Genomic DNA, 127,371 nt, shown 5'->3' on the forward strand with positions numbered 1-127,371 from the left:
CGGGCGGTCAATCCTTCAAGCTCGGGTCCTCTACCAGAGGCCTGGGAGCTTGAGGGTCCTGCGCAGTATCTTAGCTGTTCCCAGGACTGCGCTCTTCTGGACAGAGATCTCCGATGTTGTTCTCGGGATCTGCTGGAGCCACTCGCCTCCCACTTGGGAGTCACCGCACCTAGTGCTCCGATTACCACTGGGACCACCGTTACCTTCACCCTCCACATCCTCTCGAGCTCTTCTCTGAGCCCTTGGTATTTCTCCAGCTTCTCGTGTTCCTTCTTCCTGATATTGCTGTCATTCGGAACCGCTACATCGATCACTACGGCCGTCTTCTTCTGTTTGTCAACCACCACTATGTCTGGTTGGTTAGCCACCACCATTTTGTCCGTCTGTATCTGGAAGTCCCACAGGATCTTAGCTTAGCTTAGCTCCACCACCCTTGGGGGCGTCTCCCATTTTGACCTCGGGACTTCCAGGTTATACTCGGCACAGATGTTTCTGTACACTATGCCGGCCACTTGGTTATGGTGTTCCATGTATGCCTTGCCTGCTAGCATCTTGCACCCTGCTGTTATGTGCTGGATTGTCTCTGGGGCATCTTTACACAGCCTGCACCTGGGGTCTTGCCTGGTGTGATAGACCCCAGCCTCTATGGATCTTGTACTCAGAGCTTGTTCTTGTGCTGCCATGATTTTTGTTGATGTTTTAAAAATATTTTAATAAGTGTTAATGATAAAAATGCATCACACTAAAGTAGAGAGTTGCATCTTTTGCAACCTGAAATTTGCAATGTTATTTGTAAAGCGTCACAGCAACAAAGCACAATTTCCAAAGTTACCCATCTGGAAAAAACTTAATTATAAGGTGTTATATACAAAAAGAGGCCTTTAACGGAGGCAAAATCTTGTCTTGTTATAGCTCTACTTTAAATGTGAAATTTAAGTGTTCTCTGCCACCAATAGCTGTTAATTTTAATGGCTTCAATCATCACAGCTGACTTGTTTTAGACACATTAATCTGCAGCTCAATCTTGGACTCAAACGGTTTTCCGTTGCCCTCAAGCACACCTTGAATGTAAGTGAGAACACCCGATGCAATGAAAACTGATGTTTTATAGAAGCAGCTTCTTCACTCATTTAGGTGGGAAACAAGGATGGGAACTGAAAAAAAAAAACTATCTGAAAACACACATTCTTTGTTTGTGTTGTATTTTTCTGTTTTTCTAAAATATGCCATATCCATCTTAAAATGGAAAAATCTCTTTCTATGCTTTTTATTATTGTCTCTCCTGATTCCACGCCTATAACTACAGCACTGAACAGTTGCATTTTCAGACACAGCGATAAGGTGACACAGCAATGATTTCCTCTCTAACTATTTGCCCACAGCTGTCAGAATGATTTGCTACACCATATGCTATGATTTTCTCAATCACACAAACAGTTTTTATTTCTGCTTAAAGGATTTTTCACACTTCCTATAGAGATAAACATGTGATTTGTTTCAGATCCTTTGTGTTGGCAAAGCTGAGCTGACAGCTAAAGTAATTCACACTGTTGATCAGCAGATGTTAATGTCTACACTGTCATAATTGTAAACACAGGCTCCCACTGGAATCTCATCAAATAGGATTGGTTGGACCACAGAAGTTACATTTCTCATCGGCTGATGGTAATGGCTTTCAGTATATATATATATAAAAAAGTTGGACTGTTTGTTAATTCATATCTACAGACTACTTCACATTATGTCTCATAAATTGGTCTGGTTGGGGTTCATTTCCTGTAAACTGTGTGCTGAAATCAATCACTGACAGGAAGCTGTTACCTAGCAACGCATTCACAATAAAGGAAGAGGATAATCCTCAGTGTTCACACTGTATTCGTGCCCTTTTTAGTGTTTTTGCGTTTTTTGCTTTGAACTGGAGGTATTAAGTCACTAACGTCCCACATAAATGTTCAATTTAATTTCATTTGAGGTGACAAGTAAAAACAAAAGCGTGGAAAAAATACATGAGAAATGAAAGAAGATCAATACCACTCTCACGTCGCCAAATACGAAGGTACAACAAGCAGCTGCTAGCTTAGCTTAGCAAAACAACTGGAATCAGGAGGAAACAGCTTGCCTGCCTCTGACTTATGGTAATAAAATCAGCCTACATGGTCTTCCAGAGTTATATTTCATGTTCTTAATCCATGAAAAGCTAAAATGTTGGTTTAAAAGCTGGGTTACGTGGAAGAATAAATAAAGTTACTTCAGGAACAGAACAGCTGCAGACTGTAGCTCTTTAAACGTCATTCAAGAATCAAAATATGAAAGCGAAAAGGGACATTTCTTATAAATTCAAGCTATCACTTTAAACAGAAAAACATATTTTGCTTGGTATGAAAGTTTCGTATAAATATAATATATATAGGAACTGTTGTAATATTCAGCTTTTAGAGCTGCAGTCTAGTTCAAGGTCATTGATTGTTAGTTGGTGAAGTTGTAAGGTGGAGCACGGGACACAGTGCACTAAACTTAAAAAAAAAAAGAACTAATAAAAAATCAAAACCTGAGTGAGTGAGTATGCTTCACTAAATTGAGCACACTAATAAAAGAAAGAAAAGAACTTTAGCCAGCGGCAAAGTTGGCAGAGTTTATAGTTTATTGAGCTCTTGCCAGAAGGAGTCCTTCACAGGCGGTACATAGCTGTACCAGACCCTGACTTAAGGTTAGTTATCTGAATTCAAAATTCTGTGCTTCGAGATACCGACATAACCATAAGCTGACACATAGGAACTTGCTTGACATTGCACTCAAAGGATCGATAACTCAAGAGAACATGAACTCAATGTGGATGCTTCCTTCTTTGTGGCCGGCCATGCATTAATCTGACCTGGGGGAGAGTTTTGGCACTCAGAATCTCAGCTGTGGGTGGTCAGTATTCTCACAGTGTATGCTACTATGTGTCTTGTAATTGTGTGTGCTATGTGTATGTAGTGTAGGGATGTTACCCTGGCAGCAGAAGACAAACAGGGCATCATATCTCCTGAGTACATAAAGGATCCCTAATGAGCCCATGTTCATGCTGTATGAGTGAAAAGAGCAGTACACGAGGTGTGAAGGGAAGTTGTAAAAAAGTGTAATTGCTGTTCCGTGGTAGAAGATTTTTCAGTGTTCTCACTAGTGTTACATTATTCGTATGATATGACGCACATCGAAACAAGATTGTGACGTGAAAACAATTATTCACTTTGAAACTTCTTTAAACTTGTGGAAATGCACTTCCCCCGTCATTAACCTTACAAGATTTGATGAAGATTGTGTTTGCTTCATAATTATCTTCTATTCTTGATTTATTGTTTCTTTCCTCTACAAAATGCCATTTGAGATTGTTTACCACTCAATATTTATCCAGTTCCCATCTTACTAATCTCTTCATCTTACATTCCTTATCTTTATTTTGGAACAAATTAATTCTGATAAGAAATCACTTGTCTCAGTAGTGCACCAACTTGATTGGTTTGGCTGGTCAAGATTAATTTCTGGAATCTTGAAAAACTGTGTCCTCGAGTTACAAACTTTTCAGTCTTTATCCATGTCAGCTAAGAGGTTGCTCCATTCTTGAAAGGTTGGCCATTAAAAATGTAACTTGTAGTGTGGAGCCTGGGTTCCTGTGTTTAATGGTCTTATGAGCAGTGGGTGGGTTTTTCCTGTCTTATGAGTTTGCACCAGCGACGTTCCATCAGGGCAAGCAAGGCAACCAGTGCTTGCCCAGTGAAATCTAAAAACAGTCAACAGTTAAAATAACCATGAAAGTAAGTAAAGTCTCTCTTTATTTTAATCTCATACAACAGTGTCATGAAGCTTCTCACCTGTTTGCATCCATCATTTAAATTACTACCATCGTGTGGTCTCAGGTGACCCTGGAAGCAGGCTCGACCCTGGTTGACTTTGCTCACATTGCAGTCGTTAATGCCTTTCATGTCTGGTTTAATAAAACAGGCAAATTGAATAGCTGAAGGCTGCACCAACACTTTTAGTTTAACATTACTGAGAAATCTCTTGGTTGACTGAATGCACTTTTTAACATCAATTTTTAATGATTTTTTATTTTCATTTCATTGTTTATATTTACTGTTAATGTCACATTACACTCAGGCATTTTGATTCAGCTGTGATTTTTTTTGGTGGTTGGTTATATATTTATTTATTTATTTTTAAATCGATGCGTGTCCCTGTTTTTCTGATATGATTAACAGCCTTTTAGAGCTACATGGTCCACACAGGACAGCTGCACTACAAACATGATTTTATAGAAGACAATGCGTCACTGGAGATTGAACATTGAGTATAAAGTTATAAGTACAAGCATGAGTGGTCGATCTGCAGTAGTAATATCAATCCATATAGTACTAATGGGAAGTATTTTTCTGCAGATTAAGTACTTTTACTTTTAATACTTTATGTTTAATTGACCAATAATGCAGTTTTTTGGGGTAAGCATTTTGATAACTATGGAATAGATTTCAGAATTTAGCCAGGAAGGACTGCAAGTGAAGATGTCCAGGAAGAATGTAGCAAGAGGCACGAGACTCATATAAAAGAATACAAGATAAGCAGTACAAAGGGGGCGCACAGCATCTCTGCTTGGCTTTCTGTAAAAGTCACTGCATATAACTTGTTTGTGCTAATTATGCTCCCTTTTATCTTTTTCATATATACATCATGAACTGCATGAGGCATTAATACCAAAGCAATCTCACAATGTCCATCCATCCATCCATTATCTTCCACTTAGCCAGTTTAAGGTCACAGGGGGGCTGGAGCCTATCCCAACTACCATAGAGTGAGAGGCATTAACACAGAGACACAGACAACCATTTGTGTGCATGTACACATCCTATGGGTACTTTAAAAACACCAGTTAACCTAACCTGATTAACTGCATGTCTTTTGGGTTGTTGAAGACACAGGGAGAACATGCAAACTCAAGTCTTGCTTTGAGGCAACAGTGTTAACCACTATGCTGCCCCACTATTTGGCAAGGTATGTCAGTAAAAAAAAAAAAGAAATCCAGCATTTTAAGGAGAAAACAACAGGTTCTATCATAATCAGCACACTTATCCACTTAAGACTAGTTCACCCTAAAAACAAAAAACCACAAGAAGCATTCACACTTAAAGTTTGATTGCCTGTCTGTATATTTAACACAAACATGTAGTGAGGTGTGAAAGTGTTGGCTAGCAGTAATGCATGTTATATAAGATGGTAAGCATTCTTCTGCTTTTTCTTCTTTTTCTCCCCCTAGGAGGCCTCGCAGCAAAACATTTTCCCACATCTCATCCTATCCCTACCATCCTCTTCTTACATCCACAAACCTTTACTGTGTTTTTTTCTCAACAGGATGCAAGAACAAAACAAAAAACAAACCACAAGCAAGGGGAAGCTGCCGCTAACTGACAGAGGAGCTGAAAAAGCAGGCTTTATACGCTTAGCCTCTCACCCCTCTCAGGTGCAGCCAGTTCTCTGATGACCCGCATGACTGTTGCTGAAAGCAAATAGGGAGGAGCAAAAATCAAGTGTTATGCATAATCTCTGCTTGTCAGGTGTCTGTACTTTCCTTGTTTGAATCTTCTTAGTTAATAGAACACAGCAAATGCTCATTAATTAAATCTCAATATCTTTTTGAAGATGAAAATAGCTCTGAAAAGCCACAGATATTTGTATTTATTTAGTTTTATTTCTTCTTTATTAACTCCCAAGAAAGTCCACTGTGAACATTAAACTATATTCTTTATAGACACAGACATACCATACTATGATTTTGTTGACAGCTAAAGTGATCAGACATATAGTATTGCACACAGATCTAACATAACATAGTATACAACACATGGATGTCACTCGTGAAAAATGGGAGTTTAAATCAGTTTATAGAACCACTAAAGTCCGGATACAAATCAGACCGTGAAGCTTTTGCAAGCTGTTGCCACCAAGTACAAAGTGATATTTACAGCTCAAACATGTTGCCCTGTTGCTTATGAAGTATTCAAGTAACAGTAAAGTTACAAAGCTCTTATCAAGAATACAGTGATTTTAAATGAGTACAGTGGTGTAGAGAATAAAGAAGAAACAATCAAACCCTTACAGCAGAAAAGGAAATGCACAGAACTATGACTTAATGAAAACAATACTTTATTTGGGTTATGTATAACTTCTTATTTACACACACCAATCCTTGTTAAAGTTTTCTACTTCTGTATAAATGGTTCTTTACCAGGGACTAGTAAAGCGCTATACAAATACACGCCATTTACCATTTACCATTAACATAGTCAGAGAGGAGAATGGAGCGTTTTGCAAATGCAAAATACACAAACAGTTACAGTAAGAATGCTTTTACGACAACCAGCATTCATGCATGAGAGCTGTTACCATCGGGCTCACAGAATATACTGCACTGAATAAGGCATACAAACTGTTGCTGAAGTTACAAAAAAGCTGCTGTCTCAGAGTACTAAGTTAAAGGCAACTAGACTTTGGGTTGCGTTAAGTACTTTGACTTAGTACTTCAAGATGTCATAAGACCTGAATGTCTGAGGATTTTCACAGACACAAAAAAAGCCAGTATTAGCTAAAAAAAAAGCCAACATTAACTGTACAGGTGCATTATGGTTCACCACATTTCTCGTTGTCTTGAATGAGGTCAAGTGCAAAAGTTTTAAAGTAAAAGTACAAAGACCAACTGAAAGCGAAATGCAGGCAGTGAAAAGCAGGAATAAATTAGCAGATCGTGATGAATAAATGGCAAAGAAAGAATGGAAACAAAACGAACAATTAACGAACACAGTCAAAAATGAATAAATTAGAGGGCCTGAATAAATGTAATACTGAACGGAGAAAACCATTATAAATATGAAGACTTCATTTTGGAAAAGCTTTCATTTCGGAGTGAAAGGGCATGAGAAATTACTTTAAGTTCATTGTTAAGTGTTTCAGAGTTTCAAGTGCCATTATTAAATCCAAAATGTTTTCAGGATGCCTCATAACGCACTGAATTTGTTCATTTTGTGCTGTCATTTATTTTATAGGCTGTGTGACATTTTCAATTAGACAATATCTTACTCAATTAACTCTGAAAAAACAGGTAAACAGCTTCATGTCAGGAAAGAAAGAAAAAGGCAAAGCTTATTAGGAGAATTTAATAATTTAATAAATAAATAACATTTATTTTGACATTCAGGCACAACCTTTAAATTTCCATATTTTAATCTTTTATGCGCACAGTACGCTCCCCGCCTCTAAGAGTCATCCTCAGTTTTAATGATGTGGAAAAGTGTAACGTTAAACAGGACCTGGTGGCCATTGTTCCAGCCGTAGAGAGCACGGTCCCTGGCATTGTAGTCCAACATAGACATGTGGAAATACTGGTTATGAAAGGGTATGTCTGTATACTCATAAGTGGAGGTTTTAGTGGAGTAGGCATAGTACACCTTGGCTCCAGTCAGGTGGGAATTAGTGATGTATAGAGTCCCACAGATCATAAAAGACTCTCCGGCATTCCTCTTTGAATATTCTGTGTTCCATGTGTTGATGATCTGGAGCGTGTCTGGATTCAGCTGGCTGATGACAATGTTGCCAGCATTTTGGTTGGTTGCATACACGGCCCACAGTCCCAGCTCGTCTGCCATCAGGTCGATGTCTGAGAAGCCTCCCCAGGTGTACGGGTACACGTTGTGGAAGCCTGCCAACTCCAAAGCCCTCTGCGTGACCACGCGACCTGTCTCAAAGCTGTACCTCACGATGATGTTACTCTGCATTTTGTTGTAGTACAAAGAGCCGTTGTATACTACGTGGTTTGTTCCAGCCCATTTGAAAGGCAGATTGTAGGTTCTGGATTCAACTCCTGCGACAAAATCAGTGATGGATTTAAACTCTTTTACTATTTTGTTGTTGGTGTAGCTGTCCATGTACCACACCTGGGGGACACAAACATAGAGATGATAATGAATTGTAATTGGTCAGTGGTTTGTGTTTAAAATTGTGATAGAAATAATTTTTTTTTAGCAAAATAAAGAAATCACAGAACACATGAACTCTATGAAAGGAAAGATAGAAAGCAGCCATGGCCAATATTTTTTTTATTAGCCAGATGGTCGATGATACATTAATAAGGTCAAACCAGAACCAAGGAAGAGTGACGCAATGAAAATTTTGTAATCTAGTCACATGAGCAGTGCTTTGTTGAATAGGCCAGTCTGTATCTGTAGCAGTTCAAAGTGCTTCATGCTGTTGTCTTAATAGATATGCTAAATAGGAAAATGCATGACAAGCATCAGAAAAAGGCAAAGAAGAAGGCAGCTAGCTAGAAAAATGATGAAGACTTTTTAGTCAATATATATAGCTTGTCCTTGCTGACTTCTTAAAAATATTTTTACTTACATACAAATTTTCTTTATTTTTTTGAGCCATATCGCCCTACACCTGTTTAGGATATTTGTAAGAGCCTTGCAGCACTTCCACTTTTTAATCTTTTTTCAGTATGAAAAGTGTGTTTCTAAAAGAAATTTTTTTGCTTCACTTTTTTAGTGATACTAAAAAGCTGGTTTGCGATGTTATGGATGAATGAAATGACATTTTATTTTATCTTGCATGCATTTACACTATGGGAAACTGTCCACCTCTGCCGTTTTTTGTATGTTCAAAACTGACTTTGCTAAGTTTTTACACTTCAACACATTTGACAAGGATGCACAAAATGCATTTTGGGACAAAAGCTGATTGTTAAGTATGGGAATTCCAAAAGTCTGTCCTCCCCTTTTCTCAGTAACTCTAATCTTTTAGTGTCAGTGTTAAAACACTGACATGCAGTTTTTTGTGTACTTTTGTTTTGAATATTTCTGTCTTTTAATGTGTAAGATTAGCAATTAATGTGTCTAGTCATGACAGTCTCTGCAGTCTTGAACAGCAGTAGTGAACAAAGTGCAACATTTTCCACTTCTGCTGGAATAAAGCAACCATCTAAACAGCTTCAGCTACTGTATATCAAACAGGAGCGCAAGCAACATTAAGTTTAATGTCTGAACTCAGCAGTCAAGTGTGCAGAAAGCTTTTAGTAGGTGCGATTCTGTATTTCAACATCTCTCCCCTTTGAACAAAAGGAGGAAAGCCACCACATATAAATTATTAAACTGCTCAGTGTTGTTTCAAAGACTTACAACCCAAAGAGATGCACATAAACTCACCCTGTTGTTTTTGGGAGACGCCTGCGGGTCGGTCATCCAGGCTCCGAATCTGGTGCCCGAAGTTTTCACTGTCAGTGGTCCAGTAATCTTCATAAGCTTGCCACATGCTGAAAACACACCATACAGCTGTGGTCACATATGTTATATGACTGGAATTTATCTCCAAGTGCTGGACTGCTAAGTGGGTTCTGGACAGCTTGTGTGCAGCATCTGGACACAGCTGTACTTTTGTCAGCTATTACAGATATAAAGTACACTGAATAAGAAGAAAAGTGCCACAGAACAACAACTTATAATGTGTCTAAGCTGGGAGAACACTTACCCATATGTTTTAATGCTCAGAGTACTTAATGATCTTGCCAGGCTTTAATGGTGCCAAATGACAGTAGGCTATCACTTGCACACAAGCTTTGAAGTTCCCTGTTAAGTATTGAAGTGCTATTTTACCCAATCAATCAAAGCTCACGCACAATGAATGCTTAAGCAATCATCTCCGGCTCCGACAGATTTCCAGCCACGTCCTATTAGCATTCCCCTGTTAGCTATTTATGTTGACACTTTGACAGGAGCCATCACTGTTGATAACCTGGCAGTTGGCAAATTGGAGCTTTAGTTATTCAAACCTTTATCAAAGGCAAAGCTGCTCTGGGGGCAGAACTGATCTTATTAGATGAATCAAACCTCAATGGGTGGAGCAGTGTAACCACAAATTTTCTATAAGTGCGAATGCCAAACAAGACACAAGAAGGAATTTATAAGTTAAAATGATCAATCATCACTTTAGGTGAGCCTGAGTTGAATTTTTTCACTTAAAATCAGAGTGCAAAGCTTCACATTCATCTTTAGCTTGGGAGAATGTTCTTTCACTTTGGGGTTTGTTAGCCCCCAGTAGCAGTTCTTGTCTGTCCACTGCATTGGATCTAAAATGCCAGCCTCCTAGTTGCTGCAAGAAATGTGCCTATGATCCCTTTGCCACTGTATAATCCGATCTCACTGCGCACGAATGCCTTTTTTTAATCCCCATCGCTGGACTTACTGAGTTTACTCATACAGTTCCGAAGCCTATTTTCCAGGTTTAGGACCCTTTGTTGCAACTCCTCATAGTCATAGGCCCCCATCTCCTCCTGAATGCCCATCAACACACTAGACAGGTTTCTGATCTCCTCTTTGAACTGTGAGATGAGCTTGGCATCTGTCTTGTACTGCTCCAGGACTGGAATCAGCGGCTGCAAGGATTCCATCTTTCCCTTTAGCTCCTGCAACAGATAAGTAACAGAACAGGTATTTGGACTTTAGAAATACTAGTCTCAACAAATCTCTCAGTTTTTCAGCACATAAGTACAGCAATACCTGCATCTTCTTATTGTTTTGTATCAATACTTACTGTTTTGTTTTACACAAAATGCAGATTCACTTCTTATTGTTGAGTCCAGGAAATACAGCATAATAATAATTTAAAAGAAAACCACAACAATGAGGAATACAAATCTAATATTTACAAGAATGTTTGCCCATATCAAACTTTCTGTTGTGAGGGAACTTAAACAAATATAGAAGCAGGGACACGCTCTAGCCGGAACCAAACAAATTCCACTAATGGATATCGCTACTACTAATAATTTAATGGAAATCCTGTCACTGTGAAGACAGATTTAGTACTCTTCACAATCAGTTTTTTAATCAATATCTGAGAGTTAGAATCTTTATCTTTATGGAAACAAAATCCTAGTATGGTATGTATCCTGGTATGTATTAACAACAGGTGGGTGCAAACTTTTGAATTATAGTGGTGGCAAGGAAGACATTAACTCACCACAGTTCTGCTCATTCCAACTGTTTTTCTCAGTCAAGGCTCCAAAAAAGAGCGGTTTTACTTGCCAAACAAATGGATAAATGTTCATTTATAATGCTGCCGTTAGGATATTTGTTATCTTTCTGTATCCATCCTGGGAGCCGCCTTCAGATTTTGTCTTGCTTTTATGATAGGGTTGCCCTTGGCTGGTCAGTGGTGGACCTGTATTGATCTTATCAGGAATGAAAGTTGATTAATTCAGATGCAACTCAGGTATCCTTGGAAGAGGTCCCTTCCCAGGCTTCCCTGTGATGTTTCTCACAAAGTTAAACATCAAACAAAAATATACCTGAAAGTTTTTGTTGACGAGCGTCTTCCTATCCGCTTCGATCTGCCGGAACTTTGACCGCAGCCCTTTGATCTGGCTCTCCATTCTCATGATATACTGAAAGTCCCTCTGCGTCCGCAGGTTCAGCACCTCGATTGACTGTGACATGTTCTGCACCTTTTGAAAAGAATGAAACAGCGCTGCATTGATTTTTCCATCCACCACAAGATTAAAATGTCCCCCATGTTCAGCCTTTCGGTAGGATGCCATGCTCTAACTTCCCAAAGAACAAATCAACATTTTGACCTCCAAAGTGACTGTCTTTTAACAATTCAGCTGAGTAGAGGCATAGTACTATCACATAGCAGTTTTTCCTCAGTTTTTAAATTTAGGTTCCATTTTGACAGATTCAAGTGTTTTTCAAATGTCATAGACAAACTACTGAATCTGATGGATTCTGATGACATATTAGGAGCAAACACTTCATGTAGAAACCTTACAGTGTGTCTTTGTGGTTGAACAAAAGCTACATTTATGGGGAATGTGAAGGAGGAAGAGATAGCTTCCCTTCTTTCTTCTCTTTAACTCAACTTATAATGAACCAACAGTACTGGTGCACAACCCCAGTAAAGCGGCGCGGGACTCATACATTGTGTTCTGCATACTTGTCTGGCTCTGGTAGAGGAATCCTGAAATGGCCTCACTGATGGCCTGGGGCAGCTTAGTACATTAGTGTCAGAGGGCCCAGTGAATGACAGAGAACACCCTTTGGCATACAACATTAAAATGTAGGCTACAGCCATGTTTCCTCATGTGACATAGTCATTGAGGAAAGTGATTCTAGGGCTGTGCTATTTTTTTTCGCTTGTAGATAATGCATTTAAATCGTGACAGGCATGGGGCAAAAATAACATTTGGAATTACATTTGAGATTTCCACTTCAATTCACAATGATGGCTGTCGTGTTCCAAAATCATTTCAGGTAATCAAGACGAAATCCTCACTTTTACAAAAAAACGTCTATGGTAGCAGATGTAAAGGAAAAAATAAGTGATAACAATTTAATTTTACTTTTTCTTTTTTACAGATAACAATCCCGGCCAAATACTTAAAGCCTTCTGAAATCTGAAACCTTAAAAATGTCCTTGATTGATTTGATGCACAATAAAGGGGTGCTCGAGTTCTATTAAGGTGGGATGGAATGTGTTCTCATCTTCCCAAGTAGTCATTCAACTGATGTCATTCATGTTATATATGCAGAAGTGGAAAACAGGGTTATGGACCTGGCTGGTGCAATCTCTCAAAGGATTAGGGCAGCAAAGAAGCATGAATAATGATTGAAATTGATGCCATATGTCTTTGAATTCAAGTGTGCTCTTTTGTTATAGCAAACACATACGGTGGAGAATGAGCATGTGCGTGCATTGTCACGTATACAGAAGCGCATGTGTCTGTGTGGACTGCACCTTCTCCAGGAGCTGGCGGAGCTGCCTGCCTTTGGCATCTCTGGAGCAGAGATTCTGTTCAGGAGCCACCACTGTGCAGATGCAACGCCCATCTGCATCCTGAGCCGAGCTGTACACCTGCCACCCTTCCTTTGGCCTGATGGTCTGCACAGAGAGACACATGCAGCCATAAATACACAGCACACATTTCTACAGACGTGCAGTTGATGTCACGAGTCATCGCAGCACACAGCTGTTATGTTTTGTTATTTTGTTTATTATAGGTCATCCATTCTTCTGCCTTCTGCCCCCAAAGCTTCGACACCAACCAATTCCACTGACTTAGAAAAAGTCGCTGCTTTGAAAGAACAAAGTGCTTTTGCTGTAAGATATTCCTCTGCTCACTGTGTATGGTCTCCGGTGAATTTCCTCTTGAACAATAAATAGTGTTTCCTGGCCTTGATGAATAACCCGAGAGCTGAAATTCCTCCGTTTTTCCTTACTAGGCCTTCCAGTGCTCTAACTGAAAGTCCTGCTGAATGACAGAGATAAACCTGATTTGTGGGAGCTCGTCCTGCTCTTTATTACAGTCAATATGTTCCACGGCGCTGGCATATAAGGCTCAAAGAACATAATGTTTTGCATCATAAGCCGAAGCAGAAATTTAAAACCGTCAAATAAAGTTGGAGTGTGCACAGTAAAAAAAAAAGTAGCTTTTACTCCAAACTTTGATCAAACTCTTCTGAAGTGCTGGAAAAGTTGATAGTTATCAGACACAAAAAAGGGATCCGTATTTGCTGTTTATTCTCTGCATGGGAAATTAACACAGGACTGGCAGCCAAATACTGGCAACGCTCGATTGTGTAAGGGAAATTTTTCTGCCTCTTTGGCAGACGGCCAATTGTTTTTGGATTTTGTTTTTACATTCAAAAACTACAGCTGGATGGAGAACAACATGTGAAACATGTGAACTCCACCAGACTCTGAAGTGTATGGCTAAAAGGTGAGGTGCCCTGTTTTTAAAGTGCAGGCATCCATTCCTTTCCCCATCCATCCCTGCCTGTCATCCTAAGCAGTTTAAAGAGCATTTTGAATCATCCATGAAAGATCATGTCCCCTCTGAGCAGGAGAAAACGTCACACTAAGGAGAAAGCTCAGACTTTGACTCATCATTTTCACCTACAGAGAAGCCGCTTTTTGTCAGTTTGTAATCTGTTACTACCATGCAAAGTCATGCTGTTTAAGAAATAATCGATAAGGCGGTCTATTATCTCCCCTTGCAGTTTACATTCCATCACAATTTCTGTTTGTAAAATTTGCATCCTCACTCCTCAGCAAAATCTTTCCCTTTAACATTTTTTTTAATAATGTTTCCCTTTAACATTTGCTACTGGTTATTTGTAAAGTTTGTGATTTAGGAATTAAACCCTGTGAATTGTGCCTGTGTTCTGATGCTACGTTGGCCCTGATATGATCTCATAACCCACAATATTTTCTTCTTCCTGTTATGGTCAGTGTGCATTTCATGAAAAAACAAAACCACAGTGAAAAGCATCAGTAGGAACATGAAACAAGCGCAATGGAATATCTTGAGTTCGTGTGAGATACATCGCCACAGCCTGAAAATTATTAGAGATTCCAAATAGCATAGTAAACCATGACTGTCTCTCTCTCTGTATATCATAGCTGAATGGGATAAAAGAGTCAGAAAAAAAAAACACCCTCAGCTCTTCGTCTCCTTATTTTGCTTTGAAAGGCCCCTGAAAAGAAGCTAGTTTGACTAATCTGTTAAAATGGTCTTCCTCCTATCTCTTGAGTGACGCACATCCTTTCCACTCTTCTCACTCTCACATTTCCTCATATTAAAATGATTCTGTTGCTCAGCCAAGCCAGATGCACTCTCCAATTAGGCTTTTTTTTATGAGGAACTCTGCACAAAGAATTTTTTCTTTCATTAAATAATTCAGACAGCTGCTTCCGCTTTTGTTTGGGGCATTTAGACTTTTCTTTTTCATTATTACTGATAAGAAGGTAATTTTGAGTATTTCCTGTGCAACAAAATTTCCTGTTTTTTTTAAAAAGCATCATTATTTCTGTACACCACTCTCAATCGTGGCAAGGTGTTATGTGAGGGCACTGCTTTGCAATCTAGACATTGGCAAGGGGACTGTACTCTGCATGGGTGGGATGAACCTAATCGACCATTGTTCTTGTCCAACTGGCTTGCTGGTCTGCAAGCTGCTCCTCCTAATTTGTTACAATACTCCCAAACCCGACTATGTCCTTAAATGACTGCATGACCATTTGATGAATACATTTAGATTAAGTGTGATTGTTACAGAAAAACGCCACCAGCAAAATATGAGTTTAGACACAGCACCATTTTTTTTTCAACAAAGACGGAACTCTCCCTTAAAAGTGAGTTATAAGCCTGGCAATATTGCAGGATCGATATCAATACTCTATTGTTGAGGTAAGCAATAAACAAAGTGCTATGAGGGTGGTTCTACTTCTGCCACCACTTGGAATATGTTTTGTTTTTAAAAATAAAATAGTATTTTGTCCACACATTAGGTCTGTGTGTAAATGTAAACCCCCTGCCAGTGTTGGAGCGTGTATGGTATGTATGTGTATGCTAACAATAGCAAAGAACCAGCCAAACACGCAATTATGGCAGAAAACTGACAATTTGTTTATGTTATTGTGTTTTCAGCAATCACGTTAAATACACCTCTAATCACTTGAACTCAGCATTACATGACAGTACAAGCTCATGCCCAAGTTTATTGTGTTCCTGGAAGAAATGCGAGAGGCAGTTGTGTTGGAAACTCACCACCGTAGGGCAGTATCCGAACAGCAGCAGAAACAGCAGCGGATTCAGGACCACGGACAGCGACCACATTCTGTCGGCTGCTACAACGTTTCCCTCCTCCACCTCCTCCGCGCCCACAAGAAGAAGAAGAAAAAAAAAATCACGCAAGTTTTTGTTTGAGTGCTCAGGCCACCACGTCCACTACGCTCTGGTAATAACCGCGGCTTCCCGTAGAAGAGGGGGGCACATCCATCCACCGCTCCCCGTTACGCATGCCATATGGACAGCGGGGAGAAACCTCGTCACTGCAAGGAGGAAAAAAGTTTGTGGGCACGCAAGCTGCGAAAAGCCGAGCTGCGGTTTGGTCAAAGGGATCCTTGTTCACGGATATGACATCATCCAAACGTCTCTCTTGACTTTTAATAAGCTCGTGTGTGAGAAGGAACCACCGGCAGCTGTGAGGTGACAAAAGTTGCAGCTGGCAGTATTTAACAGAAAATAAGAAGGCAGAGATCAGAGCTGCTGCTGCTGCTGCGTTTTTGTCACTGCAGAGAGAAGGCGCGCCAGACGGTACTATGAGAGCAGCAGAGAAACATACTGAAGGCTAGACCCTGTTTACTAAAAAAAATCACGGAGCAAACAAGATCTGAAAAAGCACTGATAGCTGCTTTAAGCGTCAGATCGATATAGAATAAAGCGATTGTTTTACTACCCAATTTGATCATCAATTTGAGGCCGTTTGTATGGAAGCCCATTTGCGCCCATTAACTAGCACTATATATATGTATATATATATATATATATATATATATATATATATATATATATATATATATATATATATATATATATAATTCAATTTAATTCAATTTTATTTATATAGAACCAAATCACAACAACAGTCGTCTCAAGGCGCTTTATATTGTACACTAAACCCTACAATAATAGATACAGAGAAAAGCCCAACAACCATATAACCCCCTATGAGCAAGCACTTTGGCATCAGTGGGAAGAAAAAAAACCCTTTTAACAGGAGGAAACCTCCGGCAGAACCAGGCTCAGGGAGGGGCGGGTCCATCTGCTGGGGTGAGAGAAGGAAAACAGGATAAAGACATGCTGTGGAAGAGAGACAGAGATTAATAACAGGTACGATTCAAATCAGAAAGGTTTATTAACACATAGTGAGAGAGAAAGGTGACTGAAAACAAAAAACTCCATGCATCATGGGAATCCCCCGGCAGCCTACGTCTATTGCAGCACAACTAAGGGAGGATTCAGGGTCACCTGGTCCAGTCCTAACTATATGCTTTAGCGAAAAGGGAAGTTTTAAGCCTAATCTTGAAAGTAGAGATAGTGTCTGTCTCCCGAATCCAAACTGGAAGCTGGTTCCACAGAAGAGGGGCCTGAAAACTGAAGGCTCTCTCTCCCATTGTACTTTTAAATACTCTAGGAACAACAAGTAAGCCTGCAGTGTGAGAGCGAAGTGCTCTAATAGGGTGATGGAGAACTGACATAAAGACAAGAAAGCTCTTGTAGGCCTGCAGTGTGAGAGCGAAGTGCTCTAATAGGGTGATATATATATATATATATATATATATATATATATATGAAAAGCTGCAACCACCAAGTACCTGCAGAGGGTCAGGCGAGTCAGCTGAACGGTAAGAACAAGATCCGGGCCATCAACACGTACGTCCTGCCCGTGATCAGGTACCCTGCTGGGGTAATAGGCTGGCCAAAGGAGGAGATAGAAGCCACTGACATGAAGACAAGAAAGCTCCTTACCATGCATGGAGGGTTTCACTCCAAGTCCAGCACCCTGAGGCTGTACGCTAAGCGGAAGGAAGGGGGCCGGGGACTGGGGAGTGTCAGCACCACAGTCCAGGATGAGACAACGAACATCCAAGAATACATTGGGAAGATGGCCCCAACTGACCGAGTGCTCAGTGATTACCTCAGGCAGCAGAAACCCAAGAAAGAGGAGGGAGACAAGGAACCATCATGGAAGGACAGGCCCCTGCACGGTATGTACCACCGGCAGATAGAGGAGGTGGCTGATATCCAGAAATCCTACCAGTGGCTGGACAAAGCTGGACTGAAAGATAGCACAGAGGCACTAATCATGGCAGCACAGGAACAAGCACTAAGCACAAGATCCATAGAGGCTGGGGTCTGTCACACCAGGCAAGACCCCAGGTGCAGGCTGTGTAAAGATGCCCCAGAGACAATCCAGCACATAACAGCAGGGTGCAAGATGCTAGCAGGCAAGGCATACATGGAACGCCATAACCAAGTGGCCGGCATAGTGTACAGAAACATCTGTGCCAAGTATAACCTGGAAGTCCCGAGGTCAAAATGGGAGTTGCCCCCAAGGGTGGTGGAGAATGACCGAGCTAAGATCCTGTGGGACTTCCAGATACAGACGGATAAAATGGTGGTGGTTAACCAACCGGACATAGTGGTGGTAGACAAACAGAAGAAGACAGCCGTAGTGATCAATGTAGCGGTTCCGAATGACAGCAACATCAGGAAGAAGGAAGATGAGAAGCTGGAGAAATACCAAGGGCTCAGAGAAGAGCTCGAGAGGATGTGGAGGGTGAAGGTAACGGTGGTCCCCGTGGTAATCGGAGCACTAGGTGCGGTGACTCCCAAGCTAGGTGAGTGGCTCCAGCAGATCCCGGGAATAACATCGGAGATCTCTGTCCAGAAGAGCGCAGTCCTGGGAACAGCTAAGATACTGCGCAGGACCCTCAAGCTCCCAGGCCTCTGGTAGAGGACCCGAGCTTGAAGGAGCTTCAAGCGAGTGGGGAATTTTTTTATTTATATATATATATATATATATATATATATATATATATATGGACACACACACACACACACACACATATATATATATGTGTATATATATGTGTGTGTGTGTGTGTGTGTGTACTATTAACTTCAAATATGTAATATTACTATTTTATTTTGGCACAGTACTATCATGACATCTCTCTCTCTTTGTCTCTCACATGCCTTCACATGACACGTTGTTTTTCAATTAATCCATTAAATAATGCGTTGGGCATTCTTTATGCACACAAATAGAGTTCACAGGCATGACTACTTCACACAGTTGGGGTGTTTTTTCCTTTGGCTTCTGTGCTCAAGCTGATTTCCCTAAATTCAGAAGTGGAAGAGCGCATTGGCGTAAATAAACCTTCAGACATTTGCTGTTTTGAAGTTAGACTTAAATAGGCTATGTTTATATTTTCTTTTATAGGCCTTCAGGCTGCTTTCATTTATCATTTATCATCTTGCCTGTTCTTTCTCCATATTTGCTAAACCATGTACTATGTTCTGCAGCACTAAAGAAATTAGTTTGTGGCTGCCACACAACTGTATGGGTTCATCAATTTCATGATAATCAGAGGACCAATGAGAGTTTGCTAGATATCAAACCAGCAACCTTTTCCTTGGCGTGCATGTGTTAAGCAGTTCCCCATTGCTTTGGTATATGTTTAAACTAATTAAATGACTTCATATGTTCAAAGTGCTATATGTTACAGTTGTGCTGCAACTGTAACAGCCTGACTATGTATGTTAGAGTGACAAATTCATGATCAACATACGAAAAGAGCACAGCAGCTTTAACTCACGAGCTTCTCCCTCATACAGTATCTTTGCCTCATGCATTTCTTTCAACACTCCCACCACTATCGGGAGGCCCACCTTCAATTTGAAAACGTCTAGACAGATAATAGCAATTATTTTGCATCTAGTATACTGAAAACATTTCCCTCAGATAATATTTGACTTGTGCCATATCTTCTGTTCTTTGAATGCCGCTCAAGACTTCCCCCAGAAGCCGTTCACAGTCTGCAACAAGCGCATGTCCTTGACAGCAGGAGTCACCTTCAACCTTCTAAGAAGATTTCAACTTTTGCATGCCAACTGGTGTTTCCTCCTTTTTAAGGAATATAGACAGTTTGAAAGAGACACGAGGTCTCAAATGCAAATTTATGCCAGTACCAAGTTACCTTATGCTAGAAGTGTTGAGACACACTTTTGGTTTCACAAAAGGATGCTGTGGTTGGCTTTACAGTTTTTTTTTCCTGGGTGCTCCAGGAAATACTGATGTAAGAGTGGCCACTATAAACTGCAGATGTGAGGAGTAGGGGAGTCTCCAGACCCTTTTCAGATCACCAGTCAGCAGGAGGTTGGAATGAGTTGATGGGTTGGGCAATGAAGCACAGTATTGTTGGAGTGTTTCCTAGTCAAACTGTTTGAACAGGGAATACTCAAGTGTCTCTGACAGGAGAAATAGACATTAGTTTCTTGGCACACTTGAACAAAGGGGTTTTGTAAGTCCTGACCTGCATTTCTGATGAGTTTCTCTCCAGCATTAACAGTGGCTGCTGCTTACTTTGTGGCTCAATTCAGTTCAAATTGCTTTTGACATTTGATGAGCCCAGTGTATCTTTTTCACTTCAAATAGACTTTCAGAATTGTCTCAGAGTATATACAAAAGTAGGAGGGGGAAATCCATAGACTACTGAAAATGCTAATGCTATTACCACAGCAGATTTATTTTCTTTAGGAATTCTGCCTTTCAAGAAAATATCAACAGAGAAAACAAGCAATTATCTTGCTATAATAGAGACACCAGTCGATACAGGCTTTTCTAGCGTTCCTGCTCCAAAAAGCTGAAAATTACAGAGTGAGCTACTTTAAACAAGTCAGCTTTATCTCAATTTATTCAGTGAAGTCCACACTTGTTATTTTTAGTTTTTCCCTTTTCCTTCTAAACTTTTACACAGAGTATCTTTTTTAGTACAACTTAGTTTTTCTGCTAAAGCAGTTGGATCTTAAATGCTTTGGTAAGGAGTTGCAGCAGGATGATATGTAGCTGATAGCTGTCTTCAGTGTTTATTTGTGATATTTATCAATTAAATACAGTACCTATACTAGTAGCACTGTTGCTGCCTCACAATCTGAAGGAAGTTTTAACCTTAGTTGAACTATGACTTAGTTGTAGTTACCGATATTTACTAAATTGTCGTATTTATAAGATCATAATTTTATTGTCCCACATGTGAAAAATAACCAGTATCATTAAATCATTTAATGGAGAGAAATCAACTCGTCCCGTAACTAACCTAATACTTAGACAGCTGTCTTCTAGCTAGAGTAGTTTCAGATGTATCCTTTCTTAGATGACTTCTTGAAATAGTATCAAACTCATTAAAGTAAGTGATTTTAAGTGATTCTGGATTTAAACATTCAGTATTTTAGGAAATGAAAGTGTTGGGGAAAAACTAAATCTATACACTAGAATAAACTACTTGTATTGAATTACTGAAGCACACTAAGGTTACCATCACTGCTGTATACTGTGTTAGTAAATATACCAGCAACAATAATAAGTGTGTTGATGTGGCTCAGAGTGTACTCTTTTGTTTTTTGCGTCTGTGTCTGTTGGAGCCGTTCTCTCTCTTTTTAAACCAGACAATTAAGGTGAATCAGAGATTCTGACTTGTCAATTGCCTCAAATGTGACTGCGTGTCTCACCGTGTAAGTCCTCAGACAGAGCAGAATTTTTCTTGTCCTCAGGCTTAACTCATGCTGTGATAAGGTCCAGCTGTTCATGACCCTGGAAAGGATTAAATGGGCTGAGAGGATGTGCAAGAATAGTGGGTGGACAATTTAACACTTCCTCAGAATAGACAACACATCCCTTTTCTTTATTCACTTCCATCATTCTTCCTCTTCAAATATGACCGTAGGGCCACAGCAGCTCTGGAGTTTGGACAGAACGTTTTCAGCATGTTGACCGTTACACTGTAGGTATCCTAACAGATTGGCTGTGACTAGCTGGTTTTGGCAGGGGGATTAAGTAGCCCACATACCCCAGCAACAGCCTACAGTTTTCTGACTGGACATTTGAAGTTCACAGGAAAATATGTTTAAAAACGGAAAATAGGTGACCCTATATTGTTCTTTTAAAAATGTTAAATGACCAGCCTAAGTGAAATTGTCAGGAAAACAAACTTGGTGATGACTCATCACCATATGCGCTTCCACTTGCCATTCAGATTTGAGAAGTACACAGAAAGCTCTGTAAACAGATTCGATGATTCACACAGCAGAACTTAAACAGGCCTCTAAAAAGTGTTGTAGCTTTTCTGTATGGTTAAAAACAATACTTTGAAATGTGGGATGATAATGTTGTGGGGCAGAAGTTTGTGTACTAAGCAAAGATAAGTGGATTTTAGATTCTTTATTCTCCACACGACTGATTAAAGAGTAAAATCTCAACCAGCTGATCAACTAAGTATTTTTTTTCCTAACCCCAACTCCTTTCACCTTTCTTGTTTTCATACTTTTGTCTCTGAGAATGAACTTGGAATGAAGCAGTCAAGACGTGACTGAAGTGCAGAAATTACTGCCACTTTTTACAAGGTCCCTTCATTTTCACACGCTCAAAGGTAATTGGAAAAGTGACTGATAAGTAGCTTCAGTTCCAGGTATAGCTGGTTCCCTCATTATTTCATGACAAATTGCAGAGGCGAATGGTTCTGAGTTGATTTCAATTGTTGCATTTGGTAGCTGTTCATTAGACTTCTCAATATGAGGTTCAAAAAGGTGACAATGCGAGGGAAGAAGGCTGTGATTAGGCTGAACCCCCCCCCCCCCCCCCAATGATTTTACAGAGAGAAATTTTAGAAATAGCTACGTCAACAATACATGGTGGAGTTCATAGCATATTTTCTGTTCAATCAAACGCTGCAGAACAGGACAGATGGGCACTGGCAGAAAACAGTGAAAGCAATCAAAGAGGAAAAGAAAGACAAGGAAAAGAAATGAAATGGCAAATCCCACTGACTCTAACCCAGTTGAGTATATATATTTTTTCCTTACTGAAGATAAAGTTGAAGGCAGAAATGTCTACAAACAAGCAGTAATTGAAGGCAGCTGCTGTAAAGGCCTGGCAAAGCTTCTTAAAAGAAGAAACTCAGCATTTGGCATTATTCATCAGTCCCAGACTTCAGGCTGTCACTGACTACAAAGGAAATTTAATCACACTTAAAAATAAAAATGTCTTTTGTTAGTGTGTCCAATTACTTTAGAGGGAAAAATGGCTGACATGGCTTGCATATACTTAAGCAGAAGTAACATTTAGACGCCGTTTTAATAAATAGGGACATGTGTTGTGCCAAAGTCTGTCATAAAGTGAATAATAATAATAATAAAAAAACAGCCCAATGCAAACAATTGAAATTACAAATGAGATCATTCTGATTTTGCCTCTTTACAGTGCTGTAACTTCACAACCTTAACCTGTACCGCTTTTAGTAATGAACCCTTCCACTTGGGAAGCTGCACAACATACCACATTTGTGTTGTTGTTCCTGTTTTCTGTGAGATAGGAAGTCATATTTGGTCTGTCACATTGGTTTTGTGAAACGTATTCAATAGTTTAGGTGCTCCATTATCATAAATGTAATCTGTTCTTTCATACTCACCACTGCTAAAATGACAAACTCCCTGGGAAGAAAAGATAATTATCGCCAATTTGCATTTGTTGTAGACACTTTAGCAGCACGCAGTCCTGAGCTATTATTATGTCGACATTATGCAGGTTGTGCTGTAAATTGCAGTCTTGTGATCTCTGTGAGCGTTTTATTTTACAGTAAAAATAAGAAATGAAAATATCAAACTCTCAAAACATATCTGCTGCCTGTTTTAAGAGGTTAAAGGTATGACTCAGCATGCTGTTGGACAAAACATGTAGCTTTGGTTGTAGATGTGCTTTCTCTTTTTCCCGTTTTTGGATAATGCATGTTGTTTTTTAGGTAAGTATCGTAACGTTTTGGTGTTTAACATTTCCTCAGTGTTTACTATAGATGCCAGTGGTACAATTAGGAAACTACTGTCATTCAATGTTGACAAGATCTCCGATTTTATGCACTGCAAAATCGTGGATTTTAGCAACACACACTGGTTGGATTAATTAATAAATTCATTTTTCTATAAATGACGTTTTATCTGTAAGTGGATCCAAATGATTGCAACATGAATTTGGCAAAGCACCAGACATTTATTTCAGTTGTACATAGATTGTAAACATACTGCTATTACACAGGTTTCAAAGCGGTTCTGAAGTCTTTGCTATCATAGCTTTAAGCTAACGATGTGGAGAGGCAAACAGATCTTGATCAAAGTCTGAGTCAGAGAGAAAAGCTGGAAGAGATCACAGTGCCTGGGCTCAGCAGAATCAATCACATGAACCCAAACACTTGGAACCGCTAATCCTCACTAATCTTAAATTAGTGGCCAAGTTAAGGTAGTATGTAGAAGGCAGCGCAGAATCACAACAAGATCGCTACTTATTTCTTCACCCAAATAGCAACACAGACATTTTTGAGAATCCAGTTTTAATATTTTTAAATGAACAATTCAAGGCACATGAAAACATTTTGTCCATTGTTACAAAGAAAACATGAACAAGGCTTTTCTTGGAATTATTTCTTTGTAAAAGTTCGAAACCACAATCAAGTGTTCAAACTTGATTATAAACAAGGCTGAAGAGCCAAATGTGTCCACATTTGTAACAGAGGCATCTAACTGAATAAATTCTGTCTTAAAGAATAAGCCATTTTTTTGTAATATTTATATTCCCGTTTAATTGTTTTTAATGGCTTGGTTTCCAAACTGAGTTTTAATAAGCAAAAAAAAAAAATAAAAAATGGTGTTTGTGTTGGGTGTTCCAGTTTCTTTTTAATCTCATAAAAGTTCCGAAAGTTGTGTTATTTACAAAAAGATTACGTCATACTTACAAATTGTTCTTGTCAAATATAAAATAAAAAATAATTCTCATCAAATTTGTTCTTAACAGATATTAAATAGGTTTTATTCTAATGCTGTTTAGCAAATATTTATTGAAAATTTCAGAGGCGGGGCACATGCAGGTTTTTAGAGTGGATTCATAAAGGAACAGTATTGTACAAATAATAATAATAATAATTACAGTTTAATCAAAAAAAAATTTGTAGCACCTTGAGTGTTTTGTGATTCTGCACAAAAGCACATCTGTGGTTGTATTCAGAGCAGCACCGGGAGCATCGAGAGAGGGAGGCGTGGTTGTAGGGGAAGGACGAGGGAGGATTGGGCTTAGGGGGAGTGGAGCCTCTCTCTGCTGCTGTAAGTGTGCCACCGTCCACCATGGCATCAAATGTCCTTTTCCTGATGTCATTCCCATTAGTAAGTTAAAGTCATGTGATTCTGGCCCTACAAGGGCGAGGAGCAGTTTCCCCTGGTCAGCGCTTTCATGACAGGGCCTGGGGGACTCTTCTTCTCCTTGCTGGAGTGGATCTTCTTGGCAACAAAAGAAAAGACAGGCTTTCGCTTCGCGGGGAGAGAAGATGAAGGTTGTCAGATCTCAGCATGTGGGTGTTAATATATACCCTCTGACCCTGTCCTTCAGCGGGGAGCAGGGGTGTGTCTAGCCAAGGAAACACACAGGTCCGACCTCAAAGCCAAACCTCTGGTTGGATTTCCCAAAGTCATTCAGCATGACGTCAATGATGGGCAACTGGTCGATGCGGGGAGTGCTGATCTCCAACACCGTCTTTGAATAGCCCTGCTTCGCCTACAAACACAAAAGGGCGCACAGGGAGGCAGATATTTTGTTAAGGTGGTTCAAGTAAAGTTCTAACCATGTTAACCCAATTTCCTTCGGGGTCAACCTTCAGGATCAATAAAGTTTTATTGAATTGAATGTTAGCACAAGGTACTAAATAATATAACATTATTTAAAATATAGATACGTTTAAAATTTTTGGAAATGGAAAAACAAGGCAAGAGAGAGTAGAGATGGATAGATGGACAGGGATAATACTATTCAGTATCTTGGCTGTCTGAAAAGAGCACTCTTTGGTTTTGGCACACAATACTCCTGAAACAACTGACTGATTAAATAACAAACAACAAATAATAATTTCATAGCTAACTAGTCTATTAGTCAAACATTGCGAAAAAACAAACAACAACAAAAAAAACCAACATCAACAAACTAGTCTTCAAGCTACCTGATAAAAACCTTATTAAATTAATGCAACTCCAAAATAGTGGAAATAATATAGTTTAAATTGTAATAGCTAACACATTACATGTAATATTACAAAAATTCATACCCACGTACTGAATTCTATAATTATAGTATCGATTACATTCAGTGAAACCTAAAGTGACATTTGCCTTTTAGTCTAATACATATTTATACAGTGCTTACCAAATTTAACCCAATGTAAGGTTTATGTCCCAAATTAACAATATCAGTAATTACAGAAATCAATTTTTATGTTTACGTTTTGATCAAGATGCCGAGTTAAAGTTTATTAATCTGTTTTGGTGGTTGAACTTATGCTATAAAAACGGTACGCTGTGAACTCTCTGATCTTTAGTTTTTGACAGATTTGTAAAATAGCTGTGTTTTTCTGTTTCTGTGATAGTGTTCTAATAAATTTGTTAAGCAATGTATGCTGTAGCCTCTGACACTCCATAGACCTCCTGTACACACAGCAAAATGTGTTTCACTAAGAAAAAAAAAAGGGCCAAGTCTTAATTCATTGGATCCAGTTAAGCTGATCACCATTTTGAAACAGGCTCTCGTTTTAGTTAAAGATCAGTGCTAACTGATCCAGTTATAGCATGTATCTACTTTTAAATGCCCTCATTGAGTCTATTAACCTTGCACTTGATCTCACTCTTACTATTCTCTCCAGGATAAAAATTACTTATGATTTCTCTACAGCAGTCTACATATTTGTGAGGATTAATAGGATTTCATGGGATTTAGAAAAAAAGTTTAATTACAAACTGAAAGTTAGAAAATTAGCGTTTACCGAGCAGCCGTCCATCAGCGGCCTGATGAAGGGATTATTGTCATAAGACAGTTCCTCGTCGTTGGAGCCCAGGAAGCGCAGTGCCTTGTCATAGCTGTCAGTATCTATATCGTGCCAGGCCACAGACTGATGGCAAATGTAGGTGAAGTTCTGCCGAGCTGAGGAGCTTAGCAGCTTCAGGAAGGTCATCTGCACCGGGTTGATGGCGTTGTCTGCTGCATCAACGTAGCTTAACTGGGGAAACATGGAGAGAATGAAAAAAACTGAGAGAGGGAGAAAGGATGTGGTAAAAGTTGGAAAGAAGAAATATAATTATGGTAATGAGAGATGGAGTGAGGTGAGTGAAGCTGAAAAATAGTACGAGACAGGAATGAAAAAATGAAGTAACAGGAAACAAGTGGAGGAACAAAAGGAAATTGAGGAAAGGTAAAATGCAAAGCATATGAGAGGGAGATGTATAACAGGGGGAGAAATGAGAGATATTGGTGGGAAAGAGTAACTGTAAGCAAGACAAAATGATAAAGGAGCAAAATTGAAAAACTTATCTGAAAAGGATGTGAATGTCTACTGGGAGGTAATAGAAAAGAAAATAAGAGCTGAGCGGGTTGACTCACGATTTTGCCACGCTTAAATTCACTGAACCATGAACCTGGAGACTCCTTAGGCCAGTTAGATATTCTAGCCTGCAATAAATATCACGCATTAATTAAATGAATTACAAACTAATGAAGTGCTAGTATTGCCAGTGCTGTAAACAGACCTTTAACAAATAACTGCAAATAGCACTTATCCTTGTCAATATTCTACTGAACAGGGCTATGTAATTATAATGTGTTATTATTATGATGATTATTATTAGTATAATAAAGCAGATCAATTGTTGATTGACTGCGACAAAAGGACAATATGTTGGCTTCAACTGTATATAAATAGGTGTCAATGTCACTTGCCCCTGTGGATTTCTTGTCTGGGTAGATGCAGGTTTCTCCACCTGCTGTGAAGTTACAGAACACTTTGATGGTGTCTCCTATACAGCCCTGGTTTGGATCAATCCAGTATTCACCTAAGAGAGAAACAGAGACATACATAAGGAGGTGGTACGATGAACAGCTTGAAAAAGACTGCTTAACTATGTAGAAATACACATGTTTTCTACTATAAGTCACTTCTAATATATAACTAAATGTTAAAATCTAAATTTTACCATCTGGGTAATCAGGCTGGCTAAGATGCAGGTCATTGCAGGTCCTGGCTGGGTTATCTTGGGTGCCCATTGGGAACTTCATGCGCTCAATGTCCTGTTTGAGGTTGTTGAGAGATCCAAAAACATCCTCCATTCCCTCCACGCCATCAACGCCGTAGTCTGCCAGTGGCTCATCTTCCTGCATCTCAGCTTGCCTTCTGGTCTTTCGGGAAGACTGCTGGATAGGCAGGGGCTGGATGATATCAGCAGGTGGACCCTGCAGTACAGAGGTTAAAGTTCAAGTGGAATTTTTGTAAATGACACTTTTCTGTCTAACAGTACAAAAGTCTAAAAAGTTCACAAATCACAAGGTGAAGAAATGACCTGTGGGCAACTGTTCAAAACCAAAGTACTTCATTCACAATAATAATTACAATTAAGGAGCCGGAACCACGCCATCATGTTTTATTTAGAAATTACCAGTAATTAATAGACTGGAAAAATATTTGCTGATTAATCCCCATGATTTACCAAGCCAGCAACTCACTAATTTTAGTTTGTGAAAAACTGTTTAGTAACAGTGTTATTGTTAATGTAATGTAATGTTAATGAGCATTATGTACAATGTATAATTTAACGACAATAAACTGGTAACTCACAGGTGGTCCGGGTGGCCCAATCAATCCAGGGTCTCCCTTCTGACCAGTTGAACCCTGAAAACAAAAGTTATCATTGATTTATTTTATTTAAAGGAAGCCTCTTCTTTTAAAAACAATGCAGAAGAAAGATTATAACTTACAGTTGATCCTTTTGAGCCCTTTTGTCCTTGAGGACCCTGAAGGGAATTAAGGCAATATTAAGAGGTGAACAACACTGAATCGAAAATGGAAAACATGTTTGTTCAGCAAGATTTGTAACTTACAGAAATTCCAGGAGGACCAGGAGGGCCAAGAGGACCCGATTGACCGTTAATGCCCTGAAAATTTAAAATAAATGATGTCAATCAACATGCACTGAATAGATGTGTAAAATAAGATATGAAATTGTATCTATTCAACTCAAAATGTCTTGCAGTAAAGGCAGTGAGAAGATAACCCATTTTCATTATTGATTATTTGCCACAAAGTGGCAGTACAAGAATAATTATTAGAACACAAACAAACTGATGTTCCGTGTAACTTACCAGGCTTCACATTTACTGTATAAGCTAATTTAATGACTCTATGGGATACTTACAGACTCTCCCTTGCCACCTGCAGTTCCCTGGGGTCCAGGAAGACCTCTGTCTCCCTTCTCTCCAGGTTCACCAGGAGGTCCAATTAGACCAATTAGACCTGGGTGACCCTAGAGCCAGAAGAAGAAGCCAAATCAAAATATATTAAAGGGGCACGAAATCAATTCAAAAAGAAAATATTTTTACTAATTATGTTACATCATTTTCATATCAGCAATATTTTAATGTCTGTACATTTAAGACCAACAAGAAAAGTAAATATGCTAATTCATATGTGAGTTTATTCACAATGACTGGCAAGATGGCCTCAGCGCTGTCTTATTTCTGCATATAAATAATTAGTGTGTTTATTGCAGTCATCATATTTAACAATGGTGGTCTGTCTCAGCACCTGCTGGTGAGCAAAGTTATGACCATCTGCTTCCGACTACTGCATGCTGGCATTAAACCAATGACCATTACGAAGATGATATTATTGGGCTTATACATATTCATTCACTGCATTAAATCACTGTGTGAAAGACTCCTCACAAAACAGAGCCTTTCTTCTTCTCACTGGGAGTGTGAACAAAGAGACAGGCCGAGATATTTGCTTACTTCGGAAGCTTCAGATAAGGTGCAAAAGCAGACACAAGAAATATAAAATAAAGCAATTTGAGATTAGCATCGTAATAATGTCTTGCCTTCTCTCCCTTGAATCCAGAGTCACCTTTCATACCAGGAAGTCCAGGGGGGCCCTGTGGAGAGAGAATCATGTTGTCAAGTCTGACAGTGTGAAATGAATTCACACTGTCTTACAATGACAGCCGACACTGATCTCTGCATTTGTGTTTACTATTCAGTATCTTCTTTGCAGAGCTACAAAACCAACGATCACACCAAAAACTTTATTGTGTCATAACAATCCTGTTGAGAATGGCTGATTTATAAATACGCTTATGACTAGAAAGCAGTTCATATTCCAGATATTAAAGTATTATATGGGGGCGGTGCAAGGAAATGTCTTACAATAGGACCAGGAGGGCCATCTTGACCGGAAGCACCAGAGAGTCCTTGCTCACCCTGAAAATAAGAAAAAATAGTATTTTTTATAATTAAATAAAACAATTATTAGGAGATTTGCCAGTAATACTTGCTTATAAAATGTATAATGATGCAGAAAATGTGATTATCAAAGATCCACTCACAACAGGGCCAGGGATTCCACGAAGACCCTCAGCACCAGACTTTCCAGGGGGACCTTGTGGTCCTACAGGTCCAGTTTTCCCAACAGGTCCTTCTGCTCCAGCTTCTCCCTGTAAAACAAAGTAACATTAGTCTTTATGTCATTCACGAGTAGTGAGTAAGTGAGTAAACTTCTGTAGGCAAAAAAAAAAGAAGAAGAAAACAAACAAATCCATGAAAACTGTATTTAACTTTCTCATCAAATGTATAAAACAGATGGTGTTTGGATATTATGCACACTTATATACAGCCATGGGTAGCAGATCCAAACAAAACAAGAACCCACATATTTATTCTGGCAATTGTCAAAACTTTGCAGGGACCTTTGCCTTGCAATACAGGCAATAGGCTATATCATCCAGTTCACGGTAATACCGGTGTAATGTTGGGCAACGATAGGAAAATGAAACATCGCGATAGAATATGGGTAAAACTCAGTGCGCAGTGCCTTTGTTTACATACGCACATGGCAGCAACGCAGAATGAGAAGAGCGAAAGCGGATCGTTAAATGAAACAGATGAACCAGAATTGGTTTGCAAAAATGCTGCAACTTCAGTGGTGTGGAACTGGTTTAGCTTTCATCCGTCAGATACACAACAAAGCACTATTTTTGGTAGAGCATGCTAGCGGGCCGTTGTTATTACTGTGTATTTTGGAAAATACAGCACACTTAAAATCAATCCTTTGATTTTTCTGAAAATCGACAGCACCCTTTATAATCCCGTGTGCTTTATGTATGAATTCTGGTTGTGTTTACTGACCTCAAAACATTTTATGTACATGGTGCTCGAAAATTTGTCAAATGTTTCAGTACGACTTTGCTAAGCTATGAAGCCGCACCGTTTGATGGATTGTCGGAGCATTACGGCTACCGTAGGCAGGAGCCTCGTGGAGTGATACGAACTGTGCTTCAACATAATATTACCGTATTGTGTGTGTATAACCTCTTTTTAAGTTTTGTGGATATTAAACATGGTTATGCTGAGGATATGTCAGCCAATTTCCACTGGAAATGCCTTTTGGTTAAACTGTCAGCGACTTAATGCAGATAAAAAACAGCTGCTTGTTTAAGTGAAAATACATTGATGGGTTTTTTTGCACTAATAAAGTTGTGGAGTTAGTCAGTTATATCGTTATCGCAAATTTTCAAATGTATATTGTGATAAATATTTTTGGTCATATCGCCCTGCCCTAACAAGCAAAATCCTGTGGTACCAACACTATACGACCTCTAGACCTCTATCCAACTTGATAATTAAACTAATCCTGTATTTCAAAGTCATACATTTCGATATTCTGAATGTTTTCTGCTGCAAAAGCTTAGAGTGGAGGGATTTGAGGATTTGCGACGTCAAAACAGATCAAATGTTACCAGGTCACATCTGCTGTCTCTGAGCAGGAACGACAGGTTTTTATGTATTGAAGTTCCAGAGATGTCATATTTACTAGGATGATAGGAGGAGCGGATTAGATTGTTCTGACAACTAATTAGGCCGGGATTTGACACTCAAGGATCACCACGCAGGCTTTGGCTTGTCTCCGTCAAATCAAGTGTAAGCCTTTACCTCAGTGTGGATAGAATGTGCACTTTGTCCATATGTCCGACTGCGAGTCTGTGCGTGTGTTGAAAATAAGTCAGAGCTGGAGGCTGACAAAAATACAAAAGAAGTGATATTTGTCATGTTTTCTGTTTGTGCAATTCTTTAAACCGTGTGATTTGTGTACAAAAAACCCACCACAATTTAAAACTTTCAATGATTTTTAAACTCTTTCAATCATTATCTTGGATTGTGCAGAAAATTGTGTACTTTAACAAAACAATCAAATCTGTTGACAGCCTCAGAAATAAGTTGTTGCTATTAATTTGTCTATTTCTACATGTGTGCAATTCAGCTGAAGAAAATGTTAGAGCAAAAGCTTTGAATGGATGTAGCTTGTTCTTTCCAGAGTTTCTAGACATTTCTTTTTGCTGGAAAACATTTTTGCAAATATTTAAAAAATTTGGCATTTAATTTCAACATGCAAAGAAAGACAGTTATGAAAGGAGTTATGACAATCTTGTTGGCCGACAGTTGCTTATGACACATCCAGCAGTTTTGGAGCAGCCTTATTACTCATGTGGATTCATTTTTTATACTAGCAAATCCCTTGGCTGTTTTTGGTCTCTGCCAAATTCTGACTGAAATATATTACTCTTTAAATGGTCCACTATGTTCAGTAGCTATTCAGTAGCTTTGTCTATCTGCCATGTGGTCGTGAACATTGGATTTTTTTTTGGCCTTTTTTAGTGAAATCAACTGAAATCATGCTAACATTTTGACATATTAACATAATCAAATTACTGTACTCAAAAAAGTTGAAAATCACTATATAAGCTGAAGCTGAAGATTCAGATGACAAATCTTTGTTCATCAGTAAGATAAATAGTTTTCATACTTCTTAGGATCAACATGTTTATTTTATTCATAAGTTTGGGTAATTATAACTATATTACAGCATTTAACCTAACTTAAAAAAAAATTAAACAGTATATATTAACACTGTTCAAAACAAGATTATAATTTATAAAATCCTAGTTTCTCTAACTTACCTTAGATCCCTTTTCTCCTTGTCTGCCTGCCTGACCTGCTGGTCCAGCGGTTCCCTGGGAAAAACAAAGTTTAAACAATATGAGGATTTTGTAAGCACATACTTGGAAAACAAATCATTGTAAAACCTGCTAAAAAGCACACACCAACTGACTTTGTCTCTAAAAGTAAAATGATCCAACATTTGCAAAACACACAGCAGTTTCATATACTAATTATTTAGCTGAAGCATGCTCTGACCTTGAGTTATGCAGAACCAGGCAACATCATTGCAAGCAAATTGTCCTACATTCCAAACATACTGAGATAAAAATGCATCAGCGTTTTCACCAAACAGCCTCTGGTCAAAACCTTGTAAGTGGGCTAACATTTGCCATTACAACCCATAATCAAATAGACCAAACAAAAGCCACCAGTCCTCAATGTAGGTTACAAGCACCGGCAACTGCGTATGTGCATTAGTGAATGTGTGTCTGACTGTGTGTGGATGTGGCCATGTGTGTGTGCGCACCCGTGCGTATGTGTGCTAATGTAGGCAAGCAGCCACATGCATCAATGAGCACCGAACCCGAGTCAATTTCGAGGAGATATTGGGCAAGAAACTAACGCAGAATTACCTTGGAGAAGGATGAAAAATCATATCGCTAAGTCTATTAATATGGACATGCAACTGAGGTCTAATTTGTTCTCCAGTCTCTGCCACCACCAAACTACCCCTTTGAATACAAATTCTCTGGATAAAAAATGTTTACCAGGCCAACATTTTTAAAATGCATGCACATCCATCTGAGCCTGCATTTTATCCCAAGACACAGAATTGCATCTAAAACATCCAAACTACTGCGCCCGATGCCTAACGAATAACATAGATATAGTTTTTGGAACCCTCAATCTCAGATAATGCTGCAATATCTATCCAGTGATCATTTTTCTGTCCAAGAACCCACAGGGCTGTACAATATCTCCACACAAGCCCTTTGTTGCTGATAGGACTGAGAAATGAATGTGTTTAAGCCATATCAGAGTTTTTTAATCACAATTCCTGTAGTCAAAATACTGCTCAAAGAAGAGGTACTGGCACTGAGATATGTTTCTCCCCTGTGACAACATCAGACTGCTCATTTTAAAGCAAAAGTTATTCCTCGAGATCCGTAGCTGTATATCTAAATATACTTTTTTCTGCCACTAATCTGTGCCAGTGGTGATGCTGGCATTCAATTAGTCCTGACTTGGTGCTTTTTTCAGAATCACCTGATAAATATTATGTAACATTACTATGAAACATTTTGGAAATTTCCATAAAAACAAGTCTCCTAATCTCCTAATCATCGGTATATTTTGTTCAACAGCCCATCTCGCCGGCGCTGAGGTCAGTTGTTACAGCTTTGAGGGAGTCAATTTTGTGGTGCCACAATATTTTTATGCCAAATGCTCTATCATATGAGTTTTGGCGTTTTCTCTGTATTGTTATAGGGTCTGTACCTCACAGTATAAAGTGCCGTGTGATTTGGAGCTTTATAAATAAAATTGAATTGGAAATGTGTGGAATCTGTGCTTGATTGGGCATATTCACTGGCACCACACTGCTGGAAAAAAACCAAACAAAAAACCCCAAAGAACTTGAAATATGAAAGTGTCCGTCTCTCTTGTCACACTGTGGCAGCTTTTAATATGGTACATTAACAACATGGTTTATTGATAATTGTAAAACATTATTACCGTAATTGAAAGGCATCATAAAAAAAGCAGCCCAAGTGAAATGAAATAATCTCAGCTGAAGTCTGGTGTGAATAAAAGGGTGCAGAGTGCCTGAAATTATAGTGACAAGTTCATTTCCTGACACTAGCAGCAGCAGCAGTCCTACTCTTTCACTCTTGCTGCCAGTCAAATTCACAATACGCCAATACTGTCCTGCAGTATGACTGCTCATGGAAATTACTGGTTATTCTAGGATTTAACTAACGGAACAAATTTCCTGTGAAACCATGGATCAATTAAAGACCCGAGTATGTGATCATAAATATGTACCACCGTGCCGTGGATAGTAAAGTAGCACTAAGCATGTTAAGAATGTTGTGAATCTAAAAATGCTTCGAATCAAAGTATCATCGCATGCATCATTTTTGAAATGTACTCACCCTTTTGCCAGGAGGTCCTGGTACTCCAGCTTCACCAGATGGACCTGGAGGGCCCTAAAGTAGAATAGACAGAACACTTAACTCCACTTCATAAAAATGGAGGGTGATGTTACATAATGAGATATCTCTACATCTGTAAAAAGAGATACCCAATTTTAAAGGATGGATATGAAACAGTTTTTTGGTCTCTTTTACACTCACTTCACGGTGTTATTACTAGAGCTTCCTCATTGTAAACTGTATATATTACAGCAGTAGTAAATTGAAATTGTTTGTAATAGGCACTATTAGAAATTTTATCTTCATTTTTCCATTACTGTTATTTTTAATGTTAAACTCTAAGAAAGACTGGACTAACTAATGAAAGAGTAAATCCTGCTCCGTTCTCTCACATTTACAGTAATATGATAATGTTGGACTTACTGGCTGCCCAGCCTCTCCATCATCTCCTCTGTCTCCAGGTAAACCATCCAGACCCTAAACAAAATACACAAATGAGCCAGACAAAACACCATTAATCAATTATAGTCCTGAGACACAACATTATAATATCAAAAAGAATTTTCACAGATAAAAAGAAAAGGTAAAGTTATAATACTGAAATACTGATCACTGATCATTTTCTTTGTTTTCGTGTTAACTGACTATCATTAAAATCCTCTAACTCATAACCATAATTATTATGATGCATATACATCAAATTCTGTGACACTGCAAACATGAAGCCACTGATTGAGGGATAAATGCAGCACTTACAGCAGCACCAGGCTCACCAGGGGGGCCAGGGTCTCCTGGGAAGCCGACAGGACCCTGCAGACACATCGAGGCATTGAAAAAAGTGAGCTTGCTTCACATATTTGACATTGTGTCAACAACAGCTGTGGCAGAAGAAAGCTCGACTGAGAAATATGACACAATGACGCTGTCGCTGGCAGCTCTAATAGTGCATCAGTCATGGATGCATGTGTGTGTTTTTGTGCAGCTGACATACAGGGTTACCCTTGGGACCATCATCTCCAGGGGGTCCACGTGCTCCGGCGGGTCCAGCAGCTCCCGGGGGCCCAGTTTCTCCCTTCTCACCCGTCTCTCCTTTCGGGCCCTAAGGAAATATAAATCAATGTCTTGTCACCATGAAGACCACATAAGAGCCATCCATACTACTTTGACAATAGGATACTAAATATGGAACAAGTCAAATATGTTATTAAAACTGTCACTCCAACTACCATCAAAACTTTCACAAAACTGCCCAGAAGAGGAGAAAACTGAAAAAAAAAAGCCCAACTGACTGAACTTTGAGCATCTATTTCAAATGAAAATTTCTATTTCATCCAGCAGATGATAAAGCAAATTAGTCCAGCATAGTGTCTGACTGTAGTAATAGCAATCTTTAAGCATTGGCTATGACTCAGAGCAGCAGTTGAAGCATAATTACAAGCCCAGAATCATTAACTGGTCCACTAGAGCTGAGCAATGCTGGAGCGAATGCCAGCATGGCATCTTTAAAGTTGACCTCATTGTGACGTTCAGCGCTGGAGTCTATCTGTCACTGTACACAGAAGCGAGGCAGCAACCGGATACGTCAATACATCCTGACAGACTCAAGGTGAGGTGTCCCTTGCTTTACAGAAGCAGTGGCTTAGTCTGGATTGATGGCAAAGCTCTGATCTAAGATGTTCGGGATGACTACTGTGAAAACTTTTCCTTTTTTATACCGTAAGAAAGGAAAGCTGAGACCTTGTTTGCAGGCAAACACAAGGTGCTGCATCATAGAACACATTATGCATATTATGTAAATGAAATCACCATAAAAATGTAATCAACAAATGTCTTGATGCATTCTCAATCATCCAGGAAAATAAATCTCCAAAAGTTGATTCTGTTCATCTGGACGTAGCGTCTCAGCATCGACCAAGTGTGTTTGCTTTTGAAACTGTGTCTTCATTCCACCTACTTCACATACAAGGGTAAGTTCTACAGGCAGAAACATGGGTGTGCCATGGGCTCCCCAGTTTCACCCATCGTGGCCAATTTGTACATGGAAGAAGTGGAAAAGAGGGCTTTGCTATCCTACCCTGGAACACCACCAAGCCATTGGTTCAGATATGTGGATGACACCTGGGTGAAAATCAAATCTCAGGACGTACTACATTTCACGGATCACATTAACTCGGTGGACCGACACATCAAATTCACCAGGGAGGATATGAAAAGTGGCAGGTTAGCCTTCTTAGACTGTGAGATTTCCATCAGTAATGGGGGACATCTAAAAGCTGACGTGTACCGTAAACCTACACATACGGATCAGTATCTAAGGTTTGACTCTCATCATCCACTGGAGCACAAACTGGGTGTCATCAGGATGCTACAACACAGAGCGAACACCATCCCCACTGACACAGCGGCCAGGGAGGCAGAAGAACAGCACATCAAAAAGGCCCTGAGTAAATGTGGTTATCCCAGCTGGACTTTTGTCAAAGCTGGAAAGGCACCTAAAGAAAGCTCCAGCCGATCCAGGAGAGAAGGACAACCGCTGCCCAAGCGAAAACCTGTAGTGATCCCATATGTGTCAGGAGTATCAGAACAGTTGAGACGCATTTTTTCAAAACACCGGGTCTTTGTGGCTTTTAAACCCCAAAACACGCTGCGCCAAAAATTGGTCCACCCCAAGGATCGGGTCCCCCGACACAAACAGAGTAACATAGTGTACGCTGTTAAGTGCCAGGAAGATTGCCAGTATTCATACATCGGGGAAACCAAACAACCTCTGGTGAAGCGGATGGCACAACACAGAAGAGCTACCTCGTCAGGCCAGGACTCTGCAGTCTATTTACACCTACAGGCTAGTGGACACTCTTTCAAGGAGGAGGATGTACACATCCTGGACAGGGAAGAACGCTGGTTTGAGTGTGGAGTCAAGGAGGCCATTTACGTGAAAAGGGAAAGACCATCTCTGAATCGAGGAGGGGGCCTAAGGGTACATCTTTCACCATCTTACAATGCTGTGATTGCAGCCATTCCCCAACTCTCTGTGAATGGTACTCATGGCCATTGATCAGTGGTCTTTGATCAGTGGGTTTTGGTCAGTGGTTGTTGATCAATGGTCATGAGAATTTGCATAATTATGATTAAGGAACTGACCTCACAGCCCATTGTTCCTTCAGTGGGCTGGTTTCAGTCATTATGCAAATGTACTGTTTATAAGATTGAGGAAACCTGCAGTCAGCTGAGACTGAAGAAGTCACTTGGATGAGTGACGAAACGTTTCTCCCAGAAAACGCTACGTCCAGATGAACAGAATCAACTTTTGGAGGGTAATCAACAAATGTCATACTTTTGTCACAGAACATAGAATCAGATCAGAATTTTACCCTTATTGCAGCCTAGCACATGATGGTAGATCAATGACACAATCAAGGGTGGAGCGTAGCAAATACGTCTGAGCTAATTATCTGCTTAAAAGCCCTCAGGTTGCTAGCATATCTACACATTTAACTAGATTAATCAGAGGTAAAAAATACTTAGAGGGACCGTAGAACAGCTGACAGCTGAAGTTGTCATCTAATTACACAACTTAATTAGCTGTGCTAAGCAATATTTATAGGTTGATTGTTAAAACAGTCCCAGTTGCACAAGAACGCAGAGTGCTAGACTGTCTGGCAATCTCTGTTTAGATGGTTATAAGTAGTCAGTTTTCATGGCTTTGACGTTAAAAACGCTGTCTAGATTGAAACAAGAAAGAGCACTTACTCCGATACCAGGCTCCCCAGGTGGTCCTGGGTTGCCAGCCTCGCCGGTTTCTCCCTGTGAATTTACAGTGATATGTGAATTAGTTTGTGAAAAGTTTATTATCACACTGACATCAAACAGTCCAGCTTTATCAGCTAATTAGCGTATCAACTGATGTTGATACGCTAATGTATGTTGTGTTTTTTCAGTTTGTGTTTTAAGAGCAGTGTCCTTGAGAAGTGGAAAGAGAAACAGCAAATATAACGAACATAATTTGAGGCAAAACTTACCAAAGAAAAGATAGAATTTTATTTCTAGGAGCTGAAAAAGATATGAGCAATATTTGGTTCTTACCTTTTCACCCACACCTCCCATTGTACCAATACTCCCAGGAGGACCTTGTGCACCCTGCAGATAAATCACAGAGACAGCAGTGAGTACAAGAATCTTATAAAAAGAAATTGTTTAACAAGCTGTAATTTAAAAAAAAAAAAGCTAACTGTAACTGAAGCCTAATAGAGGACAAAGAAAACAAATATCAACTTACACTGGCTCCACCGGAACCCTGAGGACCTCTGGGGCCAGGAGGACCAGGTGGACCCTGTCAAAAGGCGAGGAGAGAGCGTATGTCCTTTATTAGGTAAACTTGGGGCATACGACTGCTGTTCAAACCTTTTGTTGGTGAGAGGCAACCAATCAGAAGAAAGAAAGAGTGTCCCAAGAGAAGGGCATTAAAATGCGTTGTTTCAAAAAGAGTATGAAGTGAGAGGCTGCATTGAGGTAAAAGCTACTCTCGGAGAATAAACATAAAAAATATGGAGTTCAAAATAAGGATAAACGGCCCCCTTCAGCGATCACTTCTTCGATCTAAGACATTGTTTTCTTCTTTTATAGTATGTAACTTTAATAATAGCATTGTCATAGCTGCTGTCTTATTTGTAGATGCAGTAGCAACAACATCAACAGACATGTCAGACCAGCTGTTGTAGTTTACCACATTTTTTATTGTGCCTTGTCAGTGTCAGACACAGACAGGGAGAGAAAAAACTAAGCTGCTCTGCATCTGTGTTTATCGTGTGTAAGTGCTGGTGTGAGATTAAAACAACCCTTCATGCAAAAGCTTGTTTGTTCTGACTCTTAAAAGAGTGAACAAATAATACGTGATAAAACACGATGCAAAACACAGTGCACAGAAACAGACCACACGCAAATTTAAATATTTGGAATGCTCATGTTCGGTTCTTTTACATCTGCTATACAGCTGGTGGAGCCGCCAGACTCAGCTACAAGCCAGAACTTCTGAACAATCAGCACAATTTCTCACTTCACTGGCTTATTCGTGAAAACAATACGAAAGAGAGCTGCACTCACCATTGGCCCGACGTCTCCATTCTCTCCCTTCTCACCAGGAGGGCCGGGCAAACCCTGGAAAGCAGACAAATTTTTCAAAACTCAGAGAAAAGGTCATGCGAGGCAGCACTCGAGACAAAACTGCACATTCGAAAATCCACTAAGGTAAAGACACATACAATTTTGCTGCTCATTAACAGGTACTTTCAGATGATGTGTATTGAATAGTGGGGTTGTAGTGTGCAACGCAATGGAGAATGCATTAATACAAGCAGAACCCCAGCGAGTAAACACACAATTAGTCAAAAAGGACACCTATTGTAATTAAAGGGTATTGGAGGCTTGGGTATAATCAGCCTGTGTAAATTGCAGGGTGGAAACGCCATCCATCTACGTCCACAGGAAAGTGGAAACAAAGGGGACAGCCGAGGCGATGCGTATTATCCAGCTCTGGGATTCAATCATGCTTGACTGAAACAGTATGAATACACCTTGGGAAGGTGGATCTATAACAGAAATGAAGAAGCTCTCACTTGCTGTTGTAGCTTATTGTGTATTGGCATAATTATGGATATTATGTGTTGTGTTGTGTTGGTTTAACTCCGGTGATGGATCATGCATAATCATAAGGTGGGTGGAAAGCAGCGGTAATGATAAGTTACTCTAAAATGAAAATGACATGCATATCGATCACTGCAAAAACATACGTGTAGTTTCAGTCCATTTTGTTGATTTACTGTACCTTTGTAATGACAGGAAAGGCTTATTTATTACAGCGCGTGACTGGGATTTAGACATGGTAATAAAGCATAAGGGTTGTACAAATGGGAAAATAAATCAAGCATCAAACAATTTCATGTCTAATGCTTTGAAGTGACAGGCGTCAATCAATATTGGACTTTCAGGCTTGTTTCTAAACTGTATATTCGAACTGATATCAAAATAGGTGCACGGATTGAATTAACAAGCATCATTCAAACACATGTAATCAATAAATATTTACTTATGACTGCCATTTCCTTTTATTTTCCACACTAGCCCTGAGCTATGAGCACACTGTGGTGTAATCAAGTCTGATATTTACTCTCCTCTATGTTCCCACCTTAACCTCTTAATCTGAAGATTTCTTGCGCTCAGTGAGGACTCCAATATTCCACGGCAAACATGGCCCCAAATGATGGAGGGCTTTCAGACTGGAGCCATTCATTCCCCATAGTCAAAAATCATTAATGCTACAGATAATTGCATTGAAGAGCTGAGCTTGCTGCAGCTGCTGCCATCTATTGAAGGGCAGCTTAGCCAAACATAATTAAAAGAGTTGAGATCGAGTGCATTATGCCCAATTAAAAGCCAATTGCACTTAATAACAACGTTATCTGGCCCTATTGACCAGCAGGGTTTTGCTCTAATTTCATCCTCGGTGAGTCCTTGGATAATTGACTTTGAGTTATTCTGAAGTGTGCCGTTTCTTTATTCCTTGCCACCAAAGCAAGTTTCCAAAACTTCGGTTCACTGGGTTAAATGAGCGAACGCTTGACCCCTTCGCTCTTCCTTTGACTCTGTGGAGTTCTGAGTAAGGGAGGGCTGAATAGAGCAGTGCAACAGTAACATGAACACTCTTGATCTTACAAACTCTCAGTTATGTATGGCGCAAACTTCTTCACTTTTAAGTTTACTTGTTATGGTAAAATGTAATTAGGGCTCTTGTGCCTCAGCGACAAACAGCGTTGGCTTCATCTACAGCTACAACACAAACAAGATCAAGTTTTTTTAAAAACAGAATTTAATGCACAACAACCAATAATGAAGGATTAATATATCCTTGATTACTATACTATTTCATATTTGTATGATATTTTATGGTGACATGCTGATGCTGATATTTTTACCTGCTATTTTGCTATAAGGGCTTATAACCGTGGTGCTATTTGTGAGACTTGCTGTTGGTAATTTAATAAATAAGAAGTGCATGCTCGGAGACGAATGCCTTCCAAATGATCAGGTTTGTTATGTTTTTCTTGCGATGTTTAGTTATAACTAGCTTGATGGTTCCCTTAAAGTTTTCCACTAAAAAGATAAGGTAACCTTAATGCTAACCTTCTGAATAAACCAAATTAGCCTAAACTAAACTATCCACATGTGCAATATCCAAATAAATTGAGCTAACATTAATCACTTCTGATCATATCAAACCAAATAATGATGCAATTTGTTGGTTGTGCTTTAAATTTAAATAAAAGTAGACATAGGTAAACGTGCATGGAGGTGGAACCAAAAACTGAAGGTTACTTATTGACAAAAGCCCTAAAATATTACTGTCATGTATAAGTATATTTATTATGCCAGTCCAGTTTTATAAAGCAATTTTCAGACACACCAGTAATTTGTAAGGTTTTTTTCTCTATGAACCCACTGCAAAAAACATCCATACTGTCTAATTAGCTGGACCGGTGTCTTTGCTGGGCTGCATCTGTCCCCGGGCCTTATGTTTAACCCCCTGGTCTAAGTCTTGGTTTGTACAACACCCCTGACATTCTCATTGAAAGCAAGTTGCTTGCTTTTTTTCTGAATCTTCTAAGGACTGAATATTTTATCTTTACTGTAATATGCCCATTAAAAAAAAACATCTACAAAAGATAAATGGATTTACCGTACATTGATTTAAATACTTGGTCAAATACCACAGCAGCTGGTCTCTTACTTAGACCTGAGAGTACTAGAGGGGAGCGGTTTACTGCATGATAATAATGTAGCCTGAGTGGAAAAACCAATGGCAGTTTCTCCTCCACCACTAATGTTGCGGCAAAATGCCAAATGCAAAAATGTTCACAATGGTGATGGATTTTTTAGCACAGTCTATGCTAAGAAAAGTCCTTGAAGCTTGAAGGGGAAAAAGCATTATTTGCCCAGGAGCAATTCAAAGTGCTATAAGGAGTCAAGGCTGCATTAATAAATTATGCTTTGTTTTGATGTAATGTAAATGATGTAAGGAGAGATGAAATGTTGTCGGTAGGGGTGTGGAGGAAGTCATTCTGCTCACGATGACTTTGACAAGGGAAAGAAATGAACATACCTATGAGGCACTGTTCAACGTGACCTGGTTGTCATGCGTTTAGAGAACGAGAGTTAGACAGTCAAAATATTGATATAAAAGTTTCAGATCTCCTCAGATTTTGGGAATACCTGCAGTCCAATGGGTCCGGGTAAACCTGGGAATCCTCTTGGTCCTTCATCTCCTTTCTGGCCAAACATACCCTGCTGTCCTCTCGGTCCAGCTTCACCATCACTGCCCTGTTAGAGGTTAAAGTGCAAGACATGCAAACACCTTTACTCTCACTCCCACTGACCAAGTGCAATTCTACAATCACTAACTGGGATTTTTTTCTCATTCTTCTAATCAATTGCATGGTTACGGAGTATATCCAAGCTCAGACGGGAGATGGTGGGTCGATGCGCACATTCAATCACAGATTAGGATGGACAGTTACAGTACTTGAATGGTTTTCTGAAGGACATTTTACTGCAGTTTTATCAATCCATCAATGCTGAGAACCAACATATTGTTCCCCAGGGTTCTTGGAGTGATTAGAATGCACCCATGACAGGTCAACGGTCTATCTCACTTCACTCACAGGCTATTTAAAATGCACAGTCAACCAACATGTGGAAGTTTGATTGTTTGGTTTTTCAGAGGACTGTGTGAGGAGGAAAATTAAACTTGCGACAGGAATGGACCAGAGACAGACAACAGTTCTAAACACTGATACATTGTGCTGCTGGTCTACCAGGGGAGCAGCCAAAGCTTCTCATCAGGGAATGCAGGATGGAGTACAGTATAGCCAAAGGGTTATGGTAAACAGCGTATGTGAAAGATGCTGACTTCATCTCTGAAGCCAGAGGTGCACAGAGCTACCAAGGATGGAAATAAGAGACTGTGGGGAAAGAGTGAAGTGCTGACAGACTGGGAGTTTTCAGTTCAAACACATGTCAGCACTTGAAAGTGCTTGAGGAGCTCTTACTGAGCCCTGGGACATGTAGGACGCTTCAGGCTATGGTACTGAATGCAGAACAGTTTAGAAGGAAATGTTAGGTGATTACAAGGAGGTGGACTAAAGTTAAAGCGACTTAAAGAAAAAAAAAAGTCACAAATCTAACTGTCTGAACATCTCCTCGGGGAGACTAGAAAAAAATTGTGTCTCTATGTCGAGTGCTTGACCTCAACTGCTGCATAATTTCTTATTCATTGTAACACTGCATGCACAGCCTGCAACCTCCGTATATGTGTTGGCACCATCCTTGCCCTTGAAACAGAGCAATAGAGGCTTTTGCTGGAAGAAACTATCCGGTCCTGCCAAAACAGATAGAAAACGCAATAACAGCTCACCATCTAAGTATGAAGCTTACTTCTTGTGTCACGTGAAAACAGTCCAACACTGGTGAATTTCTTATGTCAATTCATCATAAGCAATGAAACAAATGGCAATTTTTGGGTACAATTGTACTTAATACAAGTATAAAAACAAGTATAAACCTTTACTGAATACTATATTATGTTGAAACTCGGCACTTTTCCTTCCAGTTAAACAGAAAAACTGGGCTATAAAAAAAAAGGTCAGTAGATATAAGTTCTGCAGAGACACATTAAGTACTGTCCATTTTACCTTGGATTGACCTTCATCTAGTCTTAATGAATTAGTATATAAATAAAGTTTTATTTGAAGTGTAATTTATGAAAAGAAATGCAAAAGCTAACTATGAACTGTAACAGCATGTTTAGCATAACTTACATACTGCTCTCTGCTCTCTGAATTAAAGATCTCAGTCAGAAACAACTTGAAATTTTCAGTTCACACTGAAGTCCTAATTAGAAAAATGCTTTGGTAGGACTTTAATCAGCACAAGTCGGTGCATAATTACGTGCTCTAAAACTGCTAGCTGAGAGCATTTATATTTTTAAGACTCCATACTAATTTTTGCATAGATCTGTTTAAATGTAAAAAGTGTAGCTGGTGCAATTGAATGAGATATGATTCAGCATAGTTAATTGTGGTTGTGCTTAGATCTGCAGGCACCAAACGCATGCTCGGGAAGGTATAATTTATGACATACGTGAAATGGATCTCGCAAAATTTATGTTTAGATTGTTCATGAAATAAATCTAAGTGGCTCCTGTGGGGTTTTTGTTTTTCTTACATTATGTTAGAAATAAGCTTTTTCATATCTTAAAAATGTGTTGTCCTCTCAAAAGTGACATTTCCAAGATTGCTCTTGTCAACTTCATTTTTTTGTCTTTTTATAAGCCACTGCTAAACAAGAGCACATTTGTAGGACAGGATGTTCACCACATCCTGATGAAGATCAATACTGCTTTGCCATAGACTGTTTCATTACGAATGCTTGACCTCAGTTGCATCTTGAACACAACAGCACCGGTGACTGAGCTGCTGTAAATCTTGTTAAGCCTTAGCAGAGAAGGAAATTGGATCGTTCATTTTGCCGGCATACACAAGCATTTTTCCAGGATTGAGAAGTGGGGTACATAGTGTAGCCACAAGTGATAACAGCATTCAGACATGCAATAATAAAAATAGAGCAGATGATGCTAAAACTACACAGCACGAGCAGGACTCAGTTATGAAGATATGAATACACATGAGCAGACTGACTCACCAGGACAAACAACTGTTAAATAATTTGTTATGCAGCTCGGGAGCACTACCTGCTCATGGCAATCCGTCTCACCAGGACTATTCTAGCTCCCACAGAGCCCTCCAGATGCTGGATTTGTGCTAGAATGGTTGTTAAGGCCTGATAATTTACAGCAATGAGCTGTTAGTTGCCCTCAGGCCATCAGCTATTGTAGAAACAGGACTTTCCCTGTTGTGTTAATGAGATGGAAGAGTAGAGGATGTTCTGCACCATACAAGGCAGTATTCTCAGCTAGTTCTGGTGTCATAGAACCTAATGTAAGGAAATGACTGGCGCACTGACTGGCACATTATGGCACAAGCGTAATGCTTTGCATGAGTTTCCAGGATAACAAATACCAAATTTGTAATTGCATTTTAATTGATGGGGTATAAAAGCTGTCTTTTATGAAAAAGTCTTTTTGGTAGCCCGATACTAATACAGGACCACAACTAAAAGTTGTAATTAAAAGGAAATTTGTGCAGCATTACAATGATAAAAGGATGGGGAATTTTAAAATGAACAGGGACTGCAGCCAAAGGTTTTTGGACTGCAGAGGCAAGAGTAAAAAAGCAATAGTGCTTGCATAGCATGGCCCTGACCTGCCTGAACAGTTGTTAATTTCTGTCCATCTGGGAAATGAAATATTGTTTATTAAACCAAGGGTCTCCAAGCAAGCACAATTAAGACTCAAGTGTCCAGTTTTTAAATATATCTAAACACTTAAACAACCCATTTAACTGATTATCATACAATCAGCAAGAAATGGTTAAGCAAAAACCTGCATAGAGTAACTTTTGCTCATATCAGAGTGTGGCTGATGATGAATCAATAAAAAGGTGTCGTCCTTCAAAACGAGACACGATTCAATGGCCCGTCATTATTGGACTGCAGGTCTGGAGATAACAAGCCGGCAGCCTTTTGGTCTTATTACACCCTCCCTGTCTTCATGGGGGCTTGTTTGGGGAAAAAAATGTTTTTAAAATCTGATTTCCCATTTCACTGTTCTTACCCAGAAGCCAGTATGGTAATGAAGACATGACATTAAGAAGACAGCACTTACTTTTGTAGGCATCACAAATGATGGAAAGAAAGTCTTTAAAAATTCAGGAAAGGTGAAATAAAGGTTGGAAAGTTTTGTGAAAACAGAAAGCAATATTCGGAGTGGATTTTAGTACAGTATAAACGGGTATTTATGTAACTTTTAATGTTTTAGGATTACATTCTTATCAGTGTATGAAAATACTTCAGAGAATAAACTTTGACATTAGATGGTCAGAGGATGAGATACTCACAGCTGGACCAGGAGCTCCAACTACACCCTGGAGACCAGTTGGGCCTGGTGGACCCTACAAACAGGAGGAAGCTGATTATTAAGATGTACATGATAGACACACCATCTGAATCGAGCAATGAAATATAGGGCAGTTGCATGCTAAACCTGATCTCCATCACACACTGTCTACCTGGAATAATGACATTTGTACCGGCAAGAAAAATCTAATTCAATCTGGAATGTATTTGACGTGATGCGTGTGAGGACAAACAAAAGTCAACTGAAAAAATATAAGTGCTTAAGATGAGGACAGAACACGCTGCAGTTCTTATTACAAACTAAGTAACCATTTTGTAAACATAGCAGCACTTCAGCTAGTATTTTATATGCTGCAGACTTTTAAGGGCAAAACAAGAAACATTTTCTAGCAATCTATTCCTTTTGTTCTACTCAATTCAGTGGTGAAATCAGCATCTTTGGTTATTTAACATGAATTGTAATAAAACTCACTGATTTGAATGAATCTGTGACATAAAACTTCATTAAAAGAGAGCGAGAGGGAAAGAAAAAGACTCACAAGTTCACCCTTGTCTCCTTTACTTCCCTTCTGTCCAGGTCCACCAACTTCTCCCTGCAGCGTAACAAGCACATACAGACAAAGCAGAGCTCAAATCTCTCTCCTCCATGTTTAGTCAAAGTCTAATATCTTAAAGTGTCACCTTTACCATGATTAGGCAGTAAATATTTCTCAAGAGAATCTAATTTGATTGGCCCACAAAGACCTTGGGTGAGTGTTTGTAATTAATTGATTGGCTCCCTGTCTAACCCCATTGGCTCTATGATTGACAAAATGCTGTGGCAGAAGACGTGACTGGGATTGAAGAGGGTGTCATGGTTACAAATGTAAAAATGCAAATTTCTGGTTCAGTGTATCAAGTGTGGATGTGGGATTTGCTGGCCTCAGGGTACACAGGATGTGTAAACAACTGGCTATTTCAGTACATGGATTTGTTTGTCTATTTGCATTTAAGAAGATTTCTAAAGCCGTTAGTGTGTGCTTATTTTGTTTACTTAATGTATGATTCTATCGGGAGTAATTGCTGTCATAACAAGCTTGCGGTTAAGTATAGTTAAAAAAATAAATAAATAAATAAATATAGTCCTGTGAAAAGATTTAATAGCTTGTAGTAGCACCTTTAGCAGGAATAACTTCAAATATTTATTTTCTGTATGACTTTATCAGTCTCTCACATTGTTTTGGAGGAACTGTGTCTCTGTTTTCTTTACAAACTTGTTTCAGTTCACTGATTTTTGTGAGCATTCATTTATCCACAGTTTTCTTAAGGTTACATTTCAGGCTGAGGTCTGGACTTTGACTGTGCCACTGTAACAATTTGATTTTTTCCCTTTTTCAGCCATTCTGTGGAGATTTTCTGCTGTGCTTGGCATCATTGCCCTGCTGCATGACTCACTTTTGGCCAAGTTTTAGCTGTCGGACAGATGGCCTCACATTGACATAAGAATACTTTAGAATAAAGAGGAGTTCATAGTTGAAGCTGACAGCTCTCTTTGAGGTTATAAAATAATGTCTTTTTTTTTAATTTCTCTGTTTTTATCTTTAACCAAGAACTTAAAAGCTTTTGTTTTTAACAAACAAAAAAAAATGTTATTGTAAAATATTATAACTCCCAACTCTAGGTTTTAAGGTATTAAAACTTTGCTCCACCTTGTCACCATCTTCACCAGGGGGACCCTGTGGACCAGCTGGACCAGGAAGACCAATAGGACCTTGAATGCCATCACGGCCAGCAGGACCCATGGGACCTTTCTCTCCCTAAAACATAATTTGCAGAATATTGTAAAATCTTGACATATTGAACTTAAATAGGTATTTCACCAAGTAAAAGTTAGAAAGAAAACTCACAGGACCCCCTTTTTCTCCAGCAGGGCCAGGTGGTCCTTGAGGACCATTGCGTCCTGTGGGACCAATGGGACCTCCGGAGCCAGCAGGACCTCTTTCTCCAGGAGAACCCTGTAAACAAACACTCATCTGTCACTGCTGTCTTACTCAAAAATGCAATTTGCTACAGTAAAGCTAAGAAACCGTTAAACAAAAAGCAAGTGTGTTTTGTCCAGACTTAAGCTTAAAAAGGGAAAGTCTGCCTAGAAAGAAAATTCTGGTATTTTAAACTTCAAGGCACATTTTCATGTCTAAAGTATCAAAGAGAGCAATACTTGAAATCTGTCTCTTATTAAGCAAAAAACAAAAGACTTTTGACTGGATTGGCTCCATATAAGACATGTTTAGACTGTTCTCGAAAAGCAGAATGTACGGGACTCCTTCAGAGTCAGGCATCAGAAATATTGCAAGAAGCTAATTGCTACAGGAAGACAATGGTGTAAACCCAAGTGATAGTTTGAGAGAGCTGTCTAAATAAGACAGGAGTTCTGTTATAGAGTTGGAGAGCAAAAAGAAATCTTATGTGTGTTATGTGAGATAGATAGATAGATACTAAAAATATTATAAAAATCACAGTTCATGTTTGTGCGTGGTTGGCAATATACTGATTCCGAATATATTTTAAGGTTTTCACTTGTGTCTACTTATGGATGGACAAATGGATGGAAACATTCAGATTATGTCCGTCAGATTGCGTTACAGCCATTTCACAGTTGCCGGTTATATTATTGTTGCTTTCTGTCCCTATTACGAGACCCACAAATGACAAAAAAAAGAGTCAAGACATTTAAACGCCATGTTTTTTTTAACTGGATTAGCTCTAGCCTGTCAGTTTACTTTAAAGAAATTTTGAAGGAAAAGGATTCCCGAAGAATATTGTCACGATAATGTGAAGTAGATTTGAATGAAAAACATCACAAACATAAAAGCCTATTATCTGTGCACATACAACAACTAAGTTTTCCCTCAAGACGATGGTAGCATTTGCAGTCTGGTGAGTAACTAACCGCAGCATTACTATAAGCTGTGACCTGCTAGAAATATAGCCATTAACTGATAACCATTCTAAAATTACACTGACCCTGCTAACAGCCTCAAAGCTTACCTATGAAGGGAGCCACTGATGAACATGCTTATCTATTTAATAGGCCAGAGCTGCTTTCCCCAGCCAAGGCCTTTTGGAAGGTCTCACCATTTTCCCCACATCAGCATGCCTTATTACCCTGCTCTTCACTATTCCCAGGTGGGTGCTCATCACTGTGTAGGTACCCCAAAACACATGAACTGCAACTACATTGTTGATCACGAGGTCTTTTTGGCATTCCCTTACCCGGGGAAGGTCTGGGTAGAGCCGCTTTCAAATAAAATGAAATGTGCATGTGTACAGGCCAAAGCCTCGGACTGATTCACACGAAAAACACACACTCTGATTCAGCTGCTGATGTGAGATGCCACCTGGCACTCATATGCCTGGCCCGTTTCATGACAGACATTGCTGGTGACACACACCAAGCTCCAAACTGTCATCCACAGCCTGCCAACTTGGCCACCATGACACACATGCGCAAACAAGCACACACACATTCCTTTGAATCAAATAACTTTATGCTTTTTCAGTCCGTTTCCCGCCCTTTCATTTCACCCATGTTTTTCTTGTAAAGTTTGTGACTTGTCGCATTCATCCTTTCTTTTTTCCCTGTGCTATTCTTTCCTGATCAGTCTCTTTCAAACACACAGACGAGAAAAGAAACGCACACACAGAACTCACACACGTTCCCACAGAACAACAGCAGCTCAAACTCTGGCAGGAAATCGATGAAGGAAAATATCACATCTCTTGTGTGCGTGGGCATTGCACACCGGACTCCTTTTAAGGAGTTTTTTTGAAATCTACCAAAACAGTCTATCACACGTTTCCATCCAATGGCTTGCTTTCAAGCCAATTTAAGAAAACTATCTCATTTCGCTGTGGAAATGGTTTCACTCCTTCAGAGAACGCCCCTCTTCTCACTTTCATCATTTTTTCATCAGTGCTCTGCATATCCGCTGTCATCTAATCTGGTGTTTCTCTGTCGCTGGTGAGCAGGGGCAATTATCGGGAGCCCACGTTTAACGCTTGAACAAAATGTCAGCCAGTTCAAAGCAGCCTGTCAGTCAGCTTTCTGTACAAAATCACCGCTGGAGCTCCTGAGGCTTTTCATTGCATATATCGCAAACTGAGGGGCTTAGAGACAAAGGCAGAGTAAAAGTGCCCTACTTTTTTTTTTAGATTACCCACCCAATTTTGCTTCTTTTCAGGGCCACAAAGTATGTATGAGCAAGTGCGATGACATTCCTGCTATAGTGTATATGATTCTTTACTGTGATCGATACTGAATGAAACAATGAGTTCATTACAGAAAGATAAACTTTGTTTCTTTTCTTGGAATTGTCATTTGAGTGAAAACTGTGCAACGGCAGTTGCTATAGTAACGGATAAGTATTAGAGGGAGACATTTGTGACCAATCGAGTAACAGGGATGAACCTACTTGCTGTTCGATTAAGCAATTAGGCAATGGTTAGATCATTATTCAAGCAAAGGTGTTGGACAAAACACTATAAATCAAGCAGAGTTTTTTTACTCAAACTGTGGTACAGACATTTATATGCTACATAAATTTAACAGCTGAAAATTATTATTTTTATACTGACCAATAAACACCAGTCTGAGGCGTGAAATGCAGTGAGAAGAAAGAACAGCATTAGCAAAGACATGCATACTCTATAGCGTAACTTAGGACAGAGACTTTTTACCATCCAGTTTATGACAAAAGAAGTAGCTTTACTTCTTTCTTAGCCATAAAATAAACTAAACAAAGAAAACAGAAATTAAAAATGCCATTTGGCCCTGAATATTGAAGTACATGTTCATATTGAATGCCATGATTTAAGCAATGATGTCACAGAATTAGATCGTACCACCCCACTTGGTTCTACCACCCTCCACACTGCAGCTTATATAGCACGTGCTGCTGGATGACCAAAGTACGGAGCTGTGCACAGCATGTGTGACTCCATTCTCCAATAGCACCAGCTACTTTTCGCTGCAATCTCTGTGGCAAGAGAGATGAGGTAACCATAGTAACAGGCTACTTACGATGGGGCCAGGGGGACCCTGAGGCCCTTCTCCTCCCTTTAAGCCACCTGGACCCTGAAAGCAGAGGACAGGAGAGGGTTAGATCTCACTCACTGCAGGCTGCCACTCAATGCTATTCAAAGAGCAGTAATCACAGCTGTCAAATGGGCCTCTGAACATTACTGTGTGGATGTATGCATGCTTGAACTGTGTATGAGCACGCACATAAGGAGGGCTTGGCTCTAGAAAATCATAGCATAACTGGCAATTAGGAGAAAAATTGAATCATAAATAATCAAGTAAGGATGAAACAACTATTTACTAATTTAGTATCTGTTTGTACATTTTAGTTATGGGATGCTTCTATTGAATTGACTACCAAATAGTAGCCAGTTTTGGCTAATTGTGCATGTTTTTAATCCTCAATTTTAAAGTATTTTAAAGATTTTCTTTTAAAAAGCTTTAATAAAGCAAATGAATACCCGTGAAAAAACAAAACTTAATGACACCCAGTAAAAGTGGTATGAAACTTCAATCAGAAAGGGCAGTTTCAGCCTGGTGGTAATTTACATTCTGTTAATGATTATTTGGAAGGAGTAACAGTTAGTGAGGAGATTTGCCTGAAATCCATGCTAAAAAAAGGAAGTGATTAAATTAATTCATTATAGCACGAAACTTTTACTTAAGTTCAGTTCTCCACCAGAGAAAATGTATCTCTTAGTTAATAATTCGCGATACAGCTTCTTCTGTAGGCATATTTACATTATTAATATAACAGGAATAATTTCAAGAAGCATCAGAGAAAATGAAAAAGAGGAAGAAAAAAAACGAAGCCCAAGGTGGGCTACAAGTTCAGGTATAGTCCATTTATCTCTGGCATCTTGTCATCTCTTCAAGATCTTGGTCCTTGAATGTCAAATCCTGTGCTGAATCACAGTGCCAGGAGGCTGAGACTGCTTATGGAAAACACAGTTCACCAGAGGCTGTAAAGACTTTCATTATAATAACTAATTTACAAGCTTCAACAGAGCCAGGGGGTGCAGAGGCTGCCAAGCAGGCTCTCCACTTCCACATTTCACCATGGTGCATTAGAAGACTGGAAGGATCTTTCTTTGCTGGACAGACAAAAAGTTATTTATTGGCTCATATATCGTCACTATGCCTTTCTTTAAGACTGAGCGATGTGATGAAGAGTGTGTGTGTGTGTGTGTGTGTGTGTGTGTGTGTGTGTGTGTGTGTGTGTGTGTGTGTGTATGTGTGTCTCTCTATGCCCATAAAAAAGAAAAATAAACTGTGTGTGCTCAGAGGCAATATGTATATTTGTATGTGTGTGCGTGTGTGTGGGTGTGTGTCTGTCTACACTTACTCTGCAAAAGGAAAAAGATTTAAACTCTTTTTCTCAAACTGATCTTTCTGAGTTAATTTCAGTCATTTCAAAGAGGTCCTACCAATAACGAATGTTTCAGTCTTAAAAATGATCAACCTATCTCTAATGTACCAGAGGCCTTCAAGCCGGCAATACTTAAACCGTTACTTAAAAAGCTATCGCTTCACCTAGCTGTCTTAGGTAATTATAGGCCAATCTCCAACCTTCCTTTTATCTCAAAAATTCTTGAAAAACTAGCTGTGAAGGTTACATATGATCTTTTTATGGCCTCTGACAGTGGACACATCTCAGTGCTTGTCCTGCTAGACCTCAGTGCACCGTTCAGCATTGTTGACCATAACATTTTAGAGCATTAGAGCATCCTGTAGGCATTAAAGGTACTGCACTGCAGTGGTTTGAATCATATCTATCTAATAGGCTCCAATTTATTCATATAAATGGAGAGTCCTCTTTACACGCTGAGGTTAATTTTGGAGTTCCACAGGGTTATGTGCTAGGACCAATTGTGTTTACATTATACATGCTTCTCTTAGGCATCAGAAGGTATAGCATAATTTTTCCCTACTATGCAGATGACACACAACTTTATCTACCTATTAAGCCAGATAACATACACCAATTAGGTAAGCTTGGGATTTCTTACAGACATAAAGACCTGGATTACCTCTAATTTTATGTTTCTAAATTCAGATAAAATTGAGGTTCAAAAAGTCCAAAAAGTCTTACAAATATGGTATCTAACCAGATGCTTACTCTGGATGGCATTATCTTTGCCTCTTGTAACATTGTGAGGAACCTTGGAGTCGTTTTTGATAAGAATATGTGCTTCAATGTGCATATTAAATAAATATGTAGGATTGCTTTTTTCCATATTGTACAATATTGAGAAATGACATGTCATGTCTCAGAATGACGCTGAAAAACTAGTTCATGCATTTATTACTTCTAGGCTGGACTACTGTAATTCATTATTATTAGTATGTCCTAAAAAAATTCCTGAAAACCCTTGAGATTATCTGTGGCAGGAGTACTGACAGGGACTAGAAAAAGAGAGCATATTTCTCCTATATTGGCTTCCCTTAATTGGCTCCCTATTAAATCCAGAATCAAATTTAAAATCCTGCCTCTCAAATACAAGGTTTTGAATAATCAGGCCCCATTTTATCTTAATGACTTTATAGTACCGCATCACCCCATTAGAGCACTACACTTTCAGACTGCAGTCTTACTTGGGGTTCCTAGAGTATTTAAAAGTATAATGGGAGGCAAAGCTTTCAGCTTTCAGGCCCCTCTTCTGTGGAACCAGCTTCCAGTTAGGATTCAAGAGACAGACACCCTCTCTACTTTTAATATTAGGTTTAAAACTTTCCTTTTTGATAAATCATATATTTAGCGTTGGATCAGCTAACCCTGAATCCTTCATTAGTTGTGCTTCAATAGGTGTAGGCTGCTGGGGGATTCCCATAATGCACTGGGTGTTTCTTCTTCAGTCACCTCTCTGCATTTAATTATTAGTTATTATTAATCTCTGGCTCTCTTCCACAGCATGCCTTTCTCCTGTCTTCCTTCCCCCACTTCCAACCAGTCGCGGATGATGCCGCCCCTCTCTGAGCCTGGTTCTTCCGGAGGTTTCTTCCTGTTAAAAGGGAGTTTTTCCTTCCCACTGATGCTTGCTAATAGAGGGTCATATGATTGTTGGGGTTTTCTCTGTTTTCTGTGTATTATTGTAGGATCTTTACCTTACAATATAAAGTGCCTTGAGGCAACTGTTGATGTGGTTTAACACTATATAAATAAAACTGAACTGAATCGAAGATTTATGCTTTTATTTTCACTAATACAAGAAGTGCACATATCCATGTGTGTCTGTTTCTGTGTGTGGATGAAATCACTTTGACAGAGTGGGAGGATGTGTGAGTTTTTTTTCACACAGTATATGTGTACTCCCGTTATAAAAGCAAAGCCATTCCTTAGCACACATGGGACAAACATAACGGCTGCAATAAGTCTGAGCAGTGCTGTCATATGCTCTCTTAATGGTCAGCCTTGAAATGAGCTTCAACCACAGTTCCCCAAGTTGATCCTCAGTCTCTGACCTTGAACTTTTTCTCACTCACACCCACTCTTATTGAGAATTAATTCAGGTTATGCAGAAGGCTAGAGTGCATGAGATGCAGTCAGTAAGTTGTGGGTTTGAATCAGAATCCAAGGGATCTGACTCATTCTTCGATAGAAAACTAAACACGAATTCCTTATAGGCTCCACTAGTGCAATTCTAAATGAGGAAATTCATGCCTATGACATGCAGCATAGTGCTGATTAGAGGGACATTCTTTATGTCATAGCCACATTGGAAAAAAAAACAAAACATCTTTTTAAAATTGCTGACACCAGTAATGATAAAATATATCAATCTGTGTATTACTGAATCCTCTCAGTTCTATGAAAGCCCATTCTGTAACGTTCAGTCAGGTCCACTGCCAAGTGTGACATTTGGTTTAACAGCAGGTTGTTAGCCTGGTAATTGGAGTTTGGAGCTAAATTCAGCTGGGTGGATGCTCAGGATGTGGGATGGCACAGTTTCATGTGGACATGTTAAGTATGTTTGCGTTAATGTATTAATCTGTGGGAGGTCTCTGTGTTACCATGGCCCCTGGAAGACCTCTTGCACCTTGGAAACCTCTCAGGCCAGCAGGACCTGGCTTGCCGCTAGGACCCTGAAGACCTGGATCACCCTACAGAGGGAAAGAGAATAAGTCAGTTAACTGACACTGGGTAATCATGAAAGGCAGAGTTCCTTTATGTGAAAACAAAGAAGAGCTCAATCTATGAGAATGAGAGAAAAAAAAGATTGATCTCGTGATAACAGCTAAAATTATATGTAATTATGCGGGAACAATAGCAAGTGATTAAAATGTAATGGCAAAAAAAGAAAATGTAGGCCAGTAAACATAGAGCTATCCAAAGAATAATTAAGATGAGCACAGACTGGATATTGAACCCCCACCCCCACCCCAAAAAAACAGAAACATGTGGTTGTTAAATATTTTTATCAGTGTATTTCAGTTTACCTACACACTATTATACCAATATATGTCGGTAACAAAGCTGTTAAACTGGGAGCTCCTGCTCACTAGCAACCCCCCCCCCCCCCCAATAATTTGAAACCATTCATTTTTCAATAGTTTTATAGACATTTTGTAACAAAAGAAATAGAAAGGCTGAAAAAAGCATGTTAAGAACAAAAATGAATTCTGTAAGTTGCTAAAAGAACAATAATTTTAAATAACACCTCAGTAGACAGATGCATTGTTTAACAAGGCTTTCTGTATAATCAAAGAAGTTTTGACCTATATTTATCTGAATTTGAATGCATGGTCATTTACCTTTCCACCCTCTTTTCCAGCAGCTCCAGGTAGACCTTGTTCACCAGGTGGACCAGGAGAGCCAGGGTGTCCTCGCTCTCCACTTGGTCCTGTCTCTCCAGTTGGTCCCTTTCAAGGACAAACACGACACAATATGGTTAATCAACTATAAAATGTATGTAAAATATAATTCCTATAATTCTGGGGTCTTCATAGTAACTCCAAATTGATGATCAGCGACACTGATTATTTGAAAACCATCTAATGCATTCTAATTACTATTTTTAGGATAAGCTATTATTATTGATATATACCTAGATTTCTGTACTCCATAACTCCTAAACTAGAGACACAGAATATATGTGCACAACAGAGGAGGTAATGGTGACATTCGCTGAATATCTACCTGTGGTCCAACCACTCCTCCAGGCCCCGGAGGTCCAGTCTTCCCTTGGAAGCCCTGAGGAAGATGTCAGAGATATCAAAGATATTACTGGACAAATTTTGATATTTGATTTACTGACATCTTTGTGTTGTACAATAGGTAAACATTAGGTCATAAAGAAAGTCAGTTTTAACTACACTACACTGTAATGTATCGTTAAGCTGACAAAATATTTCTCACACCCTAAATCTGGCACCTGCAGGTATAAGCAAGTTAAATCTGGACTTTTTCAAACCTTTTTAATACCACTGTAAAAGTGCTTGCATAGTAATACTTAACCTCCTGAGACCCAAACTCTTCCATGGCATGCATTTTTAATTTCTCTTTGATATTTGGGCATATTGGGGCCCAATGAATGTAAAAACAAAGAATTACCAGATTTTTGTTTTTACCTTATTTTTGTTTTTTATGAAAAATAAGAGCCACATATGAGGATATTTGTTTAAAAGTTTGATAGAACAGTAGCAGTATAATGTCCTCGTAAGTGGATATCAGGCCCTTGTAGAGCAAAATTTAGTATTTTGGTCTAAATAACCCAAAATGTGATGTCCACATATGTGGACGCCAAGTCCTAGGAGGTTAAAGCACTATTCAGTGAAGTCCAATACTAGAATAATTCCTTTACTACTGTTTTAAGGCTTAAAAAAACACACACATAGACAGTCGCTTGCTTTTTCAGTATGAAGTGCCTGTAAAACCTGTGCAGTAGACAAGATCCAAGTTTGGTTGTTCTTTCTTCAGAAGCAGAAGAAGTCCTTATGCATACAAAATGTAATGCTTAAAAATATCAGAGGTGCTGACTCTCATAATACAGCAAATTATGGAGATGTAAACACAAAACCAATTAGACAATATAGGACTGTATACCACTGAAGAAGCAAGAACAGATAATGAGTGGACTTCAGCATTACAGATGACGCACTTAATCAGCTCGTTGTCATGCCTATATCCTATTTCTTCTACTCCTAGCGATGTTACTTGTTTACCTTTTGTAAAAAAACATTAAAAAAGTATTCATTAAAAGTAAAAAAAAAAAAAATCAATCTTTACTTCAACATCATTGAAATACACTAACTGTAGCTATTTGAGAGGCTGAAAGGCGCAATACGTGATTTCACAACATCACAACACAAGGTGTTAATGTACAAAACGACCCACTAACCGTTTCTCCCCGCTGTCCAGGATGACCGGGTAGCCCGTCTTTCCCTGGTGGGCCCTGGAGGTGAACAGGTGGATAGTTCATAAGAATCAAGATATCAGGTGTGTATTAATATTTGAAAAGCTTGCATGAAAAGCATCAACATGGTTGTGGATGGTGCCAGCTCACTGACAGTTTGACAGCAGCTACTTACATTAGGTCCTTTGGGTCCAGGGAAACCGACAGGTCCCTGTGGTCCTTGAGGTCCCTGAAATGAAAAGAAAATAAATCAAGCAGTCAGAATAGCGAATGACAACCACAACATGTAAATGGAATATAATTAGATTCACACTGAGAAACCTAGCTGTTTCACTGTTGTAGTTAAGAAATAAATAGCACTGCCTCGTTCATTATACATTTGCTGGCTTTTTGTGACACAAATTAGGTTACACAAACAAGTATAAGGTTGCTCATTTAAAATTAACTAGCCGAAGGATTTAAAATCTACGTGCTTCACTGAAATTACAAAAAGCTACAATTCACTTTGAGTTCAAGTTTAAGTTTAATACACCTGATATACTTTTGGTGTCACAGAGTCTGTGTGCAAAACAAGAGTGGCTGATCAAACAAAATCCAATACTTACCCGCTCCCCTGGCAGGCCGGGAGGTCCATCATTGCCTGAGTTGCCCTGAGGAGATAGACAGGGTACAGAGCAATTTTGTGAACTTCATCAACACAGGCAGTGTGAAATATGAATCAAATTCATGCAAATCATTGTTACTGAGGTTACACATCAAGTCAAGGTGTGCATGCATGCACATTTATTTCCCTGCATGATTTACCAAAGGGGAACTATGTTTTATAATATCGATACACTATAATTTTATATTTAGGTAGCTCTATATTTATGCAAGACTTTCAACAGACACACAGATACAGTACTATGTATAATAACTTATGTATAATACGTGAGCACAGTAACATGTATTTCACATAGCAGCTGTACTAAACTACTGATTTTAATCATGCTCCATAGAAAAACATAAACATAAAGATATATTTTATATGAGTCAAACTGCCATTAAAAACCTGAAATGGGCACTTACCTTAGCACCCGGCTTTCCTGTTGGTCCTCTAGCACCACGGCCACCGCGTGGACCCTAAATTCATTAAATATATTTACAGAAATAATAAGTTCAGTTTTAGAAAGCGTAAAACAATAAGAAGCAAATCCTAAGAATAATTTTATTTAAGGGCAATTGCCATCCCTGCCCCTCTCTAAAATTCTCTACCCACTGCATATCTTTTTCAGAAAACAAAAAACACATAAACCTTCTAAAGGATGAGATTTTCATTTAAACACAATACATCATTTATGTGGAGAGCTCGGGCTGAGCTGGCAGACAGATGAATTGCCTACCGTTGGGCCACGTTGCCCTCTAGGGCCAGATTTGCCAGCAATTCCCTGAAAACAGAAAAACAAAAGTTTTGATTTAGGACAAACATCACGCATCACCTAATTTAATACTTCTTTATATCCTTTTTGGGAAGTTTTAGCTGAGCCATCATCAGACAGAAGCAACTGTTCCGGGAGTTTGAGTCTGGGAAACAGCACTTTAGGACAAAAATAAATAATCAAATTGATGCTGTAAGTGGTTACCCATAGGCACTCGACAGTTTGAACTAGCTGTCGGCTCTAGCATGCTGGGGCCGAGCATGTCTGCTTCTCAATGTCTGTACGAGCGCAGTTTGTCTTGTCAATAATAACCAGCTTCATTCTGAAACCCTCACTCTCATCCCTTTGGCTCAAACACTCACTAGTTTCATTCACACAGCTGAATATAGTTGTCAATCCTCCATGAAGACCTACAGTACATCTTTACAGCAGCCTTCTGGGTACGGCCTTTGTAGCGCGACAGAGTTAGTGTTGAAAGCCTGCACTGAGCCTTGACCTCAAACACATTCCAACAGCTTTGTTATAAAATAGGATGACAGTCCTCACTGATCCTGTGGCTAAAAGAAAGCAAATTGCTATAAGGGACAAAATCAGACCCTTTGATAGGCTAGGTTCAGTTATTGTGCAAATGTACCGTCTCTTACAGCAGCAGATTCATTGTTTTGGAAGCCGATGGTCATGTACATATTTTTGTACAAATTTCAGAGTTAATTTGAATGTATGCAATCACAGTATACTGTTTGGAACCAAGTTGAGATTTTTTTAACACACACAGTAGAGTAGGCAGATCTATTTATTTGTTTTCAACCAGATCCAAGCTTGCAGTGTCAAAGTTTAATCGTATGTGTCTCCTTTTAAGATGTAAGATGCCCCTTGATCACTAGGAAAGCTGAGTGACTCTGTATGCATGTATTTAAAAAAATTTTCTCACCCTTGTTCCTTTCTCGCCGTTTGCCCCAGGGAATCCTGGAAAGCCATTGGAGCCCTGCAGGGCAAGTAGAGAAAAAAAGTCAGAGAGAGGGACTGAGTGAGCAAAAGGAGAAATACATTCACATATTCAAGAGCATAAAATAACACTCTGCCCTGTAACAATGTCAGTGAGACTATAGAAGAAGTAGCAGCAGTCTTTTTGCACTTTACTGAACTAATTAATAAACTGTACAGTCCTTCCACATAAAAGACTAACTTGCCAGCCGATTCATATCAATGGGTGTGCAGTTTATAGTTTGTCATCCCCTTAGAAAAATGAACACCTTCTTTTTAAGGCATCAAAAGAACCCGGTCACTTTGACACTTTCTGACACACAGACAGACAGAAAAAGGTGTTGCTAGGTTGTTAGCAAAGTGTCTAGTGAGGAGGAAGATAAAACTGGCAGTGTGAGTAAATAGACAAACACAAAGAAAGTGTAGACAAAGAAAACGGAAACGGTGGATTCCCTTTGTTACCCATCAGCAATTTAGTTAGTGGACTTTTGCAGGCTGTGCTGTCTGATAATGAGAATGGTGCCAGTCAAACAAATACTAGGAGGGTAATCACTGTTGGATGAATTAACACGAGTACCAAGCAGCTTACCGATATAGCTTCCCTTCATGCAGAATTAGGCAACATAATTATATGTTCAACCAATTTAAGTTAAACATTTCTCTGACCCAGCTGTGCTCCAAGGTCACGGGCATATATGGGTGTGTTGAGTTTAAAACGCTCTCTCTGATGCACAATATGATGCACTATGCGGTATCCATAGTGCTCATTATTGCACACATGCATATGTATACAAGGAATAATTCTGTGCAGTATAGGCAAGGGCGCCACAACAGGGCAGCGTGGGCAGAAACGCAAGAAGTAAACAGCTCAACATTGTGGAGACAGCAGGAAAGGGACATCTATGCTGCTTAATTTGTTTTTCACAGAGGTGCAGTTATGGTAAACTGAAAGGAGAGCTGGTACTGGACAAGCACGACTTGCACCATGGAGATAAGACTACTGAAGCTCTTGCAAATGGCATCCAGAATTAACAGTGTCGGAAAGCTGTTAACAGAGAGTGATGGGGTGCAGCAGCCAAAAACACAGCCATTGGAGGGATTCATGCACAGGCTGATTGAGGGGGATAAAGGCTGTTAATGGGCCAAGACTTTGACCCTGAACATACTCCTGAGGACAATTTGACATTTTATAACACTGTTGATACTTTGCAATGGAAACATGGGACGAGCAGGTTCTGTCTCATACAGCACATGATCTATTTTGGGAACAGAATTTACTTTTTGGGAACTATGGAAGTCCAAAAAGGACGGTTGGGTTCCGGACAAATATATATTAAATAAATATTTAAAAATATTTAGTCTATGTATTTGAAAAGTCAGGATGTCTTTATTATCCTTTGAGGAATATATTTGTTGGTTTTGCTATGATTACTAGCACTGAATAACCTTTACTGTACTCTGTCTATTACACAATTGTAAAATGTCAAACTTTGAAAAGCTCCATTCTAGTTACCATAGGCAGTAAATGATTTAAAAAAGTAAATACAAATTACTAAAATATACAGTTTTGAAATGTAACCATTTCAAATGTATTTTGTAGCTTACTCAATTTCAGGAATATCCACAGCTCACATTTTGCTGACATTAACAGAGCAGTTCCTAAATGGATGCTCTAAGACAAGTTGTATCTGACCCATCGTATCAGTGCGAGGGTGTCAGTGCTGACAGCAGCAGAGAGGAACCAGCTGCAGCAGCACATTGTGATAGTGATGCCGTGGCACAATGGTCAGCTGTTGGAGTATTCCTGGATTTTAAGGAGGGAGGACAGCTGATGACTACAGCAGGTGACCGTGCCAGTTACGGCTTCTAAAAGAGGCCTGGAGAGTGTACAGTAGGTGTCTGCTTGGATTTGTGTTTATGAATGTGTGAGTCATCAGGTTTTTGAAAGGCACGTGGTAAGAGGTTTAGATATGGGTCAGTGCTGATCAGCCAACAAAATGTTGTGAAGTCACAGAGAAAATCAATATAGATTTCTGTACATTCATATATGTAAACACATGGAGTCTGTGCACAGATACACAAATACAAACAGCTTGATACTGAAGCTGAATAGCGAGTAAACACAGTGACAGTCATGCTGTGTTGTCAACCATCTACACTGCCCTTGACCAAGACACTGAACACCTACTGCTGGAAATTATCTTCAGTATTGGATAAAAAGGGAAAATATATGTCACACACCTTTGGCCCTTGTCTTCCAGGGTAACCAGGCAATCCAGGAACTCCAAGTTTTCCCTAAAAAAAAAGAAGAAAAAACAACATAAAGGGAATCAATTGACATTTACAAACACTGGCAGTCAGACCTGTAAACTTGATTGAAATTCACAGAAGCATTATAAAATATAAAATTTTATTTCTGGCGTGTGAAGGTTTTCAATCCCACATTTATGAAACTGACATCATCCATGCAGAGGCTTTTCTGCTAATTGTGAATTCACTTTGGTCCAATTTGGCCGTCTCGGATGGCGTATGGTCATTAAGAATTACACAGAATCTGATGCAACTATCCCACATGCTTTTAAAATAAGATCAAACCTTGTATGTGTACACTAATTTGAGTATGAATCCAATATATCTGATTTTGATGCTGTAATATGTACTAATCTTGAGCAATTTAGGAAGAAGATGCCAGTTAAAATGAAATGTGTTGTTATGCTGAACCAAAAGGAGCACTAATAGGATAATTAATAAAAAGATTTTTTGCACCTAATCAAATTAAACTTCCAAATTTAAAATAAAATATATATGAAATATCTTTAAGATAACTTTATAATATTTACAGATAAGCTCTTGATCAAGTTTATTACTGTATTTTTCATTAGAATATGGCTTGAATGAAAGAGTGATCACTGCCCACCTACTTTAGGATACACAACTGTGATGTAAATCCTGTTATAGTTATAGTCTAGTTATAGTGTTATTTACTTGTTATGTCAATAACAGTGTGTTAGACTAAAGTATGACATAAGAAAGATGACAGCTCCATGAAGAAAGTTAGTTACACGTGGATAGGACTGTTCTAGTGCTGAAGACAGGTGGCTGCAAAGTAATTTTAAAAGTCTGAAGACTGGATAATAAAGTATTTATGTAATACGTGTTATAATGAAAAGTTATAAAATTGCACTCGCGCAACTTTATCTTACACAGTTATAGATGAACTTCAACTTCAGCACAACAAAAAACATTAAACAGGAATCTGAGATTTTATATTTCAGTTCCTGTAGGTATTGGCTCTTTACCTTCTCTCCAGCTGACCCCATAGGGCCAGACTCCCCAGTGGGTCCTGACTTTCCCTTAGGACCCTCAGGGCCGTCCTCTCCTCTGAGCCCTAGTATCCCATTTTCACCCTAAAGACAGCCAAAACAAAAGTACAAAAATGTTTTTTAATTGTCCTGTCAGACTCTGTAACTGCAAACCTCAGCTGTCATTTTGGAGATGATGGTTTACCTTGTCACCTTTGAGCCCCATGTCACCTTTAAATCCTGGAAATCCATCTTCTCCCTAAAGACAAAAGACGCCAAGCACTCATGTTTAAAACTAAGAGTTTAAGAGACAAAATTGATCAAATATAATATATCATATGACAGCTAAGCAATGTTAGCTATAAGTAGCTAAGATATGTATAGTGGGGAAAAAAAAACACTTAACTGTATTGTTATTTAAGTGACAAAATCACAGTGACAGTTTACCACAAAAGGCTTTGTGTACTGTGAAAGTTACATATTGAAGAGTGTCAGGGCTCTATAAGAAAGATTTATAGTGACATCTAGTGGTCGTTTAAATGAAGCATTCACACAGGGAGTTTTGAAGTTATTTTGCTGACACCTGGTGGTTCAAGTTGAGAAAGCAGTTTTCAATATTTTGTCGTTTTTATTCTTTGCTCCCGCTACTGATGTCAGTATTCACAGATATCACGATGCATGAAACCACTAAACCAAATACTAATAAATCACAACTAAGTCAAATCGTAACTTTGCATGGGTAAAAAGAGCTATGCCACTGGATTTTATTAAGGCAGAAGCATGAAAGTAGATGATGTTCTAAGAACATGCTATGAATTTTAAAGGGATGGGAAAATGGGATTTAATAATCTGACAAAAGACCCTAAAACTTACACAGAGCGAGCAATGGGATAAGTTCGACCAATGCAATCTCAGGAAAGAATGGAAACAGATCCATCTGCACTGAGACCGCTCTACAAAGCGGCCTCATTCTAGTTTAATGTTCCACACTCCATTACAGATCAGTGGCACGAGGGTTTAACTGCCAGTGTGATGGGCCTTTAAGAGTTTTTCCACTTGCTGGATTCGAAGAAAGCCTCATTTGGGAAGAAATTACTACTCTGATGGGTCCATTTTCAAAAGAATGACATCTGTCAACAAGGGTGGGTAAAAAAGAGGCTGGAGCAGTGTTTACCTTTTCTCCTTTGTCACCTTTAAGGCCTCTAATTCCCTCAGCACCCTGAAAAAAGTGAAAAAAAAAGAAGTTTAGGGAAAATTTTAGGGACTCTTTTCATGGCAGAGTGGTATTGTATGTCTGCAATGGCACATACTTTCACACCGCGAGGCCCAGGGTAGCCGATAGATCCCATAGGACCTGGATGACCCTAACGATTTAAAGAAATAAAACAGGAAAAAATGAGAAAATTCTGTAACTGTAGATATTTAGGTTAATAAATAAAAGCTAACAATGCTAATTTGACAGGACAGGAAAGAAAAGACATTTCACAAGCTAAACTGCAAATTGCATATAATAGCACTTTCAATATTAACACTGATATTACCGTATTATTAACATATTACACTATTATTAATACTAATAAAGAATAGTAATACTGTATCTTTTATTCAGTCTTTTATTCAGTTTTTATCATACTATCTAAAATGAGAGTATTTAGTGTTTAAAATCCATGAAATAATACTGTAAAACCTCTTTACACACTCAATAAAAACTCTGAGTATGTTAATGCCAGCTTACTGTGGTTTGTAACACAGAACAAAGTGACTAATCACAAGCCACTATGTGTGGGTCTGGTATTTTCAGAGGCAATTTACCTGATAGCATCTGAATTGCCTGCCTACATTTAACCTTGAGGCGCACTATGCAAACTAAACTGCATCTGACAAGACTGCCAGACCTCCCCCCCACCCCTTCCTTTGTTGTGCTACTTTTGATACATTTTAGGAACAGCTGTAATGAGACACTTCTCTGTAACACTAAATTAGCACCAACTTGCATCATACTTACAGCTGCTCCTTTCTCGCCTGGAGGACCCTCTTTGCCTGGGTGACCCTACGGAAGGATGTTTAGAGATTTTCAACAGTTGGTCTTTAGGATTTTGTCAAGATGACAGAAAAAATAGAAAAAGTAATCAGATGTGTTACTCACAGGAGGGCCATCGGCACCAGCTAGGCCATGGAGACCTTGCTTCCCTTGAGGTCCCTACAAAGAGAAAGGAAACAGATAGAAAGAGAAACAGATAGAGGGGGAGATACAGACACACAGATAGCTACTTTCAGAAAGGCGAGTAAGGCCTATAGCTCAGCAGTATGTCTGCAAAATCACTTAAGAGGTCCTGACTGAAACATTTGCAGTTATGGGGGAGGACTAAGAGGGAACTGGCTTTACTTACTTTTTCACCAGGAGGCCCGATTGGACCTTGAGGACCAATAAGACCCTGAAAGGTAATGCAGATCATATTTAAGAAGGCTTAAATGATGTGGGAAAAGAAGTGATTCATTTTGAATAAAAACAAACACCTGATATGTTCATTTGGGGAAACTTAAACCTATTTTATGGTGTGCTATGCGTCACTTGCTTGGTTGTAACAGATTTGCTTTTTTCCCTTTCATTATTCCAATCATTTTACCTTTTCCAACAAGTTCAGACCTATTCATTCAGCTCTATAAATGCTTTATTATTTTCTGCAGTGATTTTAAAGCCACACTTCTTGGAGACTTCTTGACAATTCAACCAGCAAAGAATAAAATGTTAATAGCAGTTTTTCTTAGAAGCAAGCTGTGTTATTTTTCAAGGGGCCAATGCTTTCGCTGGAAGGCATCAGTTTGACTTTAGCCAGGTATTAACTAAAGAGAAAGAGTTATTTATTCAACCTGTATACCATCAGGACAGGTTCCTACTAATACTTTCCAAGAGAATGACGTCATCCTGTTCAGGCTGCAAGTGTCAGCAGGACTGAAAATCTTACCTGGCAATGGCCATTTAGCCCTGGATAAAAACCGGGAGCACTGTTTTGTATTAAATATGACTCAATAATGGAATATTTTTCACCAACTGGACATTGTAATTAGGTTAAGTTCTGTCAAATGAGTACAACATGTCCAATCTTAACTGGACACAAGAGATGCTCTTTTTTGTGGAAATAACAAAACAGTGTTATTGGAAATCTTTCACTCTTCCTCAGTGTGAGTCTTCTGACAGAATTACAGCAGCTAAAGAAATGAACGTCATATAGGGAGAAGCGAGAGGGAGGAAAATAAAAAAAACACATCTATGGACTTTTGATTGAAAAAGCAGAGGTGCAACTGATCATTTGAGGTCATCGGGTTCCCTGCTGCACAGTGGATATGGCAGAGAGAGGACAGAGCATTAAAAGGAAGGGAGCAAAAGGAGGATGAGAGAGAAAAAAGGAGACAGTTGGAGAAGCAGTCAGAGAGACTGACTGATCAGTAAAGTTTTAAATAAAGAGACAGATACAGAAAACAAGAAAGCAAAGAAAAAAACTTACATTTGGACCAGGCATACCCTGTTGCCCAGGAGGCCCTCCCTCTCCTTGTGGACCCTGCATTTAAGAAAGAAAACAAAAATGAAGTTGCAAATATCTCCAGTGATCGCAATGAACGCTTTTTTCCCCCCAACTGTATGCTTTGTTACGCACGACTATCAATGGAAGAATAACATTACTCCAGGGGAAATTGGATACTTCATATTGAAAACAGTCAAACAACAATCTGATTCACTCAAAGTACGAGACGGAGTGATGAGGTATAAGACTAATCGGAATGGTGATGAGTTGTTTGGCATTTCTGTTGGGATTCAGTATGTCACAACGCAAACACATAAAAAACAAAAGAAGAGACCCATGTGAAATCTACTCCAGCTGTTACAACAAACACAATAAAGAGGCTCTATTCACAGTGTTCCAGGTTCCCTGACAGTGAATTTAAATAGATTCACCCACTGTTCTTATGTTCCTCCGGTAAAAGGTGCTCTAAAAACACCCATATGGTGGAGAATTTTGTGTGTGCCATAATTGTTTAGAAACCCTCCTGGAAGTCCTAGCGTAGTGGTAATTTCAGGTTTCTTGTTTTTTGGAATGTTGAGCTCAACACCAACTTTCAAGACGTTAATGAGAAACACACTGAATGCCTATTGTTCTATACTCCTCTTCAGCTGGTTGTTTCTTTGCCTTGCTGACTCAGTGACCACAGACAGTATGTGGGCTTGTTTCACTGTCTTGACCATTGATCTGCAAACCTCACTCACACATCCCACTGAGACCCTACAGGAAGAAATCCATGATGGGACCATTGACATACAGACTTTTCCATTTAAACCCTTGAGTGCACAGAAAGTACGGCAGAAACTCTGAGGAGCATGATTTAAGTATTATTTGATGACTAAAAGGGCGTGATTCCTGTTAGAGTAAACAGGGGTTAAATGACATGTTATACAGCAGAAAAAGAAAAAAAAAACTCAACAAACTGCTTAGTTGGTCCTGTATATATTCATTGATCTTTAATATGAAGAAAACATTTCTTACCATATTTCCTTTAGGACCAGGTTGCCCATCAAGACCAGGAAGACCCTAAAGAGATCAGTTTTTGATGTTGTTTAAGAAGAAACAGGACACGATAAACAGTTTGAAGATTAAGTGATGAGGATTTACTATACTTACACGCTGTCCTGCGGGGCCAGAAGACCCTCTGGGGCCAAGCAAACCTCTAGGACCCTGTATTTTAAGACAAATATAAGCTGAAGAAAACTGTATAAACTAATGCATAAACACAAAGTTCTTATACTGATTGTTTATTTGTTTGCTTTTGCATTTCCAGTGTATCTGTGCGGATTAAATGCTTAAATTATGGCATCAATGTTCTACGACTTCCCACACATGTGAAATGCTGACCTCATGTGGTCATCTATGAAAACTACTGCACAGAATACGCACGAGAGCAATTTCTCATGTCAAAAGCCTAAAATTATACACTTCAGAATCAGCGCACTTAGTCTTTCATCTTATTGACAGTGGATGATGAAATTCTGCACAACTGGCCGTTTAAAAAGATGGTGCTATTTTTGGGTATACCAGGGAGCAAACTATTTCTTTTGCAACTCTATGCTTCATTTGAAGAGCACTGGGCAGAATATGTCAGTTTCTGGAAAGTAATGACTGAAAAACACATTCATGGTCCTATTTTCTGATCTGTTATGCAAAGCCCTTCTGCCTTGGCAAGGTCGAGAATACAATGGTAATGGTCCTTCCCAGAGAGGAATGTCATTATAGCTGGAGTAAAGAGAGGATTGCAGAGCTATAGGTTTATATCAGTTAAAAAAGAAAAGAAAAGAAGAAAGAAGAAGAATGAGGCCTGTAGTAGTATGAAAATTGAGCACATGGTTATATTTTCAGCAAATTCTGATGTTTGACATGGTGGTTTAATCTTGTTTTAACAGCTAATAAATGCACGTACCATCTCTCCAGCCACACCTCTCTGTCCAACCTGGCCATCTTCACCCTTTTGTCAGAAAAGAAAATAGTAGATTATTAACAGATGTTATGTAATTTTGAAGAAAAATGTCAACATGACTAGCTAGATTTTGAATAAAGTGCTAGAGTCTTACTCTTGGGCCATCTTCTCCTGGGGGTCCTGGAGGACCTGTCGAGCCCTGTTCTCCCTGGAGAAAACAATCACAGAAGAGAGATATCAAAAAACATTAGGATGTTAGGGTCAAGAAAGAATCTCTGTAACTAAGAAAAAAAAAAAAGAAACAATCCTTTAATTAAAAAGATGTAACACGAGCCAAAAATTGAGAAAACACAGAAAATGCTGTAAAAAAAATCAGCAACAAAACTGCCTTTAATCTACAGTAAGCACAGTTACCACAACTGGCATGGACCTATATGGTTTGCACTATTTATATACTGTTAAGGGATTGGCCTTGTAATTACTTAGTATAGGATAAGACATGAAACCCTGTCTAGAAATACCTCTCTGTGATCTTTGTCCTTTCTTTCTGGGCTCTCCATATAGCCCATGTTACACAAACACTAAAATCAGCAGTCTTCATCTACCACCAGGCCGGGTTAAAGTCAGCCCAAGTGGTTTTTGAGTTAACCCCATCTTTCATAACTAGGTCAAACGCCCTAATGAGGTCCACTGGTTCAGAAGTTATGTCTGTCAGCACTGGGGTGCACATGACTTGGATGGAGTGGCCTTTAAATGACAAATCAGCACTGATGTGTCGTTCAAGAGCAATAAGTGTTTGGGCCTAAAGATGACTTTGGGACTCTGGGATTTTTATTTTTGGAGCCAGATATAAGTCTTCTGTGATGTCTGTCCTCTGACTTTATGCATTTAACAAGAGACAGATTTGCTCCTTTGATACTTACTCTATGTCCCTTCTCTCCGGGAAGACCAGGGAGACCATCAAAACCTCGATCGCCCTGAAAAGGCACAGCAAGAATTGGTAAGGTGTATCAATCAGCATGACAGGTATCACTTTGAAGACACAGCGAACCCCAAACAAATCTTCAAACATAGCCAGTTTACCTTGCCTCCCGCTTCTCCTGGCATTCCTCGTGCACCGTCAGCTCCATTTCGACCCTGGAGAACATGCAGATATCACGTAAAGTTCTACAGAAATCTTATTCGAAAAATATTCAGTTACTGCAGATATTTGCTGAAAATAAACAAAGCGATGATGCTTTAAATTTTTTTAACTACTTCATGCTTAAATAAACACAACTTTGAGTTTAAACAGACAATTATTGGGTGCAGCTGAATTATTTGAAATGGAGCCATGCCTGAAACGAAACAGACTTTTCTCTCTGGAAACTGTATGTGCTGTTCATATTTTATTAAATATGAGGAATTTAAATAATAAATATTCTTCTATTGTAATGCAAAATTGTTCTGGAGAAGATCAACCATTAAAAATTTGACAGTATAGAGACTGTAAGTACTCTTACCCTTTTTCCTGATTTTCCTGGTGGACCAGTTGAACCTTGTAGACCTCTGGGTCCCTATGGAAAAGATATATAAATATTTCAATCAAGCAATAACAAAATTAAAGAAAAGATAATATAACAAAGCATTTTCATCCTACCTGTGGCCCAGTATCACCACTGTCACCTTTAAGTCCAGGAGCACCAGGTCCACCCTATTTAGAATGAAAAATAAAAAATACAGATACAAAAACACACACCAAGATTGTTTTAGTGAATGAACACATCTTCAGTGATGCCAGACATTTTGTCATTTCATTATTTCACTGGGAAATCAGTATAATCCCGGTTGGAATGGAAACTAATGTGGATGTAAACACACAAAATGTAACATCTGGATGACAGCACTGGTCGTATCCAAGACACAACCAAGACATAAAAAAATCACAAGCAAGTCATTTGCAATAATTTAAAATGGATAAAGATCGATGAAATTAAATCAAAACTGGTGGTAGTGTGTGGGAATGAGTGAGTGGATACATTATCGGCGAGTGTTGAAGGAAGCAATAAAGGATTTAAGGAGAATGGTAGACAATAAGAAGTTCCAATTATTGATTGTATTTCTCAAACTTAAAATGTGCAAATGTGTGTTAACCAGCACTTACCACAGGCCCAGATCTTCCTGCCATGCCCACTGGCCCTGGAGGACCTCTCATTGTCAGCTGTGGATCAGACAGAGGCAACCTATAAACAGCTTGTCACCAACTGCAGAGGCACTCTTGCATCCACATCTGTCTCTTCATCTATCTAGAAGAGCTTGAAGTGCTTTGTTTCAAATATTTATATTGAATCGGCTTTGCATGCAAAAAAATACCTGTACTAAAGCGTGAATTTCTCTTGGCACCATAACAGTTCTGCAGCTATTAAAGAAAACGCTAATAAGAACTCTTTCTTTTAGCCTCTGTCGGACATGGAAGCCTACAGAGTGCGAACTTTACTTTGTTCTTGTTCATGGTTTGCCACTCAGCTCATGGTTGACCACGGCATTGTACTGCCAAAAATGATGTCTGGAGTTTATTTGCAGTGTGACTACTGAATGAAATAAATTGCTAATTTAAAGAATGCTAGTTATACTAGTATGCTATACCAAGACTGAATCATCGAAATTTGTTAACTTGTGTGTATTTTCAGGAAAACAACTAAATACAGAAGCACTGAAGAGCACTTCACGTTTAACCTTCTCAAGGCAGACGTTGCTGATTTGCAACAGTTAAAAACTAACAACCTGATTACCCCACATACACATTTTATGAGTTTTGTTTTTACTCAGAAGTACCACTACAAGACTTGGTTGTGCATTAGCAACAAAAAACTTAATTTGAGCCTGAGAGGGTTAAGAATCGGCCCTGAATAATTAATATTTGTGAAAATAATTCACGCTCAGAACATTCTGGGCCTTTTTGTTTATTTCTTCCATCAGACCAAACTTTTGGCATAATAGACAAATATAGAAAGGTGACAAGTGCTTTCTAGACATTACTAAACTCCAGTGTTGGTAGCCCTCCAACTTCACAGAATGTGTCAATATATAGTATTTGTGCGATACTTAATGAACTCCATGTGTTCAACCTGTTTTTCAACAGTGTTATGGTTGTCTGGATCCCTGAGTGGGTGTGAACATCTGTGCTGGATTTATATACTACCAAACATGACACAGGTCCATATCTTGGAGTTCAGGATTTATGAATAATGATTCCTTCTGGTATTTTTTACTATAATTTCTGTTATTTAATGGTCATTTTCAGGTTAGTGATTTCATATTAGGGATTCTACTAGAATAGGTCTAAAGGCTTAAAATCAGTTGAGATCAGGTTAAGCCTGACCCAAACTCCCAACGCTCCAAACTACATCTGCCTAATGTCAAAGCTCATCCCCATAAACAGATACATAACTATAAAAATATGATGGTCTACATGATGTTACTGTATCAGTTCTATGTAACCTACTTCTGTCATCCTTGAAAACATACCGTTTGCCACAACAGTCAGTGCCCTTCCAGTTGACCCACACATACACCTATAAGCTACTTCGTTCACAATATCAATCAATCAAGGTGTGATTGGAGTGCAGACTTTCACATTTAACAAAATGATTGGACTAACTGTTTAGCTATTACAGCCATTTTTATACATAGTGCCCTATTTTCAGATGCTCAAAAATAACTAAACATAATAAAATGATTAGAAATACAAGGATTGTTTTTAATTGTTGAATGAAAATCCTTCATTCAAGTCCAAAGTCTAGAATCAGTGAAGCAAGTCAGTAAAGTCTAGACGGCATGGAGATCACTAAATACTTCACCCTTGAGATACTCTGCAACTCTGCTAGGTCTTCACTGCAGCTGCTCCTTGTTTATGGGTCTTTCTGCCTCCAATTCTCTTTTTAGTAACTACGAATGATGCTCTATTGTGCTGAGATCAGGTGATTGACTTAGTAAATGAAGAATATTTCATTTCTTTGCTTAGAGAAACTCTTGGACTGCTTTTGCAGGACACTTTGGGTCATATTTGGTCTGTGCAGAGGCTTTAGCCCTGTACATTTCAGTATTCATCTTACTACTTCTATCAGCAGTGACATCATCAACAATCACTACTAGCCAAGAAGCAGTGGCAGCCGTGGCAAAGTTTGCTATCACTTTGTCTCCATCATGTTGGCTAGATGGTGCAGTATGTCACAGATCATAAGCTTTTCCTTTCCGTCTAAATATTTTTTTCAAGTTAATTTTAGTAACTCTGGGCTTATATTTACCAATGATACTCACCCTAGCCTGAGACAGAATGGCTTGAGCCTGAGCTTCCTGGGCTGTAATCACAGGTCCTTTGTGTGCTTCACCACCTGCGCGGAACTGTTAGCCACAAAAGGAAGAAAGCGACATGATTAAAAACAAACTGACTTATGTTGTTTTTACAGTGTGACACATCCAATGGTCATCCCCGGTGAGTGTGTTCAAATCTGCACTGTGTTCTGGTAAAACGTCTTACACACACCACAGTCAAATATCTGTCGCCTAGCCTTTATGGCCTCAGTCACTGGTTCTACTCCATTGCACTGGCTGACATTTACAAGGTAGGTGATTTGTAACCCAAAGAAAATAAGGCTGCAATCCTTTGGCCTACTGGTGATGCAATGAGGTAAACTTACTAAATGGAGCACGTTCACAGACTAGTGCCTGAGATGAAAGGAGTGCAATATGACCAGCTCCCAAAGCAGGAAGACTTACTGGAAGCATCAGAATTGTCCCTGGAGGCCCAGGAACACCATCTGAACCAGGAATACCAGGACGCCCAGGAGAGCCCTGGAGAACCACACGAGAGAGGAGAAATCAACAATCAAGCTAAAGTAACAGAATACAATTAACTGCAAAACTGCAATTCAAAAGATTTTAATATACAGGAGTCCAGTTAGCTAACACCCCCCAAATTATTGAATTCAAATCAGCCAGTGCTTCAGTTAACTTGTAAGCAAGCATGTAACATTGTTATGAATTATTAATATGTGGTTAAGATAAGATATACAGTACTTTACTTATCCCAAAGTTAATCCCATATCCTGAAGGGGCTGAAGCAAAGTCCAAATAATAATAAGAGTAAACTCCTAATAAATAACATCTGCAATGATTACAAGGCAGAAACTAAAGAAATCTCTGTTCACAGTAAACCCCTGTTTATCTCCAACAATCACTTCAAAGCCAAAGTCTTTTTTCTATATTGTTGTTCTTTATTCTGAAAACGAAAACTGACTAATCCTAGTAAGATTAATTCAACCACAACTGAAGTATTTATTTATTATTATCACTGACTTTACCAAGACTAAATATCCACAGTCGTGGCCTTGAGAGGAAACAAGGCTCATTAAATTAGAGAGATTTAAAATTTCTTCATTGAATGAAAAATGGAGAGTGTTTTGCTAATCTTAAAGTTCACCCCAAGAGAGAAAGAATATTTGTGGCCAACGGGTAGGATCTGAGGAAATGCATAATTCGAAAGGGATAGATAATTTTAATGCCATTGGCCAAACTGACATTGACTGAGTTTGGTCAGCCTTTAGCTCCATCTCTTTCATATCCACATACTGTCTGCTTCAGTTTAGGCACCAACATGCACACTTCAGCTTTGCATTGTAATACGCCTACCTTGCTATATTCAGATGCCATCGACAAACATGGAAAGTTATGGTGTAAGCTTGCAAAATCACTACTATTGTCACTACAAATTTGATTAAGATTTGTCAGCATCTGTGCCAAATTTTTCTGTATTGCAAACACAATATGTAAAAATAAAAATATTGGCATAAAAGATAACAGTATGAACAGAAGTGTCAATGTTTTACATATTTTTGATGAAAGAAAAACAAAAACAAAGAAATAATCTAAAATAAGATCAAGCCTAAATAGTATCTCCTGCTTCTCAGGAAACTAGCATCGACTTTGCAGTCTAGTCATGCACGACAATCTCAGACTACTTAAATTGATGCCATGTGTTCCTCGTGCTCTGATCTGCATTTTCTCAGTTCTTGTGAATATGCTCCATCCATTACCGTTATTGTAAGCATAGTGGCCTCTAGTGTTAATGAAAGTCCTATATGGCTGGGAAAATGTTTCGGTGGAAAGCAGGGAGGTGGTGACCATGAAAAAAATGAGCACATCAAACGCTGAGTGCAGGCAGATCCTATGCAACGGAAAACCACCAGACTTAAGAAACAAGTCCCTTTTAATGCCCCTGTCAATCTTAAACAAGACCGTTTCCCATGGGGTTGTTAAGGGAGGGGGACAGGACTTCTGGACTAACAAAATATTTTTGATCACTGTTGGTCAATGGAACAAAAGGCCTTTTTGTACTGACCATACTGACGGAGGCGTGTTGGTGTATTTTTATGTTGACAATTATATGGTTAATCTCTAGTGAGAGAGTAGATGTGCTAAAAGGCAGATTAAAGGGGGGCTGCAGAGCAATCATCACATTTGGAAAAATGCAAGCTGAGCTCCAGCTTTCTGGAGGGGACAGACACTTATTATGTTGCAACCAATCAATCAAATAAATGAGTTGAATCCCACATGGCTGAGAAAAGAAATGTTTGGGGACAATTTATGCTTCTACATATTTTACAGCCAATTCCTTGCATTTCTCACCAATCCTTAAGCATACCGGGCCTACTTCTCAGAACCTTTCTTTGTTGCTATATTGACAGTTTATGGGCATCTCATTTCCCTGCACCACTCCTCACTAATCCCTCCTACTGCCGCAGTAGCAAGCTGTGTCCAATTGTATTATTCATTCCATGGCACTGAAACTATGCTCCACAGCTTTCCAGTAGAGAAGAACAGAGAAGGATAACAAACACAGGGACATTTTTTTATTTTACTGAACCCAATTATCCCGCATGAAGAATTAATGGCTATCTAGAGCTTAGATTTCCATATTTTCACAATTTAACATAAATAAAGTAATAAATTTAAATATTTTTATAACAACGTCTCTGTAAATAACTAGTCAAAGGTGCAGATATGTTATCTTTAATTTAACAACAAGTGTATTTTAAGCTTTTATAACGAGGAGAAAACAAAAGCTTTTTAAATACATCTTTAATTAGTTGTACAATTATTGCAACCTTCACTCACCCTCTGACCAGGGTCTCCTGGTGGACCTGGGGAACCTTGCAATCCTGGGTTACCAGTAACACCCTGAAACCAGACGTGGATACACTTAGCATTTTATCCAAGCTACTGCTAACCAGCATTCCCACCACAGTCAGTCTATCCAACACTTTATATGTATAAGCCAACAAAGACAGAAGCAAAGACACTGGTTTGAAAGACATAAGCCTCAAAATGAAACAGCCTCATACCCCCTTCCTCCCCTTGCATTTCACAGACACAGACATACACACATTCATGCACAAGTACACATTCTGACAGTCTCTCCCAGCTCAAGCTTCACTGGCGATCAGGACTGACGCTCTTTCCATAAAGACATTTTTTCCTTCTTTAGCTGTTCTCCATCTGTGGAAGCCAGACAGGAGTGTGGGAGAACGTGATACTCACTGCTGGGCCAGGGGCTCCTGGGGGTCCTTCTACAAGCATCCCCTGAAAAAGGAAAAAGTGGATGCAGTAGCATTATAGGGCATCCTGTAAGTTGTTGCCCACAGGCAATGGAGAGTGAAGCAAAAAAATAAGAGACGTGCTTGTTTGATGTTGAGGATCTTACTCATAGCTAAATGACCAGAGCTCTAGTTATCTGATACGTCTAAATGTGTGTGTGTGTGTGGTCAAAATACTTGAATGGGAGCCTGTGGTGGTACAAACAGTATTGCTGCTATTTTGGACACTGTTTAGCCTGTAGTGGCAAACTGTATAGGTTGAGGGACTTCTTTATGTGAAGACTGTGGTTGTATATACAGCCTATATGTAAAATAAAAGTTGAATCTCTCCAGAAGGCAAGCTACCCATGGCTGCCACTGCCCTACGTAAAATCAAACAGCTAAAGTTACTTTGCACTGAAGTAAATTAAGACACAGACAAGAGTAAATCAAGTCTGAAAGATGTTTGTGATCGGATGAAATTCCTCTAAAACAATTAAAAAAATATGCAAAAGAATTTGATTGTGACATATAAATCACTGCGTGCAAGTAACATAGTGAATAGATATGAAAGTGGGCTGAGAATAACTATGAAAATGTGCTACTTGTCTGAAAAATATGTTGGTTAGAATAACAAAGAAAATATAGTGTACCAGACACAGACCAGAGTAGAGAATTAGAGTATTAGGATCTCTACAATTAAATTATTCTTAGCAATATGTTTGTTTCTTAAATATTTTACTCAGTTAGTATGTACCTATTTATTTAACTTGAACCTTTAATAGAAAGGTTTATTCTCAATAAGAGAAAGATGAGAAAGACTTTTCACTTACGGGCTCTATGACAGCAGGTTCGCCCTTCTCTCCTTTTTCTCCCAGGTACCTTTGACCTCCATGCACCTAAAGATATAGGACATACCAGGTGCATTTCTTTACAAAATAGAAACAAAAGCTTGACTTTTTGTTTCTAAAGACAGACCATCAGTGGTTTAAAGAACAAAAATGCAAATTGTGATATCAATGAACAGCAGATGTCTTGCCTGAAGCCTCCTATACTTAAAATAGTGACAAAATTGCCCATAAAAAGTAAAACTTTACCAAAATGATGACTCGTGTCCTGCATATTTTTTCAAGGCAAAAAAATGTGTTTTTTTCTACTGGAAAAAAAAAAATCAAATGTCATTTTGCAAGAAGCTATAATTTAGGATATGGTCTGACTACTACTTATTAGTTATCCTAAAAGCCAGGAACTGCCCAAAAAGACCCTACTGAGCATGAATGTAGAGGTCGTTAACTGACACTATCCATACAATGACTTAACATGAGAAGAATTCACAAAGAAACAACCACAGTGTTTCCAAAACCCACAAGATTGTACAGTTCAACCTAAAGAGGAAACCTGTACTTAATGAGAAAGTCATAGAGAAAGGCTGAGACTGTGCAGTGGAAAGCACAAACTGAGCAGTTAAGACTGAACCTAAGGAGACAGATCTCAAGCCAAGATCCAGACAGAGCCTGTGTCACTTCCTGATACTGAGAATCCTGAGGCAAAGTAGAGGGCTGGAAACAAGTAACAATAGACACTAGGTCAGCAATTTCTGTCTGGCTTTATAGTTTGATCTAGACGGATTTAATGAAGAAAAGACGTATTTGTAGATTTTGACTGACTACACAGTATGATCCAAAATCAAAATTGGTGTGACAACTAGTGTAAAGCATCTTTGGTAAACATTCAAGGTCACTGAGTTCAAGAGGTCATAGAAGGTCAACATCTGCTTATGTGTAGAAGACAAGGTGTGTGTTTGTGCTCTACTTGTGTATTTGAGTTTTGTCCCTGAGTAGGCAGAACGATCCAAGCTAACATTAGAAACAACAAACACAAAGGTCACCGAGAATACTCCATCAAACAAATGCTATCAACATGTTCTCCATCTTTCCACATTCCTGAACACGACCTCTACCCCCTCCATGCCCGACCCCCATCCCTCTCAGCGTGACTCCTAAGCAGTCCAGCACTTACACTGCTCTCTTTGATATCTGTTTCAGCTGGAGCACCAGGGCCAACGTGTTCCTCAAGTGGTACAGATGTAGGCTTGGCGTTGTAGTCGAATTCATCATAGCTTTCATAATTATATTGCTTCTCTGTAAACTCTTTGTCGCCATATGCATTCAGGTCGTATTCCTTAAACTCATACACGTCGGTCCCTGGATCCACCTTCTCCTGGGTGTCCACTGGGGCAGCAGTTTCCACACCAGTAGTGGGATCCACCCCGACCTGTTCCACACCAGTGATGTAATCATCCACTATTTCCTCTACGTACGCCTGGGATCATTCAAGGCAATGCAAACAGAAGGAACAACAAGGTTTTGTTAGTGAAATGAAACCATGGGACCAATGACAATGATTCATGTGTTTTACAAAGTCAAAACAGTAGTAATAAGCACTCTGTTTATGCAAAAGTACTATATGGCAACTAATTTTCTAGTTAGTTCTACACACATGTCTAATTTGGTACAGCTAAATGTACAAATCCACATGTGTATTGTTAGTAAGCAATGTTACCAAGATTAACATCTGTAATCACATTAATATACCAATATTTTATATTATATATCATCAATATAGCAATTATTTATTCCTTGCAAAACAGATGGAGTAATTTCAAACTGATATTTTTTTTTTTAAAAAAACAATCACTTAAAATAGGCACCATATGATTCAAACTAAAAGCTGAAACATTGTAAAAAAGGGGGGTAATTTAGACAACAACAACAATAATTTAATCCAATAATAATAATGCAAATGCGTATATACAAATATTTTGAAGAACTTTGGTCCGATGAAGAATAACTCAGGACTAAAACAGCAAAAGTAATGTAAGCGCAGAAACTGACGCACTGCACTGATGTCAGTCACAGTCAAACACAATGGGAAAATATCCAAGCATCTCATAAGTACAGGAGTTTCCACCAATACTCTTTTGTACTTTAGCATTGTCTGTCGACTACACCGCTGTCCTCAGTATTTAGGCATGCATTCCTACAAAATATATTTTTTTCCCTTGGATACTCCACTATCCCGTCATTTTAAATTAACCTGGGTCCTGAGCTAATTAAAGCTGCATTGTCTATCTTAAGGTACACACACAGCAATCAGTGATCATTTGGCTGCCAGAGAACAGTATCACATTGTTTTGGTTGAACCGCCAAATGTTCCTCATTATCTTGTGTTTTGTGTGATGGTTTAGCACAAATTAAAACAGGATCTGCCAAATTCAGACTATGGAAGAAATATAGGGGATGTGCCTGTGTAGTGATTTTCCATTGGTTACGGTTCATTAAATGACAAACTTTTCCTGCCTTTGTCTTTATTCAAACTCTGTTTGATGGAGGCTGTTTCTCATGGAAATCAAGTAGTGGAGTAGGCTGTTTGATGTTAATGATGCCGTGTTGGATCGTAACCTCCAAAGATGATCATAAAAATCTGTCTTGTTGCCAGTGATGCCTTACGGTTTTACTAACGTTTCATTTTAAACCAATTTACTAGGAATTGAAACAAAACTGGAATCCAGATGTTAAATTTCAAATCAATGACACACAGATAATTTTCTACATTTAGAGGACGTTTATCCTGCAGGGCTTATTTTAACAAACACTTTCATGGTTATGAAATTTATCTAATTTAATAAAACCAAAATTTAAGGTAATACTAAATTTAATATCCGAATGAGATTATCAACCAGCCACTAATTATGTACAGTCACAAACAAGTTTACGCAGAAATCTGTGATAGTTCCCAGAAGTTTCTAATGGCTCTTCACCACAATCTATGGTAATCTTTCCAAGGTTCCTCATTAAAACCTGCTGATTGCTCTTAAAAGCAAAAAGTACAGCACAATAAACATTTTGCATAACTAGTATCATATTGTGTGGAATGACCATATTTAACATGTGTGTATCCAGAAATAACTTTCACTGTGCCTGTACCTCCTGATGGTGATCAAACATGGTTATAGATTAAAGTAATCTTATAAGATATAGACCTCAAGACTTTTTCCCATAGCTTAGTTATCAAACATTATTTTTAAAATCTCAGGATTTTAAAAATAAGCAGTTTTAAAAAGTTACCTCGCCTTGTCCTGCAGTATCAGTGGGATTTTCAGGTTGACTTCCATCCACTACGGTGTAGTCATACTCACCTGTATAATAGTCTCCACCCACATTTGTCTGAAATTGGAGCAAGAACAACACAGGGAAGGTTTGCAACGGGTAAAATACAGTAATTATCGCCAATCTTGATGATGTAGATGTCTTCATCTGCCTCTAGCACATCCTTTCTCAAACAAAGAAACACAAAGAGAGCTAATTTTATAATTATGATTGTAATAGACTCGTGGAAATTATTGTTACAGAATTAAGTATATCCAGAATATGTATCATAATGAGCAATAAAATCAACTAACAACTGCTCCAATAAAAGAAATGTAGCCAAGAAATACGACCAACAGAGACAGAGATGGAAAAAATGAGACGATGAAAAACTAAAAATAAGGGAGAAAAGGAAACCATACATATATGTCGTTCTTCACCCATAATAACTGCTCGTCAAGTTTTACCTGAGTTTTGGCTGCTTCAGTAGGGGAAGGGTCAGTGGTTATCTCTCCCTCACTGTAGTCATAGGCATCATAGTTAGTGTACTGTAAAAAAAGAAAAAAGAAAAAAAGGAAAAAGAAGAGGCATCCACAATCAATTAGTTGGTTCAATCATGTAAATAAAGCAGCACGATGTCTTCATTTACATGGCAAGTAAGCATTCATGCTTCTCAAAACTGGTTAAAATCCAAACTTAAACCACACAAAACATTAAATATATAGCTTCTTGCTATTTTAAAAATAGCAATGGCTGGTTGATGTTGGGGGAGATTTTACATCCATATGAGGAAATGAAATCCTTTAGCACATGGATGAATGGAACATTCCTTTATCCTTCCCCTTCCTCTGAGAGACCCTCCTGCACATAACCAAGCAAACAACAATTAAAATTCCTGTTTGCTGCTGAGAGGAGGTTAATGGGTTAATGCATTGCCAGTGAAAACATATCTGTTTCTGCTGCTTAATTTGAATGCCAACAATTGCTGGCGGCTTTCATTAGTGGCTCTTTAAAAGACAAAACTCAAGCTGTACAGAATCACTGCAAGACGGTAAATTATGGGAAGCATACAGGATAGAGCAGCAGGGGATAAAACCATTCTTCCTCTATTTTAAAACCTGACTCCTATAAAAAGAAAAACACTCACACACCCACTGGGGTATTGGAATAGTCCACGTGAAAACAATGCATTTATCTGAACAATGTGTACTCATCAACTTCAGATGGTGATAATGGTGATGTGTGCATTATGTTGCTGTTTATATACATTTTAAACATTAATTCAACCTGCCCTGACCTAAACCTGAGGAAATATCATAATATACACTCTGCAAATTTATCTTATTCTCCTTAAGATGAGGTAGAGGAGCAGATGAGCGCCACTCTTAAAGCTTGTCATTAAATATCAAGCTGCAGCCTGGAGAAAATTGCCTTACTTTGGAGAAACACTAAAGGAACAAGGAAACTTTTCATCTTGGCCGACTTAAGACAAATCAGTAAATCATATGGTCTAAATTATCTTTAAAATGTATTATGCTCATCATCTTTTGGCTTTAACTTCATATTTACAGTAAAAACAGCAAACTTCTATCTACTTCTAGCTTCTTCTCATCTAACCCTAGACAAAAGAAAGCAGATGTGTATTATATGTTCAAATACTTAAAATCACCATTTAATGGGCATTTATTGTGATACTGCCCATAACCAACAAAGTGTTATGCAAATGAGTCACTGTAGTCCTTTAAAAGAAAAAAAAAAGAAAACTTTTAGTTGTCCTAACACTGTCAAAACAGAGGCAAGGTAGATTAAGTTACCAGACCAGCCCCTAATGCTACACTCTATGTGCAGGAATAAATATTAGTCCCTGGACAACTGCTAAGCTCATAAAAACAATAAAAGAGCCACGGCCTGCTGCAAGGCTGGCCTGGCATCCGTTCAGCGGCCCAGAGAGGGAGAGGTCACAGAAGAGAGAAGTTCTGGCCAGACTGACTGAAATGACGGAGAGGGGGAGAGAGAGAGAGAGAGTGAGAGATAGAGAGAGAGGACAGGGTTAGATGGAAATAGGGAGGGAGAGATAGAGAATGAAGAAATAATTTATAAAGATTTATGGTGTTGAAGTGCTTGGCTGAGCTGAAGGCCTTCACCACAGGCATGGATGAAAGACGTAAATACTAAGGGGTGCTTATAAAAAAGAGCACTCCCCCCAGCTTCCTTCTCCATCACTCCGCTTGCTCTTTTAACCAAGCTGGTAACATGTGGTTCATGACCACTTGCTTCAGGACAAAATCATTTCACCTAACAAAGGTAAATGTAACAGTTTGGGCTAAAAGATCACAAAAGTATCCTTTTCAACAGTGATTTGTCATTTTCAGGAAATGTTTTTCAGTTGTGCATGAGTACATAACTTTTTTTTAAATACTGATCTGGAATGAAGGAAGAACATTCTTGTTATAAGTGTACAGAAACCAACAATGAATAAACCAGATTTACAAGGTTCTTAAAGCCATTCCCTGCTGTCTATTTGAATTGACAAGCTCCTTGTGTTGCTGCTGAGAACTAACCTGATGATGAAGCAACATTTTCCAAGACCCATACCCACTCTACAGCCAATATTTCTGAATAGAGAACCAGCTCCTGATTTTTTTTCTTCTTAAAAACCAAGAATCTAAAGTCGACTTTTCCAGGTACTGGAAGTCTAGCTGGGGAAGGGATAGCTTAAATTTCCCTGGGAGTTTGGGCAGAGCCTGCAGAACTCGTTAGTGATATAAATCACGGGGCCACTCCAAAGTGGGCTCAGACTTTGTGGCAGAGAAAAAAGAAAGGTTTCCAGTGTGAGCTCATCAGTTATTTAGTGAAATACTGAAGGAAAATGTCAGCCGGCAGAACAGCTTGAACTAGCAAAATAACAAAAAAATGAATATGGAAAAAAAAAGAAGTCCTGACACAAAGCACTGTATTTCAATTAAGAAATCTGGCTAAAGAAACAACAAGTGGTATTTGGGAGCCAGTGGTAATAAAACTTGCATTTCAAACTAAACCATGTATTTTGATATGTCAGCGTGTTTCCACTAGTAAAACACAAAGTGGAGAAAATGACAGATTTAGAGTTGACACAGAAACCCGTGCACGTACGTTCTTATTCATGGAGGACTGTTTGTAAAAAGTTTCCACACAAATTGCTGAAATTATTATTATTATTTTTTTTGGTTTATTTCTCAGAGACTGAAACTGAGCTACATTAAACCAGGGCAAGTATGCAAAACTGCACTGAGGAAGCACAGACACCTGGTATGTAATTACACCTTACACCCAGCCTTTCAATTCTTCCCATTTTACAAATTTAAATGTCATGTATCCCAGTCTCCTTTTTTGTCCTTTTAACTCATCTTTGACTCTCTTATTAAAAACATCAAAAAATAAAACCCTGTTTCTAAATTCCTGCTACTACTAACATATTTGCTCCCTTCATGTTTCCTTAATTCTTTCGCTTACCACAAATATTTCTCTGCTTGCCTCTTCTCTATAAAATCCTCCCTACTTCCCCCTCCTCTCTCCCAGCTTTCTTTTTCTTTTTTGCTTTAGTTAAGCAAGAGATAGTGCTCCCACCTGATCTCTGTTTCTAAAGCTACCCCAGTACTGACCTCGTACTCAGGTTCCTGAGCCTGTGGGGTGTCTTGATGGTTGGGGGTTTCACAGTCGGGGCTGTAGTGTTCACAGTAGTCATAGGCTGCCCTGGGGTCTGCCACTATCAGCAGCTGCTGGATGTCACCCTGGAAATGGAGGAGAAGAAGACTTTCAGCAAAAGACAAGTCAACAAAGTTTTAAGACGACAGAGTCACGAATTAGGATGCACGTTTCCCTGCTGCAAATTCAATTACCAGACTTTCGTTTTATTCTGCGTGTCCCTCAACATAAACGTTCTGTTGAATAATTCACAATACTATATGAGTTGGCCAGTAGTGCTATTTAGTTCAGTGTAGTTTCTGCGAAAGCAGCTTTTTTCTAGTTTGGTTTGGCAAATAGCTCCAATACCAGGAAGCCTCAGACACTGCTGAGTAGAAGCTAGAAAAGAGCTGAACAGACCACTTCCCATCTGCAGCTGGAAACAAAAAGCCCTAGCACAGTAGCCTAATCTATCTTCATTTAATCCAGAATCCAGCCCACTAAGTTTAACTGTATTGTCCAGGTCTCTAAACAGTACATAAGAGAATTTAAATAAATTAATGTTCCATGGGGTTTGCATTTAAGATTTTGCTTTTCACGTTTCCCATTGCAGGATTACATCTTGGACCTTTTCAATCAATAATCCCTTTTCTATCAATCATTTGATTTTGTCAATCACATAAAGCTTATTGAAAAAAAGGAAAGAAAAACAAATTTAATGTCAAATCTTTCAGAGAGTCTTCTTTGCAGACACCACTAACGTTTCTTTCTCTTGTCTTTTTTCCCCCACAATTACAAATAGAAACCAAATGTTAACGCCCATGTAGCATACACCTATTTCTTCAGCTTTACACCAGCACAGTGATAATAAAATGTGACAATAAAACAACAAGGCAGATGTTGTGCAGTACCAGAGGCAGTAGTCTCTTGACTATTAATTAACTGCAACTTTATGGAATGAATCAAGGCTTTAGGGGAGTCTGTAAGCTTTCAAAAAGAGCTATTGTACAGTTCCCCCCCAACTCAGCCGTGAGGGACGGCAAGTCCCCTTACACAGCAGATAAATAACCAAGGTCTGTACTTATCTAAGGCTGTCTGTTTTTCATGAGCTTTTGGAAAAGGAAATTAGATCCCCGCTCCCAACTGTTTCATCAGCCAAAGGCTCTTTTTCCATGATTGTCTCCGAAGGAATTTCTAAACCAGGAACTGCTTTACTACTGATATGAAGCATTCTATCTATACCCATCTACCATATGGGCATCTCAGCTGACTTTTTCAGAATCTACCTGGACTAAGAAATTCAGTGGACAAACAAACAAAGAACATAACCTGAGTGCTGCATGAAGGTGAAGAGAGGCCACAAACAGGGTGGCCCCTAAAGAGGAAGCACATACATGCACATTGCATTAAATTACAAGAGGCAACATCTGTATGAGCTTAGATCTCTGGAACACATTAGAGACTAACCGCCCTGTGCTCCCATCATATGTGACCAGTATATTTCAACAGCCTATTAAACAACCAAAACAACAACTAACATACGTAAATAAATTTGACATATGGCTTAATGAAAGGACGTTAATGGCATATGTGCCATTTATTCTACAATTATCATAATTATGTTTGCCTATGACTCATTTGAAAATCTATCTTTCCATATGCATACATAGATTTTCCATGTAAAGACTGATAACCTGTCTAGAGAAAGAAGGTGCTCGTGGTAAATGTTGGTAAAGCAATAGGAAAGAAAGAGTTTACCTGCACCTGCTGTAACACTGACTGAAAGAAACAACAAAAGCTACAATGACAAGTCCCCCCTCAAACTAATACTCTAGCTCTAGCTGCTCGCTTGTTCTTTTTATAATTTACTACAAATGTATCCAAACTCAATGGTAGAAAATCAGCTAATAACACAGACACACTGATTTTAGCAGAACTTCTTTCTTATTTTCTCTTTCTTCTATGAGTAGACAGTAACTTTTCAATTTCATGCTTTCCCAGTTCCTTCACTTAAGCATAGTTTGTATGTGTAATCACAAGGAAAATAAATGGCACTGGACAAGGCAACAATATATTTACTATAACAAGAAAATATGCACGAGTCCAAAAATGTCACCCAGGGATTTTCAAAAGACCACACACACACTTGGCCCATTTATGAAGCCTGACAGTGATTCAGTCACCCCCAAATTCCACAATCAGCTTCTCATTCCTTGCCCTCCTGCTCTACTCCACCGTGGATTTATTCCTCGTCTTCATCTTGGTGCATTTGTTGATGTTAGTGTCAGTATTCCATTGCACAGCTCTCTGGCATTTTTTAGTTCTTCCTCAGAATTATAGGAATGATCCACAGCAATGGTGTGGATCTCCTCAGAGTTGGCATGGACATAATGGGATGAATCATCTGTCTAAGCCACACTAGAATAAATCAATGAATGGATCCGCGGACAATGTGCATGTGTGTGTAAAACAACAGCCTCGACACATGTTAACTGTCATCTCCTGCTTTCACAGCAAACTTTAACCAAAGAGCAGGACATAACAAGACACTAAGAAAACTAAAAAAGGATGAGCCGCTAATCAAAGAAAAGGTCCGCAAATTTATCTTTAATGCACAGGAAAACCATTTAATTCACTAAATATTTACACAAGAGTAAGGAAAATAAATGTGGGCAGTTTTGTTTCTTAAATGTGCACATTTCACATTTGATTTTAAGCAAAGAGGGATAAAACAGCAGACAGACACTCTTAGGTGTTGTCTCTTGGGTCTATGACCACCAAATTCTAACATCCGCTTCAAGTAGTCGCCTGTGCTAACAAGGAAAAAGAACTGCACATGGAAAATTACTGGCAGGCGGACGGTTTGTTTCTTATATATAAAACCCATCCTTACTTTTTTTTGTTATGAAATATTTACTTTTCCTAGAAATGTTAGCCCTTAAAACTGACTTTCTTTGCTATGCAAATGACACCCACCTATATTTCCCCATAAAGTTTGGTGCTACAGATACATCTTGAATTATCGCCTGCTAAAGATTGGCCTCTTTCCAGTCCCCTTTAAACCTCAGATTTATTGTATTACTTAAAATGTTTTAATCAGTGTGCCCCTTTTACGTTGCCTCAGAAATCTTTTTTTTTTAATTGTTTATGTTAATGTTTTACCCTGCTTTGAAGTTTTAAACTGTTACTCTTTTGTATAATATCTTCTCTTTTTTCATAAAGCACGTTGTTTTTAACACAGGTATGGTGTTGATTCTGATGATATTTGATAATTAGCACACATTTCTTCATCCATAAGTCTCAACATTCATTATTTATTTAATTTCATTGTGCATCCTTTTAGACATTATTCCTTCTCATTTCACATATATTTTTAAGACTGTGAAGACTTTTACTCTTATCCTTAATACTGCCTTGATTTTTGTTCCTGCAGACTGTGTATATCCGCAATTGGTTAAATAAAATGACATTGAGTCAGGCTGTGCAGGATATTAAATTCAAGGTGGCTGTCCACAGTTTCTAAGAGAAATCTGTTTGTATTTAAAGTATTTAAAAATATGAAAACTAGAATGAACTGCAATCCTAAAACATAGACTTAATTCAACTTAATTTATGAGTTATTGCCAGAGGAAAAGACCTGTCCTATAAAGATGTGAATGTAGTGTGATGTAGTCTGGTATCTGTTCTGATTAGTCAATATAACGACAGGTTATTTTTCTTTGTCTTTGGGATTGAGAATGACTGACCAAGAAAACGGAGTTTACCACCATATGCTCAATCACTTACACAAAAAGACTTGACCTTCTAAGCGTGCTAAGACATGATCCATAGTTTCCTCTATGACAGCAACTAAGTAGGTAAATATGGCACTAAATGTTACTGCCTGTGGACAGGTATACCAGGTAGTTTTGACTTGTGGAGGAAAAATTAATACACAGAGAACACATAGTTATGAAAACACTATGTAAGCTAACAGCTAGCCTGACTTAACATAACATTTGGGGTGCCAATAAAACCTTTCACGGGAATTACTTTGTAGAATAAAATAAATAAAACTTCAATAAAACAGCAGCTGCTATGACCCATCTGTGACACTGAACCTCTGAGGGCACCGTGTCCATCGTTCATAGGTGTTATTGCAGATGTTTTAGCTTTTTAAATTAAAAAAAGCTTTTTAAATAGACACTGCATATAATTACTTTATTTTTTCTCACAGTGAATTCACTCGAGTATTTTCTTTACTTAACTTCTCACACATACCTCTGAACAAGCTTGACATACTGATCATATGCAACGCCTATTTTTCCAAACTATGGGGAGGGAATACATCTTGAAAGAGCAAATACACAAATGGAATTTTAAAACTGTGCAAGTACAACAATTAACCAAGTAGCACAAAGGAGGAAAAGTGTATAATACTCTCCAGATTTCTTACAGTATTTCATCAAACGCAGCCACTGTGGTCAGCGCAGGGATAACGTTTCTTTTCAAGCACTGGGGGCATACAAATGTATGGCACCCTTCAAATATTAAAACATTTTGCCTGCCAGTAGCTCACAAAACTGTTGAACTATTTGAACCATCTGTTTGCCTGTCTGCCCACACTTTCCTCACTTCTTTCTCTGTCACTTTTTCCTTGATCTGCTCTTTTCTATCAGGCAGTTCTTTTTTATTACTTTGCTCAAAATACAAAGGTAACAAATGGTGGGACTGAACTATATGCAATTATATATGTAACTAGGGCTAATTTATAGGGAAAATGTTACAAAACAAAAATGTTCTCATTTACAAATCACAGTGAACAAAAAACATAAGCAGTGACTGATGACATTCTCATCAACCCTGACATTAAATATGAACATTCCTATTACACAATCTTTACCAAAACATTTTGTGAGATATTAGAGGGTGAAAATGACTGAGGCAAATGAGAAACACTCACAGCGCTCAACTTCTCTCAAGCCAGTCATAAACAATGATTCACTTTAAGGCTAAGAGCACATCAGACTCTTGTTATAGTCCCCTGCCAAGGACTGTCCTGCTTGAGGGACAGTGTTTTGGAATGAAACACTGTCCCTGTGCAGCAATGACAGACACATACACAAACCATCTCCACCTCTCTCCGCCTCTCTGTCTCCGACATACACACATGAACGTTCACACTTTTTCGCACAAAACAACACAAACGTAAACACAGAGACAGACATCTGGCACAAACAAGGAATCCTTTAAAGTCTGAAAAGTCGATTTGCGTAAAAACAAGAAGAGGAGATGATTTTACTTTGAATATCTTGCGTCTTTTATTTCAAAGAAGAAAGAGGGGGAAAAGGCATTTGGAGACCCGGTCAGTGAGCATATCTCTTAAACAGCTGTGCAATCCAAGCCAAGAATAAGCACACACTGATCATATTTTCCCCTAGCGCTCACTCTTCGGTGCGCTTCCAGCTTTGACACCTGCTTATGCAATCTACTGCAGTAAGGTAACTTACTCACAGCAACTGGAATGAGAAAGCATCACCAGTGTAATTACACATAAACACAAGCTTTTTTCGCTCAACAGCCACAATTAGTATTTTAGATTAAAGAAGACTGTTCAGTCTAAGAAGATTGTTTCTTAGAATTGCACATTATCACATCTGTTAACCTATTGGAAAGTTTGCTGCAGGTAAACTAAGTGTGAGTCTATGGCAGGGGTGGGCAATCTCAGTCCACAAGGGCCGGTGTCCCTGCAGGTTTTAGATGTGTCTTCGAACCAACACAGCTGATTTAAATGGCTAAATTAGCTCCTCAACATGTCCTGAAGTTCTCCAGAGGCCTGGTAACGAACTAATCATGTCATTCAGGTGTGTTGACCCAAGGTGAGATCTAAAACCTGCAGGGACACCGGCCCTCGTGGACTGAGATTGCCCACCCCTGGTCTATGGTGTCCACTTTTTGTGAGTGTGAGACCAAAAAGTGGACACCATAGCTTAATAGAACTTTAAATAAATGGAAACAAATTACATTCTGTTTCTTTATGAACAAATGATCTATTTAAAACACGTGGAGCAACTTCGAGAAAGTTAATTAATGAATTTATCTATATCTGAAGCTTTAGAGGATTTGGTAGGCATCCTTTAAAACTTCAAAGCAAGTCAGGCGTAACTCTTACTCCCAGCCATCACGCTACAGTAAGGTGAATGACTCATAGCTCTGTATTCAGTATACAGGCATGAATGTTATCAGGCACCTCTTAGACTGAAAGCATTTTTTAAAAAACACAATGTCTTCTCCACCAGCTATGTAATCAAGTCAGACAGAAATCAGACAAATCCAACTGAAATGAATTCAACATTTTAGAGTGAAAACGTCATTTTTGGTGTACCTCCACAAATTTTTAACATGAATACATTTTATATATAAAAGACAATGAAAGAACTGGTCTGCTGATTGCAAAGCTGTTTCAAATTTTCACAATACATTTATCGAGTCCGGAAAGTATTCTAAAAGTTTCCGCAGCCTACAAGGTATTCTGTGATATACCTATAACAGCTGTAAATTTACAAAGAATCCCAATGCATAACTTAATGAGCAAACTCTAAACAGAGCACATGGCTTTCATATACTTTCAAGCACGCTTTTATCTATAGGAATATGCTAACCAACATCTTTGTGGCCAGTAAGAATTTTTTCCAAAAACAGTGCAGCTTGCCCACAAGTAGCAATTTTAAAATCAACACGTCTTATGTTATTACACTTGAAGTGGGAATAATTACAGCTTAAGATACAATTCTAGCTGGAGCTTACTGTGTGATGCACTGATCAAAAACACCTTGCAAATCATAAAAAACATCTTGGAACACAAGGAATCATTTTCTTCTTTCTAGGTTTTACAAAGAGCACATCCTAAATTGCTCTGTAATTTAATATCATTTAGCTTATTGTATTTTGAAACAAAGAACACTCACGCAAGCCAAATGAGAACTATTAAATCAGACTTAAAAACAGGAAAGAATGACTGTGGTAAGTTTTCACTTTATCCCCTTTAATCTTATTCACCTTAATTATATTAACCAGAAATCACTTTGGAATTCAATCATTCATTATGACCTAAAACGAATTTATTTCATTATAGTTAATGACATATGCATAAAAATAAAGCTGTAAATCGACATGAGGAAAAAACATAAGTGAAGAGAAGCAACATCACAATTTCAAGTGGTTTCACTGTGGAAAGGCATCTCTGACCTAGAAGCAAACTTTTTGCTGACTGCCCAACTTAGCAAGCATTCTACATTCAGCTAGCCTCCAAGCAAGCCTAATGCGTTTCATGCCATCATTTATTTCACATCTGCTGCTGAGCACAAAGTTCCCAGTTCCCAGAACCATTTTATCACTGTCCTCTTAATTTTGATTCTCCTTCTCACAGTTACTGATCAATTGTGACACAATTAATTCATAAAAAAGCATACTATAGTTTAGGCAGTCGACATTGAACAGACCCCTTTATTTCCTTTGTAGTTAAATATCCAAATCAAATTAGTGCTGAGAGAAAAAAAAAACACGTTGAGTAGCACACTGTGTGAGTAGCCTTCACAATAACATTGCCTATGGCTCTTGCCAAGTATACAAAGCCAATATTGTTGTTCTGGCCAATAAAATTCTCTATTATATATATGCACACAGAATGAAAGGCAAATAAAATGTCTGGCCTTAAAGCTTTTGGACTCTAAGTATTACAAACTAAAATTGTCACGGCGTTAAATGGAAATCATTGAGAATAATACTCACAATGTGCGTGCAATTAAGCTTAAGCAGAAAAGAGAAATTGTTGGCATCTAGGTCAGTTTTCTGTAATAGTTTCAAGGCATAATGAATGCAATCTATTGGTGAATGTCTGCATTACACATATGTAAGACATTCCTATTGGAATTATGTGTAAGCAGGTTTTTACCTGTATAGCACTGAAACTTTGCAAACTTTGTACACCCATAACTCCATAAAAATGATCATACTCTATAAAAAAAACTTATTCAAGTCTTCTGCCCAGATCCAGCCTAGGAAAGCATTAAAGCAACAATATGACTGCAACAGGCTTGCAGCTATTCACACACCACATGGTATAAGTTTCTCTTGTCTTATCGCCTCGCTTGCTGTAAAACAAATTAGTCCCAAATTTGACAACGGTCTTTTAAATCATTTCACAACATAAACACCACCAACCACACAGAGAAAACACTTCAGGTGAGAAGATATTCAATATGGCCGTCATACCTCAAAGACCTCTTCATCTAGGATTCGGGTGCCAAAGACTGTGATGCCCTCTGTGCTGATAATGGCATGGTCACTTCTGGCGAGTGGTCTTGTCACCTTTTTCTTACAGTCCACAATGATGGTAACGCTCTTCTTTTCCACACTGATCGCTACGCGATGCCATCTGTTTAACAAAGAAGGACATCAGAAATACAACAATGACCCTCTGAGTTTTAGGAAAACTGCTTCAGTCCACGGCTAAGGGAATAGTTAACATTTAGTTTAGGAAGTGGAAACGCTTACCAGTATTTGCTATCACATCTGGAGTTGGATATGAAGCTCTATAGGATTATACTGGTAAATACAGTCACAGGACTTATTAGCTAGATCAAGCTAGTACTGGTTTAGACCTCCGTTTGCCTTCAAAACTGCCTTAATTCTTTTGAGGCACAAATTTGACAAGGTGCTGAATACAGAGATTTTGGTCCATATTGCTAGGACAGCATCTATCATATGTATCTCACATTTCACTACATCCCAAACATGCTCTATCGGACTAAGATCTTTAGGTCAGTACAGTGAACTTATTCACTTGTTCAAGAAACTCATTTGAGATTATTTGAACTTTGTGACATGACACACTATCCTGCTAGAAGCAGCCATCAGAAGATGCATACACATTGATCATAAAGGGATACTCATGGTCAGCAACAACACTTGTAAATGATGCTGCTGCTTCCAATCAGATCAAAGCAGGCCATTCTCTTTTAAACCCTATAGATTATTGTATATAGGGAAATACCACTAGATCAACAGTTGCTAAAATATTCAAACCAGCCCATCTGGTACCTACAACCACACTCAAAGTCACTTAAATTGCCTTTTTTCTCCATTCTTATGCTTATTTTAAACTTCAACAGCTTATCAGGATTAGCTGAAGTTCAAAAGCAGTTGAGCTGGTCCACTGAACAAAGTGGCCGATGAGCATATGTAGCTTAGCTTAACTTAGTCTAATGTGTAGAAGGATAAAACAGCTAGCCTGGCATCAGCGTACCAGCTTGCACTGGCACAGTGCTATTTGCCTTGTGGCATCTGGAGAGCTATGCATAAATTTCCAAAAAGTACATGCAAAAGTTGTTTTTGGTTAACTATGAAAGTATTCTTCAGTTTTTGCCAGAAGAGCACGTGAGTATTTTCAAACTAGTTGGACTAGTCCTATGAATGGATCCACATGTTCCACACATCTACATAATTTCCTCAGGGATTATTAAAGTATTCTGATTCTGATGACTCTGACATTTTGAGTATTCAAGGAAATATACCTATAGTTGGTGATAAGGTATGTGAAAAAGTGTGTGCAAAAGCCTTGGTCTAAATATTGTCAGTGTTTTAGTCTTGGTTTATTCAAAAATACAAAGGTAGCTTTGACAAAATGTGTAAACCATAGTGCTCTACTAGCCACACATTTTGTAAAATTGTAATTAAAAGCATTGATTGAGCTGTATATTTTCACTATTTATCACCAACAAAGAACAACTCATGAAATCGCTGCAAGGCATTTCTGTTGGCATTTATATGAAAGATTGCTGGCAACTTTTAACAATGATTTGTTTCAGCTTCATTGGACAGCTATGAGAACCCTGTCCTTTACTGCATATCAGTATAGCAGTGTGGCTGTAAATAATTTAGAAAGGCTGTCATTAAATTGTTGCCAGCAATTTATTTGCCATTACTGTCTGAGTTGTTCCATATGGTGTTAATGACTGAACAACATATGATGATAATAAATGTGCAGAGCTGCATGTCAGTTTACCAGGCTGGAAGAGTTAAGTATGCACTGAGTGCCTGAGAAAATACTAAACAGAGCAGTTCTGCTTAGCACAAAATATAACCTGAATCTTTTAAAATAGAAAAAATTACCCTAAATGTACTGCTTGTGAGTTAACCTCACAATTTCCATAACAAACAAACTCCAGATTCTGAGATATCGCTGAGATAATGGGATGACTGCACGTGGCATAGAAAAGGTACTATTTAGGGGACACAAAAGTCTTTCATCTACATTTTCTCTTCTAGTGTGTTAAAGCGCTCCGTCACTTACTTGCCATCAGAAAGTTTGACGGAACGGAACAAAGGGTACTCGTCTGGGACAGGCTTGCCATGCTGGTCCTCATATTGGAAGATAGGGGAACGGCCCACCTCTACTCCAAGCTGCTGCACGCCTTGCTGGTTGTACACAGAAAGCAGGAAGGACTGGAGGCCAGCCTTGGGCTTGATGGTAAACACTATAGAGAAATCCTCTGGGAATAACCCCCCTAAAGGTGGAACACGTAAGAGAAATAGTGGGCTGTCACATTAGTAAAGATGAATATAGAGTTTATATAGTCCTAAAATTGCTGAAATTAACATGTTTTACACCAATATTCTGATTAAGAGCAATGTAACGGTACAACAGACATGAAAGCTACATAGCAGAACCAAGATAGTTTTAATAGTTTAATAAAAATATCTCTTATGGAACTTTTGGCCAGGAGGGTTTTCTTAATTTCTGAATCAAATGAAGTGTAGTGAGTAGCTGGCAAAGAAGAACAATATGTCTTTATTATTTCATTTGTTTGGTGTTTATCAACACTTCTTTTTGCCATCTCACTGTGTACAATGATATAATGAACATAAACAGAAGGACATGATAAATTAACAAACATGTCAGTGTTTTTACTTGCTCATGGGCAAAGAGTGTGTATTTTGCTAGTAATAATTAAAACCTTTTAAACTGTCCTCCCTTAAGAAGCATTTGTGCTACTGGAGACTTCCTTTTACCTTGTGCCCTGTCTTACCAACCTTCTTCTGATGTTATAACTAGGGCAATTGTATTGTAATTAGTAGAGAGAACTGCTTTTGCTCTAACTTTCTCTCCTCAGATTAACCCACAGAGTCTAGACCACTGGACGCGAGTCCGTTTTACTGGGGAAGTTAAACGAAACTTTGGCATGTCCTGAAAGGCCTTGGTAGTGGTGATGCAGCCATATTAACTTTACAAGGGCTATAAATACAGCAACTCAAACAAATGTCATATTTTTTGTGAACATAATAGTTTGGTTCAATGAAAAAATAACTAATACTAGCCAAATAAAAGTCCAATTATTCTGACTGAGGACATTTTGACACTATACTTCATGACACCTCCAACACCTCACCTCTCAGGCTCACTTATATTAGTCAAGTTTCCATTAGTGAACATGAGCATGCTGTCCAGTTAAGCCAAAAATTACACAGGCTTAATTCCTTCAATTACTGCATTTTAGTCTTTCTTTTTGCTCTTTGAAATGTAGCCAGATTCAGAAAGAGTAACACACACTGCACTGACTGGGACATTTCATTTCACAGCAATGAATCCCTAATAAATTTCTCTCACTTTGCTGGAAGTCCATTTTGAGTAAGTAAGCAACTGGGGACCATTTCTAAACTTTGCCCTAGTAGTAAATGAATAACAGGCCGCAAAGGGAGGCATGATTTGTTTGAGCAGCCATGCAAGCAGCAGTGGTATATTATAATTTGGGGGACTAGAAAGAGATCTCATATTTTTCTCAGTCTCAGTGTGCAGCTCTACTTGTGGTTCCTCAAGCTTGCAAAGGTAGATTGGGAGGCAGATGCTTCAACATATGGTTCTCCTGCACCAAGCTTCCAGTTTGGGTTTGAAAAACAGACTTCTTTTCTACTTCTGAAAGTCGGTTTAAATTTTGCTTTTTGATAAAGGATATAGTTAGGTCTAAATCAGGTGAACGATCCCTTCATTGGAGATACTCTATTGTGGAAACAGACACTGTGGCCCTAGCCCAGATTCATTCCTATTTGACTCCTTTCACTTCCCTGTGACAGGGTGTAGGTTGGTGCATTGTAAAGTCTCTTTGAACAAGTCCACATGGTTACAAAAAAGTGGCAGGCACATGGATGTCTGCTTAGAGCTTCCTGTTCACCAACTGATGACAAAATTTATGCCACTAAGACCCAAGAGAGGCCTAGTACACCTGCAGATGGGGAAACTAGAACACACGTATTAGTTTTGTTGCTATAAGCTCAGGCTGCTGGGGAACTTCTTATGATACACTGAGCATTTCCGCTTCCCCTTATCACTCTCCATACTTTTATAAGTCACTCCTGCATGTGAATACATTTTGTCTTCTCTCTCCCATAGGTTGTCCTATGTTTTACAGGAACACCATGATTTTCTAACATTTCAGACTTAAAAAATCAACTAAAAATGTGATATTTGGCATATTTGCTTCTGTTAGTAGACAAAAGGTTTTGTTCTCTGCAATTGATTACTGAAATTGGGATTTGCAGAGTTTTGTTTAAAATCTACTTCCTAAAAAAATAAATATGGATTAAGTTCTCAAAAACAGCCTAATAAAATAAATGTGGCCTCTCAAAAACAGAAGGGCAAACACACTCCAAATGCACATACAATATGAAAAACCCTTCTAAATTTCACTACCTTAACCACAGACTGGGCATCCGCATCTGCCAGCAATCAAACTTGAGGAAAGACACTTTGTTGGACAAGATCAGTGTACAAAACAATAGACATGCTTTTGTTGTTGTTTTTTTGTAAGAGATTTGTCGGTTTTACCAAAATATCAAATAACAAAAATCTAGTGCTGCTCCGCTTACTTTAGCCATGTGTTTACACGCACCATTGTAGATTACCATCCCCTATGGGTTCTTGGAGCAAACTGAAATTCATTGGCATCCTCTAGAAAATGATTCTGGAAAGTCTGCACTGGATTTTAAAAGACAGACTTTAACACTAAAGGATTTTATGAGTCATTTATCAAATCATTCTTTGTTATTTCTTTGTGAAATACAATCATCTTTAACTCTTTTTTAAAACTTTTTTATTCAGTGGTTCAAGAAAATAAAACTTAATCATCATACTTTAATCCAAACAACAATTGGCTTGAGCAGCCATGCAACCACCATAGCTTCACAGATATCTGCCACCCTAACACTTTTTTCTCGGCTAAAATCTCTATGCCAGCATTGGATGAAGTTCCATGAGACATCCATTTATTTTCCACGTTGGATGAATTCTCAAAACTGCTAATTTGGCAACATTTCACCCCCAAATTGGGTCAGAATTACAATGCCTTTGACCTAAAAGCACCAAAACTTTTTAAATCAACCTTACTTACTCAACCTTACTTACTTAACATTACACTTTACATCACCTGATGCCTTCAATTGCAATAATTTTACAATGCAAATATTAGCAGTTGTCTAGAAAGCCTCACAAAGTTTCTAGTATTGTTGTACAATGTTAGTTGTAGCTTATCTTACAGGAAGGCTATTTTAAGTGCTTAAGGTTTTATGCAATATGATGGATTTCCATTACTAATATCTGAAATGAACTGGTCAAATTATGTAAAAACAGTCAAATTAAAGTGCATATTCCACACTACCACATAGAGGTGGGAATCACCATACATCCCATGATACGATATTATCACAATACTCAACGCACGATACGATATTATTGCAATTTTTTAAAATATTTTGCGATATTCAGATTCTGTAAATAAAGGTAAACTTTATCAATATTCATTTTATCTAATATCAAAGTCTCACACTCAGTCTTTCTCTCATTTCAGTTTTATTGTTGACAAACTTGAACGGTTTGTATTACAGTCTAGTCCAACTTAACTGAATGCAACCATCTGGTACAATTATAGCTATTCTGAACTATGCAATTTATGAAAACTATGCAGCCCATTCAGCAACTGAAGAATTTGAAAGTAAATTAAAACAAAATATAATTTTACATTAAATAAAAACGTTTTAAACTTAATTAAAATAAAACATGTCTTAAATTAAAATAAGTAAACTGTCATTTTTATTGCTGCCATAAAAAAGTTAAACACATTTGGACAGTGAAGGAATGTCAGGATTTTGCTCAGAAAAAGGAGCTGATCAACATGCTCTGAAGTCAGAGCACAAAAACCTTTTTTGTAACAAAATATTGATTTCTGCTGTCCCTGTATCGATACATTATTAGCAAACAAAATATCACGATACTACACAGTATCAATTTTTTCCCCCACCCCTACTACCACAAACATATATGATCAATAAAATAAAGCTCTCAACAACTTGTGTAATCCTCAAGACTCATTTTATAATCATTCTATGGTCTCTAGCATTTAAAATTGGGAGTGTTTGTTTGTTTATCTGCTTTATGGAAGACCTACTATTGTACTACTGTTTCAGTTTCAGTGTAAATGCTGAGAAGTGAGGAGTTTACCTGGGAAAAGCTGCTTAGTCGGAGCACTGAGCTGAGCCCTTTTTCCCACTCGATAAGCTGCGTCGGGTTTGGATCCTCTCCGCACTGTGCAGAAGCCTGCTGTTTTCCTTATTCCTTCAGGAGAGCTCTGAAAGTCCAGCACCTTCAGTACATCCACGGGTTCAGCTGTAGAGAGAGAGAACAATGAATTGATAAAAATCATCAACAATTTTTCTTATACGACAATTAGTAATGCACTAAAACACAATTTTTGCCACCACAAAAAATAAAATGATTACTTTATTAAGGCTCTAAAATGTCAATGTGAAAATAAAACTCAAACTCTATGTCAGATTTTCATGTACAGTTGTAAATTTTAGTAGTTGTAAATAAAACTACTTCCATGATGAGAAGCTACCCTGTAAATGAGATACTGTTACAAAGTTGCAACTCTTAAAAGTTGAGTGAATAAATGAGTCCTCAGTCTGAATGACCATATCGCCAATTGCTAAACCTATACTAAGTGCTTATACTTATGAATATAAGTAGTTAAATAAAATACAAGTTGAACAAAATGAAAGCTGAGATGATTGATTGATTAATTTAATTTTTATTTTATTATGTTTTTAGTGTCTATGTTGCATGTAACTTTACAGTACACTATAAGCATAGTTAACAGAAAGTCTAATCCAACTTGGCATTTTGATGATAAATCAGCATTTACACCCATTACACCCCTTGCTTTTTCAAGCTTTTTCTTGGCCAAACCTGTCAGTTCAACCAGTTGTTGCTTTATGAGCTGCCTTGGCAGAGGAGCAATAAAAATGTTAGGAACCAGCAGACATAATTGCCCCCCTCCTTACCTCCCCGGTTACCCCCACAGCTAAAAGCCACAGCATCTATGGGATGATAAAAATCATTGCTGCTGATCACAGGGTCTTTGGAATAAGGAGAACACAGCAAGGGGTAGCTTTACAAGCTTCTTAACACTACTAAGCTCTTTTCTATCAATGGATCTGAAAGTCAGAGGTGAAACTGCACAGAGCAGCTATAAAAACTATTTCCCATTTGCTCTCTCTCCTCCAATTATCAAACACTTACTCCAGCCTAGTCTGTTTTTTCGCATGTCTCCTTCTCAAACTGTTTTTCTTCTTAAAACCCTATCTTGAGGCACATCATTAGTTACACTGTAATTACAGGGGATTTGGGTAGCCTAATAGTCTATCTTTAAGGTTTGTGTAGAAACGGAAGGGTTGACGTCCAGAAGAACGTAATGTGTGGATTAATGCATATCTGCCCGAGGCTGCATTTGCTGAAAAATATACAGTAAGAATAAGTCAGCATTCAAAGATAATTATGAGTTCTGTCTTGCATGGGAAAGTAAATGGAAAAAATGTGTAGGCCTATCAGCAATCACCAATGCAGTCTATTCATTTTACAGACATTCAATACTGCAACATTACTTTCTGACTGTATTAAAACAACGATATGTGTTTTTAAGGCTGGCTTACATAGTGTATTTTAGACTGACACACAAAACTTAAGATGTATCTACAAAAAGCTAATATTACCCTTACCATCACACCCTGACTTCATCAATCTTGTGTTAGTAATGGGCAGCTCAAATTTCAAATGCAGGTGTCAACCAGTTACACAGAAGCTATTTGAAGGTAATATTAGCTAACATAAATATGAGCCACCACAGGCTACTGGTAATACCATACCAGCAACAACAAAACCCCGAAAGTAGTGGAACAGCTTTAATGTTTCAGTCCTAAATATGTTGTTTTCTTTCAAAAGTTACATAGCCTGGCTTTATATAAGAAGTCAGTAATAAAGCTATGATTGATTTTTTTAACATATGTTTGTTAGCGCCACGTTTGAAGTTTTAGTTGCTAATAGCATGCAAGCATTTCACAAAAATTTAAATATCAAACACTTCCCATAATTTAGCTTTTTTAATGACACACACCAAATGTTATATAATCTCTGCATAGTAAATGTTAGTTTACTGAGACAAATGAAAACTTGAGCGCTACAAGTGTTCTGCAGTATTGGCGAGAAACATGTTTTTAACCAAATCTTAATGAAACATTAAAAGTGGATATTTAATTTTCAAAGGGGACTATCGTGCTTTTGCTTATTTTCTGTCTTGTATGTGTTGTTATAGTGGGTGTTAAAATGAGGTATTTGCAAGTAATCCCTATGAGCCAAAAGCACAACCTTCCAGGAGCTCCATTTCATACGGTTCTCTTTCTACTCTGGGCAGATTTGCCTAATATGGTCATTTCAGGTGCACAGTTTTTTGCTGTAAGCACAGATGCCCCAAACCTCTGCTGAAAACACCTTGGAAGGGCCAACCAATCAGAAGAAGAAGAGCTGGTCTAAGGAAGTATAAGGGAGCTCAAACAGAGTGTTTCAGATACTGAATAAACTAAGCAAATTGTGAATCATGCAATGATAGTTGGTAGACTCTATGAATAAAAGCGCATAGGTTGAAATAAGCAAAATAGGTCTCCTTTAAACTTAGGTTCAGCACAGTTGAATCGCCATTACAAACCAAGTATATACTTTCCTTTAACAGCTACAGAAACCACAGAAATAAAAACCAGGACAACTGTGTCCAGATATCACACAACACATTTGTCTTTTGAATGAGTCAAGGAGCCGGATGTGTCCTCTTCAAAGGCCCAGTAATGATAAACAATGTCTGAATGGTCAGCTTAAAATCTCACAGGGACCAGAAGGACTTTAAAGAAAGGGAGATTATAGGCTTAAAGGGAACTCTCCCTTGCCAGGAAAAAACCTAGATTAATGTGTTTGATACTGGCAAGAAAACTTTGTGGGAAAATTATTAAAGGGGATCAGACAAAAGCCTTTCCTGAAGTTTACATTGCCGAATGTCTCCTCATTGAATTTACACTACTCAGCTAAACTCTATGACATGGGAGGGAAATTTGGTTAAAACATATGAAGTAAAGATCAAAATAGCACATACATCATATTTCAATAACTTTAATGTAAAGTTTCATAAAAACAACCATTTGTTTTTTGGGTTTTTTTGTTTTTTAGGCAAATCAGAGCCTAATTTGTATTGGCCTTTCACCATACCTTTAGATTGTGGCTTTTCTCGAAACATAAAAACATAATGCTGAAGGAATTATTATATAAATATTCAGCTGTACATTTTCCATTTTTTTTTTAGTCATGTGGCACAAAAAGACAGGAAGTGCTGATGTAGCAGCTCCTGTTCACTTTTAGGAACCAAGAAAAGGTCTAATGGGTGGTGCTATAAGTCGACATGCTGAAACCATTATGGCTTTTTATACTGGCACCACTCCCTGTAGCCCCCACCCCACCCCACCCCCCCTAACTAAAACATACACGAGACTAAAGTGAGAAGGCCCCATCCCTGTAGCTACTTCTCCCGTGACCAGAAAAATAACAACTTGAGTGGAGAATCAACCCGCTCATGCTCAGGGGTCGGGTCTGAAATTTTAGGTCACGCGAAGCTTTCCAGATCTGCTCCTCGAGGCATTTATGCTGATATTGCTCCCGATAATCTGGTGCCATAGTGCACAATTCTTGAATTTCATTTGTTGAGCATGTGTTAGGCAAGCTGCTCTACTAAAAATCTATTTTTTAAGGCTTTTTTTTTTTTTTTTTTGCTGACACTGCACAAAAAGCAGTTTAACAGACGGAGTGACTTCTGACTCAAACACAGACATACTTTAAAAAAAAAAAAAAAAAAGAGGAACTGACTGCCAGGTTTTAAACCTCACAAAAAATGCCTCATAAAAAGCAATACAGTCTGTGGCTCTTCTGAGTATTGTCCCAAGTACAGAGCTACTGGTTCTTGAAAAAAGTCAAGCTTGGACTAAAGGTCTCTTTGTGAGTTTCAGAATGCCTTTCTGCATTACTGCATACCTCAAGGCCTCATATATTCCAGATGTGCTGAATTGGCCAGGAACCCCCCACAGACCCACCCACCAGCATCCCATCACCCCCCTGTCCTCCCCCAAACTTTTCAGCTCCTTTCCTTCCACAACCATTCTTTCACAGAAGCCCTGAAAAACGGGCAATATCCCAAAACCCTTAAAGATCCCAAATGAGTGGGCACAGCTTCATCCTACCAAGGAGGTCGAGCCAACATAGTGTATACTGAAAAAAGTTTCCCATCTTTCCACCCTAAAAAGAAATAAACCATATTCTAATGATAAGGATGTAAAACCACAAGAGAGAGAAGACGGTTCTCTCGTGCTAAAGGTACCAACGCAGTTTCAGACTCTCCACAGTCTAGTCTGAGGGGTAATTTGTCGGTCTCTGTTTTTAATGACAGATCTTCTTATTTGCTGTCTGGGACCTGTGATATACTATCTGCCATGTTAACGATCTACTAACATAACAAACTTTGGTGATTCTTCCTCAGGCATTGAAGCGTGCAGTAACATGAAAAACCTCTGTTACATTCACTAAAGCATTTTAACCAGCAGACTCTAACACTATGAAATACATTTTTTTTTTGGCAAAATGTCCAACTCTCCTCATCCCAACACTTCTCAGAGCAATACATTTTGATGTTTAAGTTTAGACTTGTGATTAACTTAATCTGTGACATTTTGACTTAATGTTTTTTGTGGCTCTGTGGTCATGCAGCGGCATCTTGGGATGACTTGTCGGTCTTTTTCGTGTCACTGCCATCTACTGAGAGTTGGCAGCATAGGCAGCAATTAGTGTACACTGGAAACCCTGTAAATGTTTGCTAGCACATCATGCAATTATGGTGAGTTTAAATATCTGTCAGAATGAAGGAAGATGGGCAGTGCGAAAGCTGTGCCACTTAGATATTTGCTTTCATAATCTTTTCGTTTTGCTTCTCTGCAGTTTTCAATCTGCTGAATCACTTTGTTGTGTATCACAGTACACAAAAAACAATGATGAATGATGATGGATTTAGACAGTGGTGGGCTTGTCCAGTTAGCATAAATTAGCCAAAATTACGTGTTACAATATATCATCTTCTGATTAGCATTTTTATATAGCCACTTAAGACACATTTTTATTTTCTGTCGCCATCTGAAAGGATCAATAATCACATATCTGGTATCAAAATAATACAAGTGTTTAAATAAGTCTACCCAAACAGATGCATAGTTCTGAAACACACACAAATTTATCTTGGCAAAAGCCACAGTTCACTATGAATACCTATGTGATTTCATTTGATCTTCAATTTCATCGTTTTTATGACCCACATATGTATTTTCAAAACAAAGAAAAATACTCCTTTCTTTTTTCCACCTCCCTCCCCTCCCTCTTCTTTTTCCCCCTCCTTGGACTAGGAGCCCAGATAATGTGGAAAGATGGTGATCCTTCAGGCCAAAATATGAGTCTCCCTCCCAGATTTCCACAGTCTCGTGCCCAGTTATTATATAAACTTACAAAACCCATCACAAAACCTATATGTTTAAAATTATACTGTGCTACTGTAAACTCAGTTGACAGCTGTCAGACTGTGAAATAAACATGGTAGGCTACAGCTTATCAATCAAAAGAACCAAAGTTTTCCGCCACATTTAAAACATTTTGTGGATTTGATTAAAGCGTTGGACTCTTGCTTACATATTTATGCTGTAAAAACTTAAAGCATTATCCGTGGGCTCCTGGTCATTACTACCTAAAGTAGAGCGTAAAATTTCTGCGTAAAACCTGCAGTTTATTTTGTCTGAAGAAGGATTTAAGAGCCCTCTCTGACCACACCTGGATGGCACCCATCACTCACTCACACACTCAGAGGAAAGGGACACCTTCGCCTATTTGTGCCAAGAATCCACTCTATAGCACTTGCGCTCTTGAATGATATATAGCTTCGTTGATGACTTTAAAGTCGTTTCACTAAAACTATATAACTCTCTATATGTAGCTTTAGATAATTATACAAAGTTCAGACACATGTGACCGGGAAGACCACCTTAAAGATTCGGAAATCTTGAATATATTGGAAAGTCACATGATACCGCTTCATTTTGGTGTCAGCATTTATGAAAAGAAGAATCTTTGGAATTCTTATGATACTTCTGATAAATGTATTTACGTTTTTTAAATAATATCTTTGACAAAAACAAACAAATAACAAAGCAGGCAACGAGATGGAAAATGTTTACTTGGCAACTAAAAATGTATATAAACTGAGTTAAGGTGAGTTTAAGTGATGGCGCCCGGGACACCGGGCATTAATTGAAATGAAAGCTGAGACCGTTTGTAGCTACCGACTAAGCCTACTGGCATCTGGGCTGCCTGCCAGCATGAGGCGCTTTCAAACTGTCAGGGATGCCCTAGACCCGGCACAGTGACTGAGGTGTATAGGAACAGCATCTTACCTGCTCTAACATTGGCAGCCTGGAGAATTAAAATAACTGTGACCGTAACGATTAGCGTTGAATCCCATAGCCACCTTTTCGTTTTCCACCTGGTGGTCCATCTTTGCATCTCCATGGTGAGCGCCCCCAGCTATACGGAAAACGGGCGACTTTCTTTACAATTTGATCCCGTCGACAGTCCACAAAAATGTGCTTATACTACAGCGCCATGTGGGAAAGTACAAGGATGCTTCTTACAGCCAGACTGGGCCCTTCAGATTCGATTCCCCTTTAGCCCAGCTCTCGCACTGGTGGCAAAGGGCTTTCATGAAAAAAGCGCAAGCCACTCCGTTCCCTGAGAGTTGTGCACCGTGAGGAGGCTGGACTAACGCCGCAACACTGAACCTGAACCGGCTCTGAGATACTGACACTGGAAAATCCTTCCTTCATCAAATCACCAGTTGGGAAAGTTGTCTCGGGGCCCGCCCCTTGTGCTTTAGATGAGGTCTAAACAGCAGCACGTAGAGCATCACTACATCCCAGTGCAAACTAATTATAGGAGACAGTACATGCCCTAGAGATACTACAGCCCGACAGTCTTAGTAGCATCCATCCTTAAACACTGTACTTTATGGAGTTATGGAAAAAAAGAAGAAAACAAAAACGGCAAATAAGGAGAATTCCCTCATTTCCTAAATTTTAACCTGAAAGAAAAGAGTTTATATTAATGATAGAGGAGTAGGAGATACAGAAGTGGAGGCACTAAATGCAAATGAAGCTGTGGGGTGGAGCTGTTATTTTAGACGTTTCCTGAAAGCAAAAGAATGTGAAAAGAGTATGAATAGCTCCAGCATGGGCCAATGGTTAATATAAAAGCTTCAGTGGCCAAAATGGAATAATTTTCCAGACTCCAGGAGTTTCCTCGGGAGCACTTAGATTTTCTTTCGGGTTTTTTTTTCCTGCTGCCTGATAATTAATGGCAAACGATGACTGGAACAAGGAATCGGAGCACAGGTGGAAACTCTAGTTCCCCTCCTGATTTGTTTTTTCTTGTGTGCCAGACAGATTTAACAGTACAATGGAAACCATTCTTGAAGAAACCACATTTTAAAACATTTGTCAGCACAAATATTTACTTATCACAATGTAGGAAGTAGAGCTATTGGCTGAGAATGTTCAGTGTTCTGGGAAGAGATGACTTTGCACAGGATTTGCAGTTGTGACCAAAGTCAGTTAATGTATTTCTGGAATTAGGATTAAAACCTCTCAGCCTGGGGCTCGGTCACTCAGGCACAGCTGGCTGCCGGCGGAGCTCACGGGCGCGTCACTTCAACCCCCCCGGCTTCTGCTCCGCAGCTGCTGAGTGACCCCTCATCTGGGACTCTCCTCAGCTCTTTCTGGGACAGTGGCGCGGCTGCCCCTCTGTTGGTCTTCCTTGGTCTCTTGTGTTCTGGGGGCCTCTGGATGTCTGGAGTTTTGATCTCCTCCATACCTGCTTCATGCCCTGGAGGACGGGGCAGTGACGCCCCACACCCTCCAGCAGATCATTACATGAAGGAACCTTTTAAAAAACAAGCGCGTCCATGCTCACAGGTGTACACACGGGTGATCACACACACAAACTACACCCTTTTTGGCTCCTACCTCAAAGCACACTGTGTGCTGTCGATCTTACGTGCTGCACAATAATGTTTAATATTTAGTATTTACTGTCATATTCCCATATATCATTGTGATGTTGTTTGTTCTATTACTCTCGTTTTCTTCTGCTTGTTTTCTTTTTCTTTCTCAACAGGTGATCCAGGTGATCGATATATGTATTTTTTTTCTTTTTTTTTTCTGCTTATTCTGTTGGTTTTTGTTTTTTGCCCTTCTCCCCCATCCCTCTTCTCAGCTGTTTTCTTTCCCTCTTTCTTTCTCCCTTTTCTTTCCCCCAGTCAAGTCTGTCCCGTATTCAGCAAGTGAAAATAAAATAAACAATAAAAGGTGAATCAAATGGACCATTACGGCAAGGCTGGGATGGTCAGTTTGGTAAAGTAAATCCGTTGGGCATCTTTCTTCGCCTTTAGACAATAATTCTGATGGCAAAGGAGCCAAACGGGACAGGCAAAAAAAAGAAAAAGGATTAAAACTGCAGAAAGCAGTTGCAGCACAACTAAAATTCCTTTCAAAATGAGGTCACATACCATTTTTGCATGTTCGTGTTTTTGCTTGTTTTTTAACCTCTAGGTTAACCTCTCTGCTCATATATTTGATCTTTCCTTTCCTCTCAGGTGGGAGTGGGCAGGCTCCACCCTGGATTATGCCTGCTGTTGGATCCACCTGTTTTTCTGCTCTTTAGCTGATGCACCTGTTTTTCATCTAATCATAACTCAACAGCACTTAAAGACCATCTCAAACAACTATTCTCTGCCAGTTTGTTGTCTATGGTTGCACTAATCAGGCTCTCTAATGTGTTTGTCTGTGTTATTTTGCAAGCTGCCTGTGCCAGCAGGCAGCTGGCACAGGCATCATCTCTTTCGGTTTCAAGTAGTTTCATCCTATCAGCCAAAGAGCTTTCCCTCTGGATCAGACTCATCTGCCTTTTTTGTTCTTGCAAAAAAGGAATTGTGGGTTACTCACATACCTGTCCACTCTACACTGACCCCTGTCTTCTGGATCCTAAAAAAGTATTAATCTATCCATACATGGAATGGCCTTCTGGATCCTGTGTTTGAATGTGCTTTGCATTTAAGATGTTCCCTAAGCCAACACTACCACCATTGTAGTTTTTGTTTTTTTTAAAAAAAAAGGCACAATTAAAAACTGGGAAGGTTAGTAACATCATTCCAGTTCTTTCTCACGTTCCCAGGAATTACTGTGCCAAATTCCATGGCAATCCTTCAATTACCAAAACAATAAACTGGGATAAAAAATATCAAATCCATGGAGGTACCTAAAGGTTCATTTAAATTTGCATGCCTGCCTAGTTGATGCTGAAATATTTTATGAAAAAAGAAAAAAGCCTTGCTGACTTCTCTGAAAGTCAAAAAATCAACAGTGTCATTAAGCTCCGGGAAATATATATAGTAAGCAGGTAAAAAAGAAACCCCAAAAAACCTTGCTTCAGTGTCCATATATGTATGTATGTATATATATATATATATATATATATACATATATATATATATATATATATATATATATATATATTAGTGCTGTCAAAATTATCGCGTTAATTGTTAAGATCAACGCGAAATGTTTAACGCGTTAAAAAAATTTAACGCTGATTTTTTTTTAATTAATTTCCTGTAATCTAAGACCTTTAAACTCATGAGCACCTCTGGAGGAGGGGGCAACAGTGTGCTATGCTGGCGTTTGGCCTGACAGAAATGATTAGAAGAAGAAGTGACACCATGCTACTATCTAGCTAACACTAGCTAACACACGCAAGCATGGATGAGGGCGGACTTTTGGGTGGAAAGTTTCTCTTTAAGAAGTTGCCTGATGGCTTGTTGGACAAAACGAGAGTAAGATGCACAATTTGCAAAGCTGAATTCAAGTACCACAGAAGCAGTTCATCACTGGCGTATCACCTGAGAGCAAAACACCCAACTGAATCCACCTCTACGGGACCTCGCCAGTCTACGCTTCAGGAGTATGGTGTTCGTGGACGAATAACAAAAAATGTGAGAGAAAAATTAACCAATTCCTTGGTTGTTTGGATAGCTAAAAACTGCCGACCAGTTAGCATAGAAGATGATGGACTGAGAGAAGTCATTCGCGCTGCATCAGGACATGAGTGTTACAATCTGCCCTCGAGAGGAACCATTGTGTCGAGACTGCACACTTTGTATGGGGACCAGAGGGCTCAGCAGTGTAGCAAGCTTGTGCAAGTAAGGAACGTCGCTCTCACCGGAGACCACTGGACTTCGGTGAACAACGATAATTACTTCGGGGTCATGGCACATTTTATTGATAACGACTGGACTATGCAATCGTTTGCACTAACAGTGAGTAAAACTGAAGAGAGACACTATGCTGAGGCGTGTGCTGACCATTTTCTGAATGTTGCAAACGAATGGAAAATCAAGGACAAGGTAACCACGCTTGGCACCGACAGTGCTCGTAACATGGTTGCAGCCGCCAGACTACTTCCATTTGAACACATGCCCTGCATGGCCCACATTCTGCAAAGAACGGTCACAGTTTCTCTTAATGACAGCGCATTTGAAAGGGCTCTGGCCAAATGTCGCAAGATTGTTGGACATTTTAAGCATAGTCCAGCAAACGCTCAGGAATTAAAGGCACAGCAAGCTGCACGTGGACATCAAACAGAACCGCTTGTTCAGGACGTTCCAACAAGATGGAACTCCACCCTAGAGATGATCAAGCGGATCCAGAGAAACAAATCTGGGCTGACCACCATCCTGACTCAACAAAACAGCAAGGTGACCATGTTGACTGACCAGGAGCTTGACAGACTGCAAAAGCTGGAGGAACTACTGGAACCTTGCAGGTAAATAATTTTGTTTCTCATGATTGTGTGTCTATCTTTGCGTTCTAGCTTTGTTTTCAAGTATGTTCTCCACCTCCACCTCTCTGTGTATTTTCATATGTGGTATTTATGTTTGTCTCTGTGTGATTAATAGAAAAATACAGACTTGATCTTTCTATTGCACATTTGTTACCGAACTGCTGGGGAGAGAGCGGTATGTCTCCTGTTCCATGGTGTTGCCAGCCTTGTGTCATTTGTTCAGGATTATGGAGCCCTCAGATGATGACCCTGTCTATGTTTTGAGGTTTAAGAAGGTTTTTACCACAGACCTAGCTCAGCGGAGGGACAGCAGCAATCTCACATGGCTGAAGATCGCTACTGCCCTTGATCCCAGGTTTAAAGACCTTAAATGCCTTTCCAAAGATGAAAGAAGAGAGGTGTGGGCATCAGTACATGACCTTCTGATGTCAGAGACAGATGCACACCAACCATCTGCTCAGACAACAGAGGAACCCTCACCAAAGAAGAGCAAGATGTCCATCTGCTTGCTGGGTTCTCCTGATTCAGATACAGAGGAAGATGCTATAGACCGCTGTCTGAATCTGTACAAAGCAGAGCCCAAAATTGACATAGGAGAGTGTCCACTACAGTGGTGGTTAAAGAGAGAAGGAGCACATGCCAGGCTGGCACCTATTGCACGCAAGTACCTGTCAACCCCTGCAACCACAGTGCCTTGTGAGAGATTATTCTCACTCTCAGGTCACATCATTCAAATGTTCATCAGACAATGTCATTTGTCATCAGACAATGTAAACAAAATAGTCTGCCTCAGTAACTGGCTGAGTGCAAAGAAGGACTAAGCCAGATCGCTCCTTTGAAGTGAAAAATGTTCAACATTCTGGGTTTTCAGCCGTGTCTTTTTGTGTTTTAAATACTGAGTTTTGTGCACCCTTTATTGTTATGATATTCACTTTAACCTGTAGGCCTGGGTTCGGTCACTGTTGATGGCCTTAAAGGTTTTTTGTAAGTTTTCACTGTGTTAAAGATTGATGAAAACTATTAAAATTCTCTTTGAATTTCAGCATACATTCTTTGTGTTTATTCTGCATTTACTTCATTGTGTTGCATAAATGTCTGTTACAATCTTAAAATATAAAGAATAAAAAAATTTAATTGGAGCCAGGCTATTAATCAAGTAATTGCGATTAATCGCAATTAATAACAGAAAATTGTGAGATTAGTTAGTTAATTTTTTTTAATCTATTGACAGCACTAATATATATATATATATATATATATGAACCTAACTGTGTTTTAATATAACCCAGCTTGATAGCCTTGTGACCTTGTGCTTGCTCAGCAGTGGAAAACCTATTTGAAAGCAGCCTGCTAGGCTATGCATATTTGTTTCAGGCAGATGGCTAGCCCTTTTTTTCCTCTTGCTTTTTTCTTTCAACTTGTTTGGTGGAGAATGTTATAACCTCTTGTTCACGTTGCTTCCTGGGACTCTAGCCCAAAATGTTTGGTTTCATTCGTGTAGCCCTCCACTGGAACTGAAAACATGTACAACCAAAACTAATGTCTTCAGCTTCGCTTTTCAAACAGACTGGCTCGGCCAGCCGACAAAATGTACTGAGAGACGTCCAGTTGCTCCTTATATGTTCTAGTTTCTGGGGCAGTCTACAATTTTCAGACAGGCCGAGCCTTAGAGCTGCCTCTTTGTAGCTGGAACCATATTATTACAACTGATGCATTTGCTACCAGTGTGTACCAAGATGACATTGTATAATTATTCTATAATAAGTCTCTACTCTATGCATGGTTCAGCCCAACGCAGCTATAAAAACAAAAATGTCTTGAAAATGTTCCCCTGTGGCTTTGTTTTTCTATCAAAAGCAGCTTTTAATCAGAGTACTTTCAAGTTTCAAACTCAAATTATTCTTTCTGCTTTCCAGAAACAGATAGGATTGTAAAGACAACGCTCTGAGTAGATATTCAGCCAGTGAGTTCTAGTCTAAGAATCAAAGCTATTTCAAATACACAGTGTGTTCATTTTAGATGTTTTTGAAGAAATGTACATTTCAGTGACTGCAAAATACACTGCAAAAAAATAAATAAATAAATAACATCACTTTTATTAGAGATGCTTGGAATATTAGAGACACAGATCAAACCATCTCTGTAATGTTGGAAAAATCGGTGAACCAACACTGGCAGTGAGCATTGGAGGGAAATCTCTAACATGCACTAAAGATGGAAAATGTTATTTCCACATAACTGGTTTGAAGACCACAAAAACAGTCATATGAGATGCGCTTTTTAAATGATGCAAAATGGGGTGGTACCAGTTATGGTAACACAAAGTTTGTCAACACCTTCACTAATAAAGTATAAAACTTTAGACCCACACACTGAAGGATCAGGACACGTGATTTGCAAAGGCTCCTGCACTGCTGGAAAATAGCTCCTTTTTCATGGGCTCTCAGCCTGAAGAAAATACCCAGACTGATGAAACCAAGGCGTGGGCCAAAGTTCTCTCCATGACACACTGCAATAAAATGACCTTTAGCAGTTTGATATGGCATACATTTTCTCCAAATTCAACTCAAACATTTCTACATTCCACATGCTGCTCTATGTGCATCGCAGTGTGTGCTGACATGCCATTGTGATTTTATGTATAATTTTAGCCTAAATCAGAGCACTTTATTTTTATTGTTACCTCTACAGAATCACATTAAGTTGCATGTCAAATACAGTAGATTATTAGATGTAATTTCACAATTTTGTTAACTAATCACAAAAATATTTGCAGCTACTAGGTTGATGGAACTTACAAGGTAATTTGGGTCAATAAAAAATTAGATAAGATGTAAGACATCATATAGAGCCTATAAGTTACTGGAACCATTGTAAAGCTACAGGTAGATTTAATAGAAGATATATAACTGAAATTTTACCAAACCATGGCTGTGAAAGGAATTTAGTTTGTAGCACAGCAAATTCACACATTGCAGTTTTTTATAGTTTTCTCTGGAACTGTTTTCTTATGACAGCTCTCTGTGGTCTAGTCTGTAACTTCTAGCCAAAGTGGCCAAGGAATCCTTCTCACAAATAACCCCCATGACCTACTTTTTTCTTATTGTTCATTTCATTATAAACATACAGATATCTAATGACAAAGCAATTTAAATAAGGCCTAACATACTTTCATACAGTCAAATTTCACTTTGGAGGCATGAAACATCTTGTGCTGTCCTGGAAATGTCTGATTGAAAAATGCATCTACATTTTCTAATTAAATCTCTTCTTATTTTCTTCTGCAGTCAGCAACCCTGGTTCATGAAGAACTTCAGTGAGTACCCAGAGTTACTTCACCTGGAGTGACAAGGAGGCTTTAAATCACAGTTCCCTTCATAAGTATGCCATAACCTGCAATAAGAACGAAGCTATCTTAGATTTTCTCTACCAGACTAAGTCGATGTAACGTCAAGCCTCTCATTGCTACAAATTATCCAGCTAGAAAGCCCTCTTTGGCTGGATGGGGGTGGGGAGGGATGCATGCTAGACGCTGAAAACCACATAACCACTCAGTGGAATGTATGTTTGTCTGAGCATGTTTGTTATAATTTCATGTGGCATTCAGATGGCTTCACCTAGTGGGAGATTGTCAAGTTGTGGGAAGGTGTACTTTCAGTTTCCAATGTTGTAAAGTTACCTATTTTAAACTGCAAAGTCATTACAGGCTAATAGTGTCTCTTACTGCAAACCTTTTAAAAAGGAGATCAGCAATACTGATCATAACATCTGTACAAATCGAAAATAATATTTTAAAAGTCTACTGCAGAAACGCTGAGGTTGCAATTTTATGTTGTAGTTGCATGGTAATAATGTACAGCAGTACTGTGAGAAGAAACATGATGCTTAAAAATAAATCTTCAGATTTCTGGATGATTACCACACAGAAGAACGGCTAAAATAACAGTTTCTCTGATAGCAAAGAGGAATTCTCTGTGGGACACCAGAGTCATTTACATATTTGCTTTCATGTGTGTAAGTGCATTTTTGTACCAATCTAGTGAATGTCGGAAATTTTACTACATAAGACAATGCTGGTTGTGTTATGCAAAAAATGTAATCACCCACCAGGCACCACAAACAGAATGTGCAAAATATCAGTCATAGTTGCTGAGATGGTAAAACGGACCCTTTTGCAGCTCATATTAAATGTGCATCATAATCTACTGTATAAAGGGAAAAACCATGATAAAAGGGTTGCACTCTAGACTTATCCAGTTATTGCAGAAGTCAACCTACAAGTTTACTCGATATTTACAGAGGCCATCCTATTTTCATGTTTCTTGTCAACTAAATGTGATGAATGCTTTTGCTGCTTTCAGCAGTCAACAGAGTGTTATGGCTAGTTAAGTGGAGAGGTCTGCAATAATCTAAACATGCCTGAAGTGGCTCGCATTTCACGAGTAAAAGTCTCCTGGAGGCCTTTCTCTGGCTGACAGCAGTAAAAAGTGATAGAGGAGAGGAACTGGCTGACACTGAATGTAGAGGCTGATAATCGTAGCTTGGCAATGAAAAAAAAAAACCCTACTGTACTGCTAAGTCATGTCTTTTTATTATACTTCAAAGGAAAGAAAATAAAAATATGAACGCTTAGTTTATTTAGCAACAACTGACTTTTGGCTTTTTAAACTTCTAAGCCATTACAACCAATAACACACTCAAAAATAACTGAAACGATACTGCAAAAGATGAGAAAAGACAAGAGAAATAAAGTAAAAGAAACAAGAAGAGCCAAAAATAATGACAATGCTGGGAACTTGGCACATGTGCATACATGGCTTGTGCAACGAAGACGCTTGAAATCATGAATCTCTTTGGATTTAGAGCACTTAGAGTCGCTGTTTTCATAGGCCCTGAATGTTTCTCATTACTTTTGTTTGTTGTGGTCAAACATAAATCTCCGAGTCATCTTTGATCCTTTGCTTAAAACTTTTATTTACAGAATTCAGTTTCACTCTGACATTTCTACAATAGCAGCTCTTTTGATTGAGACTATTCTCATAAACAGTCTGCAATTGTAGATCAGTCGTTAGAGAGGGATGGGGTCTGGGAATACACTATAAATCTTTCAAAGCATATAACAGCAGATGAGCAACATTCAGCATTCTTTAAAGTTATTCTAGTAAGTATTTGGTACATTTATAAAAAAAAAAACAGCGTCAATTGTTAATATTAAACATCACAGTTATTCCTACACCTAGAAAGATAAAGATTGGTCCAACCCTGAAAATATAAGTGGCCAATTCCAAACAGAAATATCAATTCTTTTCTGTTATGCACTTGACCCTCCCCTTCAAAAACAACAAAAACAAAACAAAACAGCATGATAGCCCAAAGCAAGTGTTAGAGGTCTACTCTATCTATTGTTTGGCTGAAGGCTGCTCTTATACTACTTAATGCTGGAGTTAGAGTTTGTTTCTCACAGATTAGGGACTAAGCTTGCCTGCTGGCTTTTTATTGCAGCAGGTATATCCCCTCTGACATCTTAATGAGTGAGTACATACGTAGGTTTCCAGTCATAAAATCAGACGCTAGGGAAACTCTTTTTCCAACCAGCCATCAACTTTTTAAGATAAAACTTGCACTCAAATACATATAGGCATTTACTGAACCCAGCTGTGTGCTGAACTGCATCTTGATGATTCATTTTAACTTGGTTTTTAGCATTCGCAGGTTTCTGGATGCATGCTCATAAGTTCTTAGAAAAGAATTTGACATTACAGGACTCAACGCTGGGAATGAAACCAGTAACAACTGGGGTTCCAGCTGTGTTCTCAAATAAAGCTGAACACTTTCCCTGGCTTCGTATGTTTTTTCTTATGACTGAATAATTTTTATTGTCTATTTAAATAAGAAGAAAGCACAGAAATAAGTTATAGAGCTTTGTCTGCTAAATCAACAGCATTTAAACTGTCTCAAAATATGGTCTATTTATCAAACAACTTCAGGATTTGATCAAGGTTTCAGGTGCTTAGATTATTCACTAAATGGAGAGTAACATAAAAGGAAATACAATAAACTTGTAATTGAGTGACTCTTAAGGAGCTTTGTGTTGTAATTACGTATTTGCAGCTCCGGCTGGCATTCTCACTAGTCTCTTTAATTTTCTTTTATGCAACTTTAAACACTGCCTAATTATTATTGTCATGACTAATAAATGTAATTGTCACATGCTGTTTTATTTATTTTTACATGTAAGTCATGTTGATATCTTTGCCAGTACACATTTGAGCATCCAAAATACAAGTACATGTGAAAAAGAAATTGAATATGAATAAAAAAGTACAAAAAAATGTGGATTACAGCAGAAGTCAAGACTTGAATCTGACCTCTAAACGAGCAATTTAAGTATCAAGAATTTAAATCGGGATTTTGGCTTCCAAGTTGCACACACTGGACTGCATTTCTTTCTGCTTAGTCACATTTTGAAGGGTTGTCCAACTATAATTGTGTTAGGAAAATGTTGCAAATTAAGGATTAAATTGCTGAAATAATGCTCCCATTTTTTTGCGGGGTTCTTTTACTAATCGTACTGTTTCTGGAATCAGTTGAGTGGTGTTCTTTTATTCTTGGCCTTTTTGATGAAAAAAAACCCTTGTCATACACATAGATAGCTAAAATGCTGCACCATCAAACCAAAAAGATTCTAATTTGAAACAGTGAATGTGGCCAAGATACAATGTCACTGTAACTCAAAGCAAGAAGTGCTAAAGTGCAAACCACACTGGCCTAAGCCCTCGCCTTCACCAGTGTATACTTCCACTGAGGGCCGAAGAGACAACTGTGGTTACAATTATGGAAAAACAAATGAAGTAGATTATAGAGTAGAGCACTCATATCATCCACAATGCTGAAAATATGAATGGGCCATTTGTTTCCACTGACTACATCTTCCACTGATGGCACTATAGCAATACATGGCTGGAGGAAAATGCCATAAAATTTGGTCGATGAGTAATTTTGGAAGATAGCCTTCATCAAAGTCATCCATCTTTACAGCAATATTTTTTTTTATTAATATATTTCCTCCATCCTGATTGTTAATTATATTTAGAGAGACAGTTATAGTGGAAAAGGTAAAAGCAGTAGCGGCAGTAGCTTTCTACTTTCCACGGTCACCTCCCACAGTGTATTCATTGGGTGATTTCCAGCATAGTGGTTTTGGGTTAAAGAACTTGCCAGCTGGATGTAGCTCTGTTTCCACAGTGTCTGTGATCTGCTGAATATTGTGTGTCCATCCACAAGCTTCTTTAACAAGCCAATCAAAATTCTGTATTCTTAAAAACTGGAGTGGAAGAGTGGGGAGCAGAGGAACCATACGAGTTTTCCATCAGTTTATTAAAAGTTTCGTTTTTATTTCACTAGAGCATAACTCCATATTGCTGATACAGTATTTATTTTATACATATAATTTAAACAAAATTGCAGTCAAAAAAATAACTGAACTTAAGTAATTAACATTTACCCGTTTATTGCTAAATGTTTCCAATAAGGGGATGTTGCCAATATATGAGTAAATGCTGGCATCACTTTTACAAGTAAAGCAGTGAACTAGTTAACAAACACGTAGACCCAGCATTCATTTGGATTATGTTTTGGACATAATGTCTAAGCCTTAACCTCTTTTAGTGTTTAAATGTAGTTTTTCTTTGTTGTAATGTTGGCTATTTATGTTCTAAGTTTCTTTAAAACACACAAAGTAGAGGCTGATTGGCTCAAAGAATACAAGCAAGAAGACCATTGGACTAGAGTAATGATGTCAGCATGAAGACTGACAGCATGGGAAGATGGTTTCATGCACCCTAACACCCAGGAAAGCAGGCAGGTGAGTATTTATACATCTTGCTTCTTGAACTTGTGCATTAGCTTCATTTCTCATCATTCAGAAATTGAACAACTGTCATTTCAAATTTTTTACAAAGCAGCTCAAATAAAACTATACTGTTCTACAGTTTGGTATTGTCATGTGTGGACTGGACAAAATGGAACTAAACTCAAATTCACAACTGAAGGAAGGCATAAAAAACTAGAAGGTAAATACAAAACTAAAGAATAACAGGACATAATACAAACTGAATAACTGCATAATAACACAGATACCTTTTTATTGCACTGTGTCTGCACTGCCTTGTGTCTGCATTGTTCTGTTGCTGTTGTTGTTCTTGCACTTTATGTAGTCCTGTGTTGATTGTCTGTTATATGTAGCATCATGGTCTTGGAGGAACGCTGTCTTGCTTCACTGTGTAGTGTACCACTGCACATGGTTGAAATAACAATAAAGCCACTTGACTTAACTCGACTTGGCTTTAGACAGGAGACTATCAAAATAAAACAGGAAGTAACACGCACACACACTGAGTGACTGAGACGAGACTAGGAACATACTAGACATGAAAGGTAACTAACATAAGAACCAGAAATAACAAACTCAGATGCACTAGAGAAAACAAAACCTGAAACTAATTAATGCAAAACTTGAATATAAGTATTTTATAAGTTTATGAAAATGAGTAAAGAGTACAGAGCAATCTCAAACCATGATGGTGGATGTACAGTACAGACAGCTACTCTAATACAGAAACTCTTAAAACCGCATGGTTCTGTATACGTACGCTCTAAACCAGTTCTAATTTAACTACTAAATACTTTAGTAACTTTGTCTACCTCCTGTTTAGTGCTTGGAAATTAGCTAGTGGAAATACCAGAACGAGCACAAAAATGCTAAAATGTCCCAGAGCTAAGGAAAACTGCAGGTTTTAGACATAATTCTCACTGGATTTGTTGCTACCACTAACCGCTGTCATGTACAGTACTCAGTTATATGCAAAAACTCTGTTTGACTTTAAGCCACTTCAAATAAGATTTTTCATGTTTTTATTCAACACATCAACAACATCTGGCTGTCTAAGAATGCCAACTCATTGGTTTAAGAGCAGAAGGCTGCTGGGTGGACATACAATGACATAAAAGACCAGTATGAAGATGTTTGAGTGATGCTGATCCAGCGCTTTTCCAGAGGAGGCACTTATACTTTGAGCAGAAGGGACAGAACAGCTGGGTGTTTGTTTGATTATTCTTATGCTATATCTGATGTATCTTTCTGTGCAGAGGGTGGGTGAGATGGGAGCATTCATGCTTCTGTATATTTTTTGATATACGCCTGAACGTGCTTGCTTGCTCCCTGTGCATCCAAGTCAATCTGATAAGAAAAGCAACATGTCTGGAATCATTTAACCAGAGCGAGAACTCACTCCCACATGTGGAATCACTCCTCCCAACAGGACTGTCATTGTTTCCAAAGCCTTCTTCCACTATGATTCAGGTAGCATTTTTTCACTGTTTTCATACTTCCTATCAGTTATGCAGGCCACAAAAATGCAAGGATGGGATCCACGTTGAAGATATAACTATTGTGATGACCCAGTTTGGTGAAACTGAGAAAGAAAAACATAATCCAAAGTTTTGTAGGTTAATAGAAACTTTGATGACATGACAGTTTAATAAGCAGATCAAATTTAAGCAACAGCTCTGCAACTGATCAACACACCAATGAATGTTGGCATTTTCTGAATTATTAGATCACTTTTCATTTTGTTACTCATAAAAAACATCCCATGACAGAACCTCTGAACACCTTATCAACCAATGATAGATTTCCTTTTAGGATCTTTTTTTGTTTAGTTCAATATTTTAATCCTAAAAAGTTTTGCAATAATGTGTGAATTTGTCTAGCCTCCTCTCACTCTGGTTCACTGGGAACTGCCAATAACTATCAGCAGAAATGATCCATGTTGGTAGGATCATGTCATAGTTAGTGTATTTCTCTTATTCATAAAAAGACTAATACCATGTTCAATATTCCAATATCAGGACTACTTTCAATCTATCTTCAGACAGTCAAAGCTCAGTAACATGCATGTGCGTACAAAGGAATCCTCTGCTTTTATATATAGGACATATCGAAGAAATAATGTTCTGTTTTTCAGCAAGGAAAACATACTTGGTTCATCTTATTCTTTTGGCTGGTCCCTTTAATGGGTTGCCACAACAAATCATCAGCCTCTATCAGCCTCACCCTACACCCAGCAGCTTCCCTGTCACCCCAGCCCCCTGCACGTTCCCTTTCACTACATCCATGAATCATCTCTGTGATCGTATACATTTCCTCCTGCCTGGCAGCTGCATATTCAACATCCTTTGTCCAGTGTATCCACTATCCCTACTCTGCACATGTTCAAACTATCTCAGCCTTGGCTCTTCAACATTGTCTCCAAAACGCCAACCTGAGCTGTCCTTCTGATGTACTCATTTCTAATCCTGTCCATTCTGGCTATTCCAAGTTAAAAAAAAAAAAAACCTTAACATCTTCAGCTCTGCCACCTCCACTTCTGCCTCCGATATTTTTTCAGCATCACTATCTCCAAACCACACATCATATTCGATATTACTACAATCTTATAAACCTTCTATTTTGACTCTTGTTCCTATCCTTCTGTCACAAATCACCCCTGACACTCATCTCCACCCACTCTACCCTGACTACACTCTCTTTTTCATCTCTTTTGTGCATCTGTAGTGCTCTTTCTCCCAATGAAATCATACTGCTGCTCATTGATTATCACCTCTTTTCCTAATATAGTTTCAACAGCTATTTTCCATATCTTTGTGGTATGGCTCATCAACTTTATCTCCCAGTAGTTACTTCAACTCTGCACATCACCCTTGTTCCTAAAAATCGGTACCACTACACTTCTTCATTCTTCATGCCTCCTCTCACTCTCCAAGACTGTATTAAGCAATACCTTTAAAACATCCACTGCCCTCTTATAGACATTCTCCACAGGTCATCTGGACAGTTCCCTTCTTCCTCTTATTAGTTATCTGCACTTCCTGACTCACTAACTGTCATCTCTCTCATTTTCTATATTTATTAGCTCCTCAATGTACTCTTTCCACCTTCTCAACGCACTTTCTTCACTCATTAGCACATTTCCATCTCAATTCTTAATCACTCTAACTTGCTGCACAAAAGTTCAAGCTCAATCTCTCTCCCTAGCCAATAGATACAAGTTTTTAACGTCCAGCCTCACATACGACTCACTATAAGCCTTTGTCTCTGACACCTCTCTCTTTGCCATATGCATAGCCTCCCAATACTCCTATCTACATTACTTATCTTTCTGCCTATGTTTCCCTCACCACTTAAATATATTACTTACTCTAAAGAAGCTTTGACAAACAAAATCTAAATTCTAAACTTATTCAGTGTCTGATCTAATCGAGGATGATATTACACTAGACTTGCCCTCTATGAACCCCATGGATCTCTGTTCAGTAACATCATATTATATTATTAAGGTTTGTGAAAGATATGGCTTTAACTTAAAACCACCTCCACTTAAAACCCAAATTTGCTTTGAAGCTTGACAACCTGATGCACCCCTTTGTGGCCCTGTGTCTGAGAGATGCAGTTGACTCATACCAGTCAAATCCATGGCTCCCCTTGTGGTGCCATGGGCGGCTAGCCACATAGTTGCCTGTGGTGAACACCACTGCACAGGCAGCACGGGAATAGAAGCTTATTACTGGCCACCAAGTCAAGCCCTGCTCACCAAATTGATACTTTGGAACAAATATAACATAGAAAATCACATATACGCGTAAACTATGAAGCACACCCATGTGCTACTACATTTGCGGAGGGAGATGCACACGTGACACCACATACATATACACACAAAGTTACAGGCTATACTTTCAAAGTTCCTGTTTAGGTGTAAGTGGGTGAGAAATGTGGGCACTTTGTTCAGTCTCTAAGAAAAGTTTGTGAGGAGAAAAAGCTAAAATAAGATTCGAAGATTGAGGGCTTTCTAAAAGATTGAAATGACGGAAAAGGGCACTTGCACACACAAAAAAGTGATGTACATACAAAGAATCCTCTGCTTATATATATATATATATAGGACATATTGAAGAAATAATGTTCTGTTGTCAGGAAGGAAAAAATAGTTTCATAGAAAGCTCTTATTGCTTTGAAAAATGTGACAAGTGGACTCTTCAGCCCCTCATATTGTCAGTAAAATTGAAAACGTGATGTCACATCAGTGTCTTATAGCTGCAGCTGTTTAACAGAAGTTGCTGTCACCCACATTTCCTTATATTGGGTGGTTTTGTTTGACAAGCTCTAGATGTGTGCTACACATACACTTAATAATCGTCCGGGCTTAAGTTTGGCTCCAGACATTTGGCTGAAGCTTGATCACACTCAATAAAGCAGCAAATACAACTAACTGACAGACCACTTTTATTGCAATGTTTTATTGCGCTTCTAACAACACGGAAGTTATGATGAGTTGAAAATTGATAAGTGACTGTGAAGTTTTGCACAACAACCTCAGCGCGAAATGAGCTCTCTCATAAAAAGGTTCTGTAAAGTTTTGTGTTTTGGCTTGACCTATTGAAGTATTCACGAGGCTTTGATTGTGCCAGCATTAATTCTGGTGCTTTTAATCTTTGACACGAGAATTGCTGTGGTGGAAGAAGTATGTTTAAAGGTAGGTTTAAAGCAAAGCATTGTGAAATTCAGCATTTTGGGCCAGCAGTGTTCGCAATTTACCACCACACAAAACTTAGTTATAACTCCATTTATGTTCTCTACAGTATCAAAAGGTTGGATTTAAATTTTTTGGGTGAAATGTTTTGTTAAATATTGGTTCGTAGTCATGAAATTAGGTACAGCTATAAATGTGCAGTCTTCAAATTCAGTTTCCATAATAGTGTCAGCAGGTCAAAATGTCACTTATACTCTCTATATCCTGGATGCTCTAATAAGACTAAAAGTCTACAGCGGTTAGCTTTGAGCAGCTACATATTTGCCAATGTCAAGCCAGGCTGCTGGTGTTAAGGCCTAATTTAGCCTGATATCATTTGCTTTTAGCACCAAGCAACAATGTACAGCTGATGATGATGGAATTGATTTATCTGCTTGGGTCATAAAACAAATCAGTGAAAATAATGAAAATTTAACTTGCAGAATTCCAAAGCCTTTGCTAACATAATTTATAGTACATAGTTTATCTTTTGTATGGGAAATATTAAAGTGAATTGTAAATTACAAAGTAAATATAGTTCAGCATTTCATTTTGAAACAAAGTGAAGTGTAGTTGAAAAGTGTATATAGATCAGGTGTGAGTGCTGATCAAATACATCCCCACTAATCTTTAGAATTTTTCTTGTTATTTATTTTATTTTTTAGTAGTCTTTATATTTCCTTAATACATGTTTGCACCCTTTTTCAAAATATAAGCTGGCAAAAAACAAACAAACAACAGAAACAGAGCAAGGAGAAAGAAGAGAGAAAAGGGATAATCTCAATGTAAGTCTCCATTGTAAGTTTAAAGAGTCATTAAATCTGCTTCCCACTTCCAAGCTGCACTGATGGAGTCATGGGTGCTAGATTAGTTACTTGCCCTGCCAGTGCTTGATGAGGTGAGCTTAATTTGGAACCAAGGGGTGTTCTAATTGTGGGTTTGTTTACTGAGCAATTTCGCACTCATTCAGCAAATCCTAAGACAGACCCCTAGTGTTAGAAACTTCTAAGTACACTCAGACATGATGATCTCTTTTTACTGAAACTGTTCTAAGCTGAGAAAAGACTGTAAATGCACACCAAGAGACAAGTCATACAGGGTGAAGCTCATTCAGCTGCAAACACTCACAAATCTGGAGCTTCTAATTTGATTTGACTGGTGGTGAATCTTTTCAGAACACCTCATGGAAGTTCTCCAAAATTAACTTCCTGAATGATCTACACAACCTCTGTGTCTATAGCTATTCTCATACCAGAATGGTACCTGGGCCAACTTTATGATGGCTCTGTGTGGAAAGATATTTGTCCCAGTTTTTAGAAAAAAGAGAAAGAGAAATCCATGTTGAAAACAGAAAAGGGGATTAGAAAGCATGTATTAACAATAAGGTAGCAACCAGGTAACATGTTAGAAGTAACAAAAACTGTGGAAGTTGCAAGATTGTGATGATTCTGAGACTCAAGTTAAACTTGTGTTTTTTGGGGATTTCTCTGAACTGCAGTTTATCTTGTAAAGTACTTCTCCATGACTCCAAACGTGTATGAAGAGAAAAGCAAGAAAAGCAAATCAGTATAAGCAAACCATGACAAGTGGTCCTACGTACAAACGTATACTTTTTAGAAATGCATAAGCCCAAACTCTTGTGACCCAGTACATGCACACACTGTTAGTGCCTAAATTGTTAACTTTCTGCAAACTTGTTTGAGAAAAATAGCCTTGTTTTCAGCCTTGTAATTATGTTTTGTTTTGACAAAGTCCAACAGGTTTTATAATACTTTGTGTGGCAGAAGAAAAAAACTATAGTATTTCCTCAGTTTATAATGAATTTACCAGACGCATCAAATGATCCTCAAATTTGAAAAGCTGTATATGTGGCTAACACTGAATGATGGGAAATTCAGGATAGAGCGTATTTAAATGCATACCTTAATACATTTAAATGATTGAAAACTGGTCCACAAGCAGTTTTAAACAAGTAGTTGCCTTATGATTACCCCACTGCTGTCAGACTCCACAACAAAGACTTTTGCAGCTGATCAAACACACAAACCCACACATGTGTAATAAGACTGCTATATGTGCAATTCTTGTGCAATTCTTCTTCTGACGAAGTTGTATTTTTGTATTTTCCTACTCAGTTGTATATAGTATTTCTATTTCTATTTTATTCTATTGTACATATTATTCTATTCTATTTTATTTTATTGTATATAGTATTTTATTTTATTCTATTGTATTTTATTGCATTCCAGTGTTTTTCTAATTTCTGCTACATAACTTTGCACTTTTGCTGTAACAAAACAAATTTCCCACCTGTGGGACTAATAAAGGTCATCATATCTTATCTTATCTTAATTACCTTTCTTTAACTTAACGAACTCCACTTAAACACCCAAGAGAAAGTCATTGGGTTTTCACTTTAAAATACAAGCAGGATGATCAATTAAAGATATAACGTACGAAAATAAAACAGCTAAATTTAATGTCTTAAAAAACAGAACAGCTTCAATTTTTCTTGTCATAAATTCCCACTGCTATGCAGTTCTTCACCATTCTTCTAAGATACAGTCCCATATTTTTAAGGTTTTGATTATGGTGGTGGAGAGAGCTGACATCCTTCCAAAACTTCCCGCTGGTGTTCAGTTGAGTTGAGAGTTAGTGATTGCCAAGGCCAATGATGTTCATTGAATTTTCATACTGATTAAACTTTGTTCTTTGTGGAAGCACATACATTTATTCACTTGCAGTTTTAAGTGTACCATACTCATTCAAACAGTGTTTGACGACATTACAATATGAAGCAACGATGTGCTTTGTCACTTTAATACTCCACCCTCTTTCTATCAACCTCCTCTCTCTGAAAAGGAGGGCATCATTTGATTAATACACCATGTGTTCAGAGCACAGACGACTAAAGGAGGTGCAGTGTAGGGAAGATTAATATCTGAAAATATCCCCCACATAGGCCATTAATTATGAGTTACAAGTATTTACACTTTGAAAATATCCGGGGGTGTTCTGTGTGAAGTAGATGGTTATATAGTCACTTTTGAAGAATACTCAGTTAACACGTGGGTTAATATGGATCTAAGAGGGGAAATAATGAAAATGATATCTATCGATCTCTCTGTTCCTGTGTGATGTTTGGAAGCGATACCTTTGTGAAATATCAGACCCACACCATCTATCTGCAATCTCCCACTCCACAGTCAGTCTATCTATGCCAGTGCCTTGCACAGAGGTAATACTTTGCTACTGTTATGGCAGTGCGTACAAAAGCAGCCAGGTGAAGACAGGAACTTGGACAGATCTTGTAAACCCGGATCCAAAGTTTACAACTGAAAACAATTAAAGACTGTACATAACAAATAACCAGTGCTTGGTGTCTTTATACAAAACCTGATTAGCATTATATCGGGTTGAGATTTACAGCCAGCTTCATGCCAGCAACACAGCCTGTGATTATTCCTCTGTAAATATGTGCCTGAGACCTACAGCACAGCATCTTTTCCTTTTAAGACTTGCTACTATTTTTTGAGGGGAAGGATTGAAGTGTTTAAAAAAGATCATTGCAGTGCTCTAATCCGCGTCCCGTGCCACAGATGGACATCTGTCCCACACATTGTTGCAAGGGCGTTCATCACGCGGTGAGCATTTAGAGGTGCTTCCTAGTTGCCAGCACCTTTTATTTCCATTCACCTAAATGTTTGCAAATATCATAGCAGTGCCACTTTGCTCTCAACCTAATTTGAATCAATTCTGCTGTCTGATAAAATTAAACTGGCAAAAAACAAATAAACAGATAAGCAACAGCGAAAGAACGAAGAGATATTTGAGGATTTATTCAGCACAGGTCTGATAAAAAAAGAAAAAAAAATGAAAGTGTGATACTATGTTCTTTGATAGATGCTTGCCTTTTCTACTCCCCCACTAAGCCTCCTCACATATTTTTCTCTTCTTGCTTTAGGAGAGCAGATCTTTAGAAAACAAAGGATCCTCTCTATATCTTAAAGCCTGCAGTGACATCATGGAAAAGCTTGAACGTTAGCCAAGAGTGGAAAACACTCAAAGGGATTCCTGCAGCTCTTAGAATTCCTGGAGTTTTACCAATACTGATATATCTTAAGGGTGAATTCATATAAAATTCTCTCTCTATCTTTCCCTAATAAATTGTTCATAAAATCAATAGCCTTGTTTCATCACAGTGTTGTATTGCCCAGGTATTGCATTTCTTAAGATGTCATTAAATACCAGACGAAAAAAATAAAAATCACAGAAATGAAGGCAAAAGAGCATTCAAGTGTTTCCCAAGAACCACGGACCTGAAAGTTTGCACACCTAAATTCCCTGTTATTGTAGTATAAAAGGTAACAAATGTCTATTGAGGGTAAACTACAAACATTTCAACAAAGTGACTAA

At 38.6% G+C, this 127,371-nt stretch overlaps 3 protein-coding genes and 2 long non-coding RNA genes across 7 annotated transcripts; 1 reads left to right on the top strand and 4 right to left on the bottom strand.

Annotated features, from left to right (window-relative positions):
- Positions 1-5,493: 5,493 nt before the first annotated feature.
- Positions 5,494-16,295, bottom strand: olfm3b (olfactomedin 3b). 2 transcript variants are annotated; one of them, XM_085140329.1, is made up of 6 exons: positions 15,623-16,295; positions 12,811-12,954; positions 11,366-11,521; positions 10,369-10,480; positions 9,225-9,331; positions 5,494-7,958 (listed from the first exon to the last, which is right to left on the bottom strand). In XM_085140329.1, exons 1-6 carry the CDS (start codon positions 15,689-15,691, stop codon positions 7,281-7,283), a joined length of 1,266 nt encoding a protein of 421 aa, XP_084996455.1. In that variant the 5' UTR covers positions 15,692-16,295; the 3' UTR covers positions 5,494-7,280. The 2 variants fall into 2 exon arrangements, with proteins under 2 accessions (XP_084996455.1, XP_084996454.1); XM_085140328.1 differs by having other exon boundaries at positions 5,497-7,958; positions 10,261-10,480; positions 15,623-16,291.
- Positions 16,296-24,261: 7,966 nt separating this feature from the next.
- LOC146497430 (collagen alpha-1(XI) chain-like) lies at positions 24,262-106,430 on the bottom strand. Of its 2 annotated transcripts, XM_085140326.1 has the most exons (67): positions 105,832-106,427; positions 99,473-99,637; positions 95,276-95,489; positions 93,196-93,358; positions 84,921-85,049; positions 81,747-81,827; positions 81,259-81,357; positions 79,151-79,453; positions 77,965-78,030; positions 77,097-77,138; positions 76,674-76,736; positions 74,277-74,351; positions 73,818-73,901; positions 71,662-71,718; positions 71,158-71,211; positions 71,021-71,074; positions 70,602-70,655; positions 70,442-70,495; positions 69,673-69,726; positions 69,522-69,566; positions 68,729-68,782; positions 68,594-68,638; positions 67,559-67,612; positions 66,443-66,487; positions 66,199-66,252; positions 66,058-66,102; positions 65,363-65,416; positions 65,227-65,271; positions 64,258-64,311; positions 64,050-64,157; positions 62,992-63,045; positions 60,698-60,751; positions 59,731-59,775; positions 59,417-59,470; positions 58,954-58,998; positions 58,524-58,577; positions 58,334-58,387; positions 57,133-57,186; positions 56,748-56,855; positions 56,007-56,096; positions 51,996-52,049; positions 48,823-48,930; positions 48,625-48,732; positions 47,476-47,529; positions 46,918-46,971; positions 43,118-43,225; positions 39,956-40,009; positions 39,132-39,185; positions 38,939-38,992; positions 38,606-38,659; positions 35,847-35,954; positions 35,612-35,665; positions 35,279-35,332; positions 34,856-34,909; positions 32,720-32,773; positions 30,092-30,199; positions 29,913-29,966; positions 29,588-29,641; positions 28,907-29,014; positions 28,593-28,646; positions 28,470-28,505; positions 28,330-28,383; positions 27,692-27,947; positions 27,438-27,550; positions 27,102-27,170; positions 26,488-26,721; positions 24,262-25,232 (listed from the first exon to the last, which is right to left on the bottom strand). In XM_085140326.1, exons 1-67 carry the CDS (start codon positions 105,944-105,946, stop codon positions 25,086-25,088), a joined length of 5,454 nt encoding a protein of 1,817 aa, XP_084996452.1. In that variant the 5' UTR covers positions 105,947-106,427; the 3' UTR covers positions 24,262-25,085. The 2 variants fall into 2 exon arrangements, with proteins under 2 accessions (XP_084996452.1, XP_084996453.1); XM_085140327.1 differs by lacking the exon at positions 81,747-81,827 and having other exon boundaries at positions 105,832-106,430.
- Positions 53,021-56,000, bottom strand: LOC146497431 (uncharacterized). Its single transcript, XR_014870583.1, has 2 exons — positions 53,978-56,000; positions 53,021-53,944 (listed from the first exon to the last, which is right to left on the bottom strand). It is a non-coding gene; the product is annotated as an uncharacterized LOC146497431 (long non-coding RNA).
- A 2,555-nt stretch (positions 106,431-108,985) lies between the features above and the next one.
- Positions 108,986-110,936, bottom strand: LOC146497432 (uncharacterized). Its single transcript, XR_014870481.1, has 2 exons — positions 110,859-110,936; positions 108,986-110,579 (listed from the first exon to the last, which is right to left on the bottom strand). It is a non-coding gene; the product is annotated as an uncharacterized LOC146497432 (long non-coding RNA).
- LOC146497433 (E3 SUMO-protein ligase ZBED1-like) lies at positions 109,245-111,579 on the top strand. Its single transcript, XM_085139297.1, has 2 exons — positions 109,245-110,311; positions 110,475-111,579. Exons 1-2 carry the CDS (start codon positions 109,245-109,247, stop codon positions 111,145-111,147), a joined length of 1,740 nt encoding a protein of 579 aa, XP_084995423.1. The 3' UTR covers positions 111,148-111,579.
- Positions 111,580-127,371: the final 15,792 nt, after the last annotated feature.

The sequence above is a fragment of the Neolamprologus multifasciatus genome, chromosome 18 (assembly GCF_963576455.1).
Source record: "Neolamprologus multifasciatus chromosome 18, fNeoMul1.2, whole genome shotgun sequence".
Taxonomy (NCBI): domain Eukaryota; kingdom Metazoa; phylum Chordata; class Actinopteri; order Cichliformes; family Cichlidae; genus Neolamprologus; species Neolamprologus multifasciatus.

Coding starts and splice junctions, on each gene's coding strand:
- olfm3b (XM_085140328.1), bottom strand. CDS start 15,691: ATGTGGTCGCTGTCCGTGGTCCTGAATCCGCTGCTGTTTCTGCTGCTG. Junction 12,955..15,622: donor TCGGATACTGCCCTACGGTG/GTGAGTTTCCAA, acceptor CTCTCTGTGCAG/ACCATCAGGCCAAAGGAAGG. Junction 9,332..10,260: donor GAACTGTATGAGTAAACTCA/GTAAGTCCAGCG, acceptor GTGTGTTTTCAG/CATGTGGCAAGCTTATGAAG.
- LOC146497430 (XM_085140326.1), bottom strand. CDS start 105,946: ATGGAGATGCAAAGATGGACCACCAGGTGGAAAACGAAAAGGTGGCTA. Junction 48,733..48,822: donor CTGGAGAAAAAGGGGGTCCT/GTGAGTTTTCTT, acceptor ATTATGTTTTAG/GGAGAGAAAGGTCCCATGGG. Junction 34,910..35,278: donor ATGGAGAGGCTGGGCAGCCA/GTAAGTCCAACA, acceptor ATTCTACTTTAG/GGCCCTCCAGGTCCATCTGG.
- LOC146497433 (XM_085139297.1), top strand. CDS start 109,245: ATGGATGAGGGCGGACTTTTGGGTGGAAAGTTTCTCTTTAAGAAGTTG. Junction 110,312..110,474: donor CTACTGGAACCTTGCAGGTA/AATAATTTTGTT, acceptor CTATTGCACATT/TGTTACCGAACTGCTGGGGA.